This window comes from Macadamia integrifolia, chromosome 11 (genome assembly GCF_013358625.1).
Source record: "Macadamia integrifolia cultivar HAES 741 chromosome 11, SCU_Mint_v3, whole genome shotgun sequence".
Lineage (NCBI taxonomy): Eukaryota > Viridiplantae > Streptophyta > Magnoliopsida > Proteales > Proteaceae > Macadamia > Macadamia integrifolia.
In genome coordinates, this window is record NC_056567.1 from 16091071 (window position 1) to 16235249 (window position 144179).

General features: G+C 39.8%; 6 protein-coding genes and 1 long non-coding RNA gene across 14 annotated transcripts in view; 4 read left to right on the forward strand and 3 right to left on the reverse strand.

The window, feature by feature from the left end:
- Positions 1-1221, reverse strand: part of LOC122093636 (proline-rich receptor-like protein kinase PERK4) — a 5706-nt gene extending 4485 nt beyond the window's left edge. Inside the window, exons 1-2 of one of the 2 annotated variants that reach the window (XM_042663998.1) lie at positions 1139-1221; positions 1-603 (exon numbers count right to left, since the gene is read on the reverse strand). The exon at positions 1-603 is cut by the window's left edge and continues 222 nt beyond it. In XM_042663998.1, the coding sequence (XP_042519932.1) occupies positions 1-502 (502 nt within the window). In that variant the 5' untranslated portion in view covers positions 503-603; positions 1139-1221. Of the gene's footprint in view, positions 604-918; positions 1066-1138 lie in introns of those variants that run through there. The other variant, XM_042663997.1, reaches the window with a different exon arrangement.
- A 6652-nt stretch (positions 1222-7873) lies between these two features.
- Positions 7874-9098, forward strand: LOC122093163. Its single transcript, XR_006144372.1, has 3 exons — positions 7874-8173; positions 8407-8487; positions 8580-9098. It is a non-coding gene; the product is annotated as an uncharacterized LOC122093163 (long non-coding RNA).
- Positions 9099-14971: 5873 nt separating this feature from the next.
- Positions 14972-25669, forward strand: LOC122093934 (ras-related protein RABG3f-like). 2 transcript variants are annotated; one of them, XM_042664492.1, is made up of 8 exons: positions 14972-15308; positions 16143-16169; positions 16334-16433; positions 23874-24020; positions 24383-24463; positions 24546-24691; positions 25356-25447; positions 25569-25669. In XM_042664492.1, the coding sequence occupies exons 1-7, from the start codon at positions 15256-15258 to the stop codon at positions 25420-25422; spliced, it is 621 nt and encodes a 206-aa protein (XP_042520426.1). In that variant the 5' UTR covers positions 14972-15255; the 3' UTR covers positions 25423-25447; positions 25569-25669. The 2 variants fall into 2 exon arrangements, with proteins under 2 accessions (XP_042520426.1, XP_042520425.1); XM_042664491.1 differs by having other exon boundaries at positions 14975-15308; positions 25356-25669.
- A 4980-nt stretch (positions 25670-30649) lies between these two features.
- On the forward strand, positions 30650-55583 carry LOC122093656 (protein ESSENTIAL FOR POTEXVIRUS ACCUMULATION 1-like). 4 transcript variants are annotated; one of them, XM_042664027.1, is made up of 12 exons: positions 30654-30875; positions 31639-31699; positions 34545-34613; positions 44529-44617; positions 44812-45711; positions 45789-45909; positions 46188-46253; positions 46840-47667; positions 47995-50716; positions 53996-54183; positions 54271-54330; positions 55000-55583. In XM_042664027.1, exons 3-12 carry the CDS (start codon positions 34565-34567, stop codon positions 55389-55391), a joined length of 5415 nt encoding a protein of 1804 aa, XP_042519961.1. In that variant the 5' UTR covers positions 30654-30875; positions 31639-31699; positions 34545-34564; the 3' UTR covers positions 55392-55583. The 4 variants fall into 4 exon arrangements, with proteins under 4 accessions (XP_042519959.1, XP_042519960.1, XP_042519961.1 ...); XM_042664025.1 differs by lacking the exon at positions 31639-31699 and having other exon boundaries at positions 30650-30875; XM_042664029.1 differs by lacking the exon at positions 34545-34613.
- Positions 55584-73797: 18214 nt separating this feature from the next.
- Positions 73798-77938, reverse strand: LOC122093673 (acidic leucine-rich nuclear phosphoprotein 32-related protein-like). Of its 2 annotated transcripts, XM_042664060.1 has the most exons (3): positions 77791-77938; positions 76434-77537; positions 73798-74506 (listed from the first exon to the last, which is right to left on the reverse strand). In XM_042664060.1, the coding sequence occupies exons 2-3, from the start codon at positions 77520-77522 to the stop codon at positions 74246-74248; spliced, it is 1350 nt and encodes a 449-aa protein (XP_042519994.1). In that variant the 5' UTR covers positions 77523-77537; positions 77791-77938; the 3' UTR covers positions 73798-74245. The 2 variants fall into 2 exon arrangements, with proteins under 2 accessions (XP_042519994.1, XP_042519993.1); XM_042664059.1 differs by having other exon boundaries at positions 76434-77933.
- Positions 77939-90640: 12702 nt separating this feature from the next.
- On the forward strand, positions 90641-96706 carry LOC122092778 (uncharacterized mitochondrial protein AtMg01250-like). 2 transcript variants are annotated; one of them, XM_042663073.1, is made up of 3 exons: positions 90650-90745; positions 92618-92807; positions 96384-96706. In XM_042663073.1, the coding sequence occupies exons 1-3, from the start codon at positions 90686-90688 to the stop codon at positions 96449-96451; spliced, it is 318 nt and encodes a 105-aa protein (XP_042519007.1). In that variant the 5' UTR covers positions 90650-90685; the 3' UTR covers positions 96452-96706. The 2 variants fall into 2 exon arrangements, 1 of the variants encoding a protein (XP_042519007.1); XR_006144308.1 differs by lacking the exon at positions 92618-92807 and having other exon boundaries at positions 90641-90745.
- Positions 96707-100136: 3430 nt separating this feature from the next.
- Positions 100137-107769, reverse strand: LOC122093577 (ABC transporter B family member 9-like). Its single transcript, XM_042663931.1, has 11 exons — positions 107710-107769; positions 107298-107610; positions 104853-104907; positions 104338-104513; positions 103987-104208; positions 103654-103892; positions 102737-103536; positions 101952-102624; positions 101369-101864; positions 101029-101292; positions 100137-100908 (listed from the first exon to the last, which is right to left on the reverse strand). The coding sequence occupies exons 2-11, from the start codon at positions 107574-107576 to the stop codon at positions 100264-100266; spliced, it is 3849 nt and encodes a 1282-aa protein (XP_042519865.1). The 5' UTR covers positions 107577-107610; positions 107710-107769; the 3' UTR covers positions 100137-100263.
- Between the last annotated feature and the right edge of the window lie 36410 nt (positions 107770-144179).

Below are 144179 nucleotides of genomic sequence, written 5' to 3' on the forward strand. Positions count from 1 at the left end.
ATGATGACTTATGTGGCGGCGGCGGGGGTGGAGATAACGCCCCTGATGGATTTGATGACGATTGGGGTGGTGGAGGTGACCAAGGTGGAGAATTGTTGTTGTTGTTGTTGTTGTCATTGGAAGATGGAGGAGGCGCCGACGATGTTGAGGAAGAATTGTCTGGTGGTGGAGGTGAGGATGAACCTTTTGATGATGGAGGTGGGGATGATGACCCCTGCTGCGGTGGTGGAGATGTGGACGTGGAAGAGGATGGTGGGGGAGGAGGACTTGATTTGGGTGGTGGAGATGTCGCCGGTGGAGGTGATGATTGTGAAGGTGGTGGTGGTGAAGATGATGGTGGTGGTGAAGATGATGGAGGTGGGGAAGATGATGAAGGTGGTGGCGATGATGATGAAGGCGGTGGCGACGCTGGTGGTGACGGAGGTGGTGCATTTGGCGAGGGAGGACTTGAAGATGAATTAGTAGAGCCTGATGAGGGAGCAGTCACAGGGGGCGTAGCCATTTTGTGGAGGAACTTCCGGCCAGGATTAACGTCAATGGCTGCCGGGAAACTCCACCCGTCCCGTAACTGCTCGTCTAATCGAAGACTTCTACTGTAGAACCCTACATAAGAAAATGCAAGAAAAATTAGCAAAGCTATCAATAGATTAAAAAAAATAAATAAATAAATCAACTATAGGGAGGAAACAAATAAGAAAAAATGTTTTTTTCTTTTTCCATTTTTTTATTTTCGAGTTAGATCTAGCAACTCGTAAAAAAAATAAGAAAAAAATTTGATTCCTCTCCATCAGGTTGTACCCTTCAACCCCTTCTCGCATTGAAAACATTATCGATCTATACGTTAAATTCTGTAACCTAAAAATCTACCATGAAAATTGAGTTATATATTTAACATCTAGAGAGAGAAAAAGATGAAACCTGAATTAAGAAGATGGGCAGGGTTCTTTCATTAAAAAAAAAAAAGGAAGAAGGTTATAGGAGGGCTCTCACAAGGAGAGGCAAATTAAAGAGGTAGAACAATGCAAAACTATAATTTTGACTGGGTTTTGCTCAGTCATACTTCCTAAGCCCACAAAACCACCTCTCACCAAGAAACAAAAGAAGAAGAAAGAACAAAAACAGATTGTTGAAAACCCACCTCTCTTTGTTCCTCCTTCCTTGTGTTGTCTCTGCCACCTTTCGTTTTAGGTTGAGTTTGTTAATGGGTTTACCTGTTCTTTGCTATGCCATTATCTTAAATGTCCTAACAAATGGCACCAATCCCCACTTTGGACGCTCTTCTGCTCATTTGTAATCACGACGACCACTAGAATACTGAGTTTGCTTGCCTGCTTGGTTCGTCAACTTCGGGTTCTAGAATCCACACCAGAGACCGTTCGTTGAGTGGGTCACCATACGGATGAGCTTACATTCACCATCCATCCACCCACACCGCTATGGCTATGGTATCTCAATTAGAGGTTGCCATGCATGGGCCAGTCCCTGTGATTACTGGTGATCTAAACCATTTCCTATACACATCTAACGGTGGGAATCACCACATGCATCACCCTTCCATCTGGCATTAATTATTAATAGCTTACCCAGCCTATGTGCATGGCCCAATCGGCTAGCAATCCTTTTGAAATATTGAAAAGATATTGGACCATTAAAATAGAAAAGAAAAGTGCACCCTCGGTGGGCATACATTTATTTATTTATTTAATTTTTTCTTGTAATACAAAAAGGATAACATGGGTGATAAACAAAAGATTTAGATACAAATTATCTTAAATTAAAGAGTGAAAATTGATTAAACTGGCCATCCAAGCTTGGATCACTATCCTAGAAACATTGCTGTAAACACGCCATACACCAAAAGGTCATTAAAATTATGAAAAACATGAAGGTTGCCATGGTAGGACTGGCTGACATGGCCAAATGGCTCTCTACTTGCCCATAGTAAGATTGGCAGGCAAAGCCACGTGAGTGCCAAACTTGGCCATACCGATGACAAACAGCATGTGTGGGACTTCCAAGTAGCGCTTTCAAATTTGAAGCCGGTCAAACATATGGGCACATCTAATATACTAGTTGGCCCGGTTAATGCATCTGTAATATATAAAAAACGAGAAGGAACCCTACCCGTCCTTGTGGCTCATGCGTTGGCGCGCATGAGTATAGACAAAGCAAAAAATTTCCTTACTTAGGGTGTCAATCGATCAGGTCAAGTCAATTTCTGTCGGGCATGATCAAGCTTGAGCACTTTAAGACCCGCACCTTGATCGACCCGTTTGAATGATAGGGCCTCATATGCTAGGCATTGTTCTATTTATATATAAACGGTTGGTCAGGTATTGATTTTTAATCAGACAACCAATATTCAAGCTAAATGACCTAATTAGCCATTTATTTCTAACTGGGCTTTAAACATAACGACCTGAGTAAAAGGACTCTAATCGGGCTTTGAACATGTCGAGCTAGTAATCGATCGATCTCGATCGATGCCTGTCGGTTGCACCCTTGCATCGAAAAGAGCATATTAGAAATTGCCCAATTAAGCTTGATCCTGACACATTTATTAATCAGGATGGGCTTGAAATTCGCACCCCTAGCTGCCCAGCCCCTACATGGTCGATGTTCCCGCGTGCACTTGTATTGGCTTGTACACCGATGCAAAAGCCACAGGGCCTTACAGAATAAAAATTTATCAGGATATCGAATCTGCTTTCTCTATCTACAATCATACTATTCCATTTCCTCATCCAACGATATATGTTATATAAAAAAAAAAAATGCAAAGATAATGTATTGCATAAGGTAACTTATTTTTCATACATTGAAAGAATTTTTTTCCCCTTTTCTGGGGATGGTGGGACTGGGGGGAGGAATCCTAGACTAGTTGAAGCATAAGATGTCTGAGACTCAAAACATGCGAGGGGGGCTGAATTCTACTGCACTAGCCTCAAGTCGGCTGTGCTAATGGCTGCTATGCTCATTGTACACTTAAAAAACCTGATGGATGAGTATACTAAAGAAAATGAAATAAAGTATGATCCATTTTAGTGAAACAATAGAAGTATTTCAATCACCAAAATGCTGACTATAAAAGTTTTTTTTTTAGGGGTGGGGTGGGACATTGTCACATTGTCATTTGCATTACTTAACTTTATATCAAATTGGACAAACACTTCCTAATTTGTTGCTTACTCTTATGGATTAATGAAATACTTATCGTTTGATACATAATAAAATTTTCACCCCATTTTATAGACAGTCGAATCAGTTCGATAATTAATATCTCCTTTTTATTAATTCTGTAAAAGTTAGATCCCTCTAAACAACATCACACTCATACTCAATTCTCCTGTTTGAATAGTGGATATAATAATCTGCCGAGGGAGGGAGAAACAATTAAGAAACCTATTATAAGTTTTAAAATTAATTGATTACAAACCTTAAACATTCTTTCTTCTTCTTCTTCCTTTTTTTTATTTTTTATTTTTTTGGAGTATTAAAAACTTATAGATTAGGGCATCAAAGGAAATATGGTCTTTCTCCAAAACCTTTTAACAATTTCTTGATCTTACACTAATACCTTTATCAAAAAACAATATCTTACACTAATACCTATTCTGGTATTGGGTTGAATAGGGTTCAAATAATCAAACCCTTCACCCCACCCTTTTTTTTTGTTTGTTAATTCAAAGAAAGAAAATTAGGCATTAAGAGGATAGAAAATTTACAAAATAACGTTTCTGAGTCATAGCCAATTGAGCCTTGAGTTTAACAGCTCCTAAAGTCATAGGGTTACTTTCTACACAAAAAATCTTGCTCAACAATTGTTCCAGTTCTAGTCTGTGAGCAAAGGTGGCCCACGACCACCTCAAAAAATTACTATTATCCCATAAATCATTTACATCAGCCACATCTATTAAAATCCTATCCACCTTTCATCCCAGCTTCGAGAGAACCTTTAATCCGATCAGCATTCCCATGGCCGCCACATCAAAAGCCTTTCCTATCATAGCAAAGTCAGCAAGGGAATATAAGTAATGCCTTTCTGAACAAAATGCTATAGACCAACCAGAAATACCCAAAGATCTATTAGCTACAGCTGTGAGCCTTTGACTAGAAGCACATGGTGTGCAAATGCAGGAAGAGGGCATGTCATAACAGTTCTAACGTCATATTCCGGTTCCTCAAACCTGGATAATGCATAATACTTATAATATTTCCCCAGCCATGTATTGACTTGTGAAAGCACGAAACCTGGATTTGGGCGTTGCGACCGCATCACTACCAAATTCCCATGATTCCACATAAAGTAACATGTAGTAATAATAATATAAAAAACATATGATAATTCCTTAAGATCAAAGTTACACGAGTTAAGCAGATCTCGATACTAGATAATCTATTTTTTTCCCCCAAATAAGAATGACCTTTCTACAGCTAACTGTAATATATAGTCTCCTACCTTCAAAGAACTCCACCCCTCTCCTCTCCCACCCCCACTTTACATAAAAAAAAAAAAAAAAAAGAAGAAGAAATCGATTGTAGACTACCAGACTATATATACTATTCGTATTGATGATCCATTATTGCCATGGATTTTGAGGAATTCGTTACTATCTCATGTAGGATCTGGTGCAATTTGAACGTGTGTTATTTTAGATTTTTTTTTTTCTAAGAAAATTTGCATAATTTCAAAAACGAAGAGATATTGCCCAAGGGAAAATGCATGGGATATTTTGATGCAAGAAGGTAGTTTAATTAAATATAGGAAAATAATCTTGTACCACCCATAATTTTAAACTTTATATAAGATACCACCCTAATTTGTTAATAATATCGAATACATTCCTCATTTTGAAAACGAAACTATACTTAAATCCACTCCGTTAGTTGATTCTTGTTAAGTGATAATGTCAAGGAATTAAAATTTACTAAATGCTCCAATTACCCTTGAAGAAGGGTAAACTTACCTTTTTATCCTTCATTGTAAAACCCCAAATCGATGATGGAATCCAATTAGGGCTTCTTTGTTCTCTAAGAGCCCGTTTGTTTCATGGGGAGTTGGATGGGATGGGGTTTAAAGGGTGGGATAGTTGTACGAACTATACCACCCCAACAGATTTGGATTGTTTGTTTAACAGGGGTAGGATTTTGGGGAGACATTGCCAAAATTCCTGTCCAACGTGTCTTGCGGATTCTCCCACCCCGACCCCTTACAAATTATCACCAAATCGGCGGAATTTTGCTAAAAATCCCGAGACTTTGTGGAAGTGCAGCCTCTTGATGATGAGTATGATCTATATTCCCCTCTTGAAGAACCTCCATCTCCAGTTCTTCGAAGTAAATTTAAGCTCTTGAAGAAAGCAAATAGGGTTTCAAGCGAGGGTTGTCAAGAAGAGGAAGCTGGTTTGGTCTCTGCCTTGGATTCTCTGGATGGGGGTAGATATTGACTATTGGAAAACCTTAGATATCGGGACATCAGTGGATCCAACTCTGGCTGAATCGGTACCTAAGGGTTTTGACGATGAAAGGGATTTGGATTTTGGTTTGAATGGTTCCTCTGCCAGTCATGATCATTCTGAACCTCTTAAAGCCTTTGACGCTGGAGAGGGATCTAATTTGGACGCTTTAGATGTAGACACCGAAGAGTTCAATGGAAAAGGAGTTTGGGTTTGGGAGAAGAGATTAGAGGAGAAAAGCACTTTAGAATTGAATAAGGTGAAATAATTGAAGAAAAGGCCTTGTAAGGGTGGATCAAGAAGAGAAGAAAAATAAGAAGGCTAAGGCTCGTTTGATTTTGAGTCTGTTGTTTCTGTACCAGGAAACAGTAGAAATAGTTTTCTCCGTTTCTGTGCTAAGAAACAGTTTTTGAAATTGAAAAAAGTGTTTTGAGTTTTCGTTTTTGAAAACATGTTCTACAGAAATTGGTGTTTAATAACCACACAAGGCCCCGAAAAAGTTTTAATACCATTGATCACTTTCAAGGGATTTCAGCCAAAAATTCAGAAATCAAAGATAAAAAACCATGCCCAAACCAACTTGTCTGCAAGTTTCACTGGCTTGACTATAAATCAGATATAAAGGAACCGTGACACAAGTCTTGTGATTCAAATAAGATATCTTTTGCAAATTTCAAAATTACAATTGCATTAACTGAGGGTGCTTCATATGCAGCCATTATAGACAACATAATTTAACAAAACTCAATGTTCAATAACAAAAAAAAAAAATGAAAATTTATTATCACTCATTTACACTTGGCCTATATTTACTAAAATTCCCCTATCAATTTTTTTTTTTCTGATACTTCCCTATTTTTAGTCTTTTATATCTCTTGCTCTTTTTAAATATCCAGATTACCCTCTCTTTTCACATGTAACCGGCTCTCTCCCACCTTTTCCCTTGTTGGTTTTTTTTTTTTTTACGTCTCTTTCCTTCCTGCTCCTTTTTTTTCTTCTGAACACCACGGAAGGTCACACCACCCTGTTTCCTTCTTCCCCTTTCTGAAGCGTCTTTTGAAACTCTAGCGCAAGAAAGTAACTACCGGCACATCGACCTCTTTGATTTAGAATCGGGATCATTTTAGGGGGTTAGAGAGTCTCTGAACCCAAATTTCCACCATTACAATCGATTTTTCTCCCCCAAAGAAATTTCCAGGAATACCACCAGATCCTTGGTGAGTCAGCTCCGGGAGAGAACGATTCCACACTAGAATCCCATAACTTCTCCCATAAAGGAATTGAGGATACTTCGGCTCAATGGATTGTTCCTTCATTCTCTCCTAGCGACGATTTGATCGCTTTCAACTAGGACTTCAACATGAATTCTGGTTTGAGGATAGTGAGAAGAGACGGCTCAAAGACATGGTTGTTGGGTGATTCTAAAAGATAGAAACACATTCTGGACTTCGTGGGATCCAACAGAAAATAATGGTGGGAGGGATTATCTACATGCCTATCGGATTATATTCGAGTCAGCCAAAAGAACGGTTCAGATTGCATGGATCAGTTTTGATTCAAAAGATCTTACGAATGATCGAGGCCACTGTGAAGATCCTCATAAGGGAAGACACCGACGACGCCTTCGGCCTTCCCATTGCTTTCGCCGGAAGGCAAGTTCGTGATTTTTCGGGCGGGAAGATCCAATCACAAGAACCTCTTTATAAAATCCATGAACAAATTACAAAAGGGTTCTTGATTCCTTCTTCTTCGTCTTCCAAGGAAAGAATGCAAAGGAGATTGGAAAGGATGTGAGATCTGAGAAGAGGAACCATCAATCACATGGAATCTCACTTGGATTCCATCAGATTTTATTGGAATAATCTTGATTTCTTACAAATTGGCTAAACAAAATCCAATTATTGGGGTTGGCAGTTGGCTAACACTTCATTGTAACTCTACGTTCTGGCTTTTTTTAGTAGTATTTTCTTTAGTAGAATCCTTTGTTTAATGGTTGCAGATGGATATATGTCATTTTTTGTGTTTAATATTTACTGATGAAAATGTGTCGTTTTGGGGAGTAATGGGTCCTTGATCTGGTCGGTGGTAGGGTCTGCTCAAGTTCATTCCATTGCCACTCTAGAATTCCTAGACTCAAGTTCTTCCAATGGCTGCGCATGGTAGCTTAGACCCCTACATAGGGGCGGCCGGAAAGGCAGGCCGACGCTCTTTTAGGGTTCTTCATGGGCTTCTCAAGTTGCTCAGGGGCGGTGGTAGAAGGGTTCACTTGTAGGCCTAAGAAGTAAGCAGTTTGTAAGGAAGCAAAACAAGGAAGGATGAGAAGACATAACATGGTTAAAAGAGTCTTTTCCATTTCTAAACTACCAGTGTTAGATTTTAAGGGTACTTTAGATATTTTGGGAAAATTAGGGTGATATCTCATATAAAGTTTAAAATTAGTAGTTGTACAAGATAATTTTCCTTAAATATATAATAATCAAAAGTTAGCTGAAAAAACGTATCGTATGATGCCTTTCCATCTTCTTGAATTGGTTAAGTTCATCAGAAATTAATGCTCGTCTAATTTGGAACTCATGAATGGGTTGCAAAAGGTGTTTTTTTTTTTTTTAAGATGTAAATTGAGAGAAAAGAAGACGTAAGCAGGGAGATGAAGAGCAATGGTTCGCAGCCAAGGATCTGGGAATGGTGATTTGTAATAGTACAAAGAGATGCACAAGGTGGACTCAATTGCCATCTTCTTCTACAATTTTTTTTTTTTAAATCTTATAAAACCCATTTTCTTTGATTTCACCATTCCTGAAAGCCAATTTTGTGAAACCAATTTTGGATGATTTCATCTTCTGTAAACATCTCCTAACGACATTCTCTTTATTATTTAGATCTATTTCCTTATGTTCAATTTCTTTTGTTAGTTTATATCTTTTGATTCATGATTCTGCAAATTTATCAGATTCCCAAATTTATAGACTAAGCAGTTTCTGGATTTCTGATCTGTTGATCTTTATGATCGCTGGAGGTTACGCGGATCAAGGTCAATCTATGTGGATCTGCAGAGTTTTCTTCTGGTGATGCTTTTAGCCTTTATTTAATTTGGTTATTGGATTTTTTTTTTTTTTTTTTCAGGATATACCGTTTGGCTAGAGGATTCATGTTTCTGGAGCGTTTTTTGGATTTTTTAGGCCGTAGGAGATATGATGGTGTTCGCGGTTCCTGTGAATCTTTCGTCGCTGGATGAGTAGAAGTGTAGAACAGATCCTTGAAGGCGGTTCCAGGTATTTGCCGTAGGGGATATGATGGTGTTCACAGCTAAGGATCTGGGAACGGTAAGAGAGAGAGAGACATTGAACATTATGACAAATTCCCACCATTTTTCCATTTTGATAGGATTTTGGAAGAGGGTGGGGTGAAGGTCACGTCAAGGGAAAACTCATTTCCCACACTTTTTAGTGAATTCTAACCGTTCAATCAATCGAAGGAATCTCGCTAACCTGCATGCACAAACAGTTAGTGGAAGGCACTAGGTTGAACCGGTGCAATAATCGTCTGAAGCTTAAGTCAAATCTGCAACAAGTAATTCTCTTTAATGATTTTTTCAATCCCCTCTCAGTGGAGGTTTATCTCCTATATTTATAGGCCATGTACTAATCAATTGCTACACATTTCGTGTCCTTCCTTGATTCTTGGTTTGGCGTCTAGAATATTTTGAATATTTCTTTTCTGACAAGAGTTGGAGTATTCTTGGGAACTTATCACACGTGTCTGCTGGTAACAATATTGGGAGATTACCCCACAGGGGTATATTCCTTTTTCTCAAGAGTCCTTCTCGGAGAGAACTCCTATGAATAAGGCCCAAAGGGGAGTCTTGCTAGGTTGGCAATGTAGAGAATATCGCCTCCTCACAGATGACCAAGGTAGAAAAACCCAGTTGGACAGGAACGACCTAGGAGCTCGGGTGGAAGAAGGATGAGGCGAGGGCTCGTCCTAATGTGGCCGAGCTAGGAGCTTGGTGGCGTTAAGGACAAGGTCAAGGCTCATCCCAATGTGGGTGAAGGATGAGGTGAGGTCTCATCCTGTTCAACTGGCTTGGACTCAGAGTCGAGCCTAGTACATATTTTGGCTCATCACTTTCTAATCCCACTCAAACAAACGTTACACTTTTCCATAGTTTTGGAAAAATCCGTACAATAAGTCCATCTCATCAAAGCCCACCTAAACAAAAGAGGCCTTAAGAATGTTTTTTAAGGGACGGAATAAATAAAGAAAACAGTAGTAAGGTTGCTCCATTACAACTTTGGGGTCGCAAGTTTGAATCGAAAAATAGCCTCTTCGTAAAGTGGAAGTACGACTGCATTATGGAAGTCTTGTTTTGTAAACCCTCTTCAATATATATATATATATATATATTTTAATCACTTTTCTTTGGTGATTCTAATTTCAAAACATGTATTAGTTACCTAAATCATCTAACCATCTTTTACCGGAAAGAAAGGTCTTCTAACCATCTATCACCTCTGCCTTCTGGCAATATGAATCACATAGGTCAAAGATGAGCACATATAAAACTCCACCACACATGATCCTTGCACTTCTATAGAAAAGAAAATATATACATATTTTCGGAGTACAACTAAAGAATCTCGTGCGTTACACCATTACCTGAAAGTGCATGCATGAGAAGAGCGGAGTTCACTTCTATCAAGTTGTTAATGTTTTGACATTGATCAATAAACATATGCGACAGTATAAATATAAACTGCTTTTGGATGTTAAACTAATATTAAAACATCTCAATGGCATCTACATTGGTGCGATCCCTATTTTTTCCCCTCCAGAGTAGTACAATATAATAAATGGAGATAAAAATAATATATATATATATATATATATATTTTTTTTCCTAATGAGAAATCCTTCAAACCTGTTCAGTTTTACGATTGAGGCCCAAGCAGTTTAAACCCCAATTACAGACAATCACACCTAACCCATGTATCAAAGATTAATCGTGTGGAAACTTGAACTGAAGACGTCTGTTAACACACAATGCCCTTAGACCAATAGAGTTACACTTGGGGTATATAAAATAATGAGTATTTTTTTTTTTTAATTCAATCCCCATTGAGGTGAATTCATATGATCATTAAGTCAGAGGGATTTTTTGTGCTTGAATTTCAAGATATGCTGGTTGTGATAGGATTACATTATTGATCTGTGCGATTCCATCCAATATTTGAGAAGGGGACCAATCTCGTATTTGATGGTCAACGTGGCGATAGGCTTCGCTTCTATGACTGACTTCTCAACCTTTACAAACATTAAGCGAGAACGGTAAGAGGCTTACAACACAAACAAGGTCTTTGTGTGAGGATGCGATTCGTCAAGCTGGGGCAAACAAAACCGGATGCCCTACCGGGTTAGGCTTTCTAAGAAAGGCCTTCGAAAGAAGACCTGGTAGAAAAATATTTATGCTATTGCCCAATCCTTTTGTAGTTACTTCAAATCTATAGTCCTTCCTTTTATTCTCATTTTGTTTGAGGCGGAAAAATAGAGATATACAGAAATAGGGGAAGTCCTCTCATGGTATTTTTCTTCATTTTAACACTATGAGAATTTTTTTTTTTTTGAATGACCACATTTGGTATTTAGCATGTGTCTTCTTCCATTTCATATCTCCACCCCCAAAATATCTAATTCAGAAAGTGTTAATCTAAAAGGGATTTGTCGGCTCTTTATCTATTTATGGTTTTGACCAGGCATTAGGCGAGAATTACACTCTTTACCTACCATTATTTAAAATTCTTACATATTATTTGATATTAAGGCTTTGTTTGTTTTTACCTCGAAACCATACATACGAGCTGAGGTTGCTGCGAGCTAGCCAAGCTGGGGCTGATTCAACCTAATACCCGGGATTAAAATGCACAAAAAGTCTTTTGTAGGGAGATAGTGAACAGTAATGAACATTCAACGACTGAGGTGTATGCCAAACCTTTCAATCATTGAATTCTCACTGCTCACTGCAGAAAATTAAGATATACCCCTCTCTCCTTTCGCTTACGGTTTTACCCATTCCTTTCTATGCCCGCCCTTTCACATAATGATTTATGAGTCTATAGTGACATTTTTTTATCCATCATTATATGGCTCATCTACTGAACAATCCGTCCTTAATTTGATCTTTTCATTGATGTGGTTTCCCAGCCTGATCTTATGAGAAACCTCTCCACATAAATAAATGGGAAACAATTAACTGTGGGGGAGGCGTACCATGCGCCTCTCTATATCTCCCCTCTTATAGGTGAGATCTAAACAAATGCCTATAGGAGATAGATTGAGAGGTGTAGGGTGTGATTCTTCGGCAAATAGCATTTTCCCTAAATAAATAAATGGACATTATCTCTGACCCTAAAAATGTTTCCTATGCCTTCTCACATATATTTATTATTAGGGCAAATGTTTTTTATCCAAGAGTTGTGGACGCCTAGACACAATGATGCGTGCCCCCAGGAGGGACATGGTGGTCATTGTGTGCCCTTTGTGTCTGTGGCGCAGAGTTGTTCTTAAACAAAAAACTTTGTTCATTATCATTATTTTTTTACTCTTTTAAAAAATAAATAAATAAATTACGCTATGAGATGGCGTAGGAATCACCTTAGGTTAAGAAAACCCTTCCCCATAAATAAGTAAGGCCTTACCAAATAAAAAGACAAATAATGCAGGAGAAATTCTAGGTAAAATCAAATGAAAAAAACAGGATTATAAACTAAAATTGTCTTTTTAGACCATTTGTTTCCAATTAAAAAAATGAAAATTCACGTTTCATTTTGACTTGACCTGAAAAATGATAGGTTCATCGCCTTTTTAGATTTATTTATGTGAGACCCACAATGGGACCAGATAAAGACTCACAAGGGGCCCAATGGGCCCACTTATCGCTACATTATTTATTAGTATAACCTTTAGAGAGGGTGGGGTATTATTGTTGAAGCTTGATCTCAATATAATCTAAGAAGTTTTGTAATTTTAAGAATTAAGGTATCTCTCTCTACATATATATTTTGGTAAATAGGTTTCTCTATGTTTAATGCTTAAAAATCGCTGATATACAGAGTGTGAATCTTGTAAGGAAGTGCAAGTTAAGGTTTTTTAATTTCTTCAATAATAGTGGAAGTTTTGGTTTGTCATTTGACCATGGATATAACCCATCTTAAGTGAATTGCATAAATTATTGAGTTATGTTATGTATGTGTGTGATTATCTTTCGGTTTTTTCTTTACTGTCATTGTTCTACTGTGTTGTTAATTCTTAATAAGGGGTAGGAGGATCGAACACACAACCTCTCTATGGACTTATGCTAGACCTCCACTGATCAGCTGTCACCATTGCATTAGAAGCACATCCCTGTAAAGGTCCATTGCCTTTGACTTTGCCACCTAGATATAAATGAAGGACTCGCCTTCCTTCATGGTATCTTAATAATTTATGGGAGAGAATTTTTTTTGAGAAAGTGACATAGAGAAGCACACCAGTGAGGTGCAATATCACTGGTATTTTACATTGGAAGGCACCAATATCATTTCATGAGAGAGAGAGAGAGAGAGAGAGAGATAAACACATATATGCTAGCATATCCTACTCTAGCAGCTCAAAGAACCTTTTTTCCATAGTTTATAAATCAAACCGTAATTAGAATGGACTAGTGTAGTAAAGATCTTAAAAACCCTTAAGGTCCCGATTGGTAACACTCCCAATTCCTAATTCCAGTGATTTTTTACTCACAGGAGTAGAATGAGAGTGGAATTTTGTTTGGCTGTACCGGTCTAATTTCATGATTCCATGAATTAGACTGGCCTCAAATAGGCTCCTAGAGCAAGTTTTACAGAGCATAAATTTGGTAATTTTACAAATTCGAATCACTTTTGGCTGAACCAAAAGCCACTTAAAAAAAGGGCCACGCTCGATAATTTCTTTTGATTGAAACAACTACGTTGTACTTGGGAGGAACTTTGAGCAATTGAAATCATGAGGAGGAACTTCGAGCGACCAAACTTGTGACTCATAAGTAACACCTCATCTTCTTCTCCTGCAAACGATCGGCTACCAGTGGCCATATCTTCGATGAACTTCAATTTTGTCTTCCTCTTTTTCTTTTGTTGCAACCAAAATGGTGGCCATATAAACCTAGTTCGAGTTTTGATCCCTTACTCGTCTTCATCTTCTTCTAGTCAAGCCAAGTGACAAATCTCTTGTAAATCAAAGCCATCTGAAACAAAAGAACAACTAACATGCTTGTAATCTACATAGATGCGACAAACCCAAGGGTTTCAGTACGTTATTCAAGTTGCTCTTCTCTTCTTCTCCTACAAATGATTGGCTACCAACGGCCATATCTTCGATGAACTTCAGTTTCATCTTCCTCTTTTTCTTTTGTTGCAACCAAAATGGTGGCTATATAAACCCAATTCGAGTTTCAATCCCTTATTCGTCTTCATCTTCTTTTGGTTAAGCCAAGCGACAAATCTCTTATAAATCAAAGCCATCTGAAACAAAGAACAACTAGCGTGCGTGTAATCTACATAGATGCGACAAACTCTAGGGTTTCGGTACGTTATTCAAGTTGCTCTTCTCTTACTCTGAAGTGGAAGATAGAACCCTCAATACTCGTATGGTTGATTGCTGTCCTTATTTGGGAAACTTGGTTCAAGAATAATAAGCTTGTTAGATCCTAGAAATCTCTGTAATTTGGAATTTGAAAATCAAGATGGGATCTATCAATTTGTATGTTTGCATTTCAAGTTTGTACTTTGGGCATTTTCAATGAGTTTTGGGTTTGGTCGTCAAGCAAGTTTAAGCTTCTATACCCCAAATCATGGTGCTTTGATCTATTGGTTTGCACACTGTGGCTACAACAAAAAGCTAGAAACAAACACCATTTTTTCTCTTGAAAAAGTAAAAAGAAAAAGTGACAAGCACCATCTGCAAGTTTGGGGCCAAGTTTGATACAAGTCTTGGTTCTCCATGGATTGATACAACAGTTGCTTCTCCTTCCTTGCCATGAAAGAGATTGATAATTAATCGTTGATGTTTAATTGAAGTGATTTTTGAAGTTGGTCACCAATTGTTGATTTTGTTATGAGTCAGTTCCAAAAGTAAAGCCTACAATATTTTTGAAGCGATTATCTTAATCTTAAAAATTACAAAATAAAAAAAAATCAATTTCACTTAGAATCAATGAATTGAGAACGAAATTGTTATCAATCAGACCTTAAGAGCTCTCGATTTTGAGCCTCATTTTCCTACTCTAGAGTCTAGATGCGTATCCCCTTTGTGGAAAAATTATGAAAGGCATATAGTTCATTAAGGAGTTTCATTTAACAGAGTGATTTGCTAAGATTATGTGTGGAATATATCTTTTTCTTCATTTATTTACTTAATCTTTTTCATATTCTTAGAATAAGTATACATTATCATCTGATGGTATCAATTCAGCGAATAGGATGGACCCACATTTGGTTAGAAAGGCCCCCGATTGAGTTGGATCATAGAACCATCATTGGAAGATACGGGAAGCTTTGCTGTAAGCTTTTTCCGTCGTTATCCAGCTCATACACAACTCCGATCAAATTAGAAGGACAAGAAAACGAAGAAAAATAGCGTAGAATTTTCGAGCGACGGACCTCCGACTACGGAAGAAATAAGTAAGACGAAACCCAAAAGAATCGAGTCGCCAGGTTTCGTAGATCCGTGAAAGAAAGAACAGAGGAGAAAGCAGAGGATCTGAAAGTCCAGGGAAGTCAGAGCAATGCCTTCCCGAAGAAGAGCTCTTCTGAAGGTTATTATTCTCGGTGACAGCGGGTTAGTAAGCTTTGATATTTTTTTCCCCCCTCCATTTCTAGTTTGATGATCGCTATTTCTAGGGTTTTCCGACGAAGCAGGCGGATCTGTTGGGATCTTACATTAATTAATTGTTAGTTAAATTTCTGGAAGCTCAATTTTGTTCCGCTAGATTTGATTGGTTTAGTCGTGATGCATGGAGGAAAAAATCGAGGACTTTTTTTTGGATGCAGAAATGCTTTGATAAGGCAGAGATTGATGCTACTTCTTCTTCTTCTCCCCCATCAAAATGAAATAAAATAAACTCTCTTTCTCTTTCTCTCTCTCTCTCTCTCTCTCTAGCTTCTTGCTTGTTTTTGAACGAAGTAGCCGTAAGCTGGAATGCTTTTCCTTATGCCTCCGTCTGATTGCAACTTGCAATGGAAATAGATGGAAGGGAAGTGAAATATAATCAAAACTAAAAAGGAAACTTTTGTAATCATTGTTTAGGATGTTGTTTAGTTATCGAAATCGTTCAATTGGTTATTGAATTTTACTTTACTTTACAACCAAATCTCTTTAATTTAAAAAGAAAATAAAGGCTACATATTAGAAGTATGATTATCCAATATGGTAGGGGTTTTAAGTAGCTTACCACAAGTTCCCCTTTTCATTGTTAAACCAAATTTACTTCCCTTCCCTTCCTTTTACATGCAACCAAATAGAGCCTGTGGATTCACTTAGTTACTTTAGTTTTCTGTCTTCAATTGCTTTTTTTTTTTTCATTTCGACAGTTGTTTGTGTATAACTTACTATTATATCAGTTCGTTTGATTGATATTATTTTTTTTGGAATTTGTATTCATGTTATTTGCAGGGTTGGAAAGACCTCCTTGATGAACCAGTATCCTTCAGTCTAACCTGTTGGTCAATGCCGGAAGGCCTTTAAACTTTACTCTTGCTTCCTGGACTAAAAAAATAAGAGAAAGCTTGCATTTCCCTTTTAAATTAACGAGTCAGTATACATATAGAGATTATTTTTTGTTTCTCTTGATGGTTCAATTTTAGATATGTTAATAAGAAGTTCAGCAATCAGTACAAGGCAACCATTGGGGCCGACTTTCTAACAAAGGAAGTGCAGTTTGAAGATAGGCTTTTCACCTTACAGGTTAGTGGTCTAGTGTTGATGAGTTAAATGGCACTGAAACTTTTGAGAATCTTTTGCATGAAAATGTCAAACTCTGACAGATGTGCTTCGTCTGAATCAGGGTATATTTGTTTTTGCATTCTTTATATTTATCTATTTATTTATCAAGGGACAATTGTGCCTTGAATATGGGGCTCCATTCATTGTGTCATTGTTAGTGAACCAATTCAATAGGTGGCCTATTTATGCTTAGACTTCCGATGAAGTAGAGTCCCATCATAGCCTCTTGAATTTCTTGCTGTACTTATTTTGCATATTCTTATATTACTTGGTTGTTTCTTGTACCAAGTGAAGTTTGTGAATCATGCTGAAGGGATTCTGCTAATTTTTTTATTTTATTTTATTTAAGATCACCTAATAGGAGTTTCTCAACTGTCACAATGTTCTATAGGTATATTTTCATTTTGGTTATTAAATATAGTGGGATAGCCCACGTAATACGACAAAGCTTAAGCTATTGAATGGAGGTTGTCTAATGGTATATGAAGACACGTCCAAGGTCCCACATAATCGACATGAGACTATAACTCTATGATTCCCAATATTTCTACACTTCCCCTCATCTGTAGCTTCAATGTACCCTGGTACTACACGTGGACAAGCAACTTAAAGAGAACAACAAACAAGCTTGGACTTTGATACCTTGTTAAATGTAATGGGATAACCCATGAAATACCACTTGGAGTCCAATCAAAAGCTTAAGCTATAAGATTAAGGATGAATTTGAAACCAAAGCCGTTTACCGAAACCAAATCGAGCTGTTTACATCGAAACTGTAAAACTATTTAGTAAATGGTTTGGTTATGGTTTCAAGTTTAAGACCGGTTAGCTAAACGGGTCAGTTCGGTTTTAACCGTTTAAATTACCACCGTGAAAACCGAACCGTTTACACTGTCAAAACCTACCCGTTTAACCCGTATAGTGATTTAATAGAATAAGGGCTTAACTGATATGTTTTCATAACTTTAGAACACTAATGATAAGTTGCGTTCATTAGTAGCTTTGTTTGTATTTCACTTTCTCAATGTAATATTTTCTTTTGCTTAGTTGTTTGGTTGTTTTAACAAAACATGATGGATTAATTTAGGGAAGAATTAAGGACCATAGAGGCTGTCCTACAGTCTATTCAATAATTTACTCTTATTATGTAGTTATGTAGTTAAATCCTTGTTCAATGCCTCATTTAATTTGATACAAGATTGAAGCGTTTATCAACAAAAACAAATTTCAGTAAGCAAGTCCTCTAGTTACTAAAATTAAAAATAGAAACTAGGAAATGAGAAATATTGAAATTAGAAACTAACTAGGTACTGAAATTAGAAACTAATTAACCCCATCAAAACTCAACTAAAAAGGAAACCAATGAAAAAAGGAAACTAACTAGTAATCCCGTACTCAATTTTAGAGTCCCTTTTTTAGACCCATAAAAGTGGCCCAATACACTCCAAACCACATGGACTGAAGGCCCAACACATATACAACCCAACCCTAGGCTTATTCCAAATAAAACAAGCCTATTTTGGTTATTAATCTGCATCAAGAAGGCATTCTCACAAAACGATAAGATGGACCCAATTCACTGTTCATATGAACAATGTTCCATGGATAGTAACTCGTGGTCAGTACCTTTTTCCTGAATTATATTTTGGTCCTCTTCTTCATGCTTTGATCTACATCAATTCACCCCGTCTTAGAAAAAACTCGGAACTCCCCCGAGTTCTTTTGATCAACATCAACTCACCTGTCTTAGAAAACATTCGAACAACCACCATGTTGTGATTAAGGTTAATCTGCAGTCTATGGTAAAACTCAGGTAGTTCTTTGAAGACATAATGTAGTCTAGCGGATGAGGTGCTCATTCCTTAAAGTACTTTGGGGTGGATAACGAATTCCTCGTGCTCAACTGCAGCATCTACAGATGGGTCCATAGGATTGCCCGGTAATATGCCTTCGAACTCTTCAAACTTTGGTGCAACATGGAGCTCTTTTGGTTTGTCTTCCCAGTGGTTCTTGATCAGATTAATTGATGCTTCGACCACCTCTTCAACAGTAGCTTCAACTGTAGGAACATAAGGGGCAGGCTCTTCCTTGGTGACACAAGTTGGGGGAATCTTTTCAACGTTGACCTTGACCTCAGGTTCTTTTGCTTCAAAAGGAGGTCTCTTTTCTTCCAAAGGAGGTCTCTTTTCTTCCAAAGGAGGTGTTATACATGAGTCCAAATGTTGCAACATTCAATGCATTTGTCTGTCCTACTGCCTCAACTGCCTAAGAGCATGATCATGAACCTTTTGGGTGTCGGCCATCTCAGAGAGACTTAATTCTATGCTAGCCTTGGTTGGCTCTGGTACCAAATAATGTAGAAATAGGACAATGTTAACCTATCCAACTGTGAGGATCAATAGGCTGTCCAAATTAACTTTCAAACTTCAAATGCTTCTCAGGAATAGGTTGAATCACAGAAAAATAAAATAGAACAAAAGAATAGACAACAAATAGAGAAGAAGGAAAGATGCGATAGGCTCGGTCTTTCACCCACGGCTTCTCACCGTATTTTGGTCTCTCACCAATGGTATCTCACCATACTCTTTCACAGCCCGAAAAGCAAAAAGCTATGATTCTTTTCATTCATAAAATTGTTGGTAGGACTCTCAATGGTCCATTACATATATAGGTATAACTTACCTAAAATAAAAGATTACAGCAAAGGGAACTTATAACTTATTCCCCAAGAAATTACATAGTCCAACTTGTCTTGACCAAGTAATTGAATAAAAGGAAACAAATTTTAATTAGACTTCTTTGACTAATGACACAAAGCTTGCTGCCCAAGACTAACAAAAATAGAAACTTATTGAAAATAAAACTAAACTATATCAGTAATAAAATCTCCTCTCTTGCTATCTTCAATGGGCCCCGCAAGATATTCTAAAAAGCATTCTCTTACAAGAAAAATATGGACCCAAGTCATTGTTCTCGTGAATGATACCACTGTTCATGTGAATATGTTATATGAACAGTAACTCGTGGACAGTATTTTTTTCCCAAATTCTGTTATGGTCCTCTTCTTCTGCATGCTTTAATCTACATCAGGAAGGGGGGGGGGTTGAGCAACGTGGAGAGAGAAGCTGCTAGAGAAGACAACTATTGACTCACTAGGAGAAGGTAGGCGATTGAGATGGAGACTTCTTGCCATTGGCTGGCCTTGCTTGAGAGCGTACCATTTCTCTTGGTACGCTTCAATGAATTGTACGGTCTCCATGTAAGACCATGGTAGAGGAGCGGTTTTCTACGGTGGAGAAGTGGAGGGTGGTGAGGGTTGAGGGGGCTCATGCGTGAAGGGTTTGTGCTCTGGTGGTGGTGGTGCTCCTTTCGGAGCAGAAGAGGAGGAAGTGATGACCATGGAATTGTGTGATAAAATTTGGGTTTTTACAGGATTCTCTGCTAGATTTTGGCATGTGGTCTTGCTCTATTGTTTCACCTCACCAAACTCCCTCTCCTTATACCCCGTTTGGCAAACATTCTGCAACCCCAGCTTTTTTTCTCTTCTTTTCACGTTTCCCCAGCTCATTGTTTCACTCTCTCTGCCTCTGTCTTACCTCTACATTCTCTCCCCTATTTCCCTCACCCCTTCCCTTCACTGCAGGAAACAAATAAAGAGGCGCTGATGAATAGTAAAGGGAAGTTTGTAGTGGAAGTTGTTGCAGCCCATAACTTAATGCCTAAGGGCCCAAGGATTGGGAAGGCTCATCATTGGCTGTTGTGGAAGTGGAGTTTGAGAATCAGAGAAAGAACCCAAGTGAAGTCCAGAGACTTGAACCCTGTTTGGGACGAGAAGATTGTTTTTAACGCCAATGATGTTGCTGATCTCCCCTATAGAGATTTCTAATTTAATATTTTTTAAAGAGCGAATGTTGTGCAATAGCCGGAATTTTTTTGGGTAAGGTGAGGGTTTCTATTTCTAACATTGTCAAGGGAGGTGAGATCTCCAATCTTCCAGATGATAATGAACCAGAGTTGTTCTCATCTCGCTTTGTGTGGGGACGTCGTGGACTTCTAGCAGAGGAGATGTGATCAGCAACATGCTCTTAGGTGAGGGAGTTGGACTTTGGGAGGATTGGGACGGGTCAGAAAGTGTAAAGAGGGAAGCTCTTATCAATTAAATTTCATCTTCTTCTACAGGCCAACCAAACGAGGTTGGGTGGAAGAATACTAACTTTCCCTCTACTTAATTATCACTGTTGTCCACCCTAAAACATATGAAATCCTGATGCAGTTCGATTGGTTGGACCAGCATGACTGGGTTTGGAAACCCAAAGCACAAAAGGAACTGGCTCAACCCGATTTTTTGGTCTAATAAGGGTTGGTAATTTGGTTGTAGTGTATTTAGTCTTTATGTCTTTTGTTTATCATGTTTTGTTACATAGGAATAGGAGATAGAGAGATAGAATTTGGATGCAAGTTAGTTTCAAGTTTAGAGTCTAGTTAGGAGTCATAGTTTTACAACTTAAATATGGGCATTGCTTGTAACTGATGTATATATTTGAAATATAAAATGCTTGGGTTACATGATTCCCTCTCTCCCCCCTTCAACTCTGAGATTCCATCTCTAATTTCTCACCGTTTCCTTACCAGCCCTCCACCAGACCCACTCCCCCAAAATTTCTCACCCCACCCTCTCCAACAACCAAACATGGCTTGGTGTTAGGGGTGGAAATTGCTAAGGAAACTTAAACACAACTGTTCCATAATTTTTGTTAAGAAAACTTTGTAAACTTTAGGTGATCATTTCTTGGCTGCCAGTGGCTGGCTTTGGCTTCTGATTATCTCTGCAGTTTCTAGTGGCTTTTATGTTTTCTGTTTATATTAGGAGGGACATTGGTCTTCCTTGCCGTGTCCTCCCTTGTTGCTGTTACCTTTTGTGGCTATTCTGATGTCCTCAGAAGCTTTTCTCCTGCATTTTCCCCCCTCTCTCAATCTTCTTCTATTTAAATTCTGTTGCTGATTAAAGAAAAATGTTATGGAGGTTTTTGAGAATATGTTGATACAATAATTTTCACTGAGAGCCCATAAAGTAATTTTTCATCAATAGTTTTCAAAGTGTTAGGGAATTGACATCATGGAAGAAATGTTCATGGATGGAGCTAAAATACAAAACTTTTAATGAGGACGGACAATCGAATTAGTTGAAAATTACGAAGCACTCACCTGAAACAGGAATGGACATTATAACTGTTGTCAATTATGCTATATTTTTTACCTCGTATCAGCCTTCTGTTGGTGCTGGTTACCTTCTTCCTATCATTTGGGCAGGATTCTCCTTTGCAGCCAATTCTCAACTAAAGATCTGTTATCTATCTTCCTATCAGCTACATTCGCTTAGCAAGAAAAAAATAAAAAAATAAAAAAAAATAATAATAATAATAAAAATATATATATATATATATATATATATATTTATCATAGGAAGAAAAGAAAAGAAAGTTTTAAAATGTGAAATTTATTGCATGAGAAGTTCACATCTGATGTTTTGGTGAGAAAGTTTCAAAGCATGGATGAGAAAAATTTGGTAACTTCTTCCATTCTCTTGCCAAAAAAACATAGCCTTCTTCATCTCGTGCAAATAAATATAACTTAATATTTCAGTCTAGTGTTTTTCCCTTTTTTGGGGGGGGTGGGGGAGGTTGGGGGAGAGATGAGGGGAGGATTCTGAGCCCTTGGAGGTGGCCTAAAATCAAGATGGATGTACGTAGTCTAGATGCCTTACTGATGTGGATCCGGGTTCCAAAATTGGAATCTGATTGCTTATGGGCCCACTCAGTTATTAGATGGTTCAATTGTAAATAATAATGGCATATTTGTAAATACATTGGAGTTTACCAAGTGGAATGGCAATCTGGTATATATAGGATAGTTTAAATATACGAGGAAATATTAAAGGGAAAGGGGAGGGGTAGATTTGGAACTAAGAAACAAAATAGGACAATTGGGACTAATAGAAGAAGAGAATGGTATTGATGGAAATTAAGATGAGAGAAAATAAAACCCTCTTAAGAGGTTCTCTTCAACCTCACGACCCAAGACCACAACAGTAGCGGAAGACTAGCAAGCATCAAAGGAGAGAACTTCTCTAAATCTCATTGGTTGAACTGAAATTCCAGGCGAAGGGTCGCACTTCCCAACTCTACCAAACCCTACAAAACAACACCCTGAAGATCAAGGATTATAGCCGCGAGAATTTCTGCGAGTTAGGGCTGGTGGTAGGATAAAGTTCAGTTCTGAAATTGGCTATGGAAACTCACAATTCAGGAGGGATTTCAATCTCAGATTCATACATCTGAATCACCTTAGGGTTTGTTACTTCTAAACCCAAATCTCAAACCAACAGATTTGGGCACAAAGGAGATTGCACCAAACTCGATGGGCTGCTACAGTCGGCTAACAGGGAAACCAAGAGGAAAGCAGAAAAGAAGTATAAGAAGAAGGGTTTGGTAGGTTTGCACCTACCCAGCACCAAAACAACTCAATTCAATTCATTCTTCAAATCATAGCCCAATGAATGAGTTACAAACCTATTTATAAAAAACCCAAATTAAAAGTTCCTAATTAAGCCTAAAACTGAATTAGAAGTAAATCTCCTAATTAGTTACTGAGATCTGATCTAACACAAAACAGAAAACAAATAAAACTCAAATAGGTAATTCCTACTTAGCCTAATATCTACCAAAATAAAAAAAGATTACATAGATTTCCCCAAAATAAAATAAAATCCTAAAATATCCTAGTGAACTGAAAAACTCCAACGAGTCTCGGTCGACATTGCCAGATGGGTCAACTCGCTTCAGCCTCAATTCTCCATCACTTACTGATAGATCTGTTAAAGCTCATGTGGATTCATCTGAACAAGTCAACCATGGTTCTTACCTTGCAATTTGATCCAGCCTAGGTGGAAAAGAAGCAATTCAGACTTCAGACTTATCCTTGAGCTTTTTTCTCTTGCAAATACTCTGGTGTCCAGCCTAGATTTTACTCTTGGTGCTCTTCCTTTAAAGCTTTGTCTTTGACTTCATATAACACTTTGTGTTGAGTTACTGATCGTTTAAATACATTTCTTAGTGTTCACCTTTTAGTATTTACTTATTTAAGAGATACCGAGTAGAACCTTTTAGTCTTCCACTTTTTCTAGCTGTAGTCATCTAAAACTATATAATTTTCTGGGTTTTAGCTTTGTTTCCCATGCTGAAATTTGAAGCTGTACCAACAGTTCTTTAATCAGATTCTAGGACCATAAGTCAAATGAACTATATGAAGAAGTTTTGCAAGTTCTGTAAATCGAAATCTTCAAAGGTTGAATTTTCTCAAGGAAATATTGATGTACCTGGGTTGATGTTTTTGCTTTGGCAGATATGGGATACTGCTGGGCAGGAAAGATTTCAAAGCTTGGGTGTTGCTTTCTACCGTGGTGCAGATTGTTGTGTTCTTGTATATGATGTGAATGTGATGAAGTCATTTGAGAATTTGAACAATTGGAGGGAAGAATTTCTTATTCAGGTATATTATCATTATTGTTTTCATTGTCATCATCATCATCTTCATTGTTGTTGTTGTTGTTGTTGTGATCTTTCTGGGATTGTTAATAGGGGGGATTTTTCTCTGTATAACTGGACTTTTTTTTTCTTTTATTATTGTGGATGGTTATACATCCCAAAAATATGAGAAACAATTAAGAAGTTAGACTTTTGTTTTGGAGATGGATTATGTCTTTGGAAAGAAGAATGTTTGCAGTTGTACCTCGATTGTGATTGGATATGATCAGATAGAGTAACTGTTGCAAACTAGAACCTTCTAAACACTCAACCTCGTCCACCATATATATTCATAAACAAGATGGAGCTGACATGGAAATCTTGCAGGCAAGCCCTTCAGACCCAGAAAATTTCCCATTTATTGTTTTGGGAAACAAGGTTGATGTGGATGGTGGAAACAGCAGAGTGGTAAGTCATTTATTTTCTTGAACTTGTTTCTGAAAGTTTCTCTACTCAATGTCAACCATGTCATTTTCATGCATTTCTCCAGGTTTCAGAGAAAAAGGCTCGAGCTTGGTGTGCCTCAAAGGGGAATATTCCGTATTTTGAGACCTCTGCAAAGGAGGGCCATAATGTGGAGGAAGCTTTTCAATGCATTGCAAAGAATGCCCTGACGAGTGGAGAGGAGGAAGAGATGTAAGTTGAAGCTCATCTATCTTCACATATACAGAGACATATATGCAAATATGTGTGTGTTGTGCCCACCTTCATAAATTTCGACTGAACAATTGGTTTGTTCACTTTGAAATAACTCAAGACAATCCAACTGGATAATTATTGGGCTCAACCACTTGATTTCAAAATTTCAAAAATAACCCGCATGCTCAGTCTGTTTATTTATTGCAGCTATTTTTTTTTTGGGGGGTGGGGTGGTTGTTCTTAATAAACCTGCATCTTCTTTGGCATATGTGAAAGAGAGTAAAATTAAAGTGGCAATTGTACAATGTGTTTATTGAGTTGGTAAGCTGACTGTATAGATGTGTATGTGCCTATTGTATTAGACATAATCATGATAGCTCTTATGAATTATAAGCTGCGATGCAAGGACAACCATAATTTGTTGTCATGCACCAATTCCTATTCACATAGGGAGTTGAGTATATTTGACCATTCATAATAAGCCATTCTAGATTGCTGGGCTCATTAGGGACCATGCATATAATTTCTAAATTGGAGAAATCTATAATTTTGAGGTTCGCTGGAACAAGACTGCCTTTTCTTGAATTTTTTGAACCGAGGCTGTGTGATTGATACTGATGCCAAAATTTTCTATTCTTGCATATGATCGAATCAATGAAAGATACCTGCCAGACACCATTGATGTTGCCAGCGGGAGTCAGCAGAGGTCAACAGCATGCGAGTGCTAGAAATGGTGGTATGATTGTCAGTGAAGTATGTGCCTTGTTCGCTCTCGCTGCTGTCACGTGAGACATAAATGTTATCTATTGGTTTCTTGGATGGTTACCAATTTAATGTCTCCATTCGACTGTAATGTAATGTAATGTTTGTGCAGAAAATAAACCACTCTTTGTGGTTGCTTGGATTTGATTGTTTGATGGCTCTGAGAATTCTTGTTTAGTTTAAAATTCGCCACATTTGGCTGTTATTCGAGTACTTTTTTTTTTCCAAGAAAATGCATATGGAAAACCTGGAGAAACAACATGCATGATTGCCGCCGATTAGAGCTCTGATTCTAATGACCATCGACTAGTCCAATAGAAGCTGAGACAGTGAATAGTTTTATTGAAAATATGTTCACCCCACATTGGGGATCTCGAAAAACGTTTCATTTGCTGGTGGTTCTAAGATCAATGAAGTATCATAGAAAAGTTGTTCGGTTATACTTAGTATTAGAAATTAATTAATTGATTCCACAAGTCTTGATGTTGGTTGGGGTTCTTACTGGATGTAGTTAGACAAATTTAAGAGATTTGTGGAGTGGACGAGTATGGTCTAGCTAAAGGATATTTAGTTGCAACTTGAGTTCATTGACTGGAGTGGTTTGGCCATGTGCAATGAAGACCAGGGGGTTTTCCAGGGATTAAGGGTCAAATATGGTGCCGAGCTTAAGCATATCAAGGGGAAGGAAAAGGGTAGAAGGCCCGAAGGAACTATGCTTATGCTGAAGGCATTAGTCCATGTAATTGTGTGGATATTTGAGAAAGTGCAATGTGACCCGACCCAGCTGCCCAGGATTGTACCCTTGGTCATTGGCACTACTAAATGGACCCAATCAGCGTGCATTGAAAGTGGCCATTCTTGAACTGAGGATGGGCTATGCAATTAGGTTTAGTTGGATCATTGAATCTTGGACAGTTGAGAAATGGTAAGTCTTTAAATTAATTTTGGTAATGATTAATTAGTTCAACGGTTAAATAATGTTGCAATTTGGTGGTCAAGTGGTTGAAAGTCTCTCGACATTCTTAGGGTAAAGCTGCATAATTCTCACTATCGGGACCTTGCATATGTGGGACCTTGTGTATTAGGTACTTATTATTATTATTATTATTATTTTAATGAGTAGTGATTCAGCTGGTGGATTAGATTTGCATTGAAGTAACTAGTTAGTGCATGTCTATAGAAATTGCAATACACTTTGTTAATATTAATCAAAGCTTTCTATCAAGAAAAATGTAAATCGAAGTTAATGACTGGAATGAAAAGAACTGGGGCCAATGCACTTGTTACTGGTTTGGGTGCTCATCACATAACCTATCGCTCAATGCCACCCGCATAGCTTTATTACTGTCAGAGAAGAATGGGGAGGGGAGGTGTCCTTATTAGAGACTGCCCTAAATCAATCCAACTGTTTGGATCGACCTGTCTTTCTCTGGTTCTTCTGGTAAGGTTTAGGTGAAGAGAAGGAAGGCATGCAGGATAATTGGGACTGGAATTAAGTTCTTAAAAGTAATCACAATTAAGGCTTTCTTTGGTTTGATTTCTATTCGTATTTATTTGATTTGTTTCTATTTTTACAAGTGTTTGGTATAATTTATAACACTTATTTCTATTTATAATAAATAAGAATAAATAAAAAATTACAAATTACTCTCAAGCTATTTGTGATTTGTGGCAACAAAACATTTATGTTGATTTTTGCTACCTAAAATGAGCACATGTGCTAAACTACTCAAAATCAATGGTAAATAGGTAACTTCAGTATATTTTATATTTTTCCAATTAAAAAACCCCAAATCCTATCATCTTTCTTGCTTGAAGCTCAAATCTGAAGGTGATAACTGAAACCTTTTTTCTCATTATATAATTTTTCACATTTTATAAATAATAACCAAACGAATACTATTTGTGGACCACAATCCATTAATTTATTGTCACAAAGTATTTCTAAAAAATAGTTAATAAATACAAATAGAAATCATACCAAAGAGAGCCTAAGTTGTCAGTTAGCGCAGTTGTAAGGGCAGTGATTTGTTGTTGCCACATCTTGGTGTTGAATTTTACCTTCACGTGTTTGTGTGTGTGTTTGTGTGTGTGTGTGTGTGCGTGTGTGTGTGTGTGTGTGTGAGAGAGAGAGAGAGAGAGAGAGAGAGAGAGAGAGAGAGAATAGTTGATAGAAGTGAAAAAAAGTTGAAAGAAAGAACGCTACCCACTAACGTGTGTGTCACACTATGAGTGCAAAGACCACGTTGCCCCCCATGTCGAAGATGTTCCCATATGTCTCTCATTGGTCCATGCATTGGTCTGTACCCGTGCTATTAGGGTAACATTGTCTTACTAAAAAAGTTGGGAAAGTGTTTCTTATGGGGGAGCACGGTTCCTATGCATGCATGAGGATCAATGAGAGCGTACAAGAAAGTATCCACAGAAGAGTCATTTTCCCTTTTATAGGGGGTGGACCAATCATTTTGTCCCATGTATATGAGGCCTCATGACTCAACTACTTTCATTCACCATGAAAATGAAATAATCTATTTTTAGCTGGAGTACCAAAGGCTATTATGTGGGGGCGGGGGTGGTTTATGTTTAATCATTCGTAAGGGTAACTTTGATCCAAATATTGGTTTTGCAAGATGGGCATCTATTTTGAAAAAAAGGTTAAAAATGTCTTGTGAAAAAATTTCAACAATCAAAATTACAGGGGTTGTGGCAGGCTTTACGGGGAATCCGAAGGCAGGGGTGGGCACATATAGAGGTATGGATGGATTTGCAAGAGGTGGTGCATCCTTTTATGCTAGAACTACTAAATGATGACTTATTTTATGATATTTTTAACTCGTGATTACTTTTGGATCTGGACATGTATTAAGAAGAAAGTCATGAGGAATGTAGTAGCAATTAGGGGTATCAATCGGTCTTCGTAATGAGAATGAGAGAAACCAAAATATGATTCAATAACGGTGCATTGGTTTCGGCTTTTCTTACACGTTTAGTATCGGTTTGGTTTCTGTTTTACCATGTTAGTATATTCAGAACTATAAAATATTTTTGTCTGTTTCATGAATTTTGGACTGGTACCAGTTTCTTATTGGGTATATCAGTTTAGTATCTTACGGTTTCAATGCAGTAAGATTTGGTTTTGATCTAACAAAATCCTAGTCCAAAACATAATTCAATAAGCCTATATCAATTTTGATTGGTTTGATTTTGCTTGTTCGGACTAGGTTTGATACCCTTAGTAGCAATAGCATAAATGACTTTGGCAAGCTAGGCCTAATCGATTTTCAGATGTGACAATGGATAATGTTAAACTTTTTGTCTGTTTAAGTTCTTTACTTATTAAGAAAAAAAGAGAGGCTCCTTCTAATGCTCGTTTTCTGATATGGGTGTCTAAGGGTTCCCTGGTTTTTCTTTTCAAATCTTCTAATAGGGTGGTTATTTTAAACATTTTGGACCCGTTTGATAACGTTTCTGCCGTTTCTGTTTCAAGAAATGACAGAAACGGAAAACAAGGGTGTTTGATAACCAGTGACTATTTCTGTTGTTTCTGTTTCAAGGTAGCGTTCACCCCAGGTGTCGATTAGCATTGATGTAGGGCCTTCGCTCCAACAGTCGTCGCGGCTGCCACCGGTGTTGGGTACCTGAGGCTGTTGTATGGGGAGGGCTAGGTTTAGAGATTGATGAGATGGTGGCCCCACCGCCACCACTGTTGCTGGCCGAGAAGACGGAGGCGGTGGCGGAGGCGACAATTGCTGATGGTTTTGGTTGTCGGACGACGACTGCGATTTTGGGTGGTATTCATTTTCCTCTTTGTATTCCATCGCTGGTGGAGAATCGGATTTCTCAGAGAAAGCCATAGAGAGATATTATTACGGTGAAGGCTTAAGGGTTTACCTTTGCCGACCGGTGAGGACTGAGGAGGGGTTTTTGGAGGCTGCAAATTGATATCTCAGGGTTAGAGAGGTTCACGAACTGTTGGTGAGCCGCCTTGCCGCCCTTGAGCCCCCTTCCAAAGCAGAGGCATTTGGTGTTCAGGGTTGAAGGAACCCCTGACTTATCAGCAGAAGCCCAAACGTCAACAGTCCGTAAATCATCACGGCATCTGTGTCTTAGACATAGAATGTCTGCTCGTTGTACTCATCTGGCATCACTTGACTCTTCAGTTAAAGGAAGAGCGAAGAGAATTACACAATCAAAGGGGGGAGGGGAAAAGAAGTTAGAAGCATACTTTCTTCTTTGGAGATTATGCTGTTTCAATGGTGGAGGTTATAGAAGAGAGGAGGATGAGGCTCGGAGTGAAAGGGGAAGGAGGAAGATGCCCCTCGATGGTGGATGAGGATTCACATTTTAGCTGCTACTATCTTCCATGGCTTTTTCTTTCAACCGACGTTTTGGGTTTGAGGGATTTTTATCGGGTTTTTAACAATTATGGTGAACCAAAGTCGTTTTTAGAAACCACGAAAGAAGTCATACTTGTTTCGTCAATTGCTTTTCTAGGAACAGAAATTGATATCAATTTTGATTTATGTTTCTAAAAACAAGAGAAACAGAACGACTTTATCAAAGGCTTTTTAGGCTGTTTCTGCTGTTTCTAGGAACAGAAACGACAGAAACAGCAGAAACAAAACGTTATCAAACGGTGCCTTCATCGATCTAGATGAATGATGAAATATGAGAGTGTGCGTAAAAGTGATCTGCATACTGGCATTGTGGGATTTTTCCTCAACCCACCCCCACTCCCCACTCCCCACTCCCCACCCAAAAAGAAAATTAAGATTAAGGCTGTTTTAGATGGTGCGTCAAGTTGACAGTCAACACTTATTATAATTAATCACAACTCGTCAATCTCTTTGCAAGGATTCTCGCGTTCCTCTTTACTTAAAATCTTCATATAACCGATCCCATTAAGTTGAGATAAAATTTTGAATGCTTTTGTTGTTGTTGAACTTTCGATTACTTGGTGGGTATACAGTCACAAAACTAAATTTGCTTAGCCTAACTAACGTGGATGCAGCTAGGGTTTGTCCCGGCAACATTAGAGCCCACATCCCGCACACGAATTCACACATCTAACACAATCTCTCCCAGTGGTACACTCGGAGTACGAACTACCAAAAGTCACCTTAACATGCGCCATTTAGTTCAACTCATCGCTAACGTAAGCCGATCACTGATATATATATTCAGCTATCTACCTTTATCCATACTTGCCCCTAACTTATATTCCTTCCACGGTTCCACCCCCTGTTGCGTTATTTGCCCCCATCTCCGAACAAAAGCCGTCACTAAGAAAAGAGAAGGGTTTCCTCTCTCGTCTCTCAGCTCTTTTTTAACTCTCGTTGATCAATCATGGCTGCCAGGAGCAATGCTGATGTTCGTCCTCACGTCTCTGCTAACACAACTCCCCTGCAGATCAACAAAGGTGCTTTTCAAATTCATCTAATGTTTGTCATTTTTTTTTTTTGGTTCGTCGCACTCGCGGAGCTCGGAATTACTTTTTGAATCGTATGTTTTATATTTATATGGAGTTTCAGATAAGAATATTTATTTTTATTGGTTGTTCATATTAAACCTGGCTATTTAATGAGAATCATAGCCTTGTTCTCCGCCAGCCCAACTAAAATTCAGATTATGACTTTACTGGCATGTTGAGGTTACCAGTTGTAGTTTAATATATGAAGCGAGTCTAGGTATTTAGGTTTCTATATGATCCTTCAGAATTCATATTTTTTGAAATTTAGAAAATTTCCAATTTCAGTGTAAGTTGACAGGTATTGATCCTCTGTACATTCATTATAGTGTCACTTTGTGTGCATAATTTTTCTGTTAACCAGCTTGTTTGTTATTGTGCTATGCACATTCGCACCTTGGTTGGCATGGAATATAACTGTCATATTTCAGTATATTAATCCGAGACTTCCTTGTTAGAATCTCCCCACCAAGCCTCAAAATTTAGACATTCCACTTGTCAAAATTTCAAGTCCAGTTTAGTTGGCGCATTTGCATCTTTTGGTCACTGGTAAATAAATTTAATTACTGCTTTATTTTTTGGCATGCCGGGACTGATGATTTTGTAACTGTAAATTGGCTTAAACGAGTACCTGATGCATTAAACTACGTGTGTATTGATTTTCACTATTCTTTTGTGTTGTCCTGATGGCGGTCGCTTTGCACAAAAATGTCAGAGGTTAGGACCGACTCCAAACTCACCCCTTGCAGGAGCCACATAGGCAGGACCGGTACTGGGTAATGACCCTTTTTCATTTCGTCTTTGTGCCTAGAGCTTAGCCTATTATCACCCAATTCAAATGAGATGTTAGTCTGACATATTCCTGATACAAGGTATGGTTGCAGCACTTTGGAATTAAGGTGTGTCCGATCATGTGATTTGTTCACCTCTTTGCTTTTTAGTTCCAGTATCATCCTTAAGAAAAAAAAAAAATTTCGTGTGTGAGACCTTTTGAAAAGGTTTTTCTTGTCAAGGTTTTCAAAGTGGAAAAAAAAATGTATGATTCCCATGGGGTTCAATATTTCCTGCAATGGTATGATAACAGGTTTACCTGTTCCAAATTTCCGGTGGTTTCAGCTCCTATAATGTTGGTTTATGATCCACGTAAATCTTTTACTCAGCCATCGCCTTATCAAAATAGATGGTCAGTTGTTAGTTTCTAGTTTATTGGTGTTAATTTGTACTACTAACTAGCAAAATTCTGTTTCTATTGTGGTATTCAACCAGAACCTTTTATTTTTTTGGCCATGATCTCTCTCTCTCTCTCTCTCTCTCTCTCTCACACACACACACACACACACACACACACACACACACAAAAAGTAATTGTATTTGGAGGAATTGTGATATTTCTCCTGAAAAGAAAACGTGTCGTCCAGTGATTGGAAAATAGGAACAAAATAATGTCTCTATTTATGAATGGATACTGAATTGTTCATCTCTGGATTATTGTTTTCAAATGATTCTTCCTCTAGGACCTTGTATGCCAGTTCATCTCTTCAAACCATTTATTTTGTTCCTTACAATCCTTGTTTAACAATTCTTGATTAGCTACTGAAAAAAAATTGAGCTTAATTTGTTTACTTTGAATGCTGTTGTGTGGGTTTTGCCCCACCTTTTCCTTTCTTCACATATATGGTTACAAAATTTTCCTTCTATCAGGCACCTTAACCTGGTTCTGTCAGATTGATTTATAAGTTCCATATTAGCAAATGAGATGTAGGATATTGATCCTGCTGTTATCAATCCTCTTCAGTGATGAATGCTTTTTGTGTGTCTGAAGAGTTTACTCAGAGGACGTGAAATGGCCTTTTTGTTCTGGAAGAACCACCTTTCTTTTTTCTTCTAGAAGTTGCACATAATTATGTGATAATGTTATGCTTATATACTATAAGGTTGCTTCATTGAGACCTAGTGGTTGTGGGTTCGAGTTGGGAAACAGCCTCTCTGCAAAGCAGGGGTAAGACTGCTTGCATTATGACCCTCCCCAAACCCTGCTAATGCAGGAGTAGATTACAAGTAACTAACTCCGTAGTTTATAACCCCAAACAATACAAATAGGAGAAAAAAACAAAGAAATAATACCATCAAATAAATTCCCAATGATACAATACCCATATAGGAGCAAAACTAGTCCAAAACCTAACCCGATAGGAGAGAGAAAGACCTGTTATAGAGTTGGAGAGAGAGGTGCGGTCAGGGCTGTAGGAGTCAGATTGAGTTGCATTCTTGGGCGTAGATAGTCCCTAGGGAGGGTACAAAAACCCCCAAAGTTGAGAGGATTCTGACGGCTGGTTGTGAAGTGACAAGCTTTCTTGATTTTCTGACCTAGGAGAGAAAACTGGGAAGAACCTTTAAGAACAACAGCTGAATGCTTCCAACAGTGACTAGGTAAGGATCGTGAGACCCTTATGAGGCCTGGAATACCCTAATTGAAGACTTGGCTGAACAGAGTACAGAAGGGAGAAAGAGAGGAGATCGATCTCTCTCCTATTCCCACTAGGATTGCTGATTGGTTCTGATTTTTGGAGACTTTTATCAAAATCTGAACTATACCTCTTGAATGTTACAACAAACAAAATAAAAAAGAAGAATAAAACAGATGGGGGGTTGAGAAGGGTGAAAAAGAATAAAGGAAGTAGCTATCTCAGCCACAACTATCTTAGCTGCTCTAACATTTAGTTACAAATTTTCTTTCATGAATGCAAACTTTCTTTCATTCAAATCTGTCCAATAATGGTACATATGCCTCTCTATTTATAGAGGGGAAGTTTACAATCATACTAATACTAAGAGCTAGTTTCCCAATAGGACTAGACACTCCTGCTACAACTAGGAGCTAGTTTCCCAATAGGACTAGACACTCCTACTACAACTAGGAATTCAAAATAGGATTAGGACTTGACTTTATGACTCCAACATGGAGTAGGACTAACTAACTAATAGTCCATATAGGACATTATAACCAACTAATGGTCTAATGGGCCTTTATTGAATTAAATAGCAACTAATTAAACTAATGAACAAAATCCCGTTTTCTTACCTTCTACCCATATTTTAGACCTATTAAAGTGGCCCATTTCAAAGAAAACCCATGGGATCAAAGGCCCAACACATACATAACACAACCCAAGGCTTATTTGCAATAAAATAAGCCCAAGTGACTTATCTACATCACCTGCAGTAGCGGGAGCCTCTTGCACTGGGTACACCCTTTACTGTTATGCTTATATACTTGATTTCCATGTAATACAAAACTAATGTTTTCCTCTTATGCTACAAAATCTGCTGTGAAATGTGCTATTGATTAGCTTTTGTCCTCTGCCTATGTGAAGTTCTTGATCTGGGGTAACATTGGCTTGAGATCAAGGGGCATCTCTGCAGGCACATGCTTGTGTTGCATCTGCAGATGTCTAACATAACTTAGACTATCATTGTAACTGCTAAATGTTAAAAATTTGATTTACTCTCCAAAAGTTTCAATTGTTCACACATCCATTCAGATTATTTTATATATTATAAGACCTACTTATAAGATTCCCTTTTCGCCTGAGTTATCAAATTCTCCTTGACAATAAACAGGTCTATATCGTGGTTTAAGTATGGGCACTAGGTCGGCCGATCTGGATATGGAGAAGGAGCATTTTAATGGTTAGATGTTTAAGTGTCAGATGCGTTGCCCTCAACAAGTTGAATTGTTGGCACATCCATTTAGCGTATTTCATGCATATAATGTTCATGTACTTTTTGACTCCCTTTTTGTCTAAGCATCACAATAATGATTACACGACTCTGTATCATGGTTCTAAGTATCAGCATTGCATTGTTCAATGTGGGTTTTGGTCGGCAGTAGCTAATTTGATACTGGCACTTGAAACCCTGGTCTGACCTTTCTTTATTTCCTTCAAGGATCGGCTGATTCCGGTACCGATTTTGGATCTTTATCTTCAAAATCTTGTCTATTAATATGCCCAAATAACGGACATCTGGAAGAATATTATCCACATTTCATGCATCACTCTTAAAGTATTGACATGGCTATGAAATTTATAGTCGTACATTATGGCCCTTCCCAGACCCTGCAGAGGCGGGAGCCTCATGCGCTGGGTACACCCTTTATTATTTCAACTCCTATACATTTCATTTATTAGATGGCCATGTAACAATATAGTCGTATTTTCTCAGACTCTCAAACTACATTTGTTTATCTATTTTTTAATTCGTGAATCAAATTTGTAACTCAAAAAGAGAAAGGGTATACAAGAGAATATACAAAAAGAAAGGCCACAAAGAAGCCCTAGTCCCCAGTAGGACAGACCCATTGGGAACTCAACATGAAAATTAGCCCAGTAAAAGCGCATTCACCCCCTATTTACCATGAAGCCAATAATTGTGAGATGGTCTTTTCCCCCTTTTGGATAATAAATTGAATTGATTCATCACATCTGATCTAATATCTCCAACTATGGAATATCTGTCATGGGTCTTATTACGATCTGAAATTTCTCTCCATCCAAAAGTGAGATATAGTAGCACAAAAGGCTACCTTGCCAATGCTGCCATTCTGGTCTTCTCCGAATTCCTTAGCATTCCACTCAGCTTCCAACATTACATCAGAACTCGGATTTCTAGCAGTAGTAGAAGAAAGCCGGCTAATGTTGCTCCAGATCTGTCTAGTGAACTTGCACTCAAAAGAATAGGTGATTTCTGCTTTCTGATCCTGACCAGCATAAGCAATAGTGAGGAGCCAGCTGCACATTCTTCTTTCGAATCTGGTCTAAGGAAGGGAGCGCATCTACTAAGCATCTCCAAGAACTAAAGGACTGCCTGGGAATACTCAAAGGAAACCACACAACTACTGCCCAGTTAACCTCGGGGCTTGGACTCCTGAGAAGGTCCCAAGCCGATCTTGAAGTAAAAAGATACGAGGTATTTGCTTTCCAAACTACTTGATCCGATCCTGCAACATTCAGCCTTCTAATTTTACTGAGTTGGCCCCACACTTTCACTAGATTTCTTAATCTAAATGGACTCGGGCCTCCAGCCCCCCATCAACCAAAATTTGTTGCACAACCGAAACTCTATCCGAGCCCGCATCATAATGGATCTGATCTCCAAATCTGTTGATGAGAACTCCCTCTGGAGGCCACGGATCAGGCCATAACCTGGTTCCTTCTCCATTACCAATGTTGTGCTCCGTCATCTGCTCAACCCATGGTTCGAGAACTCGAACAAAACTTGCGAAACGAAACCTCCTGTGATATTTAAAAATCACATGTTTCGACCAGGTTTGGACCATATTTCCCATGTTTCGGTCTAAACATGGGAAATTTTGACCTGGTTCGACCATTTGGGTTGAACCAGGTCTTATTTAAGTTATTTGAAACAAAAATCATTCACTGGTTTTAGCAGATTTCGACCTTCTCTTGTGCATTTTTTCTCCCAAGTGTGGGAAACTTGGGAAAACAGTGGAGATTTTCATTTTTTGACTACCAAACTAGGATACAAGAAGAGTAGTGAGAGACTACCAAGACAATTGGGCCCAGAACATGTCATGGGATGCATATGTCTCTTATTCAGAGGAGTGACTACGACATCTACAATGTTACGCAGCTCGTGGGATGGAACCGCCTCGACACTCTACTTGGAATTGAGTCACTACTTTGGAGTGTTGAATTATTGAGTCACTACTGTTGAGTGTTGATAGATAACTGTTGAAGATGCAATATTTTTATTTATTTTGGATCATTTGGATTATGTCTTATGTTTTTATGTAAATTGTAGACTATATATCGTCATTATGTAGTATAGTTTTAGAATTTAAGTCAACAAGTCAAAGTAATGATTATCGAACCTTGGGTTCACCACACAAGTAAGACTTTATGTGTGTGTGTTTTTTTTTATAAAACTAATGATGTGAATGTGTTAGAAATGTTTACAACAGGATGTATACAAAAAATCAGACAAAAAAAACACTGTTTGGGGGTCAAAATTTAAGTTTCCACCATACCGGGAAAAATTCCCCGGTATCCTCGAAATTTCCCAGGTTTTGACTGAAATTTCGGTCTTCCCAGGGGTCAAAACTCGATACCGTGAACCTTGACTCAACCTTACCTCTATGCTTCAAAAATTTCCTCCATTCTCAAGAGCAATTCTTCAAATCCTTTACCCTCTATATAGAGTCAGCTTTCAATTACCTACTCTGCACCACTTCACCCACAATATGTCCTTTAAGCAATTCACAAGACCTGTTTAACTATAGTTTGAAAACTCGTTTCGGTAGGCCATTTCGGTCTGAAATGAGTGAAATAGGAAACAATGCATTTTTGGCTGGCTATTTCAATTGGTCATTTCAGTGGATAAACGGCCATATTAAGCTTTGATACCTTGTTTTGTCCTATATAAACATATGTAAACCTTCGTATTGCAAAAAAAGTCATACAAAGTGATGTTTTGGGTTTGCACCCTTGGTTGGCAGTAAACGCCGAACCCTATACCTTAAGTAATATCGCCTATTTTACACATTGTTTTAGTACTAGAAGACAATAAGAAAGTAAAACCAGTAAATTATGCACCATGAATGAAGAAACATAAGGTTGATTAATTATTTTTGAATTGTAAAAACTACAAAGTTAACATAGACACCCAAGTCCCAAGTCCCAAGTCCCAAGTCCTAAGTACTAAGTCTCCCCACAATACAATATTGTCTGCTGATACGAACTTTGACGTGTTGGATCAAATCCACTCATGGTCCGATGGAGCCGATGTGCATTTTCCTCCGACTACTTGACAAATGCATGCCATATCATAGGGTGCTAGAAGAAATGCGGAGTTAATGTGAAGAACCAGCCACTAAGCCACTTTGACTTGATGGTGTTGGCACTTGGCAGAATGTACGGCTGGTAGGTTGGGTAGGAGAAGAAGCTGTCCACAAAGGACGATCCAGTATGTCCTTGTGAGTGGGTGTCATACTTCAAATTGGCAAGTGGGAGCATATGAAGATTTATGCTCCCCCACGCCAATGAACCGACCATATGCACTGAGCTCCAATCAACTACTCTCCAGCAAAGGATGGCACACGCCAGTGCCCACTCGATTTTCTGTCCCCCATACTCAATCTGCCAATAGTGCTAGATGGACTATTGATGTCCATACAATCAGCCTGCTCGTCTGGCTAGAACTGGTGTAGCCTGCACGTGGGGATGATGGACGTGCACCGTGGTCCATATCCTGTATGGCGTGATCAAACTGGGTCTCCTAGGTGAATCAAATCGGCTCTGGGGCTGCCTCTCGCTCCTCCTATGCTTGGTCATATTGCTCTCGAAGTCCATAATATACATCACCACCCCCATCATCGTTGGTGCCATCAACACTATGAGTAGACGATGACAATATTCTAGTTTGACCACTTGAGGAAGTGGACCAGCTTCCCATAATCTTTTTGTGACAATAATTACATTGTTTTTCTCTTGTCACCATCTAATGGCACTCCATGCTTCCATGCTCTGTCTACCTTGTTGACTCCCTTGTCACCTCTCCAGTCGCCTCCCCTACCTTCTCCCTTGCTTCCTCCCTTGGGCAGCCATCATCTCACCAATGTACTGTTGCATAAAAAAAAAGGCCATTATTAACTGAGGCACATCAATTGAGACCATTGAAACAACTATGTAGCTATTTATTATTTTTTCTCTGGCACTTATATTTTTCTCTCCATTAAAATAAATTTTCAGAAATTTTTAATAAAATATTGGCCTACTACGGTAGTTGTCAAGGCATTGCCTAGGTGACCATCTTCCAGAAGCCTTGACAACTAGTGTCACCTTGGTTGCCTGGGTAGGTGTTTTGGTCGCCTTGCATCCAAGCCCCCTCCAACACCTTGTGTCGCCTATATGCCGTGACAACTATGCTAATACAACAAAAGTAAATATAGTATAACTTAATAAGCATTATATGCGCTTAAAACACGCTGAAAGTACTTTCATAAATATTTGTTTATTTTTCAAACCAAATAAAATATTTTTCCTTATTATTCCAAATCTTTATAAAATTTTTAAAATATATTTCATAATTTTAAAATAAAAAATTAATTATTTACGGGAAGAAAAAAACCTCTGACTCTTTGAGGTTTGTAGATCGGCCAATGGTGTCTATCATATATATAATTGAGCCCCATCTAGTTGATATAACCCTAAATTTCTTAACCTTTTGTTGAAGGAAAATCCATTTTTAAATCAGAAAATAATAAAATTATATGTAAACAAACAAATTAAATTCAGACACTGTGAGGTCATAGATTGGCCTCCGGTGTCTGACATATAATTAGTATCATCAACCATTTGGCATTTATCTTCTTCTTCTTTTCTTTTTAATTATTATTTAAAAAAAAAAGCTTTCTCAGAAAAAATTCATTGCCTGGAACCAAGGATTAAAGTATCGGTATCGGTCGCCGTATCGGTCGGTCAAAATTAAGATACGTATCGGAGGGTATCGTATCGTATCGGAGATACGCTAAGATACGCTAAAGATACGCACATAAATTGATAGGGAACACATTTTTATACACTTTTGCATAAAAAAACAGTTAAAAAAAGTTATATATAACATGTAGAATGCATAAATACTTAAGTGGAGGGTATCGTATTGATAGACAAATATATTGAGTTGAAAATGTTCAAAATGATGAGGGTATGGTATTGATAGACAAATATATTTTTTTGAGAAAAATCAAAATTTTCCATGTAAGTTGTAGAACACTTGTTTTTACATAACATATAAAAAATCTAAACATTTTTAATCATTGAGCATGAGTAGATCTAAGAAATTTGAAATAAATTGAAACCCTCATTTTCTCTTGAAAAAAGTTTGTAAATCCTTATAAATCCAATGATTTCATGTAATAATGATGCACAAAATGTGATTCTAAGTATGATGAACTAGGGGTGTCAATTCGTGGCCCGAACCGACTAAACCGATCGGGACCGACCGTTTATAGACCGGTCCAGCCCGGACCGTTTATTAAACGTGTCGGGCTTGAGCCCGGCCCGTTTATAAACGGTCGGTCTTGGTTTTGCTACTTGGACCGTCGGGCGCCCGACCGAGACCGACCGTTTAACACCCGATCGAGACCGGCCTATTGTGCACTGGCCTAGCCCGACCCTTTAATGATTGTAGAATACCTATTTTACCCCCCAAATTAGAAAGTAAAAACTAAAAAGTAAAAACATGTTCATATTTTAAATAATGGTTATATTTGGTATCATTTATTAATTTATTGTCATTTTTTTGGGTTTGCATGAGTGGGCCGGAATATAAGAGCACATTTTAAAGAGGGTCCGTTTAAAAACCGGTTAAAGCCCGTTTAACATTAAACATGTCCGTAGCCCAATTAAGGCCCGACTAAAGCCCGATTAAGGTGGCCCGATTATAGCCCGAGGCCGACCGACCGAATATAAAGTGTACCATGCCCTCAATAACTAAGCCCGATTAGTTAAATGGGCGACACGGTGTAGCCTTTGAAAGTCTTTAAGCCCGATTAAGCCCGATCGAAACCGAACCGACCCGACCGGTTGACACCCCTATGATGAACCTTAGATTTGTAAAAAAACTTGAAAATCTAAGGTTAAAATTGAAAAAAGTGAGTAAAGATTCAAGAACTTACTATTCAAAATTTTCAACTTTCAAGTTCAAGGTTCTTCTTGGACTATGTTTTTCTCCTTCTTTGAACCATTCACTTCGACAATGTTTCTTTCAATCTACCATTTGAGTCTCCAAAAAGGTGTGTGAATCAAAGGGGAAGAAAGAAGAGAAATATAGAGAACTATTGGTGAGAGTTTGAAGTGTTTGTTTCAAACAATAAAAGGCACATTCACGGGAATTTTCATATTTTCAGTCGATACGTACCGATACGGTACCGATACAGTACGATACGGTCGATACATACCGATACGTACCGATACTCTCGGGAATTTCCAGATTTTCAAAAGTTCGTATCGTAGAGTATTGTACGTATCGGTACCGATACGGTACGGTACGGTACGATACGCACGATACAGCGATACGTAAAAGGGGGCCCAAAATTCCCCGTAGCGTATCGGTATGTATCGTGCCGATGCCTACCGATACGGATACGTATCGGCCGATACGGCACGATACGCACCGATACTTAAAACCATGCCTGGAACTGTTGAATGTGACCAAATCTTCACCAATATGCGGCAGCAGATCTCTTTAAAGTGTTGCAACAACCCCCAACAATGTATTCTATATGTGGAAAAAAATCCAAGTAAAGGAGGTGTTTTCTCCTTCTCTAAGGCGGAACTAACAACACATGCAAGTTCTTGTCGAAATTTCGACCAAACCTCATGAAATTATGTATTTAAGTGAACTGTTTTGTGTCGATTCGGCGAACGACATGAAACTGAAACAATGCCTGGTGATTTGCCTACCATTTTGTTTTTGTAGTTTCGAAATTAGCGAAATTCATGTTTTTTATTCTTTTAATTAATAATACACAAACCACCTTCCAATTTAGGTTTGCAAATAGAATACCAAGTAATGAAGTGCATCTTCCTTTCCAGACCCAAACCTGACCATAAGAAGGGAGAAAATATTGATTCCAGCTTCTCCATCACCTTTCTAGGCAAGGCAAACTAACCTGTCCAATAGATATAGCTTCCGTGCAAAACTGAATTGATTAATTGAAGACGGTCAACATAGGACAAAATCTACTCTTCATCCCTCAAGTTATCTACAAACCATCTCAAAAAGAGGGGCACATTCTGATGCAGAATTGAGGCTGAACTGGGTTGACCCTTTGGGCAATTTCAACCGAGATGAACCGGGTCCGATTGGACTTTTGGGATCAATAGGATATTTTAGGATTTACTTTATTTAGGAAATATTGAGTTATTTTAATTGGGAAGATATGTAATCTTTTATTTTGGGGATAGCTATTAGACAAGTAGAATTTTCCAATTTTAGTTTTTTACGTTTTTGTTTTGTTAGTCTAAGATTTTAGGACGTAGTTAGAAGTCTTTATTTCAGTTTATTATATAAAGGCATGTAACCCTAGTTATTGGGCAGATTTTGAGAATGAATTGAATTGTATGTTTCGGTGCCGGGTATGATGCAAGATTAGGTCATGTTACCTCCTCCCCCCCCCCCCCCCCGGTGCGATATCTTCTCTTCCTCCCCTGCAACTCTGAGTTCTCTCAGGGGTTTCATTCCTTTCCCTACCGGCCCTCCGTCATAGTCACTAACCTTCAATTTTCCCGAAATCAAAGGCACCCCCTAATATTTAATTGGAAGCTTCATTTCATCAAAACCTGTTATATCCACAAGATTTGTCTAAATCTTGATCAACACCCCCAAGAATAACAGAAGACTTAGGAATGAGACAAATGAAAGTCAAATTAACTGACCTAGGCATATATGTGTTGGAGAAAAACCAGTGCACTGCCTTGATCACATCTGACCCCACCAAATTCCAGGAGGTCTTGGAATTAAAATTTTATTTATTTATTTCTGTGCGGTGAATCTTCTTGGGAAGGTCTTGGAAATCTCCTTGGTAGGGCACAGTAAACAGTGGGTCATCTAATATATGTATGAAATCTGTCAATCTTGTAGGAGAATTATAGAATTAATATGCCCGAGTAACTAGGCGCATGATGCTTCATATTTTATGCCACTGTGAGACATATAAGGGATGATATTATGTAGGCTTATATAAACAAAAAACATATAAATGGTGAACATTCACTGAAAACGTTTTGGCCTGGTGTTTGCCATCCCTTTGTCCTGAATTTGTTCAGAGCACTTTAGGGACTTGATGGCTTTAAATAGGCAATCAATTAAAATAAGCAAACATTTTCCTGATTCACCCTTCACAGTTTCATTGATTTGAATTTTTCGGGACGAGGGAAAACAGTGAAGACTAGAGTGGTGACCAGGGGGGGGGGAGAGAGAGAGAGAGGATTTAAGTCTAGTGATTTTAATCCCTGAAACTCTGGCCCATGGCAGCAACAATGCTGTTGATCTTCAGGTCCCCCTCTTGGCTTTCTCCTTAAGGTCTTAGGTGTCACCATCATCCAAACCAAAGGGGTTTTCAATTCTCTCTCAGAAGAGTGTTGTTATGACCCAGCCGACCAACATTTTTTTGATGGCTTGTACGGACTTCTGTTTGAAACATTCGGGATAAGGCCTTCTTGCTTTTACTTGAAAATAGGAAGTGAATGTATATCATAAACAGGGGGGAGAACCCACCCTGGAAACAATGCCTGGTTCTATTACCTTAAAGACTGATGGGATATGATTTACTATTGAGAAACCTAAATATTGCATTACAATTGAGCTAGTCTTCATTGTTCTCTTAGAAATGCATGTGGTTGCTCTGATACCTCTCCTGTAGAGTTTCACATGCTAATGGGTGTGTGTTCTTCTGTGTTATGAAGAAACGAAGATTAGGTGAGAGCAGTCATGGAGTAGTAAGGTGAGTGTCTAAATATTCAATGATAGTGACTGGTGACACAGTTTATGCATGTGTAACGTGGATATGTTAGTATGATGTAAGATTTAATACTTTATGCATGTCTTGAATGGATCATCTCTCTTTTCACTGGTAAGTTAAATTCATCTCCTTTTGTGCTGTAGAAAGAGTGAACTTAGGTATATTGTTAGAACTGTGAATTATTGCTGTGCAGTTGTAGCTTACACATTTTAGACTGTTCAGTCCCTCTGGACCATCCCTAATCTATGGTCCAACCAAGATCTGCTGTTAAATTAAGGTAATAGGCTCTTCAGAACAAACTTGCTTCTTTCATTTCACAGAAAACATGCCACATTCATTTTGTAGCCTTTGGGATCCCTTGACTCCTCCCTCAGATTCTATTGTTAGTCAAGTAGAACATGATTGAGATACTACTGAAACCGCCCGTTGATGTTAATAAGCCCTGTGGTCAAAGTAAGTTTAGGCTGGTGAGTTATTCAGGTGGCTTGAATGAGTGAGCCTGACTGCAGGAAACTTTAGGTATCTGCTACTTGTATGCATCATTTCCGTGGTGCCTCCATAAATTAGGTTCAAATGTAGGAATAGAGCACTGTTGAAAGGTCCAGGATGCTGTCCAAGATCCAAATAATTACATCACCAGGGATGCTATGGGTTAGCTCATCTCCTAAAAAACTTAACTGCATTGGGTATCTTGATAGACATCATGAGTACCTTGTCATTTTGCTATTGCTGTGGGCTGCGCAAATTGCCTTGGTATTTGCAATGCCATGGTTAAGAAAATAGACCACTCTTTCATGGTGTTGTCATCTTTATAAATCAAAGTGTTTAGCACTTAGAAGTTAGAATTATGTTGTCAGGTTATTGAATTGGTGCCATTGTTTCTTATATTATTCTTCAGTCCAGTTGGTTCAATTCTTCTTAGGTCTTGAGTTTCATAGTCACTGTCTGTTACTCAGATTGAATAATGTGTATTGTGCTAAGTGTTGTATTAGCAGCAAATAATTTGATTTTTTTTTCAATTGATAATTTTGTTTATTCATTCTTCTGTTTGAATTTTGTAGAAATTCAAGGATCGGATAATCTTATCCCCCTTTCACCACAGTGGCTTTTTCCAAAGCCTGGGGAGAGTAAGCCTGGAATAGTGACTGGGGTGAGTTATCCCTAATTTCTCTTGGTTGATTCAAGTGTTTAACATGTCTATATCCACACAAAGTTCTGACAATGTACATTTCTGTGCATAGAGATTCTTCATTAGACCAATCAAAATGCTTATCAACTTTATAATATGGACATAACTTAAAATTCTACTTCAGAGTTTCTGCTTTCTGTTTGTTTACGGTACAGGAATCCAATTTCAGCCCATGTCTGGGTCATGCCACTCGTGCATTTTCGTCAAAATCATCAGGATATGGTGAGGAAATTCAAGGCAATGAGAAGAAAATGGGCTTTTTTCAACCAAGTTTACTTGATACAGAATCTGGTCGCCGGGACAGTTGGCGTGATGAAGAACGAGACACCAATTTCTCTATCCGCAGAGATTGTTGGAGGGAGGGAGATAAAGAGCTTGGTGATGCACGCAAGATGGACCGGTGGATGGAAAACCCCTCTAATAGACACACTGGGGAAGCACGTCGTGTCCCATCTGAGAGGTGGACTGATTCTAAGGAAAGCAGTTATGAGCAACGCCGTGACAGCAAATGGAACACACGTTGGGGGCCAGAAGATAAGGAGTCAGAAAGTAGGCGAGAGAAGTGGCTAGATTCTAGCAGAGATGGTGAAGTGCCTCGCGATAAAGGATTATCTCATCTGAACAATCATGGAAAAGAGGATAAGGAGGGAGACTATTATCGACCATGGCGATCTAACTCCTCCCAATACCGAGGAAGGGGAGAGCCTCATCACCAAAATGTCGCACCTAACAAGCAAACTTTTACATCTGGTCACAGTAGGGGACGAGGAGAAAATGCACCTCCAACATTCTCTGTTGGTTGTGGTAGGGTCAGTTATGGTGGAAGTGCTGTGAATAGAACTTCTTCTCATTCTGTAGGTACTGTTTCAGACAAGGGTGAAAGTGATCATGGGGAGCCTTCCCCTCTAAGTTATAGTCGGACGGAATTGCTTGATATATACAGGACAACTGATTTGAGTTTCTATGGAAAGCCATTAGATGTAGAAGGATCTTCTCTTATGAAGGAAGAACCATTAGAACCCCTGGCACTTTCTGTGCCTACCCTGGAGGAATTGGTAATCGGATTTTCAAGTTCATTGAGTGAAGTTTATGTTATTAGAAATTGGTTTAATTGTTTTTGTTTCTTGATTAGGTCATCCTAAAGGGAATCGACAAGGGCGATATAGTGAGTAGTGGTAGTCCTCAGGTTTCTCAAGAAGGTTCTGTAGGACGGAATTCAACTGATTTGGTGCAAACAAGACGAACAAAACTCGGTATTTTGCCTCTTCATTATACATCTGTAGTGTATCTATATATTTTGTGTGTGTATTTGAGGTGGGCTGGATTGCTGGACAGCCTGGACCCAGCCAGCCCGTTAGCACTCAATATATTGGGTGCCAACAGTATATGCTGCAGTTTCCAGCCCACTTAAGACTAAACCAAAGTTGTCTAAGCATCCTTCTTAGCATACATAATAGGTGTGAAAGGATTATATTGGCAAGTTCCAAGAGAATTTGGTTTTCCATGGCTTATTTTGATTTTCTTTGGACAGGTAGTCGAGAAGATTTACCGTCTTCCATTGATGACTTTAAGTACGAAAGCTCTGAAAATTTAAAAGGTAGGCACTTAAACTATAACATGAGCCTTCTTATGAAAATCATGTTGACACACCTATCTCTGAAGTTGGAAAGAATTGAGAATCTTCAGGCATACCTTGGTAACATATTTAGTCTAGAAAGCACCACTTCTATAAATTATAGTAATGTCAAATTACCATAGAAAGAAATATCTTCCCATCCCCCTGTCATGTACGCTATGTGGGGGAGATAACTATTTGATGGTTGAGACTTGAGACCTTAGTAGAAGAGGTAGACTATTTGATGGTTGAGACCTTAGTAGAAGAGGTAGCATTTAAGTCTTTGAACTACCCATGCCCAACGGAAAGGTCTAAGGCTTAGAGGTGGTACTTTTGATTGATAAATTTAGACTGAGTCTTGTGGAATGCTGTGTCCTGGCTTGCACTTCTTTTTCTATGATGAGTTACCCTAGAATCGGAAGATCAGTACTCCCTTTTTCTGGAGTACACAGGTTTTCCTATGCTTCACTTCCATCTCCTTCAACGCGTTGCTAACCCATTGTCACAAGTTTAGTGGTTTCTGTTCAACCGATGTCTTCTACTCATTATATTTGTGCTCTTTATGCAGCTTTTAGAGAAGATGTTGCTGCCAATAAAAAAATTGATGAGGTGGCAGTTGACAGGGAAATGAATGTACGTGGAAATCCATCTGCCCATTTAGGCACCCCAGGGAGATCTCATTCACTTGGAGAGCGCTCACATTTACCATTGCATGATTGGAGAGATTTTCCAACTGAAGTGAGGCCGGTAACTTCTAGAATGGGATGGTCATATTCACTGAAGGAGCGGGATGCAGAACTGGATAATAATAAAGCAATTCCACCTTCTTACTACAAGGATGAGACTCATTGGCAAGTTGGTGAAGTTGTCCACTCACATATTGGCCGCGACTCCGTTATTAAAAGGCAATCATCTGAAGTTCTTGTCAGGGAACTTGAAACTCGAAAGTTTCTGATGCAGCCTGCTCCTGAGGAGTTATCCCTGTATTATAAAGATCCACAAGGTGAAATTCAAGGCCCTTTTTCTGGAAGTGACCTCATTGGGTGGCTTGAAGCTGGATATTTTAGTACAGACTTGCAAGTCCGCCTTGCAAGTGCTTCACCTGAGACACCTTTCTCATTGCTTGAGGATGTTATGCCACACTTACGAGCAAAAGCAAGGCCTCCACCAGGATTCGGTGCATCGAAACAGAATGAAACTGCAGATACATTAAGTAGGCCGAAGTTCAGCAACATTGGAAAGGTTCCTGCTGCCTCCAGCGAGATTGATATCGTAAAAAATGAACTACGGAGTGGACATGAGTCTGTGAAGACTGAATCTGAGAACAGGTTTTTGGAGTCACTAATGTCCAGTAGTATGAGCAGTCCCCCACTGGAGAAGTTTTCTTTCCCAGAAGGTTCGTTGTCATGGGAATAATTGATTCTGGTTTCAATTAAAGAATGGCCGTTACCCTGTGCAGAAAGGCTTCCCGCGCACTTAAGCAGGGTTCTGAGAGGGTATATAGGTAGACAGCCTTACCCCCTTTATGAGGCTGGTTCCCAGGACTCGAACCCGCACCACTGCGCAGGCGGAAAGAGCCCTTTGCCAATGCTCCAAGCAACGACCCTTAGTGGAGTTAATTCTGTGATACAGCTTATTTGCAACTTCTGTTTTCATTTTTTTGCTGCAATTTGTATGCTTTTTCTGTAGAGCAACTTTCTTAATGGTTTGTTTTGATTTGTAGGTCTGCAAGGTTATACTGGAAATAACTCTGGTGGAATACCCCCAGTGGGATTAGATAGTGGCGGTGACTTAAATTACCTCCTGGCACAAAGAATATCACTGGAGGGCCAGAGATCTCTTTCCAAACCTCATCCATATTGGCCTGGGCAGGATACGGCATCCATGGTTCCTAAGGCAGAGCTTGTACCCGACTCTTCTAGTCACTCAAAACTCCTACCTTCAATGGTAGATGGTCATCCTCAGATTCCTCATCGTCAGAATGTGGACTTGATGTCTATCCTGCAAGGTGGTGCATCTGACAAGTCTTCTTCTGTTAATGGAGTTACCAGTTGGTCAAATTTTCCCGTCCAGAGCGGGTTGGATAACCGGCAAGATAAGATTGATAAGCATCATAATCAACCTTACCCTGTCCAAGCTGCATATGGGATGCAACAACAGAGGATACAACAACAGAATCTGCCATCTTTATCAAATATAATCGCTCAAAACATAGATCATCCTAATGGCATCATAACCCCAGAAAAGCTACTCTCGTCTGGTCTCTCTCAAGATCCACAGATGCTAAGTATATTGCAACAGCAGTACCTATTGACCCAACTTCAATTGCATCCACAGGCACCTGTTCCCACACAACTATCACTGCTAGATAAACTCTTATTGCTTAAGCAGCAACAAAAACAGGAGCAGCAGCAACAGCTATTGCGACAACAACACTTGCTTTCACAGGTTCTGTCCGAGCATCAGTCTCATCAGCCATCTTATGGACATCTACCGGCTGCTGCTGCTGCTGCTGCTGTGGACCATCATGGGCTTCATCCTCATGATGTGTTTCAGAATAAGTCATGGATGCCAGTTTCTAATCTGCAAGATGGTCATGCAGCTAACTTTTCTACTTTGTCCTCGCAACTTTCACAGGATAGTGCTCACGGTGTCAGTACTGAATCCTCTCTACATTTACCACATCAATTTTTAGAGAATCCCACCAACCCAAAGGGTTGGGGTGTTACTATTTCGGAACAGATTGATCACACTAAGCAGAAAGATTCACTATTGGTGCCAACTGTGGTAGATAGCTTGCCCTCAGCAGAAGTAGTGGAAAATTCTTCACTTCAGCCTCCTACATTAGAAGAACATTTGCTTATTTCTGATAGTTGTGCTGCTGTAGTTCAAGCTCAGACATCAGACAGTATTCTCAGAAATGGTAAAGCTGTTGTAGATCTTACCCTGGAAGCTATTTTGACCTCTATACCTGTAGCATCTCCAGAAGTCCTTTCTACTGCTCCATCTTCAGGGACCGACAAGGATGAAATATCCATTTCTGAACAAGTCAATCTTGAGGAGCCTCAAGTTCAAAATGAGCAATGTAAAATTGAGTGCCCCATGGTAAAAGAAGGTAAAAATGCTGAAGCACGTGAGCTAAAGAAGGCGTCAGAGAAGAAGTCCAGAAAGCAAAAATCTTTGAAGGCGCAATCCTCTTTGGACCAGTCAAAGGGAATATCTAAAGCATCTCCTCCACATATGTTGAAGCAATCTGAAACTCTGGGGGTAGAGACAAAATCTGAGACACGCATGGATGTGGGAGAAACAATTCATGGCACATCACAGGTGACAACAGTAGATGGAGGATCTGGGGTATCTACTGTGGAAACACTGGCTTCTCAACTTGCTAAAAATGCCTCGTCTAGTAGAATCTCTAATACTGAAGTCTCAACTGTAGAAGGCAAGGCTGAACCAAGAGAGGTCGAATCTGTTCCACTGCATAACACACAGGCACATTCAGGACTGAGAGCTTGGAAACCTGCTCCTGGTCTCAAAACCAAGTCCCTTCTGGAAATTCAACAGGAAGAACAGTGGAAGGCGCAAATGAAGATGACTATTTCTCAGAATGCCATATCCGTTAACTCCATGAGCTCCTCAACCCCTTGGGCTGGGGTTGTTGTGAATGCAGACCCTAAGACTGTTAGAGATAATCACAAAGATTCAGTTAGTGCACAAATTATCACGGGAAAAGATGAAAGTTCTGTCAAGCCAATGAGCAAAATAAGCCAGTTACATGATCTATTGGCAGAAGAAGTTTTGGCAAAGTCTGGTGAAAAAACTATAAAGGTTACTGACAATAGCTCTAATCTGTTGCCACTACCAGTCAGTTCCCAAGCAGATCTGATTGTTGAAGTAGATGATTTTATTGAAGGTAAAGACACTAAAAAGAGCCGCAAAAAGTCTGCAAAGAGTAAGGGTATGGCTGCAAAGGCTTCAACACCCGTTGCTTCTGCTGATGTGCCGATTGCATCAAGTCCTATTGATAAAGCAAAAAGTTCTCACCAGCTACAGAAAAAGGATGTGTTACTTGCACCACCATCGGGCCCTTCCTTTGGAGATTTTGTGATCTGGAAGGGGGAGGATGCAAATCCTTTACCTGCTCTGGCATGGTCTGCTGACTCGAGTAAGTTAACTAAGCCAACATCACTAAGGGACATCCAAAAGGAACAGGAGAAAAAGGTTTCTTCAGTACAGAACCAAACTCAAATACCAACTCCCCTGAAAGCGCAGTCGAACCGCAACACTCGTGGAAGTGGTTCTACACGGGCAGTTTCTGGGTCATCTCCTTCTAAGGCTGCATCTCCAATTCAAGTCAATTCCTTTGCTCAGGTTCATTCGAAATCTAAGGTAGAGGATGATTTGTTCTGGGGCCCTCTGGATCAATCAAAGCAAGAAGCCAAACAGTATGTTCCTGATGCTACCTGTTAATTTTTATATCACATACTTGCAGTTTATTTGTTGTGATTATTATAATTTAACTATAATAGCATTGTGTATGTAACTTCTTGTTTTGTATTCTTTCGTGACTCCATCAAATCTTTATTAGCTTTAGTCTACTCGCAATGTGGTTGCATCTACAGATTACAAGGCTTGTTTAGCTATTTTTTTAAAGGATAAATCATAAATAACAACTTTATTGAAATCAATCATAGCAGCATATTGGTACCATAGTTTTTAAGGCGGTAAGGCGACAAAGGCGTTTGAGGGTCTTTCGGAGCGCCTTAGCCATAAGGCGGGCATAAAACGTCGCCTTATCGACTAAAGCGTTCATGTGTAATTTTTTTATAAAACCAATCTATTTGGCTCAAATTCTAGTTGAATCTTATTACTCATATGTTAAATAAATATTAAATGTTCATATTCATACCAATGTAAGATATTCATCAAGAAAACAAATCAATAAAGTGAATAAACTAAGTTCATCTTCATCAATCATCAATCATCAATCATAACAACATATTAACATATAATATAAATTCATAATTATGAAACTAAATTATAAATATAAAGAAAAGAAGACATAAAAAAATACAAGTATTTATTATACTTACCTCTATGATGCCAAAATGAGTGCCTAGGCCCTAAGGTCATCCACTATATTTCTACTCCTGTCAAAGAAGAATGAAAGCTCACCGCTGCCGGAGTAAGTTCACTGCTGCTAGAGAAAAATGGTCGCCTAGATCAGTGGTTCTTCCTTGTTCCTTGATTTCTTCTCAAAGTCCTTTCTTAAAACCCTTGACAAAATCTAAACCCTATTTGTGAATCGTGTTTTTGATTTGTTTGTTTTGGTTATTTTTGGTGGAGTAAAGTTGATCCCATACATCTCAAGTGTTAACAAAACCATACACCTGCCAATAAAAAATCTATATTTGGAATTTTCATCAAGTAATTTTAAAATGTGTTTAAAAAAAAAAAAAAACCCCATAAGGCGCCACTTCACATAAGGCGGAGCATTGCCTTACCATCTCTAGACCGCATCAGCGCCAAGGCGCTGGTAAGGCGACGCCTTAGTAGCGCCTTAAAAACTATGATTGGTACAAAGAGGTAAGTAGAAGTACATACTGATACAAATATGAAATAAAAGGGAATAAAATTCCCAAAACAGATTTGGTCATTGGGGTCTAACAATCCCTTGCTTAGCTAACTCATTAGCAACATCATTAGCACTTCGAGGCTGCCAATAGACACTGGTTGGGGTAGCTAGCTGACGTGTGTTACTTCAGTACGATTTACACCCTAAGTTTTAGAAAGCTCCTTCATTTTTCTCTTGCATGTGTCATTATTCTCTTGATTCTCATGTGTTGGCACTGTTAGGTGGATGACGCACTCTTGGAGAGAACATCCAATTTGTGATGTTGGTCAACTCTAGTTTGTTATTTGGTAGTGCTATAGATTTTTTCTTTGCTCATATCAACCATATATTGACATGGTTGAGAATATCCAATTCATCTGTTTTTTTTTTATAAATTTTATTGAATGTTCTAGTGTGGTTAGGAGTCATTTTATGAGTCAAGATAGGGATTTTAGAAGGTCTTTGTATGTGTAATACACTTGGATCAATTGGTGATGATCTGAGTAAAGAATACAAGTATTTTTAAGAGTTGTGATGTTGTTAAGTAGTGCGTATGGGATTGGTACCCAAAACCTGATTTCTTCTCTTTTCTTCTGTTCTCTGTTTTTTTCTACGTGGTTTTTTCTCTTTTTCTTTCCAAGAAGATCGATCTCATCTCCTTTTCCCCTTTCCATCAATCTGATTTCTTCACTTAACAACACAGTTGCTTCCTTTTTCGGATTTGATCAGTGGTTCTGCTTGCATTCGAGATCCATAGTCTGGATTTTCAAATCGCTTTACTTCTCAAGTCAGCCTTATCCCAACTAAATGGGTTCAGCTGCATTACTTTTACTCTTTTTAAATAGAAACAACTGAAAAAAACTTGTGCATACAAAATCTTTTTTTCTCTTTTTTATTCTTTTTCCTGTTACTCTTTTTTCTCTCTTCTTCCACATGTTCTCTTTTTCCTCCCAAGAAGATCGATCTCATCTCTTTTTCCCCCCTTCCATCGATTTGATTGCGTCACTTAACAATGCAGTTGTTTCCTTTTATCTCAGTTTTGATCATTGGGCCTACTTGCATATGGAGATCCGTAATCTGGATTTTCAAATCACATTACTTTTATTCTTGTGAAATAGCAAGGACTGAAAATACTTGTGCCCAAAACTTTCTATTTTCTCTTTTTCGTTTTGTTTTTTCCTCTTTTTAAGGGTCAAATAAGGAATAGAAATGTTATCTGGATGAGGAAAATGTAATGAAAACCATTAGGAAAATGCATGAATTATGGGTGATACGGTTGACTTCACTACTCATTGATTTACAGCTTTTCTTTATCCTATTTTTCCCAGAATCCTTAAGAAATGGAGTAGTGAGTTGATACATTTGTGAGGAACACTGTCGTGGATGAAAAGCTACAACCTTTTCCAAAATCACAGGCAACTCATTCCGAGAAGCTTAAAGCTCAGATCCTCAAAAGGGAAAATCCCATAAAGGAACATTATAACATCAGCATTCCCGTGGTTGATTCTTGATACCATAAAACCCATTCTCTATGATGTGGGCTAGGAAGAAATGATCGGAGTGAAGAAAGGTGCAATGTGAAGTTTGTAACTCTTGTTCTCATCTATTGGGAGAACTTTGACTACAATCCTTCTTCTGGGAAGTGAGGAACTCTCTCTTTACACCCACAGTGGAGTATGCCACTTCTACCTGATGGTGAAGTTACTCAAGTTTACTGGCCCAGATGACTTTTCTAATTTTCTAATGAAAGAACAATAACTCTCCTTGGGTGAGAACTTGTTTTATGAGACTGCCCAAAGAGATTTCTATTTTTAAATCAATTAAAGAACTTAATGGCTTTTGGCACAAAATTTTTACGTCTAGGTGCTCCAGTGGCAGCCTCTGGTGTTAGTAATCAGGGCTTACCATTGAATTTGTTGTGTTTGTGTGTTGTTTGGTTTTGTGTACTTAGCTATTTGGTTTGGTTAGAGTTTGTACTTTCATGTGCACTTATGTCTTGGGTTCGATTGCTCTTCTTCAGTCCTTTTGTTCACCATAATTGCATCCCTCTGTTTGCTTCCGTTACTTTTAACCTCGTTCTGTTTAATTTAGTTATTTTTATTATAAGCAGGTCAGATTTTCCATCTCTTGCAAAGCAGAGCAGTTGGGGATCCAAAGCCACAGCTGTAAAAGGAACTGTAGCAGGATCCACAAGTCGGCAGAAGTCCACGGGAAGCAGATCAGATGATTATTATGTCTCTTCTGCTGGTTCTCAGTCCTCCCTGAGAGGAAAGCAAGACACCATAATCAAGCAGTCAGGTGAGCCTTTTCCCCCCTCCCCTTCCAGAATGTTCTATTGTTTAATTTTAGGCTTCCTGCTGATCTTTAAATATTAATGTTTTGCAGAGGCCATGGACTTCAGAGATTGGTGTGAAAGTGAATCAGTGAGGCTTACTGGGACAAAGGGTACAGTATTGCTACACCGTGGTTTGCAGTATCTTTTATTTTCAAATAATTGCATTTTGATGAATTTTCAGTTGCACAGATATGTTCATAATGATAATATGTTTCTTCATCCTTTTTAAAAAAAAGAAAAATTGTTGTTTGTGTGTGTGTGTGTGTGTGTGTTTGGGGGGCGGGGAGCTAAATCTGGAGTTCAAAATTGTATCTTGTCAGCCAGACCTCATCCTGTCCAAAGCAGAATCCTTGGATCCTGTTGCTCTCCTCTTCGTGGAAGTTGGATGTGACCTTCATCTTTCTGCCTTTTGGGGTAGTCATGCACTCGACTATTGGTGGCATTAATGCATGTATTTTCTTTAAATCTGCAATGCTGTGCAAACTGATGGAAAATTTTGGTTTTAGATGGAAGGTCTTGGGTGTTAATAAATTTTTATTAGGTTGAATTTGTTGCTTTAGATCTGTTACTTGGGATCTAAATGTACATCATTCATTTAGATGGAGAAGGGTCAAGGCGTTAGTGTTTTTTCAATTTTATTGAGCTAATTTTGTTGCCTAAGATCTGTTATTTAGGATCTGTAAGCTTTGGTGCATATCATTCACAGTACTTTTAGTTCTCTCTGCTCATGTTTATAGTCATGTCTGAGTATATATTTTCTTTGTCCACTTGTTCTCCAGATACAAGTTTCCTCGAATTTTGTCTTAAGCAATCAACATCAGAGGCTGAGACGCTTCTGGTAGAGAATCTTGGTTCATTTGATCCTGATCATGAGTTCATTGACAAGTTTCTCAACTACAAGGAGCTGTTGTCAGCTGATGTTATTGATATTGCCTTCCAATCTCGGAACCACCGAAGGGTGGATGGGTTTGGTGCTGGAGATCTAAATACGAAGAGTGTAGGTGATGGAGAATTTGACTCAGACATGGCAGCGGGTCCTGATGGGTCCTCCACTAGGACAGGAGGCAAGAAGAAAGGGAAGAAAGGGAAGAGGGTGAGTCCATCAGTTCTGGGGTTCAACATTGTTAGCAACCGCATCATGATGGGTGAGATTCAAACAGCGGAGGATTAGGATGGTTTGGTAAAGTTGTAAATACATTTGTCTCAAGGACCCTTTGTAAATGTTGTTTTAGGATTTTCTTAACCCAACCCAACCCACCCAACCCCTCCTTCCTTTCTTTTTATTTATAGAGCAACACGAGTGTAGCTCAAGCGATTTTGTGGAACAATATTTAAACGGTAAAGAGCCTTTCTGATTTGTTTATTTTATAGTGCAAGAGATTGTTATGCTGCCAGTGTACAATGATAAGCATCATGGTTGGAAAAGAATCTGCACACTACATGAATGGTGGTGTGGAAAATGGTATCATTCACATTAGGTCGTAGCGATTCTTTTCCCAATATATATTTTCTACGCCAACAAAAGAAAAATCAATTCAAAGGAAAAATGTTTCTTACATGGACCCTGATGGCTCATTTTGCCATGTGGGCAAATGATTAGCCCGTCGGACTGTCAGATAGGAAATTCCATAGAAAATCTATATGTTAAACTTGATGGTCTATTTCAGTCATATAGCCTCACGTTTTTTATAATTTTTGGATCACAAAACAATTCCTTATAGCTAAAAAACAGTTTGATTACGTAGTGTTCGTTAGTATCTCTTTGTGTTTACCTCTCAATTTTCACAATACGAAACATATATGCTATTTCATAGAAGGGGAAGAGAGACACAAGAAGGTGCTAGCGTATGCTATGTAGTGTGGTAGCAGTCTTTTCTCCTAGAATGTAATAACCTCTCGGGTAATATATATTTTGGAGATAAAAAGCAGTAGTACTTGCTTGCATTCCCCCATGGTCAAACACTTGTCCTCGCTTTCACTTTCCCATGTGTCTGGGCGTAACACAAGTAGGTAGCATTTTCTTTCCCTATATTTTGGGAAGAATGATGTCTGATCGTGTTGCCCTTATACTACGAAGGGAGCCAATGAGTAAAGTCAGGAATGCACAGGGGCATGGACCAAGGGGGATTTTTTTATCTTTTTAAGGGATTGGGATTGTATCTGGGCATAGGTTATACGCTACTAGGCAATGTTCTTTTTTGGTGAAAAGAAAATGCATTAGAAGTAACGAAGAGCAAGTCTACCACATCGTTGGTAAAGACCTTGCATATAATTACATTTAGCCTTACTTGCTAGGAGCTTTGTTTTTTTTTTTTTGGGCGGGGGTGTGTGTAGAAAACCAATTTTATTCATCTGCATTCTTAAAAATAGAGACCAAGTGAAAAATATCAGTTACTACACAACTACTGGGATGTTATGGGATGTTTAGGATGTGTGGGTTTTACAATTGCACAACTACCCACTTTCTGATGAAAATTGCCGGTTCTGAGTTCTCTAGATTAGGTCTTCCCAAATGATCACGAATCACCAAACCAACCTAAATTGCATTTGTATTTGGTTTGTTGAACTTTGAGGAGGAACCCAAGAAAAATCTAACTCGGGTTGTCTCTCTGAAGCTAGTGAGCGGATCAAGTCCTCGTAGGAGAATCATTTTCAAAATTGCTCACCGAAGCAACAGATGTCAAAGGGGTTTGAGCGTGTATAAATTTCACATGGGCCATCTGAGCTGTATCAATTACCTTTGTCGTGACCACCTCTTCGGGGAAAATACATAGTCGTTTCTTCCTCGCCCCTTGATACTATGCAATAAAACTACCAAGTCCTGAGCAATCCCAACTCGCATTTCCTAACAAGTTGATAAAAAGAGTCCCAGCTTTGTATCAATGTACCATAGTGTTTATTTCGGAATTAACTCTACGTGATAAAAAGCTACCGAACCAAACTTCCTGTGCAAAGGAACATCTGAAAAGTATATTGATAGAAAATCTATGTAATCACATGGAGATCAGATAAGTATGCAACAACAAATATAGAGTCAGATCTTAGGCGTACCTAAATCCATGACTGAAGAACAAGAACTCCTCAAAGTCTTCTTGTATGCTCATCGTACAACACGATCAATGTTGGTCTGTTCTACCCTCTTTTCCTTTTACTTTAGGTCATTAACCTTACTTAATGGGCCAGTGATAACTATATATAGGGGTGAGGATAGGGACCAACCCTGCAATAAAGTTAGGGTTTCCTCCCCATTAAGGAAACAATACCTTAGGTCCACACATAGTAATAAATATTTCATACCATTAAGGTGTGCTAATAGAATCTAATATCTCCATAGAGATCACTTACCAATAATATTGGATTCTTTCTGCTTACTCTATCTATAGTCAACACCACTAAACCGATTTTAGAAACAAATCTTTGACTATGCTAGCCCACCTAATTGGAAATCTTACAATCTCCCACTTGGGCAGCATATGTCACAAGTTTTAGATTTTAAAATTTATTTAAAATGAATTTTCGGTTTAGATAAACTGAATGTGGCCACAAAAAAAAAAAACAGTGTCGAATGGAGTGCACCTTAAACCAAATGTCTTGGTCCGAATGAGAATTACAAACACCCAACTGTATTGATCATCATATCTAAAGCGATATGAGACCAAATACGTCAAAGTGTTCAAAACATCACCAACTTGGGTTGAAAAATATGAAAGTGTGGTATGAAAATAACATGCAATAGTGATCATCATGTCTATTTCCAAATTGGTCCTGGCTCGAAAACCAAATGAGCCCTATGAGACAGATACCGAATGTCTCATTAACTACAAGCGTCTCTCAAACGCTCAAGCTTCAATCAAATATGCTCATTAGGACTGCGTTCGGATATCCCAAAACACTAGCACTAGACCTCAATCAAACGAAGCTTTGCTAGTGATTGGATGTGTATGTATTGACTGGAACCTCAAATATCGAATGAGGTAAATATACCACATATAACCTCAATTTTCTGTAAAAGGTAAATAAATAAGTGTATACACATAAACAAATGATCATAATAAAAATACATATGTATTCTTGAGAATAATACTAATGCATCATATATATAAAATAAAATTGAAAGTCAAATGGAACTGAACATATTAAGCAAAACTCCCACTAATAAAATACATAAAAAGAACTAACAAGTCCCATATTAGTGACATGCACTTGAAAGACTTTTGAAGTCAAGCCCTTAGTAAGAGGATCTGCAATCATGTTTCCTGTAGCAATCTGTTCCATTGTAATCTGTGACTCTTGAACTTTCTCTCTGACAAAAAATTACTTAATGTCAATGTGTTTAGAGTCTGAAGTACTTTTACTGTTATGAGAGAAACGAATCGCAGCGTAGTTATCACAGAACATCCTCAATGGTTTAGATATAGAATCAACAATCTGTAATAATGTAGTTCTACAGAAATTTATGATTCATGAGTTTACTCCCACTGATCTTTAGATAGACCTATTCGATTCTTTCCATTTTCATAAAGAACCTTAACTTGAACATAATTAACAACCACTGGCTTAGGAGGCTCATCAATTCAAGATTAAAATCTATTATCATAATAGCCAGAGAAATATTAAAGGATTAGCTCCATTCCTAAAATTGGAACCATTCAAAAATTTTAACAGAAAATAGCTAAGAAGTCAAAGCTGACAAATATAATCATACATATTTATCAAAATATACAATATGCAAGAACAGAAGGCATATTAAACTTCCCAACAATATAATTAAATCTAACTAATTGGGCTATTAATCAGATTTATCCCAGTATTCTTTTCAATAACAGTAGAAAAACAAAAACTGGGAAAAGATCCGACGTCATTGGGGTCACACTTGTGGTGGCAAGATCGCCCAACACGTAGTGAAATCTTTCACATGTAAGGCGAGACGCTCAAAACAACACCACTCTGAATATTCCGTCACCTATGGTGGCAAGACAAGAACCTCCAAAGCTATGAAGCCCAAAATGGCACTCTCACACTATCAAGCGAAACCGACCAAATGAAGACTCACCTATGGTGGTAAGAGTACATCATTCGCCATATGGTCTCATTGACTACAACCCATCATGAATAGTCAATAGCTGAGAAATATTTATTTGAACTTATATGTCCTATGTGAACTTGTGATAATGTGCGATTTTATTTAAAAAAAAAATAGAATGTCAACACTCATAACTAAATGCCTCGTGACCAAACCGGATATCACGAATGATAAACATAGTATCGAAGAAAACATCGAAATACCCCAAGTTAGTTTAAAATTCATGAACACGGTTAGTATAGTGCATGATAAAACATGTATAATGCATCTATCACCCTCAATAGGATAATAATTTATTCTCCCACTAATACAAGAGAGTGAAAAACCAGATGACCTATTAAAAATATCAGTTATATGAGTCAAAATCAGTTCATATTATAATTGGATCTAACTGTTGGCTTGAACAAACATGGTCAAAATAGTCAACAACATAAATAGATTTCAGAAATCATTTCAATAAACTAAAATGAAACGATTTTTTTATTTCACTTGCATAAACTGTTTATGGTCTATCCAATCAGTAGACTTCAAAACTGAATTTCATTGAAACTATGATGAAAATAATTAATAAATCATCAATATGTACAAGTAACGTATGATGATCTTGTGTCATAACATCTCAAATGTGAGTATATGTATCATCATTAATATTAATCTTTAAGATATCAATTTTACCCATAAAAGATTTTCACTAAAGCCCATTTAAATAGACCACACCAATAACAAAGTTCAATTTGGTGAGATTCATATTCACTGTAATAACTATATTATTCAAGAGTTATAAATGAAACTATATCATTATCCTTTGGGACAGGAATTCACTGGTCCTCTCATTTTCTTGTATTAACTGTGAAAAGAACAATAACTTTTGAGATCCCCACCTTTGGGATTAAAAACCTTAGGTTACTGTCATTTTCTTTAACTTTGGTGACATCATCTTTAGGAAAATATCATCTACTATACTGCCTTAGGGAAAACCATATAAGAATTAGATACGTCACTTTGATGGAATCCACATCACCCTTTCATGGTTCCCTAGAGATGTGTTATGCAGCTAATCATGTATAGAAACTTACACCCAATTTAATTTTAATATATATTTATTCATCATAGAGTATTCCAAATATGACATGTAAGCACAAAATGACATTAATTTTCTACTTACGTAAATCATAAATGACATTTTCAATATCATGGTTATGATAAACCAATGTAAAAACATTCATAAATAGAAATACAATTTCGAAGTCTTTCTGGAACAAAGACATAACACTACAAATGTTTCAGAATAATTATGAATTTCATCATTCTACTGATCAAACCATAAACAACATTTCATAGTACATAATTCCATCCTCCCACTAGTTTGACTAGTTAAGTAATTATCCATAATATCCCAAGTGCATAATAAAGTGACATCATAATGACCAATGGTATTTTATTATTCACAAGGACTTGAGACTCTCAATATAATTAGTTCCAATCTAAAAAAAACTTCATTAGACATTATGTGAAGATTGATTATTACCAAATAAGACAATTTCAAGTGATAAAATCCTTCACAATCTCACGGCGATCATTAACATAGTCAATTTTCAACATATTAATCAATGACCTCTTGGTTCTATGACTAAATACAAATATATTATATAATTTTTTTTTTAATATACTTATTTGGTTAAAGCCGATCAATGCCGATGACTATTCTGGCGACCCACCAAAAAACCCAAATGGGTAAAAATATGGATCACCAGGTTGGATTTCTAGGTCGACCCAACCGGTTCGGTTAGCTTTTGAACTAGTTCAATCATGTGACCCCAATCATCTTGATTCGGTTGACTTTTGGTTCACTTGGTTCAATTCTTTGAACCATAATAATAAGTTGAACTCTTTAAATAATATATATATATATATATTGGGCTTGAGCCCACCAACCCAAACTTAAGGAACAAACTTAACTCAATGTTGGGCTTTAGCCCGAAGGCTCAAAAGTTATAAACTATATAACCCATTATAAGTGAGGACCATTAAGGGTATAAATGTAAAACCAAAACATAACAGTATTAAAACCCTGAATAAAAGTAAAAGCAAAGGATAACCATATGTATCCCTACGCCTTACCCTTTCTTTGGTTTATTTTAACAAAACAACACAGCCGTCGACCTGCAACTATTTTGCAGGTTTTTTTTTTTTAATTAAATAAATTAAAATCTTACCTTTTTATGCTAATGGGGGAATTGATCCCCTCCTCCCTCAAGCAAAAACAAGACATTACTCAATGTCCTGCAACTTTAAAAGTCAAAGGCCGGTAACACAATCAAGGGTGCCATCGGTCCCGAAAAGACCATCGAATACTCTGGCCTAAATTCAAAATCTCAACGACAAAACTTGAAATCCGATGCCCTCTGTTCTCAAGAGACCCAATTTCCAGAAAACTTGATTGCTTAGGTAGTGGCCCTTAGGGGCTGCAAGCGGCAGCACTGAAGTTTGACAAAGCCTTTAAACCCTCCGGCAAACAAACCCCGGATCGATTGCCAAAATAAAAACAAAAAACTATATGGGGTTCGAGAGTTTGAAGGAAACAATTGTAAGTTATAAGGCTTAAAACTCATCTTGTATTGCCACCCATGGCAGCTATACGGAATGGGGGATGTCCCTAAAACTTCTGGCGAAGGGAGAACTCCTCTGGACAATGACCCATCAGCTAAATCCATGGCTTTGTATAAAATCAGTCCATTGTAAAGGTATGGACATCAACATGCACCCGGCGGAAAACTCAAGAACAAGGAGTAAGGTCTGATATGCGTGTAAGCAGCCATGGCTTGACCGAAAAAACATGCATATTATAGGTTGAATCGAACATTAATTTATACAAAAAAAAAAATGCAGCCCATCGTCTCCATGAACCACTCTGATACCATTGATAGAAAATCTATGTAATCACATGGAGATCAGATAAGCATGCAACAACAAATATAGAGTCAGATCTTAGGCGTACCTAAATCCATGGCTGAAGAATAAGAACTCCTCAAAGTCTTCTTATATTCACGTACAACACGATCAATGTTGGTCTGGTCTACCCTCTTTCCCTTTTACTTTAGGTCATTAGCCTCACTTAATGGGTCAATGATAACTATATATAGGGGTGAGGGTAGGGACCAACCCTGCAATAAAGTTAGGGTTTCTTCCCCATTAAGGAAACAATACCTTAGGTCCACACATAGTAATAAATATTTCATACCATTAAGGTGTGCTAATAGAATCCAATATCTCCATAGAACACTTACCAATAATATTGGATTCTTTCTGCTTACTCCATCTGTAGTCAACACCACTAAATTGATTTTAGAAACAAATCTTTGACTATGTTAACCCACCTAATTGAAAATCTTACATATATGAGTTGTGTCCTCTCTCCACATCTTGGGTAGCAACCATCAATGTTTGGCATTTCGATGCAACAGACTCTCTCCATAGCAAGGCCCTGTGCACATGCTTTTCCATAGAAAAATCCTTATCTTTGGCAAAATATAACAACACCATATTTTCCTCCAACATGTCACTGGTGTGCTTCTACAATGGTAAAACCTTGTAAATTTACAAGCTCGTACTTCAATGTATCTATCTGTGTCTACTAAAGACCAAACACCTCCACATTTCATCTCCAGAGCACTCTACAATGAGAGAGTTTCTGCTACAAGAACAATCCTGATGCCTTAGCCACATCACCCGAATGTACGACCCTCCGTGTCAACGACTCAATAATCAAAGGTGTGTGATCAGAACCTACTATCAAGTGGGAGAAAATCAATGTCTCATCAAAACATACTTCACTAACACAGATTAACCAAAGCCTCGTCCAATCTAACTCTTATGCTAACCACTCCTATCCTCTCATTCCACTCCTATCCTCTCATTCCTCTTTTGCGCAATAGAAGCAGTAGCTCAAATCAAACGCCTTTGAACACCTCGAGACTTGTGCTCGTGTGTTGGATTTCATGCAAAGACGCTCTAAGACATTGGATTTGAGCTGCCACCTCTATTGCGTAGTAGAGGAGGCGAATCCTGTATATATTGGACCATGAGCTCTCAAATCCATCAAGTGACACTCATCCACCATATTCCGGAAAAGGAAATTATCTCTGGCACCCCTCATGTTCTCCCTATCCTTCTCATACGATAGGATGGAATCAAAATCCCTAGACACAAAAAACTATCATTCCTCTCCGTAGTGAATTGTCTGATGCTTTTTTTATTTTTTTTCCACAAAATAAAATATTGCATGATGCTATCCCACACCTTATGGCGTTGAGATCTAATCATTAAGATCACCTTACCCTTCTCTGTTTAATGAACAATTTTAATTCCCTTTAGGAAGGTACAATTTAATTTACTTATAAGTTCAGGATGTAATTTAGCTAAGGAAGCTAGATCAGAGCAGGTTAATCTTTGAACTTATTATAGGGGTGCGATATGTGCTTTTGTAAGTTCTCTAAAACTAATTTCAAATATTTTTGTTTTTATATTAAAAGAAAAAAAATTACATGTATTTATAGATTGGGTTTTTCTTCTCAATGTATCCCTTTAACATGAGCATTGATACTATCAAATGGTCACAACGGAGGATAGTTCTAACTTCGTCAAGAAGAGTGGGAGTGTAACAATGACCCAAGAGTCAAAGCATTCCCAAGGCCAAAACCCCGATTCTTCTGCTTAGGTAGAAGTTGCACCACATCCTCCAAACTTGTTCACACCTCTAGAGATTCATGACCCATTGATGTTGTTCCCTGGATTCCTTGGAGCAGTTTCTGAACTCAGACTTCCACCATGCTTCCTACCACACTATGATTCATTCTGTCAAGCCTACAAAATGGCTCAAATTCATTGAACTCCAAAGGCTGAGCAAGACATGGGAGAGATTGAAAAAAACATGCTCTTTAGTGCTAAGGAAGAAGATCATGAGCTATTGTAAAAGGTGGCCTCCTTACTATCGCACATAACGTGTTTTAAAACCTTGAGACCTATGCGCCAAAATGAACAATGACACGTTAATTGCAATATTCATTAGGAGACCACATTTAGTTTTGTCATCTTTGCTTTATCATTGAAGTGCACAAAATAAGCACCCAAATATGCAATTTTTTTTTTTTTTTTTTTTTTGATGAAGAGTCCAAATATGCAATTTTGCTAAGCCAAAAGAACCGGGCAGAATTTTTTCTATCATAAAAAGAGTCAAAAGTAGATTTTCCGCTACTAATTAGAAACACTACAATTACACCAAAAATAAAATTAGAAACCCCACAAGAATCGCAAAGGGCCCGTTTGTTTAAAGGGGAGTTAGGGGTGGGATTGTTGTAGGCAACGTTTAGTTGGACAAAATTAAAATCCTCAACACCACCAGGGAACCTACTTCGCCGAGGCAGCTTTGCAAAGGTCTATTATGCTCGTTCTCTCGCCGATGATCCGATTTAGCCTTTAAGGTAAAGGACAAAATCAAAATCCTCATCCCACATGATCCCAGTTGCTGAATCCCCCAAAATAAGCAAGGAAAATTTATTGCAAACAGCCACGTTTTCAAGCAATGCAACACATGTACCACTAACCCCCTTCACTATGGACAAAAGAGACTTCAAAGATGACCAGATTCAGTTTTGCTGAAGCTAGAAAGGCCAATTTTTTATGGATTTGTAAGAAAAATAGTGAAAGCCATTGTGAAATTAGTGGTTTCTTTTATTTAAGGACATAATTAAGGTTTTTTGTTTCTGAGTTTCTCTTCCGCATTATCATCTTCTTCATTTTCTTGTTTTAGAAGTTGAAACTTCATGTGGTGAGATGTAGCAGAAGAAGCCATTGCAGGATTTTGGACTATCTTTGAAAAAACGAGAAAGAGGGAAAATTGTAATCTGCAAATAGAAAAGAAAACGAGAGTGAAAGATCATGAGTGAAAAGACCCAATTTCGTTCAAGGCCATTTTCTGAAGTTTTGAAACTGATCGATTGAGCATGACCTCGAAGAATTAGTTTTGCAAGTTCAGGATCGTGATGGAGGTTTGCAGTGGTGGTGGGATGATGGAGGTTTGCGGTTGCACCCAATCGCTCAAGGACATTTTCTGAAGTTCTGAAACTGATCGAATTAGAGTGACCGAGAAGATTTAATTTTGCACCTTCAAGATCAGGATGGAGATTTGCGGTGGTGGTGGGACGATGGAGGTTTACGGCTGCACCCAATTCGTTCAAGGCCATTTTCTGAAGTTCTGAAATTGATCGAACTGAGAGTGCTTGAGAAGAGTTAGGTTCGTGGCTATAACATCGACGATGTCTAATGATTCAGGTTGCTCTTCACAAAATCCTGCAATTTTTGCCAAAATCCCCATCAAAGTCCCATCAATTTGGTGGGTCTTTGGTGAACGCTGAGGTGGGAGAATAAAATGTCCATGTGGGCAGGCAGGAATTATTGCTATGTTTCCTTAAAATTCCACCCCTGTTAAACAAACAACCCAAATCTTGTTAGGGTGGGATGGTTACCAAAACCGTTCTAAACTAACGGCCCAAATGGAACCCATTCAATTTGTGATTATATTCTCATTGAAAACTGAGAGGAAACTCCTCCGTTAGAAACGCACCCCATGGTCCAACCACAAAGAGAGAGAGAGAGAGAGAGAGAGAGAGAGAGAGAGAGAGAGAGAGAGAGAGAGAGAGAGAGAGAGATGCTTGAGGCTTGATGTTTAAAGCAGAAAAAAAAAAAGACACTAACAGTGATGTCGGAGGCGGAAGGGTGGAGAGAAGTTGGGAAAAAAATGTTTGCAATTCCGATCTCGTACAATTCCGTGCAATACCACCTTCAGGCGGTGACACGTGTATTGATACCAATACAATGGTCCAGATCTGATTTAAATGCTTCTTCACAGATTTAATGTTTTATTAGTTATACCAGATTTGGACCATTGTATTGGTATCAATACATGTGTCACCGCCTGAAGGTGGTATTGCACGGAATTGTACGAGATCGGAATTGCAGACGATTTCAACCCGAGAAGTTGTTGCGGGTGCAAGTGTATGGATCAAAATCCTCTGCAGTGAGGAGATTTGGTGGAGAGTGGCAGTGGACCCCTGTCATTGCGACACCTGCCATGAATTAATCCAATGGCCATTACATCTCAACCCATTTTCACAACTTTCAAAATCCACTACCCATTTTACCCGACAACCTGCAGTCCTACCCAAGGAGGCTTGTGAGAGAAAAAAAAAAAAAAAAACACTATGAAGGTTCTGGGATCTTCTCCCTTCGGCTCTGCAAACCATCTCCATCCATGGCCGAAAGAAAAGAAAACGGAAAGGAGATACTTCAGATCACCTTCGCCTCCCCCACTGATGAGGGTAAATATGTCCCTGACCACAGCACAGCCAAGGAGCGATTGAACTACTCGTGCCGAACTACCATCTCGGCCTCTCCTCTGGCCTAGCTGCCACCTCCGCCCAGCATCATCAGGCAGGGCTCCCTGAAATGTGCCTTCATCCACTCCTACATTCAAGGAGCATAATTCCTTATCATAAGGGCAGGACTATCCATTACATGTCATTAGAGGCATCCACTCATCTCACAACTCACACCTCCGAGATAAGAGAAGAATATTCTCGAAAGATACCCTAGAATCTAGAATATTCCTAAAATCAAAGAGCCATCCTCCTTAAGGACTCCACTCCCAGTAGGTCTCTCCACGGACGTTCCCCCTTTCTCTACTCCATCAGCAATCCATAAATACCAAGGTGAGCCTCCATTATGAGGATCGATCACTTCTTTTGACTGAAAACTCTTTTGAGTATCTGCTGTGAAAAAGATGTGTCTTAGGCATCGGAGAGCCCCCAGTCTGGTTAGCTTGGCTCTCCTCTGTCTTCTCTTCTATGCAGATCGACTGAAGCATTAGGAGCTGCAAGGTAAGATTCGCTTGGGCATATCGTACCTCAGCTCGGACCCCTACAAAGAAAACACCATTCCGAATGGCATACGAGATTGAAGCCTTAACCCCTATAGAGGTGACCCAAGCTTTGTTCTGATCGACAGTGTTTGATGCATCATAAAACGAAGCAGGGCTCCAAGCAAACATCGACTTCATAGACGAAGTTTGAGAAGAAGCTCTAGTGCGAAATGAAACCTACAAGCAAAAAAGTGCAGCAGTATCACAACCGAAAGGTTCGGCCATGACGATTCATAGTAGGCGAGTTGGTCATTTGAAAAGTAGCTGTTGCAGACCCGAGAAGTGAAGGCAAGTTAAGCGTGAACTAGGAAGGCCCTTAAATAATCTCCAAAGTGGTTCACCCTGGTACTTACCACTTGCAGACTCAGGGGGTACAGCTATACCAGGAGCATGGAATGTCGAAAATCTCAAAAAAATTTACCAGTAGATCACATTGAAGTCCCGCACGACCGGGTTTGAGTCTTATTGATTTTATATTCTCAGCACCTTGGTTTTCATATTCCAATTATTCAATTTCATTCATGGAGCGAATTGGACTCTATTTCAAAGCAATGTATTTGTTACAAGTGCATGCCACATATCAATAAATGAAGAAGCTTCTCTTAAGTATCCAGCTCATTAAGACCGAGCTCCAGCTCGGTACCTCTCAAGACCGAGCCCCAGCTCGGCACTACTAAGACTAAACCCAAGTTTGACACCTCAAAACCTTAACATCTAAGGCATTAAGACCAAGCTCCAACTTGGCAACGTCTAAAACTAAGCCACAGCTCGGCACTACCAAGACCAAACCTAGGATTAGCACCTCAAGACCTTAACATCTAAGGCATTAAGACCTAGTTCTAGCTCGGCAATGTCTAAGACCAAGCCCCAGCTCGGCACTACCAAGACCAAACCTAAGTTTGGCACCTCAAGACCTTAACATCTAAAGCATGAAGACCGAGCTTCAGCTCGACAATGTCTAAGACGGAGCCCCAACTCAGCACTACCAAGGCCAAACCTAGATTTGGCACCTCAAGACAACATCTAAGGTTTTAAGATCGAGCTTCAACTCAGTAACATCTATGGTAGAGTCCCAGCTCGGCACTACCAAAGCCAAACCCATATTTGGCATCTCAAGACCTTAACATCTAAGGCATCAAGACTTAGATCAGCTTGGCAACGTCTAAGACCAAGCTTCAGCATGGCGTCACTACGGTCTAAGTCTAGGCATAACACTTCAGAAGATTAAGATGTACAAGATAAATCCAATCTCAACTAGATAATAGAACTACACTTACAGGGAAATAAAAGAGGCACAACGACTGAAAAGAAAACATTTTTCATTAATAAAAGAGGAAAAAAACCCTCAAAATTACACTATTCCCGAAGGAGACATTTATATAAAAAAAAATAAAAAATAAAACTACATTACTCCCAAAGGAAGAAGAAAGAAAAAAAAGGATAAGATAGCATCAAAATTGCAGGGATTGGGGGGCTAGTTTAGGAGAGAGCGAGCTAGTTCATTTGACTGCTTTTGGGTCGGCTTGAGTCACCTCTTCATCAACCTCGACTTTTTCGACGAGCTGCACTGAAGAAGTGGGGGCAGGAGCACGCTGCTCATAGTCTGACAGATCGTAGTCTGGCGTCTTGCCAATGACGAAATGAATGGCATCGTTTGAGCTGGCCTGGAATGAGGTGATGTTGACGTCAACTAACCATTTTTGACCAACTTTGGAGTTCAGCCACCTCTCAGCAGCAACCTCATCGTTCGCCGTCAGCTCGGCTTGATGCTTCCATTCCAGCTCAGTAATCCGAGCTACAAGTTTAGCCTCCTTTTTTCTGCTGGACTCTTGAGCCTCGATGATCTCTCTCTAGAGCGTGTCCTTCTTCTTGACTAGGTCACTGTTGACCCGGAGTTGCTTGGCAACTTCGCACTCCAGCTCGCCAGCCCTCAACTCGGCATCTTTGGCGCTCTGCTCCTCAGCCCGGGCCCTTTTCTTCTCAGCCTCCTGCTGGCCCGTGATCATGTGCACGTCCCCCCTGAGATGCCTCACCTCATCTTCTCCATCAAATAGGCGACGACCATGTTCTCAAATAGATGAGCCGCATCAATTGAGAAGTTGAAGCCCTGTAAAGATTCAACAGAGTGGTTAGGAATATTCAAATATCAGAACCATACAAGATGGAGGTTGTGGTAACTTACATCGTCGATCCGCATGTACATCAAGTCTGCAAAGTCTACATTCGATAACTTCTTCGCACAGGCGATGTCCCTCTTAGGGCGGCTTCGACAACACCATGCCTGAGCATTGTTGGGATCAAGCACGGTGCCGTTCTCAATCAACTCCTCCAGTGTGGTGGGAGGCTTCTGCCCAGCCTGCACCTCTTCATCAGAGGAGCACCTCCTCTTCTGGCCTTCCCGGCCTTAAGCCTCCTGGTCAGACGTGTCGAGCTGCCCGGTGCCCTTATCTTCAGAAGGGCCTAGTGGCTCCTTGCCCTTCAAATTGCCCGGGGCCCCATACTGAGCTGTGTATTAGACTGGCGGGGGCATCTCCTTGTCGGGCATCAGCTTTCCTAACTTGCCCCCAATCATGATGGGTGAGGCATTTTGGCCCGTGCCAGGAGGTCAAATGGTCTTCACACCAGAGCCAGGGCTCGGCATGGCCTTGCCCTTGTCCGTAGTCTTCTTGGTGGCCTGCTCGTCTGCCTCCTTCTTCCTTGCCTCCACAGCCGCCCCGGCAAGGACCTTGTTATCTACCTTCACGTTCACCACTACAAAACAAAGATGAGTTGTGCTGAGTTAGAACAAAGACCAAGCTGACCTAAAGAGACAACTAGACTCAATTAAACCCTCACCAGGGACTTCACTTAGCTCCCACTCTCGGAGGAAGTCTTCGTCCTGCAGCATCCGGATGTCCATGGCCTCCCCACCCAAACACATTTGATAGGTTTGGAGATCGGCCATGGATAGGTTAGGAGCTCGGTTCAACACCGACAGAGTGGGCCTCACCCAACTTCTCTTGAAGGGGTTCCCCTCCATTGCCACATAGAAATACCTCTCATTCCACTTCTTCACTGAGGAGGGCATGTTGATAAACATCTTCAAATCATTGTAGGGATCGTCCATGTCCCTCTTAGTGAAGTAGTACCACCCCAAGGTGTGCCTCTTCACTAAGAACATCTTACGGAAGACCTCCAACGTCGTAGTTACGCCCAACTTCAAGAAGAACACCTCAAAGCCGAGAATAGTGCACCAGGAGTTCAAGGTGAGTTGGCTTGGGGCGAGACACTAGTACTTCAGAACCGAGCTGACCAACTCGGGCACTGAAATCCTAAGGCCGCTCTGGAAGGCGACGTCGTAGAGGGCCACCTCGTCCCCAGAGGCGTCTACACGTTCATCTTTATCTGGGACGCACATCACCACATAATTGGGGATACCATACCAACCCCGGATCAAGTCTAGAACTTTGGGCTTAAGAATGCTTGGGGTGTTGATAGTAGTTTTCTTTTCTCCGACGGATGAAGCAAAGCCTTCTCCCTCAGACTCTGCAAGGCCTACCTTAGGGACTTCAATGCCTGATGGACCTGCCACTGAATTGCCTGCTATCGCGGCACTAGGGGGTTGAGCTGGGGCGACCAAGCCAGGATCACCCTTGGTCGGGACTGTCACAGATGAGACCACCCTCGATAGAGCCTGAGCTGCCACTAGAGCCTGAGCTACCTTCAGAGCCTAGACCGCTTGAAGTGTCATCACTGAAGGATGAAGGATTGGGAATGGGACACTCTGGGTGGTTTTTCCCAGGCCTCACGGCCATGCTGGGAGAGTTAGGGTCACAGGGACGACATATCAAGATCATCAGGATTGACGCTAGGAAACACGGAGGGCTGAGTGGAAGAAGAACGATGAGTGACAACCATAGTACTATCTTACTTAATGGTTGAAGGACGAGCTTGAAAGTGACACACTGGAGAAGAGGAGTTGATGAGGACGAGCTAGTTGGAGAAGCTGATTGGTTGTATTCAAGACACCGGGCTACTCTGAGATCCTGTAGATGACCGCGCTGAGACTAGGAGCGAGCTGAACTGACTTTAACGCTAGAACAAATGCGAAGTCTTCTGGGAAAAAATATGTCCTATTAATAGGTGAAGGCGATGGAAAATGGACGGCTGGATCTGACTGAGATCAATGGTGAACCAAAGCAGTCTCTTCGCCTGCCTGAGGTGAAGTTACGACGCTGTGACATGTGGCAGAACCAGCGTTTTTCGCGCTGAACAAACGACGCACACGTGCGAAAGTCAACTGAATTTAATCCTCTAGTTGTCCAAACCGAACTAATAGAGCAAGGGGTTGGTGATGAGGGTAAATATGTCCTTGACCACAGCACAGCCAAGGAGTGATTGAACTACTTATGTCTAGTTCCCACCTCAACCTCTTCGCAGGCCGACCTGCCACCTCGGCCTCTACTCATGCCGTACTGCCATCTCGGCCCCTCATCAGGCCGAGCTACCACCTCGGCATCTCCTTAGGCTGAACTGCCACCTCGGCCTCTCCTCTAGTCGAGCTGCCACCTCGGCCAGGCATCATCAGGTAGGGCTCCCAGAAACGTGCCTTCATCTACTCCTACATTTAAGGAACGTAATTCTTGATCATAAGGGCAGGACTCTATCCATTACACGTCATTAGAGGCACCACCCCGCTCACAACCCACACCTCCGAGATAAGAGAAGCATATTCCTGAAAGATACCCTAGAATCTGAAATATTCCTAGAATCAGAGAGCCATTCTCCTTAAGGACTCCACGCCCAGTAGTCTCTTCGCGGATGATCTCCTTTTCTCTACTCCATCAACAACCTATAAATACCAAGATAAGCTTCCATTATGAGGATCGATCACTTCTTTTGACTCAAAACACTTTTGAATATTTGTTGTGGAATGATCAAACTTAGGCATCAGAGAGTCCCCCGTTAGATCAGCTCGGCTCTCCCCTATCTTCTCTTCTGTGCAGATCGACTAAAGCATCAGGAGTTGCAAGGAAGGATCGACTGATCAATTTTTACATCACCCACAATGGCTGCTGCTTTTTTCGGTTACCTAAACCTGATTTCACGAAGTGGGGTGGGTCATATCGAAAAACCAATGTCCAAGCTAGCCTTGTTTTCTCTGTGAAGGCGAGCGAGTTTCAAGAGGCAATCACGGCTAGCTAGAGGTAGCAGAGAGATTCTCAAGTTGTGGTAGTTAGCATCACATGCGATGGAGGAATCACGGGAAGAGAGAAGGGGGAGGGAGAGGCGAAGGGGCTGGTGTTACGGAGTGAAGGAATCAGGGCAGTGGTTGCAGCGATGCATGGGAGAGGCAAGGCTTAAAAAATCACTGAATTGGATCAATTGGTCACAGATCCCAATTTCCCAACGAGATGAACCGGTCATTTCTCGATTAAATCATCAAAAACAGGGAAATATTCCATTGATCTACCGATTCTAGGACCGATTAATCCAATTCCTTGGTTAGAATCGGTCAAATAGGAGTGAATTGTTCGAATTGAACGCTATCGATTCTGAGTTAAATTGACCCATTTCGGACCCGACTCACCGATTTTTGAAACCTGGGAGGGGCAGATGCAATCAATAATACTGTAATGGAGAAATGTGTGATGGTAAAAAACGTGTTATTACAACACCAACGCTAATGTACAGATAGCCTTTCCCATTTGGTATTTAACATTAAAAAGGTAACCCCTTCAATGAAGACAAGAGATAAAAAGCTGCTTGATTTTCCAACAATTGTTTGAACACGAGAAAGTCCACGGAGAACAGTAAAATTCACGATCACCTGCAACAAAAGAAATCGCACGATGAAGACAAGAGAAAATGACAAAAACATGGAAATAAGCCAATCTTTCCGACCAAATTAAGCCCTTTAAACTTATTAAATTACAAAAGGCCTACCTTTATTTAAAAAATATCCTGGTGATGGAGCACGGGACAAGTTGCTTGGAAGTAAGTGGCTGATAGCCGGTACGAAATGAGACCCCCATGTGACTTTGCATGGGAAGGGCCCTACAGCCCCTGGCCAACGACCTGACGTCTCTTCCCACCTCCACACTTGATGTGACCAGCAGGACCCTACCTAGTAAGTATCTTCACTGTCACGATACCAACCACAGTAACGCCACACCATCAGATGGGAATCCCAAATGTATCATTCGGATGATGCAGATTCGTAAACGTTTTCAAGATCGGTGCATCTAAATCCATACTTCCATGCTCGCGCCAAATCAGAATCCACAGCATCAACCACTCTGATATTTTTGCAATTTTCTAACTTTCCAGACAGACTCCACCGTACACCCCCATAGCACAGCTTATACGTGGAGCAATCCCCGTTTCAACTTTCAAATCCATCATTCATTGTGTATGATATATCCACCCACCCCACATCTGGCGGTCTATAATAAAACTCCCCAAACAACGGTTCAACTCAACAGACAGTCGCACATGAGAGGGGCAGCTGTGGGGGATTTGGGAATAGAGAATCAACTCTAGACAAAGGAGAGAGATAGCCCCACTTCCATTCAAAATTATATAAACCCCCATGTGTCAATTTTACAAGGCATTGTCAAAACTACTCTGGACAAAGGGCGGGAAATTAAAAAAGAAGAGGCTGATACGAAATTTCTTGTTCCTCCGTTGTGTTCCCTTCCGAAACCAACTATTTTGAACCCCCTCCACTCCCCCTAAACCACGGGATGGGTTTGAGAAGGGCAGCAACCGCTCATAACTGCTATTTGAAAAAACAACCAACGGCTATATACGTGAAAGTATGTGGGGATATAACCACTAACGACTTTTTGAACCAAGTACCACCCAAACAACATAATTTTGTCCATGAAGAAAGCTGATAAGAGTCGCCAACAATCTCCAACCCAACCTTCCTTCTTCCCTGTAAAGTGATGAGACGAGGGCATCCATGAAAACAGAACACAAACTGTTAATGGTGCCTGGATGACTTGGCATCTTCAACACCATCGTCATCATCTTCATCATCATCATCTTCATCTCTCTTCCTCTTCGCCTGGGAAGAAGTTGACGGATGGAGCTTCACCTCGCTACCATACACATCCTCTTCATCTGCAACCTCCTCCTCCTCAGCATCATCCTCTTCATTGCCTGGCTCCAAATCACTACCTCCAGCATCTTCTTCAGCCTGCCCAATTGGCTGAACCAGGTACTCAGCCCCATAATCTTCTTCCTGCAATTCAAAAGCATTTCATCTCAGTAACACAGGAGGAATAAAAACAGCATATTGATACCCTTGCTGCTATCAAATGCAAACAAATAGAATAGGGGAACATTTTCTAGTATCCAGAAGAGTTCGCTAGAGCTCTTATCTAGCGCCCCTGATAAATACAACCAAATCATTTGACATGTATCAGGCAGTAAATGGTTCCTCCTTGAACAATCTACTAAGTCACATCATTAGAACTTGTAATGCTAACTTGAATAGAGAGACGGGCAAACATAAAACAAACACATTGGGCACATTTAGGAACCAAGTGGCATCAAAATATATAAAAATAATAGAATGCCATGATATTGAAGCACCAGAGCAATTTTAATCATTCTGTTGGACAACCTTGCTTTTAATCAGATTCATTCTAGAGGACAAATGCATGATAAGCCAAATGTATGAAAGGAACATGATGGCATCAAACATGTACAACAATTTAGCGAGCCATGGGTTGAAAAAACTTTTACCATTGAATCATCAATTCACACACCACAATCAAATGAAAAAGCTAAACATTAGTTTGTTTCACTTCATTGGAAGTTAAGGTGCCCTTTTTATCCATAGCATCTTACTAATAAATATGAAACCACCAAACCAAACCAAATGCGGGTCTCATTAACCTCCCAAAAATTAAATTAAATTCAGGAAATTAAGTATATCACCAACAGATATCAACTGACTCACAATACTGAAACTCAATTCTATCCAATCATTATACCAATGAGACAATCAGTTTCATCAATAGAAGCTTCTGCTTTCCCCATCGGGTATACTACATAAATTAGGAAAGCAACCCTGCTCCCATTAAACAGAAGACAGCAATTGCCAAAGCACCAAAACACACATTTGCATACTTCAAACCCCGGATGACAACATGTAGGGATTTGCCTCAAAATAAAATTCTCAAAGATCAATGACATATAATGGACATTAGAATAAGGATTACAGGTTGAAAATCAAAGCAATGGATCTACCAAAAAAAGGAATAAAATCTGGGGAATTACAATAACTAATCCCAACATAAAAATAAGGGGTATAATAAAGTAAAAAGTACATATTCTAACTAAACAGCACTAGCTACAGAAACATTAAAAAAATAGCAGTGTCATGAGAAATACTTTCATTGACAACAAAGACAACTCAATTTTTTTAAGTGTGTATGAAATCTTGTCATCCTGTTTTGAGTATGAAAATTCCAATTACTGCCATCAATTATACACAAAAGCATCAGGCTTTCCACTGGCAGCATAGGCACCTTACTTCTTGCTATTGTTTATGTAATCGTGGACCAGGTGTGTAAGAGAAGAAAATCAAATTACTAATTATTTATTAAGAATAGCAGTAATAAGATATATCAGGGAAGAAGTAGCTATAAATTGGACGATGCCCAGAATTGAGGGGCTACAGCTCCCTCACATCCTAAAAGATAAGGAGCCATCCTTGCATAATTCTAAAGCTATGGCTACTGTGCCTATGCTGCAGGCTAGGTTTCCATTCAAACTAGAAGCAAGCAATCTTCCACCTCTATACCAATGTCAGCATAATACTATACCAATATATACACAGAACTGTGACAAGCATGCAAGTACTAATCTTTACTAATGAATGGAGTTAAAACAGACAATGAAACACCAGGTAACAAATCATTGGCAACTATTATGAGGCTCATATCAACTATCCCCAACAAAAGGGAACTCTTTCAACAAATTAAGTAAGCCGCCAGTTATTTAACAAAGAAATCCTTGGGGCAACACAAATTCTGCAGTAACCAAGAACCAAAGCACAGTGAGCATAAAAGAATTGCGACGCATGCTAAGGAAAAATAAATAAATTAAAATAAACAAAGAGCCTCTTGCAGAGGTAGAGAAAGAAAAAGCAGAGTTTTCACCTCATCGTCACCGTCATCTTCTTCATAGTCTCCTTCTTCAACGCCCTGCTCCTCCTCCCCAATCTCTCCATTTTCGTCTTCCTCTCCCTGTTCATGGCCATCAATCTCACCTTCGGTGCTAGTCAGACGCCCCGTAATTCCAGGCTCTGCATCTTCCTCATCGTCCTCTACCTCATCTTCGTCATCCTCGTCTTCACCACCATCATCCTCTTCGACCCCATCTTCCTCATCATCACTGTCCTCAATCTCATGAACCTCGACAACATCCTCATCTTCAGCATCGTCTTCATCAATCTCCTCACCCAAATCTTCTTCTTCTTCGTCTTCTACATCTTCCTCATCCTCGTCTCCGTCTGTTGAGGCCGCCACCCGATAGCCATTAGACTGATGATGCGAAATCGATCCATTCGCGACTCTGGTTATCTCTGTCTCCTCTTCGTCCGCATCGCTCTCCTCATCCTCATCAACATCGACAAGGACTCTTCCACCCCCAACGCTGCCACCATTACCCATCTTCCCCGACCGATCTTCACCATCAATTTCTCCACTCCCAGGATCATCCTCTTCGTCATCTTCATCATCTTCCTCCTCCTCATCAGACTCTGGCCGCTCATTCTCATCGGCATCCATCTTGTCCAAGTACTTTAGAGATTTGATCAATCCAAAGACCTTAGATCGGTAATCTTTGATCCGCGTGACAGGACACTCATAGAGATCGAGCGAGACAAGCTTGAGCTGCGCAAGTGGAGCCAGGTCTTCCAGGAATTGGATTCGATTGTTAGAGAGATCAAGGTCCCGAAGCGACTCCAGACCGGCTTCAACGAGAAATTCAAGGCCGCCAGCAATACGATTGTCAGAGAGGATAAGCTTCTGCAGATGACGAAGACGAGGAAACTTCTCTAGGGAAGAAACACCAACGTTTGCAATGGAGAGGTGCTCGAGGTTCTCAAATTTCTCTAGCAAGATTGGAGGAGGCAGACGGCCCTGTACGCATTTCACTGCGCCATCCAGGGTTAAGGAACGTGCAGAAGCGCAATCGGTTTGGCCGTCGAGCGCCGTTTCCACAGCCCTCTCCCAAACCTCATCCATTAAAGAGCAGAAACCCTAAATTTCAACAACAACAACAACAGAAAACCAAAACAAACAAGGAAATTAAACCGCACAGAAATCACGAAAATCTAAGGTATTATCACCACTCTCTAGCACAGAGGATCAACCTCAACATCTCCAAATCCAAACGAATGAAAGCAACTCAACCCTACACTCGACAAATCATTGAAGTACAAACCCTAACCCTAAACTGATTTAAAACCCTAGTTCGCAGGGGAGATTGATAGCCTTTCTTCTCCTCCTATACCTCTGCGTGTCTGCTGCTGTACTGCAAGAGAAAGAGGAATGCGAAAACCTAAACGCTCATGTTTCTCTCTCTCTTCTCCTCCTTCCTTTTCTAGTGGCGCTAGCTTCACCGCAACCAGCAAGGACTCACGAGCCGCGGTCCAGGTTCGTGTTTCGAAGGGTTAAACCGGTTCCGATAGAGGAATCGAGACTGTGTTCTATTTGTGTTTCCTTGTTGCTGGATTTGTTCTACCGTTGGATTCAATATGCGCGGATCGCTGACGTGGAGGAAATTTTGAACGGCAGAGATTTGACTTCGATGTGTTTGTTTCTGAAGAGCGGTGAACGGGTGATAAAGATATGAAGGACAAGAGAGTCATATCTTCTCAGATATGTAGGATACGTCAACTTCGGGGTTTATATTGGGATGGTTATTGAAATTGCCCCTGAATCACCAGAAAATAGCGAATATGCCATTATTTATTTTTTTATTTTTTTGGTAAGGGCGAATATGCCATTATTGATCGAGGTGGATTCAACCAGCAGCATCGATCTCTTCCTCCCACTCCCAATAGGATTATTCTAATAAGATTGGTGCTGAAGTTTCGGAGATGGAGTCGGAGATAAAAAGAGAACGGTAAATGCGTAATTCACCTAATCCAGAGTGAGAATGATTAACCAAAGTACGTTGGAGTAGGAGTGTCAATTCCACGCTCTCACCGATAGGTCGGAATGTCGGATCAAACCTGACATGTTTATGGTCTGACTTAGACTGACCCGATTAATAAATGTGTTGAACCTGACACATTTATAAATAGGTAATATATGGTGTAACCACCTAGCCCGACGGAGCCCGACTGACCTGATACATTTACAAGCCCGATTTTTATTTTTTTTTAATACTATTTGTATTTAGTCGTAAGGGTATGTGATATATACAATTTAGATGGTAGTAATTACTACATGAACATTCATCTTTTTTATGCATAGTTTAATTGATTTGAACTTACAAAACTTGGGTTATGTAGGCATAGTTTAATTGATTCGAGTTTCGTGGGTTAAAGATCGAGTACTTTAGTAATTTAGTTACTTTGCGCATCTTTGGCTTAATTCATTTTAACTATTGGATATTTTTCTTTGCTATGCCCATCTTTGCCTCATTTTTTTTGTATTCCTCTTCAAGCACATTTAATGGAACAATTTTAAAGAGGACCTGTTTAAAGCCCATTTAAAGTTAAATAGGTCTATAGCCCGATTAAGGCCCGTTTATGGTTACCCGATTAAAGCCCAAGACCGACCGACCCAATTATTAATCGTACCATGTCCCCCAAAGCTAGGCTCATGTACTTAAATGGACATTCACATTGTAAGGCTTCCAAGTGGTCAAGCCAAATTAGGCTCGACGGAGATCGGCCCGACCGACTGGTTGACACCCCTATGTTGGAGTTTGGTCCATCGGGAACCGAATGGGTGGACCGATGGTCAACCCCGGTGCTTTCCTTACTAAGTGCATGTTTGGTTCGATTATTTTGTTGGTACATGTGTTTGATTCTGGATGTAATTCTCTTTGAGAGTTTTTGTTAGAACAATTTTCTTAGGAGAAGAACTACTTGGTTACCTTGGGTCTGATATTTGATTTTAAGTGGAAAATTGTTTCATTACCTTAAGTCTGTCTGTCGATTCTTTCTGGATAACGGGTTGGTTTGCCTTACTCTCTCAATTTTGTTCCTTTATAATTTATAAAACAAAAATAATAATAATGGAATGATGGTTTATAAAAAGCCACTACAAGGTTTGAGAAAAATTATATGTCCTGTTAGGCATTTCTATTACAATTTTTTACAAAATACAAATTGCAATACAAAGCTTTTGTAGTAAAAACTATGTTGTCGTAGTGTTGATCCTTAACTGAAATTAGATGAGAAAAGACTTGAAATAGATGTTGAATCACCACCACAACTGAAGAAGCTTCGAACAGAGTAGAGGTTGAGTCACACTTGTAGTGTGCCTTTAAGGTAATTAATGCCCTCTACTGCTAAGAATTGTTTTGCACCTATACCTCCAAGATAAAACAACCTCCCACTAGAAGATAAGGTAATTCTTCTAGTCCCTTCTAGGAGCAAAAAGCAATAGCACAGCAGCCCCCCTCTAGCCTTACACAAGACTTAGAGAAAATGGAAGGAAGAGAATACTTGTATAATTACAATAAGTAGAAATGGATGGAATGTCAATGTGTGAATATCTATATTTGCAAGATATTTGGTTGAGTTTATATAGACCCAAAACCAACCCTTGCACCATCTTGAATTCCCAAAGAGTAACCTCCAACTAATGGTAAGTTAATTAGAGAATAATGGCATATGGACATAAATTGAGAATTAATTCAATAAATTGAATGAATCCCAATCAATTCCTTAGCCCACCACCCCACTCATAATAGTGATTATGAATGGACTTTAGGACTTAACCCACCTTCCCACTCATGGTAGTAACTATGAATGAACTTTAGAGCACTCATATAATGACACTGGTCATTTACTTCCATTTGGCAATAACCTATGGTATGAATTAAGAATTAATTTCATAAACGAAATTAATCTCAATCAATTCTCTTTGCCCATCTCTCCACTCATGGTAATGACCATGAATAGAATTTAGGGCACCCATAGGGTGTTATTTTTTTCCACTACCTTGACCCCAAGGGTCCCACACCATAATAAGACAATCAAAACACATAAAAGAAATACTTCATTTTGAAACGTAAATATAATAAAATAGATATAAAATCTAACAATCCCCCACAAGTTTCAAATGACACGAATGACACATGTGCTATGACTGTATTAGACACTATAGGACGCATAGTTGTACGTGGCTTTCGGACTTGAACCTACATTAGGTTTAATGAACCACGCTATAGAGTACGGGTAAAGTCAGACTCCTTGAATCTTTCTTCATTGGTGTAGCTGACGAACCCATCAACCACATCTCATAAGTCGACTTTTTGAGCTACCCATCATATAATCACTTTAGACTTTTGAACCGGCCATGTCCTTTATCTTGGATCCATGAATGTTTAGAGAACTTGCCTATAAGTTCTCATCGACGGTGGCCACACCCCCTACATTCACTTAGGTTAGTCCCCGATGTGCACCACAATTAACACACCCCCACATTTCTTGGGATTGGACTAATTAAGAGTTTTTCCGCTCAACCTTTCTCCTTATTGTGGTACTACCATCACCATCTACATCTTGGAATGAATACTTAAATAACCACTAGTACTGAACTAGTCATTCCATAACTTCGTTTGTACCCCTTGAACCTAATTTAGGCATTAAGCCTCTTCACATAGATAGGGTGTCCATCACATGACTTAAGGATTGGGCATCAACCCCATTCTTGTAGATGCACTACACAAGTTCTTGACAGACATAGGCTTTGTGAACATGTCAGTTTGGTTACTTTCTGACTTCACATAATGATAGCTATCGTTCCTTGATATATGTACTGTCTCATAAGATTGTGTCTAGGGGTGTGTGCTTCTTTTTACCATTGTATATCCAGTTCTTGGCTATATGTATAGCCACTTGATTATCACAATGTAGTGATATCGATGGCGTCGATTTTTACCATAATGGAATATCCGTCATTAAGTTTATAAGCCATTCGGCTTCCATTCCTGCCTTTTCTAAGGCTATGAACTCAGCTTCCATAGTAGAGCCCATCCCACAAGATTGCTTTGTGGACTTCCATGAGATGGCACTGCCTGCTAGTGTAAATACATACCCACTAGTAGCTAAGGACTCATTTGTACCCGAGATCCAATTTGCATCACAGTTCCCTTCCAACACCGCTGGTTTACCACTATAGTGCAAAGTATAGTTTATAGTACCTTTTAGGTACCTCAACAACCTATCAACCAAGCTCCAATGCTCCTTACTTGGATTGTGAGTATGTTGACTCAACTTTCCTACTGCAAGAGTAATATCAGAACGCGTACAATTCATTAGATATGTGACTAAACCAATAATTTGTGCATACCTTTTTTGATTCACTGGTTCACCCAAGTTTCTTTTCAAATGACATCCCATATCAAAAGATGTTTTCACTGTTGAAACTTCATGGTGCCCATACTTTTTAAGTATATTTTCTACATAATGTGCTTGGGATAGTGAAATATTATTCTTACTTGATGATCTTGATCCCAAGGATCATATCAACCTCTCCAAGTTCTTTGTGTCAAAACTAGACATAAAAAGTTTCTTAGGTTGATTCACTATCAACCAAGCTCCAATGCTCCTTACTTGGATTGTGAGTATGTTGACTCAACTTTCCTACTGCAAGAGTAATATCAGAACGCGTACAATTCATTAGATATGTGACTAAACCAATAATTTGTGCATACCTTTTTTGATTCACTGGTTCACCCAAGTTTCTTTTCAAATGACATCCCATATCAAAAGATGTTTTCACTGCTGAAACTTCATGGTGCCCATACTTTTTAAGTATATTTTCTACATAATGTGCTTGGGATAGTGAAATATTATTCTTACTTGATGATCTTGATCCCAAGGATCATATCAACCTCTCCAAGTTCTTTGTGTCAAAACTAGACATAAAAAGTTTCTTAGCTTGATTCACTATTTCCAAGTTTGTTCTCATTATCAGCATATCATCTACAAATAGCAGTATGAATACGGTCTTACCACCATGAAACCTGCTATATAAGTACCTTTCAACGTCGTTCACAACGAAACCATTTGAAATTAAAACTTTGTCTAATTTTTCATACCATTGCTTTGGCACCTACTTCATTCCATATAAAGATTTTCGAAGCTTACAAACTTTTTACTCTTGTCCATATAAAACACAACCTTCTTGTTGCTTTATGTAAATTTCCTCCTCTAAGTCCCCATTTAGAAATGTCATTTTCACATCCATTTGATAGTTGACCAGGTTATGTATTGAAGTCATTGCTAACATAACCCTTACTATGGCAATTCTAGAAACTGGGGCAAATGTGTCAAAGTAATCAATGTTAGACTTTTACCTAAACCCTTTGACTATAAGTCTGGCTTTGAAACGATCAAGTGACCCATCACTTTTTAGCTTCTTTTGAAATATCCACTTAGTTTCCAAAGTTTTAAAACCAATTGGTAAATTTACCAATTCCCAAGTATTATTCTCCAAGATTGAATCTAGTTCACTCTTGATTGCCTCCTTCCAAAAGACGGCATCTGATGATGTAATAGCCCCTTTGTATGTAAGAGGATCATTGTCTACTAAATAGATAAGCCACTCATCATTCGAACATTTGGGTCTTTTGAGTCACTTGTTCAAATTCTTAATTGGTAACCCTTTCATTTGACTCCATTTTTTCATAAGTCAATTGACTATCCTTACTTGTAGGTAACTTGGACTTAAAGGGAAATATATTTTCAAAGAACTCAACATCCCTTGATTCTATGATGTTATTTATTTCAATAACATCATCCATGACTTTAATCACCATGAACCGGTATGTAGTACTATTTGTAACATATCCCAAAAACAGACAATCACATGTTTTTTGTTTCAATTTTCTTTTCTTAGTATCCAGTAATAATTCCTTAGCCAACACAACTCCAAATCTGCAAGTGTTTTAGACTTGGTTTCCTTCCAAACCATTTCTCAAATGGAATCATACCAATCTTGTTATGTGAGATTCTATTTGATAGATAACATGCCGTTAACATGGCTTCCCCCCACATATCAAGTGGTACACTTGAACTCAATAACATAGAATTCATCATCTCTTTAAGAGATCTATTTTTCCTTTCAACAACCTCATTGGATTTTGGTTAGTATAGAGCGGTTGTTTCATGGATAATTCCATTTTCGTCACAAAACTTTTCAAGATTAAAATACTCAGTCCCTCTATCAGTTCTAAGTCTTTTAACATTCTTGTCAAGTTGATTTTCAACTTCTTTTTGTAAGATATAAATCACTTTCCTACCTCATCCTTTGATTTGAGTAAATAAATCATGGTATACCTGGTGTGGTCATCTACGAAGGTTATGACATAGTTGTTTCTTCCCCTAAATTCATATGACTTATAGTCACTCAAGTCACTATGGATCAATTCCAAGAGATCACTCTTTCTATCCACAGTTTTATGAGGCTTTTTGGTTAACTTTGCCTCTACACAAGTTGTACACTTGTTCATAGGGGGTTCCACCTTATTGGTGATCATGTCTAACTTGCATAGTTTGGTGATATACTTCACACTACTATGACCCAACCTACCATGCCACAAATCAAAAGAAATAGTAGGGACAATAATGTAAGCAGAAGAAGCATTAGCTTTATCAATTACAACATTTTCAACGCTTAATACAATAACCCCTCACTAAGGTATCCCTTCCCCACAAATACATTATTCCTAGTGATAACCGTCTTATCACTCTCAAAAGCTAATTTTATTCATACTTTATTAAGCAAAGGAACTGAAATTAAATTACGCCTAATGTCCGGCACATAGAGGACATTGGTGAGAACCATAGTCTTCCCTAAAGTGAGCTTCAACATTACTTTTCCTTTCTCCATAATAGGGGCACTTTGAAAATTTTCCGTGAATACCTTTTCATCTCCCATCCTCATAGAATAAGAGGAGAACATCTTTAGATCACTACAAATGTGTCTTGTAGCACCGGTATCCAATACCCAATCCTTTGGCTTTCTAACCAAATTTGCTTCTGTGACCATAGTTATCAAGACGTTATCTTCAACTTGGTTCACCTTTTCAGATTTTTTCTTTTTGAATCGAAAATCTTTCTTGAAGTGCCTTGGCTTACCGCACACATATCAAGTGATTTTCTTCTTCTTAAAAGAAGACTCATCATTGTTTTGACGGTTCTTCCTTTTCTTATCTTGTTTGTTGGTTTCTACCAAGTTCGCTTTTAAGCGTTTCTCCCCAAGGTCTTTTTCACTCTTGTCCTTGTTTCGATTATTTTCTTCAATTTTGATCCTTACAATCGACTAGTCCAAGGTCAACTTCGTCTTCTTATGTTTCATTGACAACTTGAAAGCATCCCAAGTAGATGGAAGCTTTTCAATCAAGGCACTAGTCACAAATTCTTCTGGTAGAACCATTTTTTTCCTTCGCTAGCTTTCCAACCAAGATTTGAAATTTATCAATTTAGTTCGAAATGATGGCACAAATTTAAAAAGTTAGCCACCAAGTACTTTTTTGAGCCAACATTTTCAAGAGAGTACTTATTTACCAAAACATTCTAAATCGAAATCACATACTCCAATAAACTATACACCTGGTATAATTCATTGGATAATGTATTCAATATTCGATTTTTACATTGGTAATCCGCTAGAATCCAAACCACCCTTTTGCCCTCCTTTACAGGATCATTGCTTTTTTCCGACATGGGTTCAGTCAAAGCAAGTCACACCCCGTTCACACTGAACCGGAGCGGTGACCGAGTTAACACCGGTTAACCCAAACCTGCCAGGATCATCAGATACTGTATTCCACCACAGCATACACACTCTAACATCAATTCATCAGATCAGCGGAAGACTAAAATTTACCTGTAAATAATTCCCATATACTTGATACCCCAAATGATGATACCATAATTATATACATTTGGGCCCGAAGGCATGATATATATACACAAAAAGAATAAAGTTCAAATATCAAGTATATACAGGAATTTATCAAAATCATCAGAGTACACAGCTCGGCTCGGTAATGGGGCTCAACACGGCCTCAAAACTGCTGTCCCGCAGCACAGCTCTCACACGCGCAGTCTACGCCGTGCTCAAACTCGTCAGGGGTCCACCAGTCCTCCTCAGGAAACTCGACTGTGGGACCCACCCCATGCTCCTCAGATGCATGACCTGCAAAATCATCTAAAAAGGGGTGTATACGTGGAATGAGCTCACTAGCTCAGTAAGTAGAGAGGTGGACCACACACAACAGTCCACACATCACAACATATCATATGCACTACATGCCATGCAAGTCATTTTAAATCACATACACCTAGTCAACATTACTAAGTCTTTGGTTTTAGTGCTACTACAACCACAGTGCGCGTATACTCCGGGTACGAGCCGCGAACTCCCTCCCGCGATACGCCCATAGGGCTGTTGGAGAAGGCCCACCGTGAGTACTCGGAAAATAAAGACAATACCGTCCACCGGCTCTCAACAGAAATGTAAATAAATTAAATGACAGTGCTGACTCCAGCAATTTAAAATCAGTACGATTGGCCCTCTTGAAATACCACCGGGGTTGCCGGCTGTCCTACACGACTCGTCGGGCGTAATGCCTAACCGCCACAGTGTCCGACAACCGCGACCCCTGCTTCCCCCCAAATGGCAACCCAACACCTCAACCCCTGTTGGGAAGGGTCGTAGCACGGATGGTGAGAATCCTAATACCGCATGCTCCTATATGCAGTACGACTGCATAGTGCCTCCGTGTCCCATACCACGGGCCACCAATGCATTCGTTTCCAAGCCGACCACGGCATCTAGTCTATCAATGCATTATGCAACATGATGTACACATTCAACATATAACATCACATTCAATTTGCATTTGAAAAGTAAACATAGCATAAATGCACATCAAAGTGTGGAATGACTAATCTATATAGCACATTCATGATGACATGACTAGATTAGATATGGTTAAATGAATTCCAAACAAATGCCTTGAAACAAGGCCACACGTCCTCTCTCCACTTACTTGTAGCGTACAAGGAGTCCCGCTCGGTACGGGTGAGATCCGGAGCGAATCGGGAAGGCTTTGGTGAACCTAACAAAATTGAGCGGGGTTAGTACTTCACCATTTTAGAATCAAAATTAATGAAATCCGACGTCAAAATCGTGTTTAGAACGTCGAAAGAAGGTCCCACGCCCGATTTGGGCTCGATCGGACCCAAAAATCACATTCTGGCCACTCGGGTGGGTCACTCAGGTGGGTTGTCTACCCACCGGTCCTACCCGCCGGTTTTGGACCGGCGGGTATGGACCCACCGGTAGGACCCACCGGTCCTACCCGCCGGTTTGGCCAGAACCCCCCTGGTCCTCTCAGGTGGGTGCCTCAGGTGGGTTGTCTACCCACCGGTCCTACCCGCCGGTTTTGGCGGAAAAACTCCAGTTTCTTCTCAACTTCCCCCATTCCTTGGGGACCCAAATAGGGCTTTTCTCAACCCAATCCTCACACCTTTAAAGTCCCATAGGAGGGTTCTAGCTTAGATCCAAGTTAGATTCAAGTGAGGGGAACCATCTTACCTTCTTTGCTCAAGAATGACTTCAAACCCTCCAAATCACTTCCAACTCACAATGCTCCTTCTACCTTGACAATATCTCTTCAAATCCTTCAAGATCAACACATAAATCATCTATTAAACCTTAGATCCATCATTTCAAGAGGTGTTTACAAGATCTTAAGAAATCATAATCGAATCAAGGGTTTAAAGCGTGGGTTTGGCGAATGTTTATAAAACCCAGCTTTTCTTACCTCCAACTGTAGATCTCGAGTTGAAGATTACTCTCCCGGCACCGGAATGGCAAGATCGAGCTTCGGCGCCGCTGAAATCCTTCCTTTCTTCTTCTTCCTTTCTTCTTCCCTTTCTTTTTCTCTTTCCTCTTTACTTTTCTCACCAAACGTACGAGGGTAATAAATGGAAAGAAAAGAAGTCATAAAGCTTTATATACTATTCCTACTTAAGTGAATAGTGATGGATGGGTCACTCAGGTGGGTGGGTGTACCCACCTGACATACCCATCCGAGAGTCAAAACTTGGGATTTTGACCGGGCTCGGACCTCGGCTCAAACCCCACCCCAGGCATACATTGTAGCCTACGTATATATCTTAAAATACAGATATAATACCTTTTTTATCCGTACATAGCCTTATGGTAGGTGCACGTACACGGTTTGGGCACTCCCGTCTCTTCTGGCACTGGCTCGGACTTGTCGGGCCAGCCGGTGTTTAAGGTCACCCGTGCCATCATAGCCCATAAGGAACTCGCTCTAACATCCTCTGGCTCGGTTCCTGCATGGTTAAACCGGTTCAACCACGAAATCAGATCGGGTTTAAGAAGCGGGATATTACATCCTCCCCCTGCTCCATGAGGGATGATAGCACAGGATGTAGTTGTCATCATTAATGGTATAATACAAGAAATTCAGCAGTAACAGCGTGAGATTATGAATGAGACACATAATCAGATTGCTATCGCCATCCAAACTAGAGAGACATTACTGGACCCTCCACCTGTGCAACTAACACCCCCTGCTACCCATTCAACTCCACCATCGATGCAAAGGACTCATAAAAATGTACAATTAAAATCTCAGACTGTACCAATAGTTTCTGCACCACCAGGACAAACTATTTCTCAGAACCCATCTATTGTTCCTGTGTGGACCGACACCTCAAAGCTGATGGAGAAATTCCAGAAGTACTAGCCTCTCTACTTTAGTGGTGTGACACATGATCCATTTGCACTAGCTAAATGGGTAGAGGGTGTGGAAAAGATATTTATGATACTGGGTTGCACTAATGAATAGAAGATAACCTGTGCCACCTACCAGCTGCAGAATAAAGCCTATGAATGGTGGAAAGCCACAAAACCCATATTGATAGCTGCTCACCCTAATCCCACTTGGGAACAATTTATTGAGGCTTTCTATGGGAACTACTTCCTAGAAAGTGTAAGGGACCAAAAGGAGGCTGAGTTCATAGCTCTAGCTCAAGGGCCAAAATTTGTTCTCGAATATCAGCAAGAGTATGAAGAGTTGTACTATTTTGCACCAGAGCATCTGAAGAGAGATAGGGCTAAGGCTAAGAAGTTTGAAAAGGATCTCAGGACGATAATTGGTGCATTATTAGTGGCACACCACTTCCAAACCAATGCACAGGTGGATCAAACGGCCAAATCTATAGAGGACAAACAAAGAGATAATTATCAAACTCTAGCAACAAGGGGAGCAGACACACTGATTGGCGGCAGATGTTTCATTAAGGCAATTAGAATACCTTACATTACTCCAACTACACCTCACTCCACTAGACCAGAAATTGGCCAAGCATCACAACATCCTAGGCCAACAACAACAGTGGTACCTCAACAAGTGGATTCATCTTCGTGCTTCCGATATAGTCAATTTGGGCATATGGCTATATCATGTCCCCAAAAGAAGTGGTGTTTTATATGTAATCAACTTGGATATATAGTTTAGATAGTGTCCACAAAATATGTCAGGGGACCCGTATGTGATGCCCTCAACATCTGCACCTGGTCATCTAGCTCAGACACAGCAAGGTATTGGATCACAAGGAGGGGTATTCCCAGAAAAAGTGGAAGAGGCTAAGCATACATCTGAGGTGGCCACATGTACATTGTTGATATTGATTACACCCTCATATTTATTATTGGATTATAGTACATCACATTCATTTGTATCTTCAACTATTGCTGCTAAGATGAATAGTAGGCTAAAGGTTTTGACAAACAATTAATTGTTGAAACACTCACTGGAAATGAAGTAGGATTGGGGAAAGTGTATGAGCCATGCCCCATACAAGTCTATGGATGGGACATGATTGCTCACCTGAATCATGGTGGATATGCATAACGTTGATGTCATTTTAGACATGGATTGTTTATCCGTCTGTGTGTGTGCTATATATTGAGAAGAAGGTTATAATCAAGCTTTGAGATGGAGGTGAAACTGTTTACAAATGATAGAAGGATAAAGAAGTACAGGAAGCTGGCTATATCTGCACTTGGAGTGTAAAAGTTATTAAATTAAGGGTATGAAGCCTACTTAGAACCCATTGTATATACAACCAAGATAAACAAATCTCTAGAGAAAATAGAGATAGTGAAGGAGGTTCCACATGCATTTCCTGAAGCTTTGTTAGACCATCCTCGGATCGAGGAACACAAATCATTATTGACTTGATCCTTGGAACAACATCTGTGTCTAAAGCTCCACATAGGATGGCAGAAGCGTAGAACACCCTGTAATAGGAAGCAATGAATAGGGAAAATTTGAGATCAGTTGGAATGTAAGTAGTTGGGAAGTTGTTAACTGGTCAATAACCAAAGTTAGTAGACATCCCAACACGCAAATATAGGGATGGACATGTCACCTAAAGTGGGGATATTACACGATGTCTTCGCCATGTCCAAATTGAAAATGTACAACCTCTAGAGGTATGTGAGTCAATACTGAGCACCACATATCTTTGGACTGACACTCTACGAGAATTCGTGAGTACCCCAAGTACATTATCAATCACATAACAACAATTCAATTTCTAGGACAAAATTTTTGTAAGGTGGGGGGGATATTACACCCATGTCCAAAATCCCAAGCAAATTTGAACTTTTGGACATGGGTAATACAACCCAAGTGACAACCACCAGTAAATTGTGGATTTTCCGAGCTTTAATAGTAAAATGTACCCAGGGGTGGGGCCTACACACTGAAAACACCCTAGGAAGGCCACATTCAACTTAAGGATGTAATTTCATACAAAGGGAACCAATTCGGTCTTCACTAGTGAACACTTCCAGTAAAACATAAGCCAAAACCTGCTTATTTGGCCATGGAGCCAGGGACCTTGCATCCGTGTAGCTCAAACCCAATCCCAAGGATGGAACAACATAATTAGAAATGGATTAATATATTGGGACACACCAAGGTGGGTCCCATTAGCGTCAAATGACGGATTAACCTAGTAATGAATGAAAACCTATTATTTTTCCAAACAAGCCTTAGGCAACTTGAATGACTATAAATAGAAGTCTTTACACATTTTTTTCATTCTGACCAAACTAAAAGCAAGAGAAGAGAGAAAGGAAGAAGAAGAAGAAGAAGAAGAAGAAGAATGAGTAGGGCAAGGGAGGAGGAAGAAGAGAGGAGCAAGGGGAGCACCTACCCATCTAAGGTAAGTCATCTCTCTCTCGCTGTACCTTCTAAGTAGTCATCTCTCTCTCTCTTCCATTTTCACTCTCCATTAAAGCTAATGAAGATCACCTCAACTGAATCTGTCCATCCACTTACCTAATGTATAAATCGATTGGGGGATTTGATGTTGGGGACTTGTCTTAGCAAGATCCATGGTTAAATTTGAACCCATGAACCCTCCTTAGTGAAATCCCCATTTCAAACCCCAATTTGGCAAAAACAAAACTAGAAATGGGAAAATTTCTTAAAATCCGCCTTCCCACTTGTCAAGACTACAAGTTGGGAGAAGGATTTAGTGTAAGAGACTTATCATAGCAAGATTGATGGATCAATTTGAGTCCATGAACCCTCCCTAATGAAATCCCCAATTTGGGTAACTAAACCTTAGAAATGGTGGGTTTTGTCCAAACCCTTTATACCCCACGATTCAAACCCAAAACTGGGTTGAGGAAAATGAAATTCAATACATGTATAGTGGATTGGGGTGACTGTATAAGCCATTAGTGGTCACCACATAAACACTCAACTGGAATTTTCTAATTTAGCTTAGTCGCGACTTGAACTTTGGGGAAATTTGAGAGCATTGTGTAAACCCATCTTAACCAACCCATTGATTACACTTAATATAAGTTAATTGAAGTGCGTGAACATCCCCCATGTATAAATCAGCCCTATAGTCATAAAGCCCCAATTTAAGAACGATTTCAAAGAAAAGAGAAATAGGAAATGAAACTAGAACATGTGCCTAGGGTCTCATTTCTTTATGGGCGATTTAATTTCTTAAAAATCTTATGTATCCTAGGAGTAGAACCAAGAGGTGACAAGACAACGAGGCGTGAGGCCATCGGCTGTCCATCATCACCTAGGACTCAAGGTGAGGGGATTTTGTGCTATTTTATGGAGTGTTTATAACAAAAGAGGCCCTGGTAGGGATTTAGAGCCTAATTGAAGCTTTAGGAATGAATGATGATTTATTTGGGAAGGAATCAGATGCCAAAATATCCTATTTAAATGCATTAAAAAATCATGAAGAGCTTTAGGCAGAGAAATCTCTCATAACATGCCTTAAGCATGGTGATAGGAATTCAAAATTCTTTCACCTTTATGCTAAGATTAGAAGGGCAAGAAACATTATCAGAATATTGCATAAATCTGATGGGTCCAAGATCTGTGACAGAGATGGGACTGCAAGCTATATGATAGATTACTTTCAATCTTTTCATAGGAGTTCGTCTGTCTTTGAGCACTTGGATTTTCTTGACTCCATTCCTACTCTAGTTGATGAGGAAGACTTGCTCTCTTTGGATGCTATCCCGGGTGTAGTTGAAATCAAGAATGCTGTTTAGGATCTTGACCTGCATAGCTCCCCTAGGCCTGATGGCTTCCCTGGGTATTTTTTTCTCCATTGTTGGGAGGTGGTGGAAGGTGATTTTGTTAGAGTGGTCAAAGATTTCTTTCTCTCAGGTATAATGCCCCCAGGATCAAATAATAAATTCTTATCTTTGATTCCAAAAGTTACCGGAGCCAACTCGCTTGACAAGTTCCGCCCTTTATGTATGGGGAATTTTGTATGCAAAGTTATATCTAAAATCTTAGCTACAAAAATGTCTTTTTTGTTGCTAAGATTGATTTCTGAAGAGCACGGGGCATTCCAAAAATGGAAGTTGATTCACACTAATATTGGTTTGGCTTCTAAGCTAGCTAATATTATGTTTTTAGCCACTAGAAGGGAGGAGGTTTGGGAATTAAAATTAAAATTCATAAGGCTTTGATTACTATTTCCTGGGATTTTTTACTACTAGCGTTGAAGCAATTTGAGTTGTCTGATAGGTTGGTGAACTGGATTCAACAGGTCCTTTGCTCTTCAAAAATTTTAATTCTTTTGAATGGTGGTCCTGTGGGTTATTTCAATATTGAGAGAGGCTTAAGGCAAGAGGATCCCATGTCTCCTATTCTCTCTATTCTTATGGAGGAGGTATTGTGTAGAGGGATGCAAGCTCTCATCCAAGATGGGAAAATCAAGCCCTTTCAGGGGCCTAGAGGTGAGGTAATGCCAGTCCATCTTTTATTCACAGACGACATAATTATTTTTATGAATGCATCTATTAAATATGTTCATAATCTTAATGTATTCCTGAGGAAGTATCAAGAATTTTCTAGCCAGCATGTTAATTTAGATAAAAGCAACTTCATGGGGAGAATCAGACATGCTCGTATCAGAGATATTTCTGATGTTTTGGGCATCTCGATTTGTAACTTTCCTACCAAATATCTTAGGGTTCAGATCTTTATAGCTAGAGTGAAGAAGAATTTTCTGTTTCCTATCTTAGGCAAGGTCAAAGAGCGCATGGCAGGATGGAAAGGAAAGCTTCTTTCAATGGCTGGAAGAGTTCAGTTGGTGCGCTTTGTGATTATGGGAATGCCTTCTCACAACTTGGCTATTTATTGGTGGTCAAATGCTCTTATTAGCTTGATGGAGAGGTGGATGAGGAACTTCATATGGACTGGTGACATGGACAGCTCCAAAGCAGTGACAGTTAAATGGAAGCAGGTCTGTAAGCCTAGGGATGAAGGAGGCTTAGGGATTCGTAGGCTTCGTGACTTGAACAAATCCTTATTGTGCAAGCAAGTTTGGAACATCAAGCATGGGAACTCAAAAATGAGTAGGTTTTTTATGGCTATATTTTTAAAGAATGGAAATATAAAATCATCGTTTAAGTCTTCTTTTGTTTGGCCTGACTTTCACAAAGTTTGGAATTTTGTTTCAAACAGAGAGCGATGGATTGTTGGTAATGGGCATGATATTAGACTCTGGTCTGACATCTGGATAGGAGATAAATCTATTGCAGAGACATGTGGATTAGATTCTAAGTTCTTAAAAAACTCTTCTTTGAAGGTGGTTGATGTCATTCATAATCCTCAATAATGTGTTTTACCTTCTGTTCAATCCCTTCTTCTTCATCATTGCTTTGATGCTACGCGCTCTATTACCTTGCCACTTTCAAACTTGAAAGATAGATGTGTTTGGAGCTGTACTTCCTCGGGCATTTTTTCTTCCTTCTCTATGTGGGAGGAGATAAGGAAACGCAACCCAAAGGTTCCATGGAGCTCCTTGGTTTGGGGGATGCTCATGCAACCAAGACAGTCCACCTTTGGGTGGCGATTAATGCATAAAAAAACTCCCAACAGATGATGTCATTTTAGCTAAAGGAATCCGTTTGGCATCCAAATGCAACTTATGTGAAGAGCAAGCTGAGTCTTTTAATCACCTATTCATGGGCTATAAATTTGCTATGATGATATGGAACAAGTTCCTTGACTATTTTGGAGTGTCTTGGCCTAATATTGAAGATCTTTCTCAACTAGTTCAATGGTGGATTAGAAAGTGCAAGGCACTGGTTCTTAAGGAGCCTTGGTCCATGGGGTTAGTCGTCGTGGCTGAAAACATATGGAAGAAAGGAATTCTAAGAGGTATGAGGGTAGAATGCTCTCTCAATTCTTTGTCTTTGAAAAGATTAAAAGAGATTTTCAAGTCTCTAAAATCTCCATCTTTGACAGATTGTCTCATATCTCTGATCTTATGTCCTACTGGGGTCTGGGTTTGATTATTAATCCTAAACGTCCTCTAGAGATTTTGGAAATCTTTTGGTGTAAGCCTCCTTCTGGTTGGGCTAAATTTAATGTGGATGGTAGCTCCATGGGCAACCCTGGTAGGGCTGGTGTAGGTGGAGTTTTTCGAAATGATCTTATGGTTGTGATTGGCTCTTTTAAGAGATTTCTTGGGATTCAAACTAATAATGTAGCAGAATTTCAAGGTTTGATGGAAGGCATTCATATGGCCAAAGATATGAGAGCGACTTCTCTCTAGATTGAGTCAGACTCTGCGGCGATGGTGGTGGTCGTCCAAGCTAGATCAATTCCATAGTTTGTTGCCCAAGAATGGATCTCCCTCGAGCCTTACTTGCTCTCCATTGTTTGGAAGATATCTCACTGTTTTAGGGAGGCAAACAGTATAGCCAATTTTTTCTCTTGGGATGCAGAAAAATCAGGATCTTCAGAGAAAAATGTTCAGCTTCCTAAGCACATTTGGGATGAGGTAGCTCATGATGCCAAGTCTAGGCCTAGATTTCGATTTTAAGTTCTTTTCTGCATTTTCCCCCTGCTAATGGCAATGCTGAAGTTGGAGGGAAAATTCGGATTTTGAGTTATTGATGTATTTCTTTTTCTATTCTCTTTAATGAAATTCTGAATCTTTAGCGAAAAAAATAACATGTCATCCACGCATGCATTAATGTTAGTTGCGTGCTAAACTAGTTTTTCCGATTACATATTAAATTATGGATATTGATTGTATTGTTGTTTATAACATGGTGCATTGCATATAATAAACTTGTTTTGTTTGGTGAATGTGATGTTGCGTGATAGTATGATAGTCTGTGGATGAGCATGACTATGATGTGGTATGTGTCATAATAGAATGCATTGGGTTAGGAGAATGACCACTTTGATGCTAAAGCCCTTGCCAATAGGGGTTTATGTATTGGCCATCCCACAACATAGCATGGAGACCTAAAGGGGTTCTCTGGACCATAACTGTGACTGGCCTACAGCTCGGATGACCCGAAGGGGTTCTCTGGACTAGGACCGTGGCTATTGGGTGGGATTATTGATTAGGGGTTTTCAGGTAGTTGAAGGGGTTCTCCGGACCGGAACCTACAGGCTCTTAACTCGCAACTAGCATATATCGTTGGAAGGCTAAAGGGGATCTCCGGACTAGCAAACCAGGTATATTCCCTATGTTGCAGTGGCGCTAATAACCAATATAGACTTAGAATCTATTGGGCTAGGAAAACAACCCAGGTGCTACAACCCTTGCCAATAAGGGTTTATGTATTGGTCATCCTACAGCACAGCATGGAGACCTGAAGGGGTTCTTTAGACCAGGACCGTGACTGTCCTAGAGCTCGGATGACCCAAGACCAGGACAGTGACTATAGGGTAGGAATATTCATTAGGGGTTTGTAGATAGCCGAAGGGGTTCTCCAGATCAGAACCCGCAGGCTCTTGACTTGCAACTAGCCTATATCGCTAGAAGGCCAAAGGGGTTCTCCAGACCGGTGAACCAGGGATATCCCCTATGTTGCAGTAGCACTCAGACTCTAATTTAAATTAGTTTTATTTACATGAGGTACTGGCTGTCCTATAGCTCGGGTGATCGATGGGTTTTTGGGGACCATGGCTATAGGGTAGTATTATTCGTTAGGGGTTTGCAGGGCAGCCGATGGGTACTGGTTTTTCGGGACCTGCAGGCTCTTGACTTGCAACTAGCGTAAATTGCTGGGTGGCCGATAGGTATTGGTTTTTTAGGACCAGGGATATCCCCTATGTTGCAACAGTACCCAAACCCAAATCTTTTATTAGTTGAGTGGACAGACTTGTGTGATAACAATCCAAATCCTATTTGCATTCATTAAATCCTTGTGGTTCCATTATGTTGCATCATATGTACATTTGTTTTTATCTTGTAAATCTTTATTGTTGTATCTATGGTTGTTGTGTATGTGTGCACCCCTTACTGGGCTTCATGGAAGCTCACCCCCATTGTTGTCCATTTTTAGATGTTGATTCAGGTAACCATCTAGAGTATATGGCTGAAGAGTCGACTCTCTACGGAGGTGACGTCTAGGATGAGGAGCTAGCTATGCACGAGGATGGTTGTGTGTGCGATGACTGTGCTTATGGAGCACATTGTGGATGAGAGTGGCGTCTTCTATTTTAATTCTTTTGAGTATCTATATACTTGATGTAGCGCTAGGGGCATTACTATAATTATGATCCACTACAGAGGACTTTCATTTTTGTAAATATGGAAAATATAATTAGAATTCACCAGTTGTGTTATATTCTGATTATTATTAATATTATTATTATTGTGATCTAAGAATTATTTCATAGCTTTATGATCTTAAAGTATTGCATCGTAGATCCTAGATAGATTGTGGACATGTGTGTGTGTGTCCATGTCACCAGCCTCTAGGTGAGTGGAGGCAGAGTGTGACACGGGGGCCCATACTGACCCCACAACTGCATGGATTGGGTCATATCAGGGTAAAATGAGAATCATTCCACTTTCACTAAAAGTAGTGAAGAGCACTAAACACCCCCGTATGATATAGGTTATCATATTTAGCATTTGTGACATTTCTTTACGTACTTGGCACAATCGGCTGCCATGGTGTTCCAATAGTAACCAAATCTTAGGGTTTTTTTAGCCAACACTCTGGCATTTATGCGGGGTCTATATATATATATATATATCTTGATGAATGCGGTCTACGATTTCTTGTCCTTGTTCTTCATCTAAGCACACCAATTATACTCCATTGTATGATCTTTTCTATAGAATGCCTTCGTGGAGTATAAATTGGGTAGTGTATCTTCTAAGAAATCATTTTTCCTTAACAGTTGCATCTTCATGGTTTCTTTTGTCTTTGATAAAGTCAATGATGGTAAGTGTACCATGGTAGTCCGCCTGCAGTAGAGTGAAAACCACGTGATAAGTTGACACCTCACTTTCTTGAACCACAAAAGGTTGAATTTTTACTTCTGTTTGGATGTTGATCATGGTTCTAGTGCAGCTAAAGCATTGGCATACTGATTGCTATCTCTTTACAAGTAGTCAAATGAGATTTCTTCAAAATGGCATGTTAGCCCATATATGTGCTCTTGGTAAGGTATGATATTTTTGTCCTTGGTTCTCCATTTTTACAACATTTGGCGTATCACTAGCGAAGAGTCGTCAAACACTTCGAGCCTTCTGATGCCTATGGCAATGGAGATTTCTAATCCTATTGTGCATGCTTTATACTCTGCCATATTGTTGGTGCATTCGAATTTTAACTTGAATACAAATGGATCGTGGGACCCATCAGGAGATATTGGTAAGAATCTTGCCCCACAGCCTTTAGATTTAGCTGCTCTATTAAAGAATACCATGGTATATCTTTTGCTTCATAGTTTATCACATCTTCAACGGAGAAAACATTTTCACGAGGCCTCATTTTGACTATAGCATGGGCTGATAAGTGATCTATAATTTTTGTTCATCTTATAGACTTCGTGTTGCACATTGGATATTGAACTCGGAAAAGAACAAAAGACATCTTGAAAGTCATCTTGTCAAGGCCAGTTTCTCAAAGTGATATTTCATTAGATCCATTCTTGAGATTAAGATCATGAAGAAGGCGAGCATGTAACATATCACCTTGTTTACGTCCCTAAAGTCCATACACATTCTAAAATTTCCATCCTTCTTTGGAATGGGAACAAAGTTTGCTAGCCATTCCAGATATTTGGTGACTTCTACAGAACCAACATTGAGCTGCTTACTTCTTCCTTAATCTTCAATATTCATTCAGGTCTCATGCGCCTTAGCTTTGTTTACCAGCTTAGAATTTGAGTACAAAGGTAGTTGATGTGCCATGTCGGTGCTAATATCGGGTATGTCATAGTAAGACCATGCAAAAAATTATTTAAATTATTTTAATAATTTTATTAATGGTTCGTCTTCCTCATATGTGAGGGAAGCTTCGAGCTTAAGCTAGCGGAGTGTCTCCGCAGTCCCTACTTTATTATCCTGCACTCCCTTGATATGGGTTGTAATTTTTTTTCTTCTAGTATCTCAATATGTTTAAGGAAATCCTCAAGTGGATCCATGAGAAAGTCCTCATTAATAGAAATAAAAGGAGAGTCGGTTTAAATGGAAAGTTTTACATCTATAACAAACTCGAACTCGACTCGGAATGACAGGAAATGGTGGATGATGAAACTAATGGAGACTCGAACTTGGACTCAGGCTCGGCATCACTCTCGTCTGCTCCTTCCGTGAAAATGATCTTTGTCTTTGTGCTCCAGTTTGGAATCATCCCTTTAGCCCAATGGATCAGATCTTGGGGGTTTGGAACCTCCTTTATTTCTTCTACTATTATGGCTATGCATTCTTCAGAGATCTTTTGTACCAAATCATATTCGTCGTCAGACCAGGTGTCTTTGGAACTCCCTTCTCCTAGTGATGTGAGCTCCAACCAATAGAAATCATCTGTGATGAAAATTTCAAATCTTGGAATTAGTCTCTTGGAGGCGTAATGAAACCAAGGTTCATTAAATTCACAATAAGGGAATTTTCTTCTTTGACAAAATATCCAGTAAGAGTAGAGGATTTTACCTTCTTTTGATAGTCATCTATGTCGGGTACTAAAACATTGAAAAATTTTTACACTGACTTTTTACAACATATTTTACCTCTTCCAAATAATCATTGGAACAAATTTCAACATGTACTAAAACAAACAGAACCAATGTGAACTATGAAGCCCAAATATATTTGGGGATTTTGGCTACACCAAGAGCTCTTAGTTGGGTGTTTCTGTTAATGCGCTTTGGAGCTTTCATACTTAATGAGAGAGTGAGAAAGAGAGAGAGAGAGAGAGATATGTTCACTTTCACCGGTTAACCTTAAATGGAATTTCAATATCATGAAGGTTTCTAAATTCGATGAAGTGACCAGTGGAACAGAAAGTCCATTTTACTAACAATGTGAGAACTAAGAAAAGTACTTCTTATCTGAGGTTGTCAATTTAGAACCGAAACTGAAAATCAAAACTGCCTGTTTAAAACCAAATCGAACTGAACTGAAGTAAATTAGCTCGTTTTGGTTTCAAAACGTAGAATATTTTCATGGTTCGGCTTTGGTTTCATCATTAAAATCATTGAACCAAACCGAATACCTATTTTCAAACCAAATAAAAAAATAAAATTATATTATTTTATACTATTCCGATCAATGTGGATGATAAATTATATTCCTTTTTTATGTTTAAATTTTTTTTGTAGATTATGACCCTAACAAGTTTTTTTTTTCTTTTTTCAACGAAAAAGACATAAAAAGTTGACCTAAACACCTAAAATAGGACCTAAACTTAATATGAAACCGAATTATGACCTAAACACCTAAAATATGACCTAAACTTAATATGAAACTAATTTAAAACTGAACAGGGAAAAGAATACAAACCCAAATAAAAACTAAAACCAAACCGAACTATCGTTTTGGTTTTGGTTTTGGTTTCTAAAAATTGTTCCATTCTCGAATTGGTTTTGGTTTTTATGCATTTTGTATCTTAAATCGAACCAAAATCAAACCGAATAACTGAAACCGAACCGGTTCACACCCTTACTCTGATCTCTCATAACCATCAGATTGGAATTTGATATTTTAGAAGTTATAAGGTCACAGTATTCATCCTACCCGTACGTATTACCAAACCTATTTATCATTCTATTATCTATTCTATATAGTAGTAGTCAATCGATTATTATTTATGACACATATCTTATTTTCACAAATGATTTATCATAAACATATCACAAATTCAAATAGAAAGAATACAAAAGAAAGCCACAGCTATATGCTGGACTTTTTCTCTACATATGGTTTCCTTATGTAGCACTCATGTGCAGTGCTACTAAGGAAGCATAAGCTCCTTCTTTTATCTTCATTAGTGCCTCATGGCGTCCCCTCTCAGCAATGACACCATTCTTTACCACAGCAATGATATCAGCCCCTTTGATTGTAGAGAGACGATGAGCAACTACCACAGTTGTCCTGTTCACCATAACCTTGTCCAGTGCATCTTGAACTATACGCTCTGATTCTGCATCTAGTGCACTTGTTGCCTCATCTAGTAGAAGGATTTTTGGGTCCTTGAGCATTGCTCTTGCAATGGCTAACCTTTGCTTCTGCCCACCTGACATTTGCACTCCCCTTTCTCCCACAGCTGTGTCATAGCCCTGTGGTAGTCCTGATATGAAGTTGTGTGCATTGGCTGCTTTTGCAGCTTCAATAATCTCATCTTCAGATGCACCTCCTTCTTTTCCATAAGCAATGTTGTTACGGATTGTTTCGTTGAATAATATAGGCTCTTGGCTTACCAACCCCATCTGTTGCCTTAACCAACTTAGCTTGAACTTTTGAATTTCCACCCCATCCAATGTTATATGACCGGAGTTTGGATCATAAAATCTTTCTAGTAGGCTTATTACAGTTGATTTTCCGCTACCACTTTCTCCAACTAGAGCAACAGTCTGCGACAATAAAAGATTAATGTTTTTGGCCGAGAAAAAATACAATGAACAGAAGTTAAAGGACTGTTAAGACTCATATATGAAGGACTGTTAAAGGTTGGTGCTAGCTAAGATAGATACCATTCCAGAGGGGATGCTCAAACACAAGTCTCTGAAGATCTGCACTTCGGGGCGCAAGGCATATTTGAAGCTAACATGTTTCAATTCAATGTCTCCCTTGACATTAGGTAAGGTGGTACCTTCATCACTACTTGAATCAATCTTAGGTTTGCTATCAAGTAAGTCAAAAATTGAAGCAGCTGAATCCTTAGCTTTGGTGGTATCTGGACCCATTGCACTGCTTTGTGAGATTCCCATTGCCGTAATTGTCAAAGCGAAGAAAACCTGCATTAATCTTTAGATGATTAGTGAACAGAATATTGCATTGGTGGTTGGAAGAAGAATGTGATTGCTATTTTACCTTGAAAACTTCTGCAAATGTTGCTTTTCCATTTTGCACTAGAATAGCTCCAACATAGAAACAGAGGGCATTGGTACAGTAGAGTGCAAAGAAGGAGAAACCAAAGCCTGTACCACTTACGACCCCTAACCGAACTCCTTGCTTCATTGGGGCCTCGCATTTCTGCTTGTAAAGGTCCATTACCTTTTCTTCTGCACAAAAGGATGCAACAGTACGGATGCCACCTACGGCATCATTTGCAACTTGGCTTGCTTTCTCGTACATGACCTTGGCATCTGCACTGAACCCCTGCAGAAACTTCATCTGAACATACCCTTGCAGTCCTACCAAAGGTAACAAGACTAGAACAATGAGTGACAATATCCAATTAGCTGAGAATGCTATTGTAAGTCCTGCTACTATAGCTGCAATGTTCTGAGCCATTAATGCCAAGCTATCACCCACAAGACCACGCACATTTGCAGCATCTGCTGATAGTCTTGCTCCAATAGAACCACTGAAATTTATGGAACAGAGAATGCCAAAAGTTAGAGCACCATCATGGTACAGGATTAAGAAGAAGAGGAAGTTTAAAATAACTGACCTTGAATGTGAAGTTTCATCAAACCAACCTATTTCTTGGTGCACCACCTTCTCAAAAGACATGGATCGAATTCGTAGTATGAGTTTGCCACCAGCAACTCCAAATAAGTACTGTTGCACAGGTACAGCAACAAAGGCAACACATCCCAACACCACAAACATGATGGCCCAAAAGCTGGCATCTTTTCGGACTAGATTTACTGGCTCATAGAGAGTGTTAATGGCAGTTGATAGCAATAGCCCAAAGATAGGGAAGATCACACCATGTACAGCTGCTGCAATAGCTCCTAGAAGCATAACTGGCAACTCTGGCTTGTTAAGGTAAGCTAGCCGTTTGATTGAGACATTACGACGTTTCATCTCTCCCTCATCATCTTTCTTTTTATTATCTTCCTCATCTCCTCCTACTTCAATAGGGCCTATGGCAACACCAGAGATACCAAATGTATGTGAGAAGCGCCTGCCGCTTGAAGAACCTCTGCTGAAGGATCTCTTATTTCCTGCAGATATTCTCTGGCTACTGGATTTGTTTATTGTCGTCCAATCATTGTCAGTGATCTCTACCGTATCTGGGTCCCCAATTGGCTCTTCATCAGCTTGATGGGCTCCTTCTTGCAAACGAATGAGCTGAGAGTAAGCTCCTTCAGGATCCTCGGTCAACTCGGTATGTGTGCCTAATTAACACAGCATCTCTACTTCATTAACAAATTGAAAGTTTAAAAGAAAGAGATGGTGAAGAAGAGATTAATGAAGATTCAAAAGAAGGGTAATGTTGAGATTGGTTACCTTGCTCCACAATTTTCCCCTGGTAAACCACTGCAATGAGATCTGCATTCCTTATTGTTGTTAGACGATGTGCAACAACCAAAGTTGTTCGATTTTTCATGATTCTTGTTAATGCCTCCTGAACTACACGTTCTGATTCAGCATCCAATGCACTTGTTGCTTCATCCAGAAGTAGGATCTTAGGGTTCTTCAAGATGGCCCTTGCAATTGCAATTCTCTGTTTTTGTCCACCAGAGAGTTGTGTTCCGTGCTCACCCACCATGGTTTCAACCCCCATGGGCAGCTTGTCAATGAATTTTGCGGCATTTGCAAGCTCAATTGCAGTCCTGATTTCATCATCTGTTGCATTTTCCTTTCCATATGCTATGTTCCCTTTAATAGTTGTTGTAAACAATACAGGTTCCTGGCCAACAAGTCCGATCTTCTCCCTTATCCATTTGAGCTGCAGTTTCTTCAAGTTGACACCATCTATAAGAACTTCACCAGCTTCGGGATCATAGAATCTCTCCACCAAGCTAATCACCGTCGACTTCCCACTTCCACTTTGCCCAACTAGAGCTGCAGTGGATCCACTCTCCACACGCAGTGAGAAATCAGAGAATATTTGAACCTCAGGCCTTGATGGGTATCTGAAGTAGACATTTTTTAATTCCACATCGCCCTTTATGTCTTCCAGTATTAGCCCACTTGTGTCATCGATGTCAATCAGTGGCTTCCGTTTGATTGTCTCAAACATCTTATATGCTGCAGCTCCCCCAGCTGCAAAGGCATCCAAGGATGGAGATGCCTGTCCCAAAGACCTTGCACACAAGAAACCAAAGAAATGGTAAGAAAACAGACATACCCTGAAATGTAACAGCTTAATGTGCCCATTCATTAGCTAGATAGATCTCCTTACTAACAAATCTGATACTTACATTCCTCCAGTCATGATTGCCATGATGACATTGATGATTTGTCCACCATTGTAGCCATCGTTAACGATCAATGTAGCACCATAGTATATGGCTAAACCATAGCTGCTGAATATGATAACTAGAACAGTGCCAAGTCCCATGCCAGAGATCAGACCCTGATGAACAACAGAAGTGTATGCACGTTGTAGTGCTACATTATATTTGTCTATGGCTTTCTTCTCCCCAGTGAAGGATGCAACCTGGAAAATTAACAATCTGTTAAATAACATCAGAAATACTGTAATGAAGTCCTAGATTATAAATCTTTCACTTAATTTTTCCTTAATGTCTTACTGTTCTAATAGCTCCAACTGTTTGCTCTACAGTATTTCCTGCCTCAACATATGCAATTTGACCACGGCTTGCCATTTTTGATATGAATATTGCCATGATACTACCAGAAACCACAAGGGGAGGAATGCATGAAAGCATTACTAACGAAAGACGCCACCCTCTTGCGAAAGCCATTGCAAATCCACCAAGAAAAGTGGACATGAGTTGTATGAACTTCCCAACCTGAGAAAAAACTTCAACTGTATGTTATGTGTTCTTGAGTTAATTGAATTTTCTCTACAAAAGGAGAAGGATTGGATCACTGGTCTGAGCTATATAGAAGAATTTTAAGATATGATCATATCTATCTACCTTTTCACCCATGGCATCTTGGATTAGAATGGTATCCCCAGACATTCTCCCAATAACTTCTCCGGTTGTTGTTTCTGTGTCGAAAAATGAAATGTCTTGTCTGAGAATGGTTTTCAGGTAAAGAGCTCGAATTCGGGCAGCTTGTCTCTCCCCGGTGACCATCCAACAGGACACCTCTGCAGGAACAATAACAAGTGGAAATTGATTCAGTATTTTATCACTTTTAAGTAGTTGCAGCACAATTTAATCCTAAGTTGCATTAAACATTATTATATATGAGTTCTCAATTAAGAAATTCTCATCTAGCTAGGAAAAGAACTCTCTTTCAGCAGCAACATCAAATAGCTTGAAGTTTGGCCAGCCAGTTTGAGTTCAATATGATTGTTATTCAAAGTAGGGATCCAGTGAATTCTGTAAATTAAGTTCAGTGCAGAGATTATGTATAAACTAGCCGGAACAAATTAAGTGCTACTGATTTGATAATGAATTGGGAGGAAATGGGTTTTTGCACTTACGGAAAAATGCAGCAACACCTGTACCAACAGCTAAGTAGACGAAATTCAGAGCTGGCTGAAAATCACAAATAAACCCAAATAAGTAGAAGCAACATACAATTAACACTTCCATTCAAAAGAAGAAAAAAAGATGATTTAACACAAAAAATGGCAAGCATGATTAATTATTCCTTTCTAAAATTCAACTATAGCACACTATTGTTTGGAGTACTATTGTTATGCCATTACAGACACTATATATAGCATTATACCTGTTAAAGCTAAAAATAAAAAAATGCTAACCCTCACAGATTCTTTGAGCCAGGTGAGCATCACAGTTCAATCACCAAAACAAAAAAAAGGTTGTTTCCCGATTCAAACCCACTATCACTAGGTCACAGTCGAGTAACCTTACCATTGCACTAAGTTTTGCCCTCTTATAGCTTAATCACAAAGTCGGAAGATAATTAATTAAGCATGTTTGTTTATATAAGGTTAAAAATCTTTTCTAGATTGTTGTATTTATAAGAAGGGAAAAAGTTTCCTGCAATGCAATATTTGATCACTTTTGCACACTCTCTCACATTTTACTATTCATCCACAACAGCGAAAATGTCTAAAATACCCCTCCCTCAATTTTGAAGAATCAAAATGGGGAACCCTCAAACGCCTGCATCAGAGGGAACCCCCTCTCCCTTATAACAGTGAATAAAACTATTTAGAGACTTGCATAAAGTAAAGAGCAAAGTACATTGGTGGGCAGGATAAAAATTTCTGCCATATGGCATGTTAGATGTGTTCAATAAATTTTGGACATAGGTAGATCACGAGGTCTACCTATTGAGTTTTAGCACATTTGGAACTGGCCAAGTGTCAAATAAAGCTTTGAAAATTAAGGTCAATAAGAGGACCATGGGAGAATGCACGCTAATATATGGACCATTGAAAAAAAATATATATATATATAGAGAGAGAGAGAGAGAGGTGCATTTAAATACATGGTATAATATTTTTAATTTGAATTTCAAATTTGACAAAATAAGCAATCCAAGAGTTTCCCTTTCTATTCAACTGCTAAAATTGCTACATGATTCTATTATGTGATAGAATATCTAGACCATCAAGGGAATCTTATCTTGATGGAACCATGAAGTGGCATTTTTTTCCTCAGAAAGATTAATAAAAAAAAAATAAAAGATTAAAATTTATTTTCGTTGAGGGCAAAAGGACTGCCTCAATCCCAATGAAAGGCAAAACCTACCCCAAATTGATGCTTTCCCTATGCTCCCATAGACTCTTACATCCATGCAAAAGCCACACTCCCGGACAGAAAGTATTTCCCCTTTTATTAAATACTTATGCCGACTTAATTTCAATTTTTAAAACACTAACAATGTTGAAACACTGCATGATACACAGCTCCAAATACTGAAAGAGAAGGGGCATGCTGTGAGCAGGTGGTCATTATCTTCCTTGTGATGAAAACAGAAGAAACAAAGGCTTGCTAATGCTATCAAGCTGGTGTTACACTGCTCCACCTCTTGGTTGTTAATGTGCTATCAACATGGTTCAAAGAACGGTTGGAACCTATGATTGGCCAACCTCAACTCCTATCATGCTTTATTTCTAAACCTATTTTGAATCTCGGCATGAAATCATCTGGATTTCTTTTAAGTCATTTTCTTTTTAATTCTTTTAACCTATAAAATAAATAAAATAAAAAATTTTATTTTTATAGCAAAATCTAAGTCTTTTAATAAAGAACTCAAAAAAAAGAAAAAAAATTTGGTTCTTATTCTTGATTTCAATTTCTAAGGTTCGAAATGATTACAAGTTGACTCCAACCTACCCCAATCTAACCAATCAGAATAAATGGAAATTGGCCCCTTTCCCGATTCTGGGTTCTTTAAACCATTTGGCTTTCAAGTTGTCCCATTTGTACAAATATTTGAATATGCCTTCCCAAATTCACTTCTCTTTTATTTATTTATTAAACTTCAAAGTAGAAGATACAAGAGGCGGAGACAAGATGTGAAACTGGAGTCTTAAACCTAATAACCACAAGTGCTCTACTGCACCATGCACCAATAAATTATGCTATACAGCTGACCACAAAATTCAATCCCTTTTGAACCCTTAAACTAGCTCCTTATAGTTAATTTGTCATTAGTTCCTTATGGTTAACTTGTCACACCCTGTAATAAGTCCACGTTAGGTTGCACTGGACCCTATTTTCTCTGGCAGTACTTATTTGATGCGACTCTCGAGTCGTGAACCAAATAAAGAGGACCCATCTAGTTTTCTGTTCACACTCTACCAACCCTAGCTCCTCATAACTTGAAAAACTATGTTTTGTTGTTGAGAAAAGTGAAAGAGTTTTCTTGACATCATAAAATTTGGCATTGTTTGAAAGAACAAGTATGAATGATTTTGTAATGAAAATTATAATAAAGCGTAGATATATACCTTGGCAACAGTATGAACGATTTGAGAATTGTTGGAGGTGGCACCAAAGGCATTGATGAGCTGACCAAAGATGAGAGTCATGAATGGCATTGCCAGCCCACTTCCGATGGCAGAAATTGTGCCGACAGTCATCAACAAGATGTCGACGCCGTCCACGAAAGAGAAGAGCTTATAGAAAGGCACCCTCTGATCATCCTCTCCTTTTTTCGATTCACCACCATCACCACCACCACCTTCAACCGGAGCCACCCCTCCTCCTTTTTCTGCTTTTTCCTTCATTTTTTTTCTTCTTCACCTGATCCTTTCTCGAAATCTGAAATATTATATTATACAAATAAATGATTGAATTCAATAGAAGAAAAAGAAAGAGATATGAAGAAAGCAAGTAAAAAAGATATAACTAAGAACTAACCCTCTTCTTCTTTTTTTCTTTCCTTTTTTTTCTTCTCTTTCCGATTTCCTTTCCTTTTTCTTCTCCAACTCTGATTTCCTTCCCTTTTTCTTCTCTCTCTCTCCGAGTTATTCTCTCTCACACAACTGTGGGGGGAGTATATATACCATCTGGTGCATGATATCTCCACAAAATTTTTGTAATTTAATTTAAAGAGAAAAAATCGAAGGGTTGATTTCCAATTTGATTACAATACTGACCTATCTATACTTTCTGGAAGTCTAAATTCAAATTCCAGGCGTTATTTCTGTTTCTATTTTTAGGTACACTGTACAGGTGGCCATTTCATTCCCACTCGGCACTCCACGTTTGATTCGAATCTTTCCATTAATGAGGAAAGCCGTGAGGAAATTGGTTCTTTTCCAAAAAAACAGTCAAATCGTTTCCACGTGCAAAATTTTTTCCCCCGACCTAGGACACCATCCAAACAGGGATGTGGTAATCGTATCAGCTACGGTATCGGAATGTATTGGCCCGTGTTTTCACCTTAAAGATTGGTTATTATATGTATTTGCCCGTGGTCACCGATCCACCGATACAGGATGGTACAAGACCTGAGTTTTCTGTCCGCCACTGGGGCTTTCAATGGGGAGGGATGATTTCGATCATTTGTAAATAGGGGGTCAGATATTTATGACCATTGATTATCGTACAATTCCTTAATCATATGGTGAAGTTAAACTTCATTTATTTCAATTGTTTTGAAAAAAAAAAAAAAAAGGTAAGCACGAAAATACTATGCTGCTGCCCCATACGTTGAAGATGTCTTCGTTGGGAGGTTGCACACTAATGCAGTGGCCGTGCAAACAAGTAGTATTCTTTTGCCAAATTAAAAAAAAGAGCATAGCCTTGCACCAACGCAAAGGCCAATTGGATCTGAATTTTCTATCTGCCTCGATCAATGGAGAAGGGCCTTCAATTGGTGTTAATAGGTTATGGTGTAACAATGGGGGAAGGGTGATTTTGAAGATATTTATGATCATTGAATCGTATAATTCCTTAATCGTTAAACTTCATCTATTTCAATTGTTTCGAAAAAATAAAAGAGAAAAGTACTACAATGATCCTCCCTCCTCTAATTTAGGAACTCTATGCATATTGTGTAATCAAAAGAAAATGAATACCACCTGCTTGCATGTATCTAAGCCAAAACATAGGCAGGAGCGAAAAAACAATGCTGCTGCCCCATGCATTGAAGATGCCTCCGTTGGGAGGTTGCGCACTGATACAATGGCCATGCAAAGAAGTAGCGTTCTTTTGCGAAAATAAAAATGGAAGAGTTGTCAATCTGGGAGTATAAAACCCTGCATCCACGTAAGGGCCAATTGGAATGCTACATGGAGGCATTTTTCCTTTCATGGGGGCAATCTTTTTGCCTCGCTTCGTGTTGGAATACGGATTGAGATTGTCTGTAGTGTTACAGGGCATGTAGCGTACATCCAACAATCAAGAATGCCTTAGGTTGTGCTTGAGCGCCTTCGACTGCATATTAGAACGTTCTTAATCATTAAATGTACACTAATACAAGCCTTGTAACGTGACAAAGGAGTGCCAACCGTCTGGGTACAACCTCCACACTCTGCGACAAAGAGTCGTTAATAAAATGTTATTTATCAGTTACCACAAAATAAGGGTTTCACATCGTATGTGGAGCCCGATGTGGAGCCCACATTTGATTCCACACCTTATAGCGGTTTGCAAATCTTACTATAGTGGCTGAAAAATATACTTTCCGCAAAAACAAAAAAGTAAAAATAAAAAAAAAAAAAAAAAAAGAAGCTCTGTAGTGTCGTCAGCAGTGACATGTAACATGTAGTACGGCAAGATCAAGTGCCCCTTTTGCCGATCCATCACACCCCTTTGACCCTTGGGATCCACTCACGATTATATTTTAAAATCAATCATGTAAGGAAACATATCTTATGCATTGAACATTAGGTCAATCATGCTGATTTTTGCACGTTTACCTTCAATACTTTTGTAAGAGAGGGTCATGGCTCTAAAATTGAAACGGAACTCTGTATGGAATGGATCGAAATGGTAACGATTTTACCGATCCCAATTTTGACTTTTCCAACCCTATTCCACATGTATGATTAAAGGATAAAATCATAATAAAAATAAATTTTATTTAAATAATGATAGATCGGTTCAATATGGTTTGATTTAGTCCATTTCAGAATGATATTGAAATGGTATCGATCTTGATCGTTTCATGACTATTCTCGAGTTTTAGAATCTTAAATTGAGGTGGTGGGAGCAATTTAATTAATTATTTATGGTAACATACTAAGTTTCATTCATGAAAAGAAAGCTGGGAAACAACTTTGTGCTAGAAATTAAGGGAGGGGGAGAGGGAGTCTGGATCCTCCATCGATGCTGGGTGTCACTTACATGGGAAAGGGCCAAAGAAATGTAATCTCCACGTACCCATCTGAATCTTGTTGACCCTGTGTCACATAAGAAAGAGATTTCACATGATTAGCTCCCCACCATGTGGGGTGAGTGAGGTGCCACCCCACCCCACATGGGTAGAAATGTGTAGGATTTTTATTTATTTATTTATTAATAAGAGAGAATGTGTAATTATATAGTCAATCAAATTCTTTTCTTGGATGAGAAATCAAATCAACATTTGTTTTTCAAAACCCCTCAGTATGTTTTCTTCATTGCCAAGAAAATCTAGTCAAGAAAACAATTAAGATCTCAATGTGAATGTTCTGATATATCTTTTTTTCCTTTTTCCTTTATATATATATATATATATATAAATATCCAGATATATGAAAACACTAATTGGTGCCTTGTCCTTCCCAATTGAAGGCAGCATGCATGGCATGGTCACATTCTACGTTAATAAGGACCTGAATTTTCCATTATAAGGTTGCTTCCTCTCCACTTTTTCGTGGTATGGTAGTTTTGTGATATGGTTAAACTTTTATTTTCCTTTATTACTAAGATTTCATAAACATATAGAAGACAATGAAGAAAACCATGATGATTATTATGAAACTTATAATGATGATATGATAGCTTTTGATGACAAGTTTATTAAAGTAAATAAACATGACCTGACCTATTTGTTGCCTTCCTTTTGTTCTTACTAGATATTCGTTTTTGGAGATTTTTTTTTTTTTTTTTTTTGGGCTGGAACATTCAAAGACACCTCGCGTGACATTTGAACCCGACGCGGTGAATAGATTTTCATTTACTATGGCTGAATGAAAACTCAATCCTTTATTTTACCAACCACTGTTTTTCTTTTGAAAATTTTGTTCACTCATTTCTACATTAAAGCTCTGTTTGGATAGTCAATTTTTATCATACAATGGCTTAAGAAGTCCAAATCGATAGTTTAGTAATGAATACAACTCGTCACCTACACCATGACGGCTGCAATACTATCGCTGAGCCTTGATACTGGAGCTATAATTCAAAAGGGAGAGATGTCTATTTTGCTAATAAGATTGAAAGCGAGATCTTTCGGTTCAAAATATCAATATCGTATGGGCTAATACATATCGATATCATTAGAGATAAGTATGGGATCAATATAGATACGGGTATCAATGCATATAACCTTGCTTCTAAGGCATTTTTTTTTACCCAAAAATAAAAAAGAGGTTGTAGGAAAAGTGACCAAAAATTGCACTGGGGATTATACCATCAATAGGCCGCAAAGCTTTGAGTTAGACTGCTGCTTTGTGCCTTGCTTAAAGAAACATGAAAGGATTAAACTAATAAAAGAAGCCAATTTTTTATACTCCTGTTTGTCTCAATAATAAGCATGACAGAAATAGCTTCACCAAAAAATAAATAAAATAAAATAAATGAAAGAAATAGAAAGATAACAAAATTAGATACGCTAATGTAAAGAAATATTTCAAAGAATAGTGTATTCAGTTGGTATTTCTATAAGATAATCCAAAATCCAAATCATTAAGTGCAAATGGTGTATTTCATGCATTTTGAACACCCAGGGGGTTTCTATCTGGGGGTAAAGGTTTTCTGAACATGAGGAGAAGGCAACGCCTCCTCACATAGCTAGGTACTTATTCATTCTTTTGAGGAGAGAAATAAATAATAAATATTTTTATATAGAGGTCGTTAACTACGCCTCATGTTCAAAGAGTATTTTCTCTTGTTTATTATGATAGGTAATTGAATACATATGGGATGATCCTCTACTATCAAACGTGTTCTATACGTTCTTAAAATTCAAAGTCAATTCATTCCAAATGTTATATAACAATTTAAATTAAATTAAAGGGAAGTTTTTCTTGGTCTGGACACAAAAAATGCACCACCATTAGATGAGTCAATGAGATTGAAACATAAATATGGATGTCGGGGTTCCTACTTACATGCCAGATTCACAATAAATTTGAGATGTATTTGTAACAAGGGGGAGTGTTCTCTGTGGGAGAGTTCTCTGTGGGAGAGCACAACCTCCATCAGCACTCCCACAGCCTGTCTTTCTCCTCTACCCATATGGATCATTTCAGATGAGAGAGTGGAAATTTGAGTGTGTAGATTTGGCAATTGGAAAAATATTTGATGGTTGAACTGTTGTTATAATATTATGTGTGCAGAGGTGCATACCAAAAGGGGGATCATGTTTATTTTATTTTGATAAACATAAGAAAAAAAAAAAATCCATTAAGAAGAAAGGAGATTGATGTTACATCAAAATATGACTTAAGTTTGTCAAAATCATTTTTCTATGACCCAAAGAGCTAATAGTTTCATTAGCAAGACCATATCAGATGTGGGCTTAATAGAAAAACTGAGATTAGACAAAATTTGTTGCATATTCAGTGAAAATATGTTCAAGATCCTTTGAGTCACTCCACACAGCTCTAATCCTCCATCCTTCCTCTATTGCATTTTGATGCCTATGAGCAGTCCCCTAGTACTTGCGTAAGAGGTGTTTCCTGTCATCAAATAGCCAGCACTAAATGAGACACTGTTATTATTAACAATAAGATATGTGGCACAGACTGATACATTAGTTTCATTGTTAGTGACTGCTTGGACAGCAGTCCACTGCTTCATGGGGTGAAGAATCAAAAAAGGATTTATTTTATCTAGATTGTAAGTCACTCTATTCCTATGTTTCCATAAGTAATAGCATGTAATGATAAAAGTTTTGAAAAAAAAAAAACATTAGCTATCCTTAGGAACAAAGTGAAAAAAATATATATATATTATAACATGGAGCAATCAGCAAGGTTAGTTCATAGACCCAAAGGGCTCGTAGCCCATAATCTTTTAGAAAACTCACAATACAGAAACCAATGTTCCAATGATTCCAGCATGTTTTGACACAATCCACAGATTTGTGTCAATGTCCATCCATTTCCCCAGGATGTCCTTGGTTGGAACCCTTCCATAAGCAAGTCTCCAGAAAAATATCTTAAATTTTGGATGAAGTTCAATTTTTCAGAGAAAACGCCACCAATAAGAGCAAAGTGATAAGCATGTACACCTGTGTGATAATCCAAGTTAGTTAATAGATTATCCAACAGGTAAGTATTTAGCACCCAATTTGGTAGTAAGGATCCATGTTTTGGAAAACTTACAGTACGAGTTATCGTTTTCTAAGAAAATAGGATTTTGAAGAATTTTAGAAACAGTGGGGAGAGGGAGCATTGCATGTAATAACCCATAATTCTAGGTGTTGCCACATATGAAATTATTTACCTTAGATAGGGATTAGGACCCTATACTATTCAGAAGAGGTCTATCAAGAGTAAAATTAGGAATAGTGGGTACCCATTGGTCTATCTAAAAATCTATAGTTCTACCTTTCCCAATTTTAATATGGACCCATTTTTTAAGAGTGGGAAGAATACTTAAAATGCTGTTCCATGTTAACGAACCTCTCTTTTTGCAAGTGGCTTGGTCAAACACATACCTGTGTGGGAAATATTTTGAAGGAATAACCTGGGTCCATAAAGAATCCTTTTCCTTGTTAAGGCTCCACCCGAGTTTCAAAATTAGAGCTCTATTCTGGGTTGTAGAATCCTTGATACCTAACCCACCCTGCGACTTGGGAGAGCAAACTTTGTGCCAACCAATCATATGTGCTTTTTTTGAATGAATATGGTACCCATTCCAAAAATGAAGGTAGATTGAGTTACGTTTCCTGCAAATACACTTGGGGAAACCAAAGCAGGACATAAGGTACGAAGGAATGGTAGATAGGGCAGATTAGATAAGAACAGTTCTTCCAACATAGGATAGCAGCTTAGCTTTAACAAAAAGGCTAAGTTTATTTTGCAATCTTTTAACAATAGTTAAGAAACCTTTTGTTTGAGCTCTAGGGTGGAAAAGATTGGTACCCAAGTAAACTGAGTCACAACTCATCTTCCTCATACCCAACATATGGCAAACATCAACACTGGTAGAAGGCTCAACTTTAGAGCTGAAGGCAACCCACTTTTATTAAGATTGATGGTAAGACCAAAGAGATTGGAAAATAAATCGAGGATGCATTTAATAGTGGAAATATCTTCCTACTTTGCTCAGCGAAAGAGGAAAGTGTCATCGATAAAAAAGAGGTGTGAAACTTTAGGGGCTCTTCTAGCAACTTCAACACCATTGAACAATTTTGAATCCTTGTATGTCAATATGAGTCTGAAAATGGCTTCCATAGCAATGATGAAAAGGAAAAGGCTGAGAGGGCGTCTTTGTCTAATGCCTTTAGAAGGTCCAAAGTAATCAAAAGCTGAGTCCCGCAATTTAATAGAGAAGGAGGAAGAACTAACCAAGTTGTTTACAGATCACCTCATTTGTTGTAAAATCCTTAAAATAAAAAAAACCATGAAAGAAACCCCATTCCAATCTATCATAAGTCTTTGCCATATCAATTTTAATGGCCACATATCTAGGAGAGATTGGTCTATGATCAGCTAGGGTGGAAGGACTTGCTTGTTCCGAAAAGTATGACCATTGGGTGAAAGTGGTCTACGATCAGCTAAGGTGGTAGGACTTGCTTGTTCCAAAAAGGTTCGTTCATGTTGGAGGGAGCATCCTCCCTTAGTGATCGGTCCGCTTATACATGCAAATTCGAAGAAGTTATCACGGACGAGCCACGTGCAGGGAAACTTGCACGTGTAGTTCTGGCCAAGGTTTCCTTCGGTGACTAATAACCTTGCTTTTGCTCACTGTTGGCGCACCTCTCCTAACTATTGCCCATTTTTTCTATAATAACCTTTTTAGGAGGGACAAATTCCACATATTTCTGCCAAATCTTTCTATTATTAAGTACGGCTGATACCATTTCGATGTGTTTCGATTCTTCCAAACAAGAGAGGTTCATAAAGGCTGAATCCATAAAATTTCTTTGGGCAATAATAATATTATTAGAAATTTGTCTTCCTGGAACAAAGGCTGATTGAAAAGGAGAAATAATTTTGGGGAGGAAATTTTTTGGTCTAATAGCCAAAATTTTTGCAATGATTTTGTAGAATACATTACAGGGGTTGATGGGCTTGAAGTCCTCCACCCTTTGGGCATTATTCTTTTTGGGAATAAGGCAGATCAAGGTATGGTTAACACCAAAGGGGATCAAAAATTCTGAAAGAATTTGGTTACAAAACCACACACATTTGAATGAATAAGGTCCCATAATTTTTGGTAGAAAATAGCCTCAAAACCATCTATTCCAGGAGCTTTTTAAGCACCAAAAGAAAACCCAACTTTTTCGATTCATCAAAAGAAGGGATTTGGGATAGAAGAAGAGTATTAGACAATCCAAGGATAGGAGGGAAACGGCACTCCAAAAAAAAAGGGTCAAGGGGATGAGAAGTGGCAAAGATAGAAGAAAGGAAAGAGGCAAACATATTTGCCGTAATTCTGTGATCAATGATTCTTTCATTAGATTTGGAGAGGATAAAATCAATGTTTCTTTTCCTGGAGTTGACCCGGGTGATTGACTGGTAGTATTTGGTATTGCGACTCCCATGGTTGATGTGAAGGTGTCTGGATTTTTTAAACCAGAATTTCACCTCAACTTCCAAAATCCATTCCAAGTAGGAAGAAATATGTGATTAATCCTCCAAAGGAGGGGGGCAAGGTTATCCCTCTGCAGACAGGAATAAAAAAGAGACTGCTTTAGATTATCAATGCTAGGAAAAACCTTGTGATTCATTCCATTGATTGAGAATCCTACTTAGGGGAGCAAATTTTTCCATCAAATCGTCCATACCTAGATTTTTCCAAGATTTGTAATAGAAGGGAATAAAATCTAGGTGGGACATCCAAGCATCCTCGAAATGGAAGAGTTTATGGAATCTGAGATGGGTAGACAAAGAATTGAGTATAAGAGCATTATGATCAGATCTCGAGGCTGATAACTTGGTCAAAGAAGAGTTGGGGAAGATGGTGACTACGAAATGGTAGCAAAAGCTTTATTAGTACTTTCCTTTATCAGATGTGTAGGATTTTTCCTGTTGGACCAAGTGAAATGGTCACCTGAGAGTTTTACTTCATCAAGCAGGAGAGATGAATGGGAATGTTTGAAAGGAACACCACCCAATTTATCATCAGCAGATAGAACCTCACTGAAATCACCAGCAATCAAATAAGGGAGTGAGATGGAATAAAGGAAGGCATGAAGTTCAATCCAACAATCCTTTCTTGCAGCCAGCTAAGGGAAGCATAGATTCCAATCAGGATCCAATTGGAGGTCAAATGGTGATTGAATTCAGCTGCCAAGAAGGAGCCAATGTAGAACTTTTTGTACATGGGTGGATCGGGAAATTAGAAACCAAGCACCACCTTTCCTGCCCTTGATTCCCTCACTATTAATAAAAATGGAGGTATTAAATTTTTTGAAACAATGAGGAAGTCGGAAAGTGGAGTGATCAGTAATTTTGGTTCACACAGGAAGATAACATCTGGATCATGTTTTTTAAAATGACTTGAGAGGCATCTTTTAGTAAAATAACTATTGAGGCCTCTAACATTCCAATGCATGATCTTCATAGTGAATCACCAAGCAGTATAAGCACACTACAATAGTAAAATGGACGTAAAAAAAGAAAAAGAAAAAAAACTAGTACCGAAAATACTTCAAATTAAAGTAACGGCTCAACGAGAGAAGGCAAAAGAACCAAACTTCCGCAAACAAGACTAGGGGAGCATGTTTATTTGTTACATATTTTGGTTCCATAAGGATTCAGGGGGAGACTTTTGCTCTCTTTGGTATTATCGTTGCATGAGGATAGATACTATATACATGAGGAGAGAGCATAAATGCAACCTTGTGCAGGGGAGATTTTGTGGTATGTGTTCGTTTGTGTTGTGGCAGGATGTGTTTATGAAACAATGTGAAGGGAAGTTTGTGTTGCCAAAAATTACGAAGGGGAAAATTTTTAAGTGTTGCTGCAGATTCCCTCCCAGCTTGGACCTACAAACCACATGTTAGAAACTGGCCCGGGAAGGAGGCTCCGATGCCAAAGTCGGTATTCAGGTGAAAACAAAGGAGAAAGTAGGCAGAGCTTTGAGTGTATTGAGTGTCTTACCCTAAGAAACTGTTAAGTATCCCTTATATAGTGGTCAGTGGCTCTTCCCATTGACTAGCTAGTTGCTTTCCTTGAATATGTGGACTCGTGGGCCATTGGTAGGCCGATCACCATCTGAGCTAAGGTGGTAGATCTCATAACCGTCAACTATGGTGGTAACGGTTAAACCAATCGTGGTTACCCTAGCTTGGGATAACCGCCTAACCTAACCTTGGTCAGGTCTGTTAGCCTTAGTTGAATTTAAAAATAGTTACGAATGTCATTGTCCCATGATCAGGCGAGGGGTCTATGTGACTTGTTGATAGTAGGTACTACCTATAGGATAGGGAAAATGGTTAGTATAAGTCACCATTCCTCATGAGGGTTCATAGTAGCTGTCATCAAGGATGACCAAGCCTGGTCAGAAGTGCCTTCATCACTAGTTGTAGCATAGTTCATGGTCGGTGCATCAAGTAGCGACCATAGATGCTATTGGTCAGTGCTATAATGGTGTATTAGTTGCCTCCCACTCGCTTGAGTTCCTAGAAGAGGAGGTTGAGGGAGTAGAAGGATTATGTTCCACCAACCTTGGTCACCCTCCATGACCATGTGTAATCCTGTATACAAGTTTGAAAAATTTTGAATGGATTCAACGTTGTTTCTAAGTATGTGTGTTGTCATGTCGACAATTGCCATCATTTATTTCCTTGAGCCGTGTGATGTCTAGTTTATGCGGGAGAGGTTCCACTTTCATAGAGAATGAGGGGGACATACGTCCTCCCATCCAGGCTAAGAGGCTTGTGCCTTGGATTGATGACTTTTCCTCATCTTAGTTACTGATGATCTGGTTAATCTAGTGGTCAAGATCTCTTGTGGTGTCTTTGTGCTTTCTCTAGTAGTATAAATGTAGTGAATTGAGTGTTAAAAAATCATCTTTGCCACTTAGTGTTCGTGAACTATTGTTGTCATCGTCTTCGACTATTCCGGTACTGCAAGTGATGCTGGTGATTAATGTGGTCAGTTCATCTCCGCCTTTCTCGTAGTTCTCTCCTTCGTGTTCTTCACCATCATGAATCAGGTCTTCGTTGTCCACTTGAATCAGTATGTCCTCCTCCTTTTCTTGAAAGTTTCTCTTTTTTTCTCTTCTTTCTGCTTCTTCATAATGGTATCTAGGGATACCTTACAGATTTTGGCAAGCGTTTTGATCCCACCGTTGGGACCTCGTACACTCCCTTTTCCAAAGGCAAAAAACCTACTATCCATGGTTCCCCTTCCAAAAAGTCTTCTAAACCTTAGAGATCTTGCAATAAGATCACTTTGGGCTATAACCCTAAGAATGATCCCACCTCCCGATCGCCTATAGGTCAAGTTGTGTCGAGGATATCGGCCAGAGAACTAGAGAGGTATAGGAAGGATTACCATATCCCTGTCTCGATGATCCTCAGAGTCCTCAATGAGGGGGAGATATCCAAATGTGGTTGGGAAGGGGAGGCTTGCTTCTATCTTCGTGGCTGGCCTTTCTTCCCCCATTCATAAATTTCTCTATTGTGTCCTACGGTACTATGTTCTGGCCCAATCGATTCCAAATTCTTGGAAGAGAGTGTTGAGTTTCAGCATTAGGCGCCACCGTCTTGATAAGGTTCCCACCATGAAGTTGTTTGTGAATGTTTACACCCTCTTTGCACATACTACCTTTCTTGGATGGTTCTACCTTAGGCAATGAATAGGCTTCACTTGATCATAGTTTCTTACCAACCTCGATACATGAGTGGAAGAATAAGTTTTTTTTTTTTTTTCCTAAGACTTCTGAGCCGTTTAATTTCCTAACTACCTGGTCGATGGTGAACATGAGGAAGGAAGGTTAATACAGTGCCTGCCCTTGGGGAGGAGGAAAAAATAACTTTGCAGCAACTGAAAGTGCCCACTCATGTGGTTATCACCACCGATCTCTCTGATGACCGATTGCTGACCAAATATGGTCTGAGTCCAGGTGAGCTTCATCACTAGCTGTGCCCTATCTGTAATGGTGGTTTTTTTTTTCTTTTTTCTTTTGGCAATTCCCATGGATCAAGAGCTTCTCTTGGATGTGCTCGATGAGATTAGTAAAGAGCAAGGACTAGAGGATGGAACTGTCAGTCATTTATGAGGACCAAGGGGCATTTGAGTAGGAAAATTATGAGTTATCAAATGACCATGTTACCTTTCTACCATTTCTATGAGGAAATGCAAGTGCGAGGGAGATAACTCTGGCGTGAAGAAGGGGACAGATGTCGTGCCCTCTGAGGGGATTTCTACTCCTTTGTCCTTAGTGGAGTTTATGGCTGCTGAGAGCCACACCACCACCACCCCCTGTCGAGTCTGTAGATGAGGTTACAATTGTTCCTCCCAAGCAAGGTGGTAAGGGCAAAGCGGGTACTAGTAGAGAAGCAAAAGCAAAGAGGAAGGAAGTTGGTGTTTCTGCTTATGAGCTCTATGTACCTAATTATGGGGTTTCCCATGGGCAGTTGATGTGTGATGATGCAAGCATAGACCGCACTGTGGTGACCAAGGGGGTTCTCCCGAAGAATAAAGAAACTTTTTTAGGGAAGAATTTTAGTTTCCTACTGGCAAAGGGTTATACTCATTTGGGTGGGGTGAGTAATCTCCTTGTGTTTTTAGTATAAGTTGTATTCCTTCCTTTGTTTCCTTTGATGGTTGATTGTTTCTCTTTTTTGTAGGTGTGAGGGTTGCAGCAGGAAAAAAGACTCATGCCTTCGGCCCTCTCTCCTCTTTTCCTCTTTCTTTAGGGAGGGGAGTGTCGTGTGTGCTTTCCTGTCGGGCTCACACCGCAGTACCATCGCTCGGAGATACGTGGAGGCCTATTTCGTAGGAGTGTAAAGTTCATCATTGAGACAGGGGTTTGATGATGGTCCAATACGGGGAATTGGGATCATGCAAAAAGGGGTTTGGAGTTACCACCTAGGATTATGGGCCAAGGACCCAAGGGTGGGCCCGATTCCTGAGAAAAGGGCCCAAAAATTGGTCTGGTCTAAAGATTCAGGGTAAGTGTCAGGTTGTAGAGTTGGAAAGGTGTTAGGCACCTAATCAACCCGGTTCAACCGGTCTTCCTACTAGATGCTTAAGAATGAACAACTTCTAAGATTATTCCTATTTCGCATGCATGGATAAGTTATCACACATATATACATGGACTGAATTTAAATAACTTTGTACACTAAAATAAAGTCAATTTAAAGTCTACATTATGATGATTCAGTTGAGAAATTGTACCTGAAAACCCCTGTTTCGGGTCAAGAGGGGTGGACCCCTGATTAGTACTGGCACAGACTGTCTTTTGGATTCTCCTAGCTCAAGGGAAGATGGTCTTGACCTCCAACTTCCTTTCTCGAGAGATATTAATTGAACAGAGTTCCAACTAGGAATGGTTACTTTCGGATTTTGACTACGATATTGATTCGGCAGTGCTCCGCTAGAGAGGGGCTACTTCTGAGTTTTGGCTGAGGTGACACTCTGGCAGAGCTTCCGCTGGGGATAGGCTATGGGAGGGTTAGGCTATGGGTATTCCGGTAGAGCTTCCACTAGGAACAGGTTATTCCCTAAGGATTGAGGAACTTTGAAGGCCCGAAGAACACTTTGGATCTTATGAAGATCTCTCCGAAGACTTGACGAACCTCAAAAGGGCAGGGAGACTAAGGGAAAATTTTTCCACACAAAAACTCACTCAAAAAAGGCAAGGGATTGAAGAATTTTGAAGGCCTAAAGAACACTTTGGATCTTATGAAGATCTCTTCGAAGACTTGAAAAACCTCAAAGGGGAGGGGAGGAGAGAGGGCAAAGCTTCTCTACTATGATGCTCCTAGGAGGCTTGAGTATTTTTGGTGTGTAAATCCACCAGGAGGGCGGATATTTATAGAATTCTTAAACCAATGGGGAGGAAAAGAGAATTTTCTTAGCCAATGGGGGGAAAAAGTGGTTTTTCTAAACCAATGGGGAAAAAGTATGAAATTTTGGACCAATGAGGTGGAAGGTGATTTTCTTTGACTAATAGAGAAAAAGTAAGTTTTTTTGGGCCAATAAGGTAAAAAGATACCTTTTGGGGCCAATGGGAAGTTGCGGTGAAGGATAAGCTAGTGGGTGAGTGTAAAGTACATAAGTGGGTGGAGAGAAAATCTCTTCACCCAATAGGACAGTGGAACACTTATTCTGGCCATTGACAGCGGCACACGAGGCTGGGTAGGGGTGGGCAGGGCAGTCATGGATGCACAAGGCAGGCAGGGTGCGCACAGGGAAGTTGGGAGGGGGGCATGATACATGGTGCATGGGGCAGGCAGGGTGCGCGCGACAGGTAGGCAAGCGTGCGTGACATGCATGCAGGGGGGTGTGAGGCTAGCTGGTAGGTGAGCGAGGCTGGAAGACAGGGGCACACGGCATACATTCGGGGGTGCGCGAAGGTTGGTAGGCGCATACGACATACGTGGGGGGCTCGTAGGGTAGGCTGGCGGGTGCGTGAGGTTGGTTGGCAAGGGCGTGCAGTATGTGCACGGGGGCACGCATGGCATGCATGAGAGACGTGAGGAGCTAGCTAGCGGGTGGGTGAGGCTGGAAGGTGGGGGCATACGACATGCGCGTGGGGGCTCGCGAAGGTTGGCGGGTGATGCGGTATGGGCCTAGGGGCACGTGTAGCTAGCTGGCTGGTACTGGCATATGCTGGGATAGAGCACGTGGGGCTGGCATACGTGGGGCTAGTGCGTGCAAGGCTGGCTGGTAGGTGCTGGCATGTGTGGGGAGGGCATGCACATGGCAGGTCATGATGCTCACAACTAGGTGTAAATTTCCAGGAGCGATTGTGGGAGATCCGACAATCCAATTTTGACGTACCATATATTATTGGAATCGTAATTCTAAGTACTATGCATCCATATGGTCACTTAGGGCTGAATTCCAATGTATATAAAAATTCATAATTGAACCCTCTTTTCTCTCGCACGAGATTTTCTAAGTTTTGGGTGAGCAGGGGAGGTTTCTGGGTTGGATTATCTTAATTAATTATCATCTCTATCGATTGGAAGCAAGAAGTCACGTCCAAGATCCGCAATTCATCATAGTAGGAGGGGGTTGAAAAAATTAGGTGCCTATAGAATGCCCATCTTTGGCAGAGGCCTGTGCCAACAGCCGAAGGGCAAAGAAAGGAACGACCACATTTTGTCACTCGGAGCATGTACTACCATCATTTTGCTCATTAACGACGGAGTTGAAAATGCAACAGGTAATATCTCTTAACTACGTTAAATTTTAAGACTTACCTAGGCTGCTGATTGTAGAAAAGAAATTCGTTGCTCTTCCAATCCTGCAAAAGACGTTAGTACTTGATCTTTGTCTTTTCCTATGCTAGGCTTCCATGTGCCAGTCTAGGGGATTTGGTCTCCAAGCTGGGTCTTTCGACCCAAAATGGGCTATATAAGACTGTCGATTACAAGAAAGAAATTCGCTGCTCTTTCAATCTTGCAAAAGAAAAATATTTGATTCATGAATTTTCCTTGGCCAGGCTTCCATGTGCCAGCCTAGGGAATTCATCAATGAGATCAGGTTGCTCGGAGCCGATTCAAAGAGATTGGGCCACCTAGGGCCTGTTAAATGAAATTGGGTGATCGGGGGCCGGGTTAATAAAATTGGGCCACCTAGGGCCAGTCCAATGAAATTGGGCCACATGGGGCCAATTCAATAAGATTGGGCTACTTGGGGCTGGGTCAATAAAATTGGGCCACCTGGGGCCAGGTCAATGAGATTGTTTCTTTTCTTGATTTCTTTCATTTCCTTGATTGGGATTCCTGAATTTGAACCAAGAGATTGGAGTCTTGAATTTTTCCTTTTTGATTTGGAATCTTGCCTGATCTTTGCTTTTGATTTTTATTTTCTCTCTCTTTTTTTTTTTACTATAATTTTTATCTACCAATGGGATTTGACTTTCACCTTCCCTTTTCATGTGATATAATTTTCACCCACCACAAAAATTTGCTTTATATTCTACCTTCCCTTTGATTTTTACCTTCCACTTCCATGTGATATAAATTTCATCTACCACAATAAATTATTTTGAATTTGGCATTTTATGGTAAGAATCCTTAATTTGCACCTTGGAATTGGAATCTCAATTTTTTTTTTCTTGAGTAAACAAATTTTTTACCCATAAAATGGCCTCGCCTCCTGTTCATTCCTCATTCCGATATTTCTCAGTTGAGAATGATTTGTGAGCGAGTGAGCTCGGGCTTTCGAATCTCCTTGAAGATTTGAAGCATTTTGCACTTTTTCAAGTTTCTTCAAATTTTTTTGAAGATCTTCAAGTTTCCCTTGAAGTTCTTCATCTTCTTCTTGAATATTTTCATAGTTCTTAAGGAATGAGTCATTTGGAGAATTTGATATATTTTTGGGCTTTTTCACAAAGTGTGAAACTTCTTGGGGTTTTTTATAATTTTGGGAAATATGGTTGAGAGCTGTAGACACCTAATTTTGTCACCCTCCTCTGGCTATGATGAAATGTGGATCTTGGATGCGACTTCTGACTTCTGATCAATAGAGATGATGGACTAAGAAAACCTGGGAACATTCCCCTACCTGAAAACCTTGGAAACCCTATGCAGGAGAGATAAGGGTCCAATTTTGACTTTTCATATACGAAAAAATATGGTCAAGATGACCGTATAGATGGATAGTGCTCGAAAATATGATTCCAACAAAATATGGCATGTCAAAATACCCCAAAATTCACCTCCTACATACCCAAAAACCCAGAAATATTCCCCTACCATAAAACCCTGGAAACCCCCGCGCGAGAGAGAAGAGGGTCTAATTTTGACTTTTATATATGAAGGAATCTGGTCAAGATGACTGTACAGATGGATAGTGCTTGGAAATAAGATTCTGACGATATATGGCACGTCAAAATTGGACCGTCAGATCTCCCGTGATAGTCATCGAAAAAATCCATGATCGCGCACGCCCTGGCTGCTGCCTAGCACATGCCTGCCAGCCCTGCTGCTACCCATGGCTACTATCTATGGCTATTGCACATGACGGCCAGTCTTGCTACTACCATGCCCGTGCCCCCCAGGACATAGCCCGCACCCCCTCTGGCCATAGCTTGCGCCCCCTCTGGCCATAGCCCCTACCCCCTCTGGCCATAGCCCGTGCCCATGCCTGCTGCTGCCTAGCCCGCCTTGCCTACTGCCCTGCCTGTCCCCATGTGCATGCTGCCTCGAGTGCCATGTGCTGCACACCTATGCCATGCACCAATGCCCTATGCCGCGCAGCAATGCCATTACCCACACACTTTGTACACATTGCCTGCCCTCCCATACTGGCCATGCCCCATGCACTTTGGCCCAATCTTGGGTACAACCTTCAATAGCCGGAATTGGTATTCCACTAGCCAGGCCTCTTCACCCACTTAAGACCAAAAACCCACTTTTTTGGCTAAGGATTCTCTTTCCCATAAAAACCCTTTTACCCATTGGATAAAATCTCTCTTCAGTCATTTTGGTCCGAGAACCCCTTTTGCCCATTGGATAAAAGCCTTCTTCACCCATTTTAGTCCAAGAACCCTCTTTTGTTCGTTGGGTAAAAATTCTCCCTCCACCCCATTGATCCGAAAATCCTATAAATACCCCCTCCTTTGGATTTGACAGCCCAAACAACCCCACCTCACTCCATAGTAGTGAAACCCTCTCTCCTCCTCCCCTCCCCTTCTTGATTTTCTTCGGGTCTTTGGAACGATCTTCGTCAAGATTTGAAATCTTGTTTGGATCTTCGAAGTGTTCTTCAGAACTTTGAAGATCTTCAATCCAAGTTCTTAGTCCAATCCAGTTTTCACCAAAAATAGTATGTTCTTAGCCTCCCCCTTTGATTGTTCTTGAGCTTTACCAGAAATAGAAATCCCTCCCCCCTTGAGGTTCTTCGGGTCTATAAAGAGATCTTTGTCAAGATCCAGATCTCTGTTCGGATCTTCAAAGTGTTCTTCGGGGCTTTGGGGATATTCAATTAATTTTTAGGTCAATCTGTTTCTTTTCAAAAATAGCAGTTCCTAGTGGAAGCCCTATCCGAGTGCGTCTGGAATCTTTCCAGAAATAGCTATTCTCAGTGGAAGCTCTGCCGAAGTGCCACCTTAGCCTAGCCCTCTCCTAGCCTATCTCCAGCGGAAGCTCTGCTGGAGTGCCACCTCAGCCTAGCCCTCCCCTTGCCTATCCCTAGCGGAAGCTCTGCCAAAGTGCCACCTCATCCTAAGCCCGAAAATAGCTTCCCTAGCCGAAGCTCTATCCGAATCTAAATCTGAAAAAAGCCTTCCCTAATCGAAGCTCTGTCCGAATCCAAATCCAAAAGTAACCATTCCTAGCTAGAACTCTGTCCACATACCATCATAGTCAACATCTCTCAAGAAAGGAAGTTGGAGGTCAAGACCATCTTTCCTTGAGCCAGGATAATTCAAAAGACAGTCCAAGCCAGTACTAATCAAGGGCCCACCCCTCTTGACCCAAAACAAGGGTTAAGTTTAGGTACAGTTTCTCAACCAACTTGTCATCCTGTAGACTTTATATAGACCTTGTCTTAGTGTATATAGTAGTTTAAATTCAGTCAATGTATATATGTGTGATAACTTAGCCATGCATGTGGAATAGTAATAATTGTGGAAAATGTTCGTTCTTGAGCATCTAGTAGGAAGACCAATCGAACCAGGTAGATTGGGTCCTTAACACCTTCCCAATTCTACAACCTGACACTTACCCTAAATCTCTGAACCTGACCAAATTTTGGGCCCTTTTCTCAGGAATTGGGCCCACCCCAGGGTCCTAGGCCCATAACCCTAGGTGACGACTCCAAACCCCCATTTGTATGATCCCGATCCCCATATTGGACCATCATCAAACCTCCATCTCGAATGACGAATTTCACACTCTTACGAAATAGGCCCCCACGTATCTCCGAGTGGGGATACGGTGGAGTGAGGCTCGCAAGGTAAGCACACACGACACACTCCCTCCCTCACATAAAAGAGAAAGAGAGGAGAGAGGACAGAAGTGACGTGCATAAGTCCATTTTTGGCCGCTACCCCCATAGTGGTGACTCCACTGGGGATAAATGTCAAGCTTCCGATACTAGATGCTACCTTTAAATGTAAGAACATTTTCTACCACATTTGTTTGAAAACATGTTTGGCTAACCCCATATTTGTAATTGTATTTGCTAACCGCATCATGTATCATGCTCAAAGTGAAATCATTTAGCAAGGGACTCCCTGTCATACCCACACCCTTGGGGAGGTCGACGCATATCATGGAGAGTACTCTAAGAGCAAATGATACCCGCTTCCTGTATAAGGGTGTGGGGTATTGTTAAACAACGAGAATGTTCATAATTGTGCTAGCACCTTTGGGGAGGTCCGTGCACTTTATGACATTCTGAGATCAGATAATGGTATTCCCGCATTACACTTTTGCACACAATCACTCACAGTTCCACCACCCTGTGGCCAATTGCTTAACCTCATGCGTAGTTACAAGTAATGGGAAAGGAAGTCACCCCCTTGATCTCATACCAATAGGTATATTAAAAGGATCACATACCTTGCATATATAGATCCTGTCAAGGAAGCCTTATCGGTTTTATTGCATCCACTGCATACTCAGCATCATGTAAAAAACCGATGAAGAAGCTAGAAGTGCCATAAGCTAACTGTAGAACTTGTTTGCGGTCTTAAAAAGGAATGTTTCTATATTATATTTTCGTCGTAAAGAATTACTTTCCTAAGTGGGTTTCAGATAGAAGGTGTCCCTCCTCCTTAAGAAATATGTGACTTAGGGGCAATCCCATCAGAGTCACGTAAAGTCCCAAGAAAATTAGGAGGAAGGACACCAAGTGGGAAAAAAAGCAAGGAAAGCATGACTTTATTACATGAAATGTCTTATGGGAATACTCTTGACAAGCCATTTGTATGAATCTCCTGCTTATGAAATTGGGTGGACCAGGGGCATCAAACCCTATCCACCCCCTATCATTAAGCGGACTAACTTTGGATGGATCAATGGTTGTTAATCTAGTGAATGTGTGGATAAAGGGTTGGGAATTCAAGAATCCTAAAATAAGCCACTTTTGGTTAAGGCATAATTCCACACCTCAAGTATTCTTTGTGGTCCCTTTGGACGCGTCAGGGTAATCGGTTAACTTGCTTAAGTCTAGTGTCACCTTCGTCATCTCTCCGAGATTGTCTACTACCAGTTAATATGGATCCTTATGACTCTGAATCACCTGAACAGGCCTGGGTCCATACCGTGGAGACCTTGCAAATAGAAATGGTTGAATTCGAGAGAGGGATAGCTCAGATATTGCATGCACTTTAGAACCCTCCCAAAGCTGATCCCATATCTGAGCCAACACCGGCTACGGGAGATTTGGAACAAAATGGAGCTATGGGTTATCGTAAGAACTCTTCAAGAGTTGACTCAGGAGAACTAGAGCAAGTTAGGCCAATCGTCTCGAGAGGAGCCTCACCCACTAGTCCAAATAATCAATTGGGAACCTACTCCAGGGTCCCTCCTAGGGTAATGATTGAAGATGAAGAAGAGGAATTTACAGCACATGTTCGCATTGAGCCTCCAGAGATAGAGAAAGAAAGGAAACTCAGAGAGCAATTAGAGAAGTTGGAGAGCATAATCTTCTCCAGGGAAAGGATTTTCAAAAAATTCAAATGGCAGACTGACAAGTTTGATGGGTCAGGAGACCCTAAGGCTCACCTCAAAGTTTTTCTTAGCATTGCCAAGTCGTGCAACTTGCATATAACTAGATGGGAAAAGCCTTCATGTTAACCCTATTGGGTCTAGCAGTAAGGTGGCTCACATAGTTGGAGTCATCCCAAACTTAGAATTGGGCAACGGTGGTGAAAGCCTTCACCAAATAGTACAAATACAACACCGAAGTGGATGTAAAGCGATGAGAGCTTGAGACATTAAGGCAACAACCTAGAGAAGGATTCACCGCCTTCCTGATGAGGTTTAGGGATAAAGTTGCCAAGATGGCAGATCAGCCTTTAGAAGCAGAGCAAGTGGAGATGTTGATAGAGAACTTATCAAAGCCTTAATATGATGTTTTTTGCTACTAACATCTATAGATTTTTGATGCGTTGATAGCCACTGGCACACGTGTGAAAAATAGAATCCTAAGGGAAGCTCAATATCAAGGATCCTCCCAAGATGCAGGGAAGAACACCAGAGTCAGACAAGGAAAGAGTTCATAAACTAATATGGTGAGTGCAGTTCAGCAGTCAATCTCACCTGCCACTTCTTCAAAGCCATTCATAATACAAGCAGATACACCCTCCCAGAAGGCCCCTTGTCCAAGAAGGTAGTTTTTTTATTTGGGAATGCCCGTGATAGTAGTGTATGAGAAGCTAAAGAAGCAAGGATTGCTAGAGACAGTGGCTCCGAGAGCGATCAACAACCCTCCTCTAGCTTAGTACAGAGACCATGAATATTGTGCTTACCACACTCAGAAGGGGCACACCACCGAAAGATGCATATGTCTGCAACATGCAATCCAGGACTTGGTAGACAACAGAACCATTGAGGTCAAGGCCAAGCAACCTCCCAATATCAACACCAATCCACTCCCCGATCATGTGAACAATCTAGATGAAGAAGCCACAAAGAGTGACCCACTCAACTCATTGTACCTAGAGCTCGAAAGAATCATATGAATGCCCGCGCTTATAAGAAACTCATGAGTCAAAGGGCTAGAGTCATGAGGACTCCCAAAAGAAGAGAATTATTAGAAAAAGAATTAGAAGATTGGACTCCCACCGTTCATCCTTCCTCATCAACAGAAGAATCTGTCATACCGTATTACCAACCTCCACCATACCTCCCACCTTTACCATATTACTAGCCTCCGCCATACCATCAACCTTCACCCTATCATCAAGGAGAAGGAGTTTCCTTATCCTATCACCCCCAATCTTCATATTCTACATCTCACATTACATCATCTTCATATAATCCCACTTCATACCCCTCATCAACTTCATACCAATCCCATTCTCAAGATTCAGTATATAACCCGAAAGAAGGATGGATGGATGGGTATGATTGGAAGGATATGCTTGCACTACCGGACTCCCTAAAGATGACTTCATTAACAGGGTCAGTGAATGCATTAGGGGAAGACCAGGAGAGTGATCTCACTTCTCTAATTTAGTCTACTATATCTTAAGAAGATAATCTAGAGGTGATTGAAGAAGTCACGGACGACCTCCTTAGAGTAGTGATAGCATTGTCAGTAGGGGAACAAATCAAAGAGCATACCTCCCTAATCCACATAGGGGGTGACACGGAGGATGATGACAAAGATGAGAGCGAAGATGAGAATGATGGAGATGACTCTGATTCTCAAGAGGATGATGAGTATTCAGACTGGGATGACTACCAAGGCCTTGGTATAATGATGATGATGATGAGTCCAAATATTACTCACCAGATCATCAGACATGTTTCTTAGTCTATGCTATCGACGATGATGACCTAATAGTTGATCCGACAGGTGGCATTTACCCTTCCCTCTGCATAAGAGGAGATAATTCTACATCAGATTTAGAAAGTAATAAAGAATCTAGAGAGCTGATGCAAGTTTTCTGGATGAACCAGAATCTGCATTAGAGATGGAAGAAAAACTATGTGAAGTGTACTCAAACATATTGTGGATGCAAGAAAGAGTGGAAGAAATTGACAACATGCTAGGTGAAGTAACTATTGGTGATCGTTACTACCATGAGTAGTTGAATGATCTAGAGGAAATAGAGCCAGATGACACATTAGCAGAGGCAGTAGACACTGCATTCCAATAGCTTTCTAATGCAGTCAAAAAGTTACGAGCCAAGGTTGTGGATATTTGTAGAGGACCTCGACTTCCCCAAGCAGGAAAGGAGAATCAGAAGAAAAGGATGGCCACATGGTAGGGATAATCACCATAACAAATGGTGATGATGAAGATTGTTATCCCATAGAGATTATTGTGAATAAACCTATCAACATGATGGAAACTAGAAGTGGAAAAGACTACAAGGGCAAGGCTCTAGCAGTTGAACAGTTAAGGGCTAATGAGGCGAAACTAGTAGCTTGAAGAAAGAATCAGAGAACCTAGTCTTGGCTCAACTCAAGAAGTCCCAAGCGAATATCTCAATTTGGGGATTGTTGATGGTAGCCCCCACACACCGTGAAGCAGTCTTGAAGTCTCTCACCAATGTACAGGTGCCGATTGAGATAAATCCGACACATCTCTCACATATAGTAGGGGCAACATATGCAGTGTAATCCTTAATGTTCTCAGATTTAGAGCTTCCCAAAGGAGTCCAGCATAATCGAGCTCTCCACATCATGGTAGAATGTCTTGACAAAGTGGTTCCCCAGGTTCTTATTGACAATGGGTCCGCTTTGAATGTGCTACCATTGAGATCGGCAAAGAGTATTGGCATCAACTTGGAAGAAATGAGGCCAACTACCCAAACCATATGGGCATATGACAATACCAAGAGAAAGATCCTTTGCATCCTTACCCTTTCCGTAAAGATTGGCCCAATGAAGTTTGATATTGATTTCCAAGTCATTGATATACCAGCAAATTTTAATATGTTCTTGGAAAGGCCTTGGTTCCATCATGCGAAGGCAGTGTCCTCTAGTCTCCATAAAAAAATGAAGTTCATTCATGAAGGAAAGGTGATCACAGTAGCCAGAGATCCCAAAGTGTTTAATACCTTATCCAATATTAAAAATGGAGAAGAACAAGACCAGAAAGTCTAACTAAGTAGTTTTAAATTAGACACAACTTGCATAGCCATTGCCAAAGAAGTTCCAAAGGAGGAAACCCCAGCTAACTATGAAGCCATCTGGAGTCCGCCAATAAATCAGATGATGAAGAATATGCAATATTTTCTTGACATGGGGCTAGGGAAATATCATCAAGCAGTTCCAAAGTAGCCAAGTTTGGCAATAAAAAAAGGAAAGAATGGTCTCGGCTACACTCCTCTGATCACCAAAGGACAGAAAGTACTGAGGATGACTAGGAAGATCTCCGTCTCTTACTACCCTACTCTCAATGGGTATTTTGTAAAAGAAGGAGAGGATTTTCCTTTCTACAAAAATGTGGAGCCATGGTTTGATGAAACCACTGCAAAAATACAACCAGGATTTGAAGTATTTTTCCAAGACGAGTTCGACTGGGTGACTCATGAAGTGGAACAACAGAAAATTCTAGTCAAAGAAAGTGATCAAGACAATTGCATCACTGGGATAGCAGAAATTACACTGATTGAGATTGGGTCTTCCTTTGGTGACCCTACAACATTGATCCAATTAAAGGAGGCACCAAGTCCTCGAGTCCTCCTGAAAAGAGAATGGAAAAAGAATATAAGGCTCACCTAGAGTTTGCTACTTCCCATTGATTTGAAAAGCTAGATTTGCTCCCTCCTACAAGAGCCAAGAGCCTGAGAGCTACATGAGCTTAAGCCTCATCCTTTTAGAGGAAGAAGTGCATATGCAAAGCAAAGAAGAGCATAGAGGATGATGGTTTGTATGTACTGTGCTTGAACCAACTGAAATAGGAAGGCTAGTGAAGGTGGTCAAAGATGTGACCACGGAAATGGGATGGAATCCCTCAATAGGCTCGAAAAGATGGACTTTATAGAAAAAGGATTGAGTAGTCTCCACCAATCTTCACCCCTCAGAAAATTCGGCTTCCGAGAGCAAGAGATTGACCAGTTGGTATTCATGAAGAAGCGGGCACCTATCCAGAAGAACCATTACGTCATTGAAGAAATAGCAGTAATTTTCTCAGAAGGAGAAGAAGGCCCTTTGCCACACCTTCTCATCTATTAAGCCACTGAACAGCTCTTGAACTGGACAAGCATTGGAGAAAAATTCAAGTTTGCCTATGCTATTGAGTTAACCAGCCTGAGTACCCTTAGAAAAAGCATCAAGTCAGTTATCAAGTCTGTAGTCGAGGCTGTTGTTCATGATTTCATGTCAGCCTCCCCTCTCGAGGAGAGTCCAGAGTCCCTATATGTCGAGTTTGTTACTCCTTTCATGAATGAAATTTTTTATTCAAGTATGACTTGCCTCCTTTTTCTAATGATGATCTTAATAAATATCAAGAATCAATAAAACAATACAAATCAAAGAAAACCTAACCCATCCGTGAGGATACTTGGGTTATTAATCTAGGAACTGACCAATGCCTTCGAGTAAAAATTGGCACTACCCTTGATGAGAAAGAAGAAGAACAAATGATTAGTTTTCTGAAGGAATTCATTGAGGTCTTTGCTTGGTCTTATGAGAATATACCTGGTATCGACCCAAACATCGTGCACCATCGATTATCGAGCTATCCTGGGGCAAAACTGATAAAGCAGAAGCTCTGAAGAATACAACCAGAATAGAGTGAGACTGATAAAGCAGAAGCTCTGAAGAAGTAATAGAATGTAGGATTTCTATAAGTGGTAAAGTACCCCCAATGGTTGGCCAATATTGTACCAGTACCGCAGAAAGATGGCAAGATACGAATGTGCATAGACTTTCGAGATCTTAACAAAGTGAGCCCTAAAGATAACTTTCCATTACCTCATATCGATGCATTGGTGGATAATATGGCGGGGCATGCTTTGTTATCATTTATGCACCAAATAAGTATGCACCAAGAAGATTGTGAGAAGATAGCCTTCACCACTCCGTGGGGAACCTATTGTTACAAGGTGATGCCTTTTGGACTGAATAGTGCTAGGGAAACTTATCAAAGAGCAGCTATGGCCATATTGCATGACATGATGAACAAAGATGTGGAAGTCCATGTGGATGACATGATAGTTAAGTCAAAAGATTGGCAGCCATATTCCTACGCTAAGACGTTTCTATGAAAGAATCAAGAAGTATCAGCTGAAGTTGAACCCTTAGAGGTGTGTATTTGGGGCAACAGAGGGAAGGTTGTTAGGATTCTTGGTGAGTGAGAGAGGCATTAAAGTTGACCCTATCAAGATCAAGGCAATTCAAGAAATGCCCACACCTCGAACTGAGAAGCAAATACGAAGATTTCTGGGTCACATCCAATATATTAGCAGATTCATAGCTCAGTTGACTACAATCTGTGAACCAATTTTCAAGCTGCTGAAGAAGGATCAACCCATTGAATAGAATGACCAATGCCAACAAGCCTTTGAAAAAATCAAAAGATACCTCATAAACCCACCAGTATTGACACCGTCGGTGGAAGGAGAACCACTTCTGTTGTATCTGTCCATGGGAGAATATTCCATGGGCTCATTGCTAGCATAAAAGGAGATAGAAAATGGGGCAGAGCATGCCATATATTACCTCAGCAAGAAGTTCCTAGAATATAAGACACGGTATATATCTTTGGAAAGAACTTGTGCTACATTGATTTGGGCAATGAAAAGGTTGCGACACTACATGGTTTCCTATCCAGTGCATTTGATCTCAAGGATGGATCCCATCAAATACCTCTTCGAGATACTAGCCTTAACCAAAAGGATGGCCTATTGGTTGCTTTTACTATCAGAGTTTGACATCACCTATATTACTCAGAAATCTATCAAGGGGCAGGCCATAGCTAATCATTTGGCTGCCCACCCCATAGAAGATGGAAGATCCTTGGATGGTGCCTTTCCCGATGAAGGAATCACCGTAATAGAGGAAGAAGATACAATTACTGAATGGCAGCTATTTTTTTATGGAATAGCAAATCAGAAGGGATGTGGTGTGGGAATATTGCTTGTCACTTCTGACGGCCTTTATTTGCCTTCATCATTTTGCCTCGCTTTCCCCTGTACCAATAATATTTTCAAATATGAAGCTTGTGCTTTGGGGCTCGAAAATGCTTTGACTATTGGGGTAAAAGGGATCAAGATATACGGTGATTCATCCATCGTCATCTATCAGACACAGGGAAAGTGGAAAATTAGAGATTAAAATTTGAAGCCATATCAAGAACATTTGGAAGTGGTGATTGGACACTTTGAGAAGATCTCCTTCGAACACTTCTAGAGAGATAACAATAGGTTTGTTGATGCCCTTGCAACCTTGGCTTCCATCGTAGAATGCAACCCTATGGCTAGGGTCTGACCATTCTTAGTAGAACAAAGAAGCAGGTCCATTTATCAGAATTCAGTCAACTCTCTCACTGTGGATGGATGGTCTTGGTTCGCTCACATAGTGGATTTCATCAGAGAAAAGAAGTACCTAGTTGAAGCAACTGACAGAGAAAAGACGTTTCTGAGAAGATATGCCACCCAGTTTATTCTTCAAGAGGATCTGTTATACAAAAGATCATATGACAGAATGCAGTTGTTGTGTGTGGATGAGGAATAAGCTACAACCATCATGGAGGAAATTCATCAAGGTCTTTGTGGACCCCACATGAATGCCAAGATATTATCGAAGAAGATCCTCAGGCTGAGATATTACTGGAACACCATAGAAGCAGATTGTGTGGACTTTGTCAAGAAATGCCACAAATGTCAGATTTTTGTCAACATCATACATATCCTACCAACAAAGTTGCATTCACTCAGTTCACCTTGGCCATTCTCCACTTGGGGCATCGATATCATTGGAAAGGTTAGCCCTAAAGCATCTAATGGTCACGAGTTCATTTTGGTAGCCATTGATTATTTCACCAAGTGGGTAGAAGCACAGTCCAATATGGTCCTCACTTCTGCTAAGGTAGCCAATTTCATCCAAGAAAATACCATTTCTTGATACGGAGTACCTTAAGAATTGATATCAGATCAGGGATCCCATTTCTGAGGCAAGACTGATAAAATTTATACAAAATTCGGTATCAGAAGGCATCGCTCTACGACTTACAGGCCATAGGCCAATGGGGCAGTGGAAGCAGCTAATAAGAACATCGAATTTATCTTGCAGAAAATGGTGGAAACACACAAGGATTGGGTTGATAAGTTACCCCTTGCCTTATGGGCATACTGGACTTCTGTACGATCCTTGACAGGGGAAACCCCTTTCTCTTTGGTATATGGTACCATCCCTAAGGGTGCTCCTTGATAGTCAGCTACCTGAAGGAGAGTGGGTGAAGGCCAGACATGACGAGCTCAATTTTATCGATGAAATGCACATAAAAGCCACGGATAATCTAAAAAAGTATCAACTGAGAATGGCCAGGGCCTTTAAAAAAAATGTGAAACCCCGCCACATAAAGGAGGGTGAACTTGTTCTTTGAGAACAAAGAGACCCAATTTATGACCCAAGAGAAAAATTCAGGCCCAATGGGAGTAATCCATTCACTGCTAAAAAAATTCTACTAGGCAAAGCTATGAAACTCATGGACCACAACAGCTAAGAAATACCCGAACTGGTCAACATGGATCAACTCAAGAAATATTATGTCTGAAAAGGTGAATAGCTTGAACTACATCAGAGCTGATTCCTTTCGAGGGATACATAGGCAACTTAATATGTGCAAGTGCGGTCTCAACCATCTAAAGACAATAAATTGGTTCCTCAATTAATAACCAAAGTATATTAAAAGATCATTATAGTTTGTGTCCCCCAAGAATTTTCATTTGGCATGAAAAGCCATTAGGTATCTGTCATCCACCCATTGGTCCGTCACCTATTATCTAGGATTCTATCCCCTAAGAATCATCATTTGGCATAAAAGGCCATTAAGTATCTATCATTCACCCATTGGTCTATCAACTCTTATCCAAGATTCCATCCCCTAAAAACAAATCACCACACAGCACTAGTTTATCAAGGCCAGTTCATTCCCCACCCTTGATCAGTAAAAAAAAAAAAAAAAAGAAGAGCTTGATGCAAAAGTGGTAAAGGCTTGTTTGAGTCATTAGCTAATGAGTAATGCTTTGATAAATCATCATATCTCTTTTGTTTGTGATGGTTTTAGGAAAAGTCATGAGCTTGTTGGATAAGACATTGAGGAAATGGACCTTGGACATGAACATGAGGGCACCAGAATTGCTAGAATCCATGAATGTGTCATTTCTCGATCAGATCAGATGTGTGAAATTACATCACCAATTATTCCGGCAGGTGCCCTAACACTGGGATGCTAACTTGCATGCATTTCGGTTTGGATTAGTAGAAATCTGCCTAACTCTCGAAGAATTCTAGGTTTGCATGTTATCTCCACCCAAAGGCAGGTTGTTCCAACCATCTTTGAAGGAAGATTATTCAAAGGAAATTCAAGACTTCTTCAAGGATGGAAAGAAGAGGAAGTGAAACAATTCGTCAGGTATGGGAAGATTGACATTCTGAAGGTGGCCCAGATCTTTGTCCAATATCTACCAATAGGAGAAATCCATCAACAGAGATCACAGGATGCTTATTTACTTTGTATGATAGCTTGCTACATTCTTTGAACTCTCGGATGTGGTGCACCACCCATCCTGATTGAGGTGGTAAAACAGTTGAAGAAAGGAGGTGACATCATCCCTACGGTTCTTGCAGAAACATTCAAGGGATTCAATGACATGAGACATGGCCATAGATTTGGACTAGCTCATTATTAGGGGAGTCCTGCTATTTTTTAGATTTGGCTCCTTGAGAAATAGAAGTTAAACAAGTCAGTAAAAGGAGGCCCACTCGGAGCCCTTTGCTACCAGGATAAGAGGAAAGTTCTGGAATTCAACCTTATCACTGATTGGGAGAAGTACCTACAAGAAAGGACTGTGCAAGATATTGCATGGGGATGCCCAGGGAGGCCACAAGAAGATCTTCTGATGAAGCCCCCTGGCTATAATTACGTCAGGTTGATGGAATTGACTCACACATCCTTTTATTATTTTCCCACGTACATTGGCCAATAATTTGGGCTCGAGGTGATGGACCCAGAAGAGTTAGTGAGCTTTCACCCAGCTCAAGAGTTGTCTCCCCACCTTGTTACTTACCTATCCTGTCTATGGTAGGAAAATTATTCTCCTTTCCATGTAATTCACTTGGTAATGGAATGAAGAAGTATATGAGTTTTTGTGTTATCCCGATTATTCTAATTATGACTTGAGTTGTGGAATTGATTATGCCTAAAACATTGCAAACCACAAAAAAAAAAAAAAAAAACTCTCTTTGTGTCAAAGATTGAATTTCATTCATAAGATGCCAAAATAAAAGGGGGAGGGAAAAAGAAAAAGAAAAAATATACATGTATTTACAATTGCAGGAACTACAGGAACAGGTCTCTAAGAAGCAAAGTCATCATCTGAACCATACTCTGAATCAACCCCATGGAGTACCGGGGAACTCGTGGATGCTAGTCCAATCTACTTTAGCCTCTGTGTCATATCCTGAATCAGTGTATCCTGTTGGGCAATCTCTTGCTGGTAAGAGCTGACTTGGCTCTCCAAGGTGACAATCCTTCAATCCTAAGGATTATGGGAGAGTATCAAGAAGAAGAATAATGAAAGAGGAAGGGAAAAAAAAAAAAAAGAAAAAAAAGAGAAAAGGTAGACAATACCTTGGCAACTATCACCTCACATAAGCCATATCGCATCCTCCTGATCTCATAATAGACCTCCAGAGATACATGAGAAAGAGCATATCAGCAAAAGGGAGTCAAAAGTCAATTAAAGGATGATCAGATACTCACATAGTCATAAGGAATGGGCAGCCTAAGGGAAGCATTTACATCTGTGCTCTGCTCCAGAAGATGAGGGAGGCTGGGGTTGGCCACGTTGGGATAGCTCCAAGCAGGAAAGCCATGATGTTGGCTACTCTGAGAGACCCACTAGCACTAGTAGAGGGTCCAGCTTGAGAAGGATCAATAGCACTGATGTGCGACTGAACAGTAAAAGGGTCTACGTGTCGTGTTCTCTCCTAAAAGAACATCAGTCAAGACCGAAATGAAAAGAAGTTGAAGTGTGAAGGAAATACTCAAGAAAGGGCAACATACCACTGGACCGTCAGGACCAAGAGGGGTGCATACTATCTCTGCCTCTAGGAAGGCTCTTTAGTCTCTATCCTGATTGAGAAATAATTCATCCCATACTTCATCCACCAAACTCTCAGTCTCGTCACAGGTATGATCTCTGGAAAATTCATGGTAGGTGGAGGAAGACAGGGAGAGAGACGTGACTCTATATCAGACCACTAGTGTATGACTCTCTCTCCCAGGTACCATATATGACCCCATATGCCTCGGAATAGGACCTGGTTCTCAGATAAGTATCTAGCTAAGACAACTTCATCAGAGTTTGGAAATATGAGAAACTGGAATGGCCTCCAAGTGACCTGCAAATCCAAGGAAAAGTAAGTACAACACAGGACAAAAGGAATTTTAGTGTCAAATGTGGCATACCTCAGTAAGACCATTCAGAAGAGAATGCATGGTAGTCCCCGGAGGATGGCATAGACCCCTGAGCACCTGAATGTCTCCCCACCTTGCAGCTATGGGGAAGGACAATGCCTGAGGATCCCTCAGTCTGGGAGTTGTAACCTCTAGGTGCTCAAAGCACCAAGGTTGTTTTAAAAGATCAAAGTAAGGAAGTGCAATCCAAATGAATGAAAGGAAATAGGTATAAGGGTGAAAATTACCTGGAGGATGTAACCCTCTCCCTTGAGACCTCAGTCTCCATATGACAATAGGTTTAGTGTCCACAAGAGGTATGCATAGGCGGCCCCACCCCAGTCCCAAGAATCTACCTCCTAAAGATCCCGGAAGAAGAACACTAGGCGAATGTCTACTCCCCCTCAGAGGTCACTAAAAAGACACTGACCCACAACAAACAACAAGAAAGAATGGGTCCCCTGTGCCATGTTGCCAGGTTTTACCCATAGGTTGGTTCTCCACCATTGTGCGCTGATCTCCCCAAGATGGATATGTGTCTGATCAGTCATAATGGTAAGGCCCATCAGGTTCGCAAACTCCCTGACTGTCGGAGTCTCGGGAAAGGTCATGGGTCTACCCCTAAGTGGAACACCTATCAAGGCGTAGAAGCACAGAGGCGTGATGGTGATCTCACCAACAGGAAGATGAAATGAGTGAGTACTCGGCCACCACTACTCCATCAGAGCCCCTACCAGTCCTGGATTGAATTTTCGGGTCTCTATAAGGGCTAACCAACATAGGCATGATGAATCAACCATCTCCCTCACTCTACGAGGAAGTATCCTATACCATGACTGAACCATGTTTGAATGGCCATACAGGGCCAAGGTAGGTGGTTCCCTCCCTTTATGTTAATGGAAATAAAGAATATATATATATATATATAAAAATAAATTTGCAAATGTAAAGACTTACCCAAGAACCACATATAGAGTTGCAGATGTGATTCCGACTATTATGAAGAGTCTGCCCAGAGTACCAATCGCCAGGCTCTCATCCCTTTGGGAGGAACTATTGCAACCCTCCAGTTGGATTTCTCCACAAGTCTTTCTCTTTCTTCTTTTAGCTATATTTTCCAAAATCATAAAAGAGCCCCAAGAAGTTTTTCAATTTACACAAAAGCCCACAAGAATGTCAAATTCTCCAAATGACTCCTTTCTTAAGAACTATGAAGATCTTCAAGAGAAAGATGAAGAACTTCAAGAAAAACTTGAAGACCTTTGGAAAAAAATTGAAGAAACCCGCGAAAATGCAAAATGGTTCGGATCTTCGAGAAGATTCCAAAAACCTGAACTCACTCACTCAGGAATCGTTCCCCACTCAGAAAATTCAGATTGAGGAATAAACAAAGGAGGGGGGGACCATTTTATGGGTAAAAAATTTGTCTTCCAAAAAGAAAAAAAGATTCCAAGGTGTAAATCAAAGATTCTTACCACCAAATACCAAGTTCAAAATTATTTTTGAAGTAAATTATGGAAAGTAAAAATCAAAGGGAAGGTAAAAATTCATGTGGTAGTTGAAAATTCAAATTCACATAAGAATGGAAAGTAAAAATCAAAAAGAAGGAAAAACTCACATCCATGTGGTAGGTGGAAATTATATGGAAATGGAAGGTAAAAAATCAAAAGGGGTGTAAAATTCAAATTCATGTGGTAGGTGAAAATTATATAACATGGAAAAAGCAAATTCAAAGCCAAAAGTAAAAAAGCAAGATCAATGGTAAATGCAAGGTTCAAAACAAGGTCCCAAATCAAAAGCAAAAAGAAAGATTCTAAATCAAAGAACCAAGAATCAAGAAATCAAGGGAAAATCAAGAGAAGAAACAATTTCATTGACCCGACCCCAAGTGGCCCAATTGCATCAACCGGCCCTAGGCGGCCCAATCTCTTTGTATCGGCTCTGAGTGACCCGATCTCATAGACCAAATTCCCTGACCTGGCACATGCGAAGCCCAGTTAAGGAAAATCCAAGAATCAAATGTTTTTTCCTGTTACAAGATTGGAAAAGCAGTGAATTCCTCCCTTGTAACCATTGGTCCCAGATAGTCCAGATTGGTTCACCCAACCTAGAGACCAAATTCCCTGAACCGGCATAAATAAATCCCAACTAAGGAAAAGTCAAAGGTCAAAGTACTAACATTTTTTGTAGGATTGGAAGAGCAGCGAATTGCTTTCCTACAATCGGCAGCCCAGGTAAGTCCTAAAACTCTAAAATAGTTGAGGGATATTATCTGTTGTATTTTTTAACTCCGTCATTAATGAGCAAAATGACGGCAGTATATGCTCCGGGTGACAAAATGTGGTCGTTCTTTTCTTTGCCTTTCGACTGTTGGCACAGGCCTTGGCCAAAGAGGGGCATTTTGTAGACACCCAATTTTATCACCCTCCTCCGGCTATGATGAAATGTGGATCTTGGATGCAACTTCTGACTTCTAATTAACAGAGATGAAGATTGACTAAGAAAACACGAAAACATTCCCCACCTATCTGAAAACCCTAGAAACCCCCATATAGGAGAGAAGAGGGTCCAAATTTGACTATTAATATACAAAGAAATCTAGTCAATATGACTACACAGATGGATAGTCCTCAAAAATATGATTCCGACGATATATGGTATGTCAAAATCGGACCATCAGATCTCTTGCAATCATCCCCGAAAGATTACATTTTCCTATACGTATGTCACACGCACACTAGCAAGCCTGCTGGAAACCTGGAAAAATTCCCTACCTACTCAAATGCCCCAAATTCATCCCCTACCTAAAAATCCTAGAAACCCCCATGCAGGAGAGAAGAGGGTCCAAATTTGACTTTTTATATACGAAGGAATCTGGTCAATATAACCATACGGATGGATAGTACTCAGAAATATAATTCCAACGATATATGGCACATCAAAATCAGACTGTTAGGTTTCTCGTAATCACCAGAACATTCTATGATAGTGCGTGCACTGGCCAGCAGGCCAGTCCGCACGCATGTTACGCACACTGGCTACTGCCTAGCCTGCAAACATGTGCCCTGACTGGCTGCTACTTAGCCTACATGCACGTGCCCTTATTGGCTGCTACCCACACACCCACTGGCTGCTGCTGGTGCCCCTGCTGGCTGCTGCTGGCACCCCAGCTGGCTGCTGCCAGCATCCTTTCCTACACCATGCGTATATTACCTCGCACACCCTTGTGCCCAACCTGTACCCAGCTATGCATCATTGCTCTCACACCCTGTGCACATTGCCTGCCATCCCATACCGCCATGTCGGTTATGCCCCATGCACTTTAACCCAACCTTGTGTGCTGCCATCAATGGCCAGGATTGGTGTTCCACTGGCCTAATGGGTGAAGAGATTTCCTTTTCACCCACTCTAGTCCAAAAGCCCACTTTTTCTAAAAACTCTCTCTCCTCCCATTAGTCCACAAAACCTTTTTTTTTTTTTTTTGCCCATTGGTTAAAAACTATTTTTACCAACTTTAGTCCAAGAACCCCCTTTTGCTCATTGGTTAAAACCCCTCTTCACCCACTTTAGTCCAAAAACCCCCTTTTTACCCATTGGTTAAAAATTCTCTCTCCTCCCCATTGGTCCGGAAATCTTATAAATACCCCCTCCTTCGGATTTTACACAATGCAACAACCCCACAACTCCCCCTTTAGGAAGTGAAGCTCTGTCCTCTCTCCTCATCCCCTCCCCTTTTGAGTTTCTTTGGGTCTTTGAAGTGATCTTCGTCAAGATCTGAAATCTTGTTCGGATATTCGAAGTGTTCTTCTGGACTTTGAAGATCTTCAATCCAAGTTCTTAGTCCAATCCAGTTTTTATCAGAAATAGTATGTTCTTAGCATCCTCCCTTTGGGTGTTCTTGATATTTACCATAAGTAGAAATCCCTCCCCTCTTGAGCTTCTTCGGGTCTACGAAGAGATCTTTGTCAAGATCCGGAGTTCTGTTTTAATCTTCAAAGTGTTATTGGGGCTTTGGGGATCTTCAATCCATTTTTAGGCCAATCCATTTCTTTCCAAAAATAGCAGTTCCTAGCAAAAGCTCTATCCGAGTACCTTTGGAATCTTTCTAGAAATATCCATTCCTAGTGGAAGCTCTGCCAGAGTGCCACCTCATTCTAAGCTTGGAAATAGCCTTACCTATCTAAAGCCTTGTCCGAATCCAAATCCAGAAATAGCCTTTCTTAACCGAAGCTGTATTCGAACCCAAATCTGAAAGTAACCGTTTCTAGCCAGAACTCTATCCGAATATCATCATAGTCAACATCTCTTGAGGAAGGAAGTTGGAGATCAAGACCATCTTCCCTTGAGCCAAGAAAATCCAAAAGATAGTCCGAGTCAGTACTAATTAGGGGCCCACCCCTCTTAAGCCGAAACAGGGGTTAAGTTCAGGTATCGTTTCTCAAACGAATTGACATCAGGTAGACTTTATATAGACATTGTTTTAGTGTATATAGTCATTTAAATCCAGTCAATGTATATATGTGTGATAACTTAGCCATACATACGGAATAGCAATAATTATGGAAACTATTCATTCTTAAGCATCTAGTAGGAAGATCGATTGAACTGAGTAGATTGGGTGCCTAATACCTTCCCAATTCTACAACCTAACACTTTCCCCAAATCTTTGGACCAGACCAATTATCAGGCCCTTTTCTTAGGAATTGGCCCCACCCCCGGGTCTTAGGCCCATAATCCTAGGTGGCGACTCCAAACCCTTTTGTATAATCCTGATCCCCGTATTGGACCATCATCAAACTTCTGTCTCAAATGATAAATTTTACACTCTTACGAAATAGGCCTCCACGTATCTTCGAATTACGATAAGATGGTGTGAGGCCTGCAAACAAAGCACACATGACACACCCATCCCTCATGAAAGAGAAAGAGAGGAGAGAGGGCAGAATCAATGCAAGCCTTTTTCTCCCCCCCCCCACAGGGGAGGAACGCATGCGCATCCTCCAGCTGCTACCCTCACAACAGCAAGGGATGAGAAAAATATCAATGGGGTCAATTGATTCTAGGGCAGCCAGCAAGCTTTCCAGAGGGCCATATCTCAACCCAGCTCCAGTTCAGTTCAGGAAACCGAAAGCAAGCCAAACCTCCTAATCCTCCCAGTCTAGTGGTATGTCTCAGTCATTGGGGTCGAACCCTCAATGTTTTCACTATGATCATCTAGGACACTTGGCTAGGACATGCCCCCACCATCGGCTGGGTGACGCACCTTACACCCTACTTCCTAGGCCCCAACAGACTTATTCAGCCAATAGGCCAGTACAACCATAGCCGGGCAACAAACCTCATGGAAGGGTATTTGCTATGATGGCAGAGGATGTAGAAGCTACACCAATTGTGGTGATAGATACCTTATTGATTTCATCATTACCTACACATGTGTTGTTTGACTCAGAGGCCTCTCATTCATTTGTGTCACCAACATTTGCGAGAAAAATGGGAATTCCACCCAAGAGATTAACGTAGTGCTTGGTAGTTAGTACACCCACAAGAAGTGTGGCAGGTTTG

Coding starts and splice junctions, on each gene's coding strand:
- LOC122093934 (XM_042664492.1), top strand. CDS start 15,256: ATGCCTTCCCGAAGAAGAGCTCTTCTGAAGGTTATTATTCTCGGTGAC. Junction 24,021..24,382: donor GGGAAGAATTTCTTATTCAG/GTATATTATCAT, acceptor GAAATCTTGCAG/GCAAGCCCTTCAGACCCAGA. Junction 24,692..25,355: donor AGTGGAGAGGAGGAAGAGAT/GTAAGTTGAAGC, acceptor AATCAATGAAAG/ATACCTGCCAGACACCATTG.
- LOC122093656 (XM_042664025.1), top strand. CDS start 30,803: ATGGCTGCCAGGAGCAATGCTGATGTTCGTCCTCACGTCTCTGCTAAC. Junction 30,876..34,544: donor TCCCCTGCAGATCAACAAAG/GTGCTTTTCAAA, acceptor GACAATAAACAG/GTCTATATCGTGGTTTAAGT. Junction 54,331..54,999: donor GAGGCTTACTGGGACAAAGG/GTACAGTATTGC, acceptor CTTGTTCTCCAG/ATACAAGTTTCCTCGAATTT.
- LOC122093673 (XM_042664060.1), bottom strand. CDS start 77,522: ATGGATGAGGTTTGGGAGAGGGCTGTGGAAACGGCGCTCGACGGCCAA. Junction 74,507..76,433: donor AAGATGACGGTGACGATGAG/GTGAAAACTCTG, acceptor TTTGAATTGCAG/GAAGAAGATTATGGGGCTGA.
- LOC122092778 (XM_042663073.1), top strand. CDS start 90,686: ATGAGTAGGGCAAGGGAGGAGGAAGAAGAGAGGAGCAAGGGGAGCACC. Junction 90,746..92,617: donor GGAGCACCTACCCATCTAAG/GTAAGTCATCTC, acceptor TGGATTCAACAG/GTCCTTTGCTCTTCAAAAAT. Junction 92,808..96,383: donor GCCCTTTCAGGGGCCTAGAG/GTGAGGTAATGC, acceptor GTCCATTTTTAG/ATGTTGATTCAGGTAACCAT.
- LOC122093577 (XM_042663931.1), bottom strand. CDS start 107,576: ATGAAGGAAAAAGCAGAAAAAGGAGGAGGGGTGGCTCCGGTTGAAGGT. Junction 102,625..102,736: donor GGGGAAAATTGTGGAGCAAG/GTAACCAATCTC, acceptor TGTGTTAATTAG/GCACACATACCGAGTTGACC. Junction 101,293..101,368: donor CATTTGCAGAAGTTTTCAAG/GTAAAATAGCAA, acceptor AGATTAATGCAG/GTTTTCTTCGCTTTGACAAT.